The sequence below is a fragment of the Camelus bactrianus genome, chromosome 1, assembly GCF_048773025.1.
Source record: "Camelus bactrianus isolate YW-2024 breed Bactrian camel chromosome 1, ASM4877302v1, whole genome shotgun sequence".
In the NCBI taxonomy this organism is placed as follows: Eukaryota; Metazoa; Chordata; class Mammalia; order Artiodactyla; family Camelidae; genus Camelus; species Camelus bactrianus.
In genome coordinates this window covers 82,243,420-82,387,598 of record NC_133539.1, presented here as the reverse complement: position 1 = coordinate 82,387,598, position 144,179 = coordinate 82,243,420, and the positions used below count along the sequence as shown (strand labels likewise).

Below are 144,179 nucleotides of genomic sequence, written 5' to 3'. Positions count from 1 at the left end.
TTAAATTTACATGTTCTAACCACAGCTTCCCTCTTTTTTTAAAATAAAAATTATTTTTGTATTACATAAAACTCAGAAAGTACTTAAAAGTAAAAATAAGGAAGTACCCTCCAAGGACAACCACTGTTAAAACTTACGTTTATAATTCTAAACTCTTACGTGCGTGACTGTCCATGTGTTCACTGAGGTGGAAAATGTATTAAATGAGGTCATACCATACGTACCTTGCACTTAGAATATGCAAAAATTACTGTTCTGGAAAAAGAACATCTCATGTGAAATCACAGAGAATATTTTTCCAGAAGAACAAATCTTCAACCAGCTTATGGTTTTAAATTGTATTTCTGGTCATCAGTTTCAAGCTTCAAAATGTGAACTTAATGTTAACCTAAGACTGAATATACACACAATGCATGTTACAAAGATTTCACATTACAATGTGTTTGATGATCAGCGTAAGAAGGGATTAGAAGATGTAATGATTAACACTCCCATATCATCACCTCTTACAGTTATAGTACTTTGCAAAGAAAAAGTAGAGATTACTAATAATTAGTCTGGAACTGGGGAAAAGAGCCATGATTATATAGAAGTGGTCTGCATTTATAAAGAGTGTCTGTACAGTGTCTGTCAGAGCTCACGACTGGAAAGAGCTATTGGAGGCTCCGCAAGTCAGACAGATGGCATCTTGATCCGGCCCTCTAGTTGCATACACTCTGCAAGATTTACAAGATTGAAACTCTTTATTGACTTTTTTTCTCACTGTTAAATAAAAGAACTCTCAGAGTTCTCCCTTCTTCAAACTTCTGTACATTTGCTTCTACCTCACCCTCCATCCTGCCCCCAACTTAGTCTCTTACCAAAGGACAGATTGCAAATTTTATTTCTTAAAAACAGCATATGCAAGGACTCTGAAGATGTCGAGTGCTTCCCTCAGTCTCCAACCAAAGTGACTTATTAAATAACAGTATTGGAGAGGAGCATGGAATGTTTGTTTTAAAAATCCATCAACAGCAAGGCACTATTATAAATGGATAGTTTCCCTACAGCAGGGGGACCAAGTCCTGGGACATAAGCTCAAATTTTCAGCCCCATAGCCAACTCACATCCTTTATTCCACTCTATGCAGAGTGGGAGGAGTGTGGTGACCAGTACGGGCAGAAGGAATGTCATTTAGACTCCCAGTGTAGACCATACACTCCTTTTTCAGGATGCAGTTTTCTGCAGCACCCAGGAGGTAGGTCATCTGGAGAATCATGAAACTGGGAGAACTGATTCATCGTCCCTTCTTTTCTTCATTCACCAACATGTAATGAGCCCCTACCGTGTACTAAACAATGAAAATACAACCTGGGGACCTGTAGTTCCTACCCCCAAGCAGCTCACAGTCCAGGGAAGGCGCAGGCAACCAGCCTCTGCCCATACAAAAACGCACGGTGCAGCAGAAGATCCGTCTTCTACCCTAAGAACACATTCTCTGCCATATGAACATTTTCAGTCTTGTCGGGGGAGATAAGGCAAAGACAGAGCCGAACCCTGTGTGCCATGGAGACAAAACATGGTGCTGTGGGGCTCAGAAATCAGGACGGAGAGACTGGGGAGGCAAAAAGGGAAGACGGATGGGATAGCCCTTATCCAACAAGCAAGGTTTTAGTGCTGCAATCACTCATACCCTGTGCTTCCTTTTCACCATTGACAGAGGCTCTCCAAAATTGGGAATATTGCCCTCCAGGAGCTTACAAATCCAAGTGAAAAATAACCACTCACTGTTGGAGTGGACAGGAAAGGAACAAAAGAGTAACTCCTTGGGCCTCTTTGTGATGATAGAGGCTTCCAGCACAGAGCCTTCATATCTGGGACAACATCAAAGAAGCATTTATTTCTTAAGTATCTCGTGCTGATCATAGCTAAAGTTAAACCTGCTTAAAGTAAAATCCATCAGGATCCTCATTTTGTTTACCCTATCCTACATGACAAAGAGGAGACAACCCAAGACACTGTTGTGCTGCTGAGAATGATTCCATTTCCTTGCTGGTGACTGATTTTTTTTTCTTGATACAACATGTAATTATGGGAATTTTTTCCAAACACACTTGTACTATAAAATTCAGTCCCTCTTATAGAAACATAAGATCCCCTGCAGGTCAAGGCAGCAAAGAACTGTGTATTTAAAGAAGGGGGTTTGCTTTAATGTTGTATGTGACCAACTTCCTGTTGTGTCTTAATGTTCTGTTGCTGGAACAGCTTAATTGGATAATTAAGAAACACACATTCACAGCAAACATTTTAAACTAAACTTTTTTAAAATACAATGTAGCATTCCTAAAGAAAAGTGTACAAATCCTAAGTGTGTGGCTAAATGAATTACCACAAAGTGAACACACCCGTGTGACACCAGTTAGACCAAGAAGTAAATGCCAGCTCCCGGAAGCCCCCAGTGCCCCTACTCAGCCACCTGCCTCTTCCCCTCCCCACCGTGTTCACGTCTGCCTGCTTTAAATGTCCTATAAATGGAATCATCTGTACTCTTCTATGCTGGACTTTTCAACATTGAGGGATCCATATTGTGTAGAGCAGAAGCTCCTTCACTGTCTTTGCACAGATGATCAGTCGCATCCTGGATGGGAGAGAGGACCACACAGATGAGTGGGGATGTTTCCCTCTGACCGGGACTCCCAAGTGCAACTCCATTTCCTCATCTGCCCCATCTAACATTGGATGAACAGAGCCACCGTCATCCACTGAAGGTGGATTCCTGGCTGGAAGAATCATTTCCTGAGAACTCTGACAATTAAACCTCAATCCCTGTTAAGAATTTTTCTGTTCCCTTCCTGTCAATTCAGTGAATACTTGCTGAGCACCCCCGTGTGTAAACCCCTGTGCTGTGTGAGTGCTGCAGGGGTAACAACCCCAAGAAGGAGCGATGAGACAGGACACAGATAACTGTCATTCAAGGGCACAGTCTGATTAGAGGGGAGAAGAGAGATACAATGTGCTTTGGGAATTTTAGTCAGAGGAAATCACATTCAGGAGTCAGAAAAAGACCAGCTGTTGTCAAAACTGCTGTACTAAAAAAAAAAAATGAAGTGCCTTAATGTTATGTTTGATGGGCAGTTCAACCAGATGGAATCAAAAGACGTATAATAAACTTTTCAGGCATTTATGACACCAGCACATGTTGTTCGTAGCAAAAAGTAACACACAGAAGAGAAGATACAGCGTGTGCCTTTTGGGTAAAAACAAAGAGGGGAGGGAGTGAATATAACAACCTACATTGGTACTTTATTTTCTGTGCATAAAGAAACTCTGGAAGGGTGTCTTTAGGGGTGGGGAGGAGAGGAGAGACTGGGCCGATGCAAGATTAAGAGGGAGATTTGTAAACCTTTTATAACTTCTAATTTTTGAACATGTGAATATAATACAACATTAAACTTGAAGGGAAAGAAAATGCTCTTGAAGACTCCTAAGGTATAGAAGCTCCACACAGCACTCTTGATTTCCTCCCTTCTGTCTCTCTAGGCCAAAGCTCTGTTAGTCAAACACAGTCCATCTCCTCCACTCTGACTGGGAGGCAGAATGGCAGAGTCAAGAGGCTTTTTAAAAATACTTCAGTAAGTCAAGGGACATTTTTGAAGCAGAATGAATAGAATCTGGTGGCTAATTATACACGGAGACAGAATGACAGAATTCCCAGTTGGCTAGTTGTGACTTGAGGTCAGTAAGGGGTGCAGCCCTGCAGGGATGGACAGTAACGTTCCACTTGGGTCATGCTGGTGTTGAGGTGTTCATGGGACTTAGGCCCAGAATCAAGGCTGGAGCCAGAAATTAGGGTCACATTTGGAGCTAAGGAAATACATGTACTCTCTTGAGGGAGTGGGCTTATTAATATATATACCAGGGAAGGAATTTAGGGATCCCCAATATTGAAGAGGTAGGTAGAGGAGGAGTGGCCAGAAGCAGAGAAGAACTAGAAAAAGTCCCATCCTGGATGCTGAGGGAAGAGAGAAGTTCAAGAAGGCGGGAGGTGGGGGATTGGTGGCTGATGGTGATGAATGATGCTGAGATAAAGTAGAATGAAGGCTCCAAAGAGGCTGTTTGGCTTAGCAGTTGGGAGAGGCTGTACTTACTCAAATACCTTACTATTCTGAGGACTCTGCCTCTCACTAAAAAGCTGAGAGATAAGGTTAAATAGCTCTCCTCCCTGACCTCTGGGTGAGAGGTCAGAACCCTGACCCAAGCTCAGCTAGAAAGATGCTCCCACCCAGGACCTTGACCTTTGGAAGAGTGATGCAAGGAGTTGGGACAGTCAGATCAGTCAAGCAGAGGTGTGACAGGAGGACTGAGTGGCAGTGAAGCCCTGGGTAGCCTGTTCTGGTGGCTGGGTTCTAGGCTGCCCGATTTCTTGGTTCCTACCTGTTTTCTAAGCACACTTGTCCCGTTTTCTCTTCAGTCTTGGGAGCTATTCAACATCCTTCCTCATCAATCCCATTTCTTCTTCCTCTAACAAGAGTTGGTTCAGTTCTTTATAACCAAGAACTCTGAGATATACTGAGATCTCAGAAGAGGCAATTTTGGAAGAATATTGGGAACAGAAACCAGCTTGCCGTGGGTTAAACTGGAGTGGAGAATAAGAATTCTTAAAAAGGATGAGGAATTAAGGGAGGGATGAAGACACTTGAGAGAGAAGCAAAGTGAACAGGTTAGTTGTTGGAAAAGGAAGGTCGAGTACGTTTGTAGGCTGAAGAACAGAAGCCAGTAGAAGAAGCCATTGGAATAAATTCCTTCCTTATCTGGACGTTTAAGGTCTCCGTAGTATGATTCCCACCTGGCTCTCTAGACTCAATTCCCAGTACTCTCTCTGAGTAAGACAACTGGGACCCTTACTGGTCTCCACAGCATGCCCATTGTCCATCTTTGTTTTTTGTTTGTTTTTAACTCAGCATATAGCATTTCCCCGGAATATTTCCACAGATCCATCCTGTTGATCCCAGTGGGTCACCAAGGCTCAAACACCATCTCAAAGCCTTTCTTGATGAAGTAAGCATAATGTTGATTACATTCTTGTGCAAGTTCTCTTTGTTATTGTCATCTAGTAATAAAACAGTCACAGAGCAGCACCACTCCTCAGACCACACTTTGGGTAGCACACTGGTCTAAACCACAGGCAAGAGTATCTTTAAGGAGAAGGAAGGTTGTATCTTCTTCTGCCAGGACCTGGTGCGTGGTCTAGAGCCTCGCCCCTCCCAGGAAAGAGCAGTCCAGTCTTCTCTCAATTATCTCAAAGTACATAAAAGATACCAAAGTAAATATCCCACAGCGAGTTTGACTAAAGACTTCTTTTCTCATATTCTCTAAGTCTGCACAGCTTTTGTTTTTGCTTTACTTTTTATTGAAGTATAATCTACACACAATCATAAATGTACAGCTCAAAATGCAGAGGCAGGTATGAGAACCTAGCTTTTTTCTATTAAGCCAGACATTCAAGAGATTTGTTTAAAATGTTAAAATAGTGCCACTCTTCTCACCTATTTTTTGTTTTGAAGAATACTTTTTTCATAAAAACACATATGTTAACTTTAATCTTTCATTGTTGTTTTTAAAGTAATTAATAAATAACTATTTTTAATTTCAGTTTTTTTAATTTCTTTTTTTTAACATTTTTTATTGATTTATAATCATTTTACAATGTTGTGTCAAATTCCAGTGTTCAGCACAATTTTTCAGTTATTCATGGACATATACACACTCATTGTCACATTTTTTTCTCTGTGAGTTATCATAACATTTTGTGTATATTTCCCTGTGCTATACAGTGTAGTCTATTCTACAATTTTGAAATCCCAGTCTATCCCTTCCCACCCTCCACCCCCCTGGTAACCACAAGTCTGTATTCTCTGTCTGTGAGTCTATTTCTGTCCTTTATTTACGCTTTGTTTTTGTTTGTTTGTTTGTTTTTGTTTTTTAGATTCCACATATGAGCGATCTCATATGGTATTTTTCTTTCTCTTTCTGGCTTACTTCACTTAGAATGACATTCTTCAGGAGCATCCATGTTGCTGCAAATGGCATTATGTTGTCGGTTTTTATGGCTGAGTAGTATTCCATTGTATAAATATACCACATCTTCTTTATCCAGTCACCTGTTGATGGACATTTAGGCTGTTTCCCATGTTTTGGCTATTGTAAATAGTGCTGCTATGAACATTGGGGTGCAGGTGTCATCCTGAAGTAGATTTCCTTCTGGATACAAGCCCAGGAGTGGGATTCCTGGGTCATATGGTAAGTCTATTCCTAGTCTTTTGAGGAATCTCCACACTGTTTTCCATAGTGGCTGCACCAAACTGCATTCCCACCAGCAGTGTAGGAGGGTTCCCCTTTCTCCACAGCCTCTCCAGCATTTGTCATTTGTGGATTTTTGAATGACGGCCATCCTGACTGGTGTGAGGTGATACCTCATTGTAGTTTTGATTTGCATTTCTCTGATAATTAGTGATACTGAGCATTTTTTCATGTGCTTTTTGATCATTTGTATGTCTTCCTTGGAGAATTGCTTGTTTAGGTCTTCTGCCCATTTTTGGATTGGGTTGTTTATTTTTTTCTTATTGAGTCGTATGAGCTGAGCTGCTTATATATTCTGGAGATCAAGCCTTTGTCGGTTTCACTTGCAAAAATTTTCTCCCATTCCGTAGGTTTTCTTCTGGTTTTATTTCTGGTTTCCTTTGCTGTGCCAGTTTTTTTAATTTCTAATGCAGTAAAATATTGACAGAAATAATCCACAAAAACAGACACTTTTTAGCATCCTCCATGATTGTTAACAGAGTATTTAAGGAGTCCAGAGACCAGAAAGTGTGAAGGTCTCTTCCAGAGCAGCTTTGCATTTAAAGGCCTTTGACAAACATGACTGAAAATAAGGAGAGTTTGATGACACACAGAGTCCTGTGGTTTAAAAATGAACAAACAAACAGAAAGGATGAAGGAGGGGCTTTAGAAATGGAAGCAGACAGACTAGGACCAGAAAACCCAAGCTGGAGGTTTACACAGAAAGGAGGAGGAGCAAGAGCTCTGAGGAGGTGGTCCCCGGGGTGTAAGCGAGTGACCCGCTCAGCCTGGACCGGCTGCACCCGGCAGACGTGGCTGCCGGGCAACGTCGGCGATCCGGTGTTTGAGACGCGGGGATGATTGCAGATTATGGCAGCATGTGTTAACAATGCCATTTAAATTGCATCTGTCCAAGTCCCTGGTGGCATCATCACTCATGGTTACCCTTCTGCTGTCACATGTCCACGTTACTTATGAAGAAATGGCAAACTTGCAGAAGGAAGAATGGAGGACTTTGGATTCAAGTAGCCCTGGACTCAAAATCCTGTCTAGTCCTGCCTTCATCTAGTGTGAGATCTTAACTCTTTCAGACTTGTCCTGCTGAAAGTGCAGGCCTTGGAAACAAAAGCACTGTGACTTTGGCTCTGACTCTTGATGCGTGGCTTCTCTGGCTGCAGCCCACTGTCTGAGCCTGATTCTCCAGCTTTTCCAGGAAGTCTGAGCCACTCAGACTTTAACAATAAATTCTTCTTCTTCTTCCAGCAGTAAATGAAGGTTACAATTTGCCACATCCTTCTTAACACTTGTTATTGGCCATCTTTTTTTATCAGAGCCATCCTAGCCAGGGTTGATTTCCACTGCTTGCAGCTAAAACAACTGTGGATCATCTCAAAATGAATTAAATCATAAACACTTTGTGGAAAGCCCTCACTATACGACTGCTTCATTTTCCAAGTTGAAGGACTACTTATGACTTGTGTGAGGACAGAGCAGTAAGAAGTCGATATTGTAAAACCCCAGAAGGCAAGCAGCATTGGCCCGTGAGCCCATAGGGAACTTTCCACACTTTTGGAATGGATAGTTCCTGAAAATATCTAGGCCCAACTTCCAAATGCCAATTCTTGCACAGGCTCTCTCTGGCTCCTGGAGGCAACATATGAATCAAGCCACAAGTTCCAGGGAATTAAAACATCCCCAGGAGCAGCCTTCAACAGACGCCTGCTAGGAGATGGTAGATAAATATTCCAGCTCCCTCCTCCCTCAGGCAGGACAGTATTTTTAAACATCTTATCTCTTATTTTTTTATTGAGATATAATTTATACACTATAAAATTCACACTTTTAAAGTGCACAATTTGGCAGTTTTTAGTATATTTGTATAGTTGTGCAACCATCCCTTCTATTTAATCCCAGAACATTTTTATCACTCCAAAAAGAAACCCTGTACCGATCAGCAGCCACACCCATTCCAGCCTTTCTCCAGCCCCTAGCAACCACTAATCTGCTTTTTGTCTCTATGGATTTGTCTTTAGGGAAATTTCATATAAACAGAATCATACAAAGTGTAGCCTTTTGTGCCTGGCTTCTTTCACTTAATATGTTTTCAAGATTTAATCATGTTGTCACATGTATCAGTACTTTATTATTTTTTATTGCTGCATAAATTCTGTGGATGTACCACACTTTGTTTATCCATTCATCAGTTGATGGACATTCGGGTTGTTGTCACTTTTGGCTAGACTGAATAATGCTGTTACGAGCATTCACATACACTTCTGTATGGACATATGTTTTTATTTCTCTTGGATATGCACCTAGGAGTGGAATTGCTGGGTCATATGATAACTGTTTAACTTTTTGAGGAACTGGAAAATTGTTTTCCAAAGCAGCTGCACCAAAATTTTCACCAGCAATGTATGCCAGTTCCAATTCCTCCAAATCCCCACTAACACTTACTGTTGTCCATCTTTTTTATTACTGGCCATCCCAGTGGGCGTGAAGAGGTACCTCACTGCAGTTTTGATTTGCGTTTCCCTAATGATTAATGATGTTTGCTGTGGACTGAATGTGTTCCTCCAAGTCCGCATGCTGAAGCCTTAATATGATGGTATTTGGAGGCTGGGACTTCGGGAGGTAATTGGGTCATGGAGGTGGAGCTCCATGTTGAGATTAATGTCCTTATTAGAATAGGGGAAGAGAGTTAGCCCCCTCTCTCTCCTCCACGTGAGATACAGGAAGACAGTCATTTGCAAAACAGTAAGAGGGCCTTCAAAAACCCGACCACGCTGGCACCTTGATCTTGGACTTCCAGCCTATAGAGCTGTGAGAAATTAATGTCTGTTTAAGCCATTTGTTCTATGGTATTCTGTCATAGCAGCTGGGACAGACTAAGACAGATGTTAAACATCGTTTCTTGTACTTATTGGCCATTTGCATGTATTTTTGGGAGAAATATCTATCCTTGCCTGTTTTTAAATTGGGTTGTCCTTTTATTGTTGAGTTGTATCTGTCAGGATAATTTTGAGGTGCATGTTCTACACTGTCTGCAGAGTTCTTTCTCCATTTGGGATTAATATATGTTTGTCAGAGGGGAGGGTGTAGCTCAAATAGTAGAGTGCATGCTTAGCATGCATGAGGTCCTCTTCTAAACAAACAATCCCCAGTACCTCCTCTAAACAAACAAACAAACGAACAAATCTAATTACCTCCCCCCTGAAGAAAAAGTTTTTTAATGTACATTTGTCACACTGGTAACTTGCTTGGTAACATCCTTTATTGGCACCTTCCCTTCTGTATTGGTCTGCTGGGACTGCCGTAATAAAGTCCCCCCAGACTGGATGGCTTAAACAGCAGAAATGTAGTGTCTCACAGTTCTGGAGGCTAGAAGTCCAAGATCAAGATGTCAGCTGTGTTGGTTCCTTCTGAATGCTATGAAAAAAAAAATCTGTTCCATCCCTTTAACCTAGATTCTGGTGGTTTGCTGGTGATCCTTTGTGTCCTTGGTTTGTAGAAATATCACTCTAATCTCCGCCTTCATGCTCACGTGGTGTTCTACCTGTGTGCATGTCTGTGTCCACATTTCCCCTTTTGATAAAGACATGAGTTATGTTGGACGAGGGCCCACTCTGCTGCATATGACCTCATCCTAACCTAAGTCATGACATGTGTAATATCCTATTCCCAAATGCAGTCACATTTTGAGGTACTGGGGGTTGGGACTTCAACCTATAGATTTTGGGGGGAGAAAATTCAACCCAAAACATTTTCTTTGTCTCGCTCTCCTATTCCTCAGTTGATATTTCCTGAGGTCACTGCCCAATAATCTACATGTACTCAAATCCTTATCTCAAGGCCTGCTTCCTGGGGAGCCAAAGCCAAGACAGAAAAATAATCCAGGCCTCAGTAGGTTTAAAGGTGAACATCACCCCCAGGTCCTCCAATGACTCCCTCCCAACAGGGTGGAAACGTCCGCTGACACTCTCCCTTTCTAAACGGACCAAGGGCTTGGACTGGAAATATGAACTCATTGGCTACTTGTCCTAAAACTTAATATAACTTGATAACTCTAGGGTTGGTAGTCTTACTCAGTCAAGCTTTTGCAGTTTATTCAGTGACATTTTCAACCCATAAAAAGAATTCAAGTGAAGTAGGTAGATTAGAAGGAACGTTTTTTGCCAAAACAGTGGAGCTGGATACGGGCACTGTCTAAAATTCTGGATAAAAATTCGCCACGTCACTACTCACTTCCCCCAGAGCCTACCACACGTGCTTCTGATGAGTTGGAGTTTTGGATTTCCCTAAACACACCAAGCTTTCATATTTTCTTCTCCCTGCCTGGGCTATTTCCTCTGTCCCACCAACAACTCACAAGTTCTCACACTTTAAGTTCCAGCTCAGACATCACTTCTTATTGTAAGTCATTCCCAACTTAGTCTAATCACGGTGAATTCCAGGACCTGTGTGCCAGTGTGGGTCGGCAGGGGCCTGGAGCTCCTGGCAGCCATCTCGCCACCACATGGAGCCCAAGAATGAGGACAAGTGGAGATGAGCAGACAAGAGATGGAGAGAAGCCAACTCCTGGGGACAGAACTGAATTCCTGGATCAACCTGTGCCAGACCCTGCCCATCCTTTGCCATTTCAGTGTCATGTGCCAAAGTACTTCACCTTCTTGCTTAACTCAACTTGAGTCGGTTGTTGCTTAAGTGAATCCAGAGATCTAAGCCTGAGTCATGCATGAGATACAACTTCCGAGACATAGGCAGGAGAGCTGTGGGGACTCTCAGCCCTCTGCTTGACCAACACCTAACCAACACCTATGTCAGGTCTCTTCTGGGTAGAACATTTTGTTAATTAAGTCGCATAATTTGGAAGTCTCATTTATGTTATAAACTCAAAATCATATTCCCTAATGTTTTAACCAAGGGATTTGGGGAATTAACATTTTCACCATATCTTGCACTTAGTGGATATTCAATTCAAATCTCTAGATATGATTTTTCTACTTCTCAGAATCTAAAATTATAGAAATGGAGGAGATACTAAAGATACAGAGTCTACTTCTCTCATTTTACACATGAGGAAACATTTGCACAGACAGATTAAATGACTTTGCAAAAGTCATGCTACTAGCTAATGGTGGAGCCAGAGGGATAGAACCCCGGTCTCCCAACTCCCATCCTAATGCTTTTTTCACTGTATTTCTACCCAAACCAGCCAGCACAGTACTGAGCACAAAGGAAGTGCCCAATTAATGAAGAAATGACTGATTACCCACAGGGCCTGCCGCTCAACTCAGGCAGAGGTCTGAGAGCACCAGCTATGAGCCATCTCCAAAAGACAGGAAAAATGTTCGAAGAGCCACCTAGCTGCAGGATTCCTGAGCGAGCTGGCCTGCACTAGCTGCCTGCATGCGATTTTGGAGAGTAGCTCAGACCTCAGGTAAACTGGTTTCTTGCAAGCCAGAGATGATTCCTCCAGGGCTGCCGCCAGCAAGCATCCTGGAGGCGACTTGGGCTGAACTGGTGCTGTCCCAAGCCGCTGTCTTTAATTGCTGCTTTGAAGAACCAGGAGATTCAAAGAGGTGGGTCTCTTGCTCTGAAATAGTAATTTCCTGTCTATTAGAGGGGGGAAAACACCACATGATCACCTTTAAGACTTTGGGTGTTTAGATGGAAAACAAGCTGGCCATGACATGTCCCACGTGGAAGGATTTGTTGCTTTTGAGTCACCCTCTCCTCTGAGCAATGGGAGATCTCAACCCTCCTGATTAAAAAGTCCTAGCTCTCAAACCCACAGCATCCACCTCAGCAACTCAGAGCTGAGAAGCAGACTAGACTTCTGATGTGACAGTCAGCTCCACCACATGCTTGGCTTTTGGACTCCCGCTTCTACCCCATTCCTCATTCCAGCGCCAAATCACAGTAATAGTGAGACAGGGAGAAACAAAGTGGTCTGGCGCAGACTCAAGTGCCAAAACTACCTGGAGCCCAACCCTAAGGCCCTCCTTTTTTTTTTTTTTTTAACATTTTTTATTGATTTATAATCATTTTACAATGTTGTGTCAAATTCCAGTGTTCAGCACAATTTTTCAGTTATTCATGGACATATACACACTCATTGTCACATTTTTTTCTCTGTGAGTTATCATAACATTTTGTGTATATTTCCCTGTGCTATACAGTGTAGTCTATTCTACAATTTTGAAATCCCAGTCTATCCCTTCCCACCCTCCACCCCTCTGGTAACCACAAGTCTGTATTCTCTGTCTGTGAGTCTATTTCTGTTAAGGCCCTCCTTTTTGCTCAGGGACTTCTAAGGTAGGTCACAAATGCTCCCCAGTAGCCACAGTAGCCCTTCTGTGAGCCTAGCATGCTCCCTGCCCCCTCACCCGTGCTCAGGGACCACCCCTGCTATAGGCCCTTCCTTGCTGTGCATCTGTCTCCCTTCCCGCCAGAGTTGCTGCCTCATCATTGCCCTCCTGGCACCTTGTCTCCACCCGGCCTCCCTTCTGCCTGATTCCAGCTGTCACTGCTCTGCCCCTTGGAGCCTCCTGCTCTCTGGTTCCATCAATTGTCATCAACAGACTCTGTTTCATGAAACATCTCTTCTCTTTACAGGAAGGTGACACGAGACACCTGGTGGGTAGGACTGGAAGGTGAGGTGAACGGCATTGGCAGGGACGCAGGCAGCAATATCCCTGACACCAGTGTCCACCCAGGTACTGTATGGGTCAATTCCTTGCTCATCAGGTACTCTCAAAGGCTGCCCAGTGATGTGAGGATCTTAATCTCTAGTCCAGCTCCCACCCTACTAGCCAATAATCCATCCATCCATCTATCCATCCATCTATCCATTGTTCAGCAAATATAAATCACTGATAAATGCAAACAAGGCAGGCTATTCCAAGAACTGTGGATACAGCTAGTACAGGACAGAGAAGGCCTCCAGGCTCTTAGAAGCCTATTTTTTCAGTGAAGTGAAGGAGGCAATAAACAAGCGTACAAATGGTAATTTTAGAGAGCCATGTGTTCTTGAGGAAATTCAAATGGCACAGAGAGCAAGGGGAGGGCAAGGCCAGTACTTTGGATCAAGCTTAGGGAAGGACTCTCAGAGGAGGCGACATTTAAATAGATGCCTAACCGAGAAGAAGGGTCCAGGCACGCAAGGACCCTGGGGAATGGCTCCAGGCAGGGGCCCAGCAGTGTGCAGGCCTGCAGGCAGGAAGAGGCTTTGCCTGCTCAGAATGGGGCATCTTGAGTGAGGAGAGCATGGAATGGGTGAGGTGGGAGAGGCCGGTGAAGGGCTCTATACACCCGATGCAGATGGGAGTCTCCTCGGATGGAAGGCACCCCCGCCGATCCCCTGCCCAGGCTGCTGCATGGAGAGGGGACCGCAGTCAGGAGGCTGTGACAGAGCCGGGCCGGGTGGTGTGCGTTAGGGGACAGTGTGGAGACCCGAAAAGGGGCAGAATCACAATATATTTTTAAAGACAAGAGAATTGCCTTAGGAACATATTCAAACATGCTACAGTTCTGGAGGTCAGAAGTCTGAAATGGGGGCTAAGATCAAGGTGTCAGCAGAGCTGTTCGCTGAAGGTTCTGGGGGAGAACCTGTCTTCTTGCCTTTTCCAGCGTCTAGAGGCTCCTATGGGTACAGCTCTGCCGTCAAAGCGGCACTCGCCTGGCTGTGACTTTTGCTTCTGTCGTCACATCTCCCTCTCTGACTGTCTTGCCTCCTTTCATTTTAAGGACCGTGGTGATTCCACTGGGCCCACCCGATAATCCAAGATGATCTCCCCACCTCGAGATTCTTGACGTTTCCGCGTCTCCGCAGCCCTCTTGCCGAGTAGGGCAGCGCGTGCCTAGGTGCTGGGATGGGACCGTGGACGTCTTTGATGGGCCATCATTCTGTCCACCACACTCTCCGTAGATTTTTTTCCCTCTCATTGCTGCTTTGCTTATTGTCAGCTTTAACCATTTCTAAAGCTCTGGCCTTCTCTCAGTTAGCTGGTCAGGCCTTCCTCTCTCCCTCCCTTGTATTCAGCAGTCACGTTCTGTGCGCCTACTCTGTGCTAAACATTCTGCCGGGCATTGTGGGGAGAAAACTATGTATCCAGACCCTCGAGGAGTTTACAGTCAGCTTTCCTGGACAGTCTGCTTACTGGTCCAGTTAAAGTGAGCTGGCCATCATGAAAGGTCACAGCTCAATGAGGCAGGCGTTTCAAGAGGCAGCCACCACGTTGTCACCTCTGCCGAGTTTCCACCACTGGGGCCACTAATACACTATCTGACTCATGGGAAGAAACATTGATAAATTCACCAAGAAAGGAGAGAGCTAACAAGAAGGAGTATGGGCCAACATTTGACATGGTGGTTTTCACAAAGTGTGGGCCCGACTCCCTGGTTGGCGCCGGGCCGCCTGGACCACTCACATACTCCCCCAGGGCTCACCACCCACCGGCGCCCGGGTCTCTGACCTCACCTCCCACCTCTCCCAGTGCGGCTTTCTGAAAGACATCTGAGCCATTTCTTGGTAAATGTTCCCACAAACCAGTCTCAGGAAATGCTTGACAAAACACTCGGCCCCCAATGAGTTCTTATCTCTTAAAGACACATACTGAAATATTTACGGATGAAGTGATACGGGATCTGGGATGTGCTTCTGAGCAAATATGTGGGAGGAAGTGGGTGGGTATGGATGAAATAAGCTTAGCCATGAGTTAATAATTGTTGAAATTGGGTGATAAGAACATGGGGGGGGGGTCATTATACTAGTCTATTTTTTGCATGTTTAAAATTTTCCATAATTAAAAAAGTTAAGGGGCAAAAGGGCACTTCATCTCATGTCATGGAAACAGACTTAACTTTTGGATTAGTTTGGGTATTTTACTGCCTAAATAATTGCCTAGACTAAAACAGTAAGTAAATGCAGGCATATGGCTGACAAACAGTCATTTTGTGGAGTCTCGGGAGTCACAGCAGGGAAGAGAAAGTACTAGGTATCTTGTCTGCTGCTCGTCTTGAAACTATTATGGTCCTGTGCCGCAGGGAAGAAGCACATAAAACTCTGGAACATTATTCCAGTAATTGGATTCAAAGGGCTGAAGATACCATCTGGGAAAAGACAGTTTAACTTGATTAAGAGATAATTGTGGTTTTTTATGATGGCGGCAATGATCTGGCTTGACCTGTCTCAAAATTTTCATACATTAGTTTCCAGGCAGCCTATTAGCATTATAATCCCTTTGAATCATGAAACTGTACAAGTCCGAGAAAAACAACTGTGACATGGATAGAATTGTCTTTGGAACATCTTCACCAGCCTTTTTAGCACTCCTGTGAGGCAGTATCATACACTGGAAAGATCACAAAAAAATTGACTCGACTTCCATCTCACACCTGCTGTGACTTTTGGCAAGTTACATAAGCTCTCCAGACCTCAGTTTCCTCATCTATAAAATGGGCCTAATAATACCTACTTTGCAGGGATGCTGTGAGGATTATGGGTAATGTATGCAAAATGCCTCTCCCATCACAGACACTCAGTTAATGGTATCCTGTATTTATAACTGCATGTTCCTCTTTAGCCTACTCCACATCTCCCAATATAGTGCCTAACACATGGTAGGAAGGCAGCACATGTTTGTTGAATTACATTAAAGCTTGAGGTGGTAGATAGAGTTGGGAGGAAGTATTAAGACTATACCTGAACCTTCCCTTTGCAGGCCACACATTCTCATGAGAGCTTCTCCACCTAATTGCTCAAACCAGAAGACAAAGAGTCATTCATATCTCCCTCCTTCTCTCCCTTACATATAATCAATCACCAAATTCTATCTATTCAAGTTTTTAATTTTCACTAGAATCTATTCACGTCCCTCAAATTCTACTGCTACTGCCTTAGTTCAAGACTGTCTTCTTTTTCACCTGTTCTATAGCCAAGTCAGGTCTCTTCACATCTGTTCTCAATTCTTTCTCTTCACTGTAGCTGGAGGGATTTTTTTTTTTTTTTGAAAATTTTAAATATTTACAAAATAGAGAGCTTAATAAACTTCCATGTACCCATCACACAGTTTCAACAATAATCAACTTTGTCTCATATATACTCCACCCACTTTCTCCAAAATTCTTGAATCATTTGAAGCAAATTCTAGAAGTCACAGCTTTTGGTGGGGGGTCTTTTCATGCATTCAGAATGAAATTCTAAATCCTTCAGTGGCTTGCCATGATCTGATCCCTGCTGACTTCAACTGCAGATCACAATTTGCTGTTCCCCCTCCCCAGACCCAGTCAAACCATCCTTCTCTCGGTTCCTCCAACATTTTATGTTGTCTCCTTACGATCCTGGCTGGGCTGTATTCAGTGCCCAGAAAGCCAGTCCTTTATCCTCTTTCACTCTCTTTGCTCAGCTTCAACTTTTCCTGCTCTGTCTGTCACCCTGCACATGACTTCTCAAGAGGCCCCTAGGCTAGGGCTCAGTGCCCCTTGTCTGCTCTCTCAGTCCCGTGCTTCTCCTCCATTTATACTTATGTAATTTTGTAAGTAGTCATGCAAAGGTGTCTCCCCTGTTAAACACAAACTCTGGGCATAGGAGCTGTGTCTGCCTTATTCCCCGGTGAGGCACCCAGCCCACAATCCCTTCCTTACAGGAGGTACCTAATAAGTGTCTGTTGAATGAGGTCTCCAAGAAAGGTAAACACAAACACCATACCCACTTCATGTAAATTGCTTATAGACCAGTGTCCTAAACGTTTTATAATCATAAAAGCAATGCTCAGACCTTCAACTGTCCGTGTATTTTGTTATATTCAATGTGACTTTTTTTAAAGACTGTGAGCTGCACTCTGCCAGACCCTGAGGATGAAAGTGAATAATACATGGGTCCTACACCTAGAGAGCTGAGTCTAGTGGAAGAGACAGTCACTTAACTATCTAAAACTTGGTAAACACTTCTCATGTTTTACATGTAGGAGCCAGAATATTTAATTATTTAGACAATCTGTAAAGTGTCAAACAACTAAGAATAAGCAGGAGTTTGCTGTAAAAACAACAGCTACTATTTACTGGGTCCTTCCTTTGGGCCAGGTATAGTGTAAAGCATATTTCACACATGATTTCCTTTAATCCTTACAACACCCTTTGAGATATGCCTCATTATTCCCATTTTACAGGTGTATTTTAAAAACTACCAAGGCTGGGTGGGGTATATAGTTCAGTTGGTGGACCACATACTTAGTATGCACAAGGTACTGCGTTGAATTCCCAGTACCTCCATTAAAAGAATTTAAAAAAACCCAAAAAACTACCAAGGCATTAAAAACTTAGGTAACTCTAAGTCACCCAGGATTTGAAACCAGGGAGTCTAACTTCAAGGGGAGCACCCCGACACTCTATGCTGGGGCGAACAAGTAATCTTTGAGTACTGCTGTAGGGAAAAATACAATAAAGAACACTTCTCGATTCATCTGCACTTTCCACCCCGTGCTCTGGTGTCAGAAGCTATGTGTGCACTTTCACGGAAAAATAGCAGCTGTTAAAAAAACTGATAAAGCCAGGTTCCTGTGGGCCCAAGGTGCTAACCACTGAATCTGGACTTTGTACCAAACCTTTCCTATAAAAAATGTATAAACCAGAAACTCTCAAGTTGTGAAGCTACTGCTTGCCATGAACTTAGGCTGTTTTCTCAGGCAACTTGAAAGCTCTGCATTGTCTCCATCACTGTACACTGTATCTTGCCTGCTTACCTCCCACAGGTGGGTGCTGACCAAAAGGAAATTTATTATATTTTCAAAAAGAGAAATTGTTACGGGAAATTACATTTTTGGACCCTGAACCATGAAAAGAGATTTTGTATTAATTATGCATACCTGGGAATTTGTTTTAAATTTTTTATTAAGGAAAAATTCAATCATATACCAAAGTAGATCAAATAGTATAATAAACCTGCCTGTACCCATCACCCTGCTTCAACAATGATCAACTCACAGCCGATCTGTTTCATTTATATTGCCATCGACTTCTACCCCTCCTGTTTTATCTTGAAGCAAACATGTTCGGGAATATTTTGAATGCTGTGTTCTGCTGGTAAAGTGTAGAATGTATGGGGTCAATAGAATAAATAAACATGACTTTGTCAGCAACGTACCTGACAAAACAGAAACAAGAGGAACAGGCTGTGTGGTTTTGACCACAGAAAACTGGCGTGGATTATGGGCATTTGCACGGGCAGGTAATAACGCACCAGGTGGGCAAAATTTCGCTGTGGACAAGGGAATGTGGTGGGTCTGCCTGTCAAGTATCTTGAGTATAACACCTCTGCCTCTTGTCCCCCCCCACCCCAGCATGTTCGCCACCAGTGTAATTAAGTCACGTCTTTGTGGATCTATATTGCCTCCTGGACTTCCCTAAACCATTGCTGCAGGAAAGGAAACCCCAGAGCAGCACTGTCCAGTCAAAATATGTGAGCCACCTGCATAATTTTGCATTTTTTAGTAGTCACAGTGTAAAAAGAAGAAACAAGTGTAATTAATTTTAGTATTATATTTCTTTAACCTAATATATACAAAATGTTATTATTTTAATACAGTTTCAATATAAACAATTGTTTTCCAGATATTTTACATTATTTCTTTTGTACCAAGTCTTTGAAATGCAGTATATATTTTATAGTTACAACATATCTCAAATTGGACTACCAATATTTTAAGGACTTCATTCATATTTGTAAGTGATGAGTGGCTTCTGTATTGGACAGAGCCCAGGGTAGGGGAATTAACAGCTACTTTGCAATTTTCTTGAAAATAATGCTACTAAAGATTTCTGGCAAAGTTGAAGTACAGTGTGTATGATGCTGGGCTTCTCCAGGAAAGCCACTGAAATGAACACAAAGAACAACAATAAAAAGCTTAGAAAAGTCCATCTACAAACAAGGAAGTAAATACAACTTCCCAAATCCAGGCTATGAAGAAATGTGGCTGTTCAGATCTTGAGCAAGATTATAGCAAACAGAAAGGATGTCAGTGGTTCCTGAGAGGTTCTCCGTTTACCACAAGTATGGTAAAGTGTAGAGGCTCTGAACACTTAACATCCTGGTTCTGTTCTTTACAAGCTGTGTGTCTTGGGCAAATTATTTTTCACTTCTCTGTGCCTCATATTCCTCATCTATAAAATGGGGATCATAAAATTAAGGCGGTTGTAAGGATTAAATGAAGTAATACAAGTAAAACACTTAGAACCAGATGCCTGGCCCATGTTAACCTCTCCATAAATGTTAACCATTAAAAACAAAAACCTGAAAAAGGTGAAGGATTAAGTCATGGGTTATTTGGAAGAAGAAAGTTCCAAAAAGAGACAGGAAGTATAAAGGCCCTGAGGCAGAAGCCTACCTGGCATATTAAAACAAACCAACCAACCACCAAGGAACCTCTTGTGGCTGAGCAGAGAGTGGAGTGTGGGAGGAGATGGTTCCAAGAGGTAATGGCCACAGAGGGGGACAGTGTAGCTTTACAGGCTATTGTAAGGGCTTTGGCTTTTACTGAATGAGAGGGAAGCCACTGGAAAATTTTGACCAGAGAGAGATAACATCTGACCTACATTCTCAAATGACTGTTCCAGCTGCTGCGCTGCAGATGGGCTGAAGGAGGACAAGGTCAAACACAGAGCACCATTCAGGAGGCTATTCCAACAATCCAGTCAAGAGGTGGGTTGTGGCTTGGATCTGGGGAGGAAGCAGTGAAGTGGGGAGAAGTAGTCAGATTACACAAACGTGCAAAAGTGTAGGGGCAAAGATGTTCAAGGCAGTGTTGCTTGTAATTGAGATAAACTAGAGTTAACCTAAATGTCCATTAAAAGAAGGCAGGTTAAATAAATTATGGCACATCTTTTTTTTCTAACTTAAAAACTTCTGTAGTGATTGAAAGAATGTGTTATTTTTAAAATTAAAGTCTAAGTGAATAGTACTCATTTTTAATGTTAGTCAATTCAGCATAGAGGGATATTTGCTGTAGTTTCAACAAAAGCATGTTTTGGGACCATGAAAACATCTTGTTTGGCAATTAAAAATACAAACCTAGCAGCAATGAAATTGGAGTTCCTTATTTAAAAAAGAGTTAGAGTCAAACAAAAATATGCACATGTACCTGCTGAACTAGTGTGCCAGTAATTCATGACTGGCCACTACAAAGCATGGGCTTCTATTCTTTTCCTTTTTAAAATTTTCGGTAAAGTATATATAGTCCAGGAAATGAGGAAACAAGGGCTGGTTTTTACTGTAACTTTTAAGTTTGACTTTGCTGTTACAAAGCATCTAAGGTCTGAATAGAGTTGTCTAAGGGGTGAAACTGGGAAGTGGATATGTGATTGTGAATTTACATATTGGTCAGGCATCTCTTTGGTGGAGGTTAAAAACTGATCATTTATTACTCACTCACCACATGCCAGGAAGCACTGTGCCTTGTGTTTTTACAACAATTTCTAATTTTTTCAATACGTAATCTAATTTCTCAAAATTGTCCAAGGTCATTAGCTAAACAAATGGAAGAGCTGAAAGTCATACTCGGATTGTCTCATGCCAAATCCCACCCTCATTCTGCTAGCACGCTGTATTCGGTAGAGTTGGCTGGATTGATTTTTGAGACTTTTCTTAAGAAAGAAAGTGTATCCATTTGGATTATATTCAATTGCTTGCAACAAACCTTAACCAAGAGTGCTGTAAACAAATAAGGGGATTATTTTTCTCACGTAACAAGAAGTCTGGAGCTGGGCAGTCTGCAGTAGGTGTTGCTCATTTTGTGTGTTGCCCTGTGGCCATAAAACGGCTAGTCCCCTTCCAAGTTCCCGGAATAAAACAGGAGGAGAAAAGCGTTGGTGCCCAGGTCAGGAGCACAAAAAACCTGAGCAACTTCCTTCACCTCAGTGGCTGGAATCGAGTCACGTGACAGCCCAACAAGGACGTCTGGGAAGGCGAGTGTTTTGGCTCCGCGGGTTGCCTCCTTGGACAAAATCCGGGTTCTTTTAGAAAGGAAGGAGGAGGAATGGACTGAGGAGGTAAGAAGGGTGTGCCCCATGAAGAATATCTGATAGATCAAGGACGTTGGGGGAGAAACAGCTGCCTCAGAAGTGCCACTGGATCAAGTGGATTCTAAGGACTTTGGGCGCCACTGCTGATGTATTTTGCTGCAAGAGGCACGGAAGGTAGTCTTTGTCCTAAGCAGCCCTGGGCTCAGCTTCAATTCTATTATTATGGATGTGTTACTGGGAAAAGGGAAGTAAGAATTACCTCAGTTCTTAGTCACCCCCCCCACAAAAAAAGAATTTTGAACGAGTGACAGAAACCATGATATAAGCAACATTTTTATTAGTAAAGTAAAAAAGTAGTATAAGATAGTACACTTCCGAGAACTGGGAGCGGGCCAATCCAAGAGAGGAAAAATGGCGCCGCTCCTTTGTTTTTCCATCTTATATCCTGACTTAGATTGTTTTTTTGTGATTGATTGATTAACAGCTCAGGTTCTTTGAGTGATCAAGCTGATTGACAGCTCAGGTTCCTTGTGTGTTCTGGGTTGTTCCTTTCCCCTCCCTCTCCCCCTGCCCAGTGCTCATTTCTATCTGACTGCGTAACAGATGGAGGAGAGAATGGATATTGGGGAACAAGGAAAGGCTCTGCCCCAGTCCCTCTACCAGCCCCTGAAACTGATTTCCCTTCAGGAAAGAGTCTGGTATGCACAGCCATATATATGCTCTGAATCTGTTCTAGACAGGAGGGGTCTGAGAGCAGTTGTTGACACAGGCTTTGGGATACAGAGTAGTGGGCACCTGAGGATACTTGAGGATGCTGAGAACATTTGAAAACAATTCATTCTCCTAGATTGGACTGGAAAGAATCATTAAGAGTGCAGGCTAGCTCTTCAGTGTCACCTCCTCCCAGCCCTGTCACTAGCAAGGCACCTCACCTTCCTAGTCCTCCTTTTCCTCTTCTTTAAAGAGGAGTAATAACCCTACCATGTAGCTTGAAGTGATGCACGTCCAGCTCCTGTTTTATACTATACACTCCACAGATGGCAGCTGTTATTTTTGATAGGAGCGTGTTCTGGCCCATACGACTCCTGCTCTAACTCAGCTCACATCCTCTCCTCAGCTATATTGACTCACGTGCTATTTCTCTATCTGAACATGCACTCTGCCTAGCTTTCAGCTTCTGGCTTTGCTCCTGGTGGAATCTTGGCTGAAATACTTCACATCCTGGTAAATCCTGTAGTCTTTAGGACTCAGCACACCTCTCCCTTTCTCCAGAAGTTTCTCTCTGACCTCCTCAAGTTAGATCATGCCGCTCCTGGGCCCCCTAACAGCCCACACTTAACTTCTATCACTGTTCAGTTTTACGCCCTTGGGCTGGTTTGGTACATTACTTGTAAGACCAGTAAAGGCATTTTGGGAGGTTAAGAAAGGCCCAGGCCACTCCCCTTGTACCAGGCTCTTCAAGAAAAGGAGGAAGAGGAAATTGTGCCAAGTTTTAAATGTTTAAATAATTGGCAAGTCATAGGTGCTCAACAAATATTTGTTGAATAAATATAACAAATTAGTACTGTTGACATAAAAAAGGCATTGCAATATAAGTGTGTTATCTGCAGATATGCTACTTGCAGATTTTTATTTTAAAATGTGAATTCATACTGCACTACAGGCGGTTTAGTGCACGGATCAAGTTCTGTCTCCATGCGTGTACCCTCATCTGAAGACAACTGCCAGTGGCCTCCTGCCTACCCAGCTGGGGAGATGCTAGCTCCTTGGTCAGGGGTGGGGGTGGGGGTGTCTCAATTCTCGGCCTGCGGAAAGGGGTCTAAGTGCCGGGGGACCCTCCTCGCCGTCCCCGCGTCTTCCACCCTACACCTTCCCGGCGTCCCCCATGCCAGCCTCCACCCCGCCTCTAGCCGCCCCGCCCGTAGGCGGCGCCCTCGGGCCCGTCTCCCGCTGGGGTCGCGGCGGGGCTTGTGCGCTGAATGGTCTGCGTCCGCACTTCCTGGTCGCCGCGGGCGGAGCCGCCGCGGCGTTGCTGCGGGGTTCGTGGGATAGTGCTCGCCGCCCTCGCCCGTCCCTGGTCACCTGGGGCCGGGCGCAGCAGGTGTCCAGGCGGCGTCTGGTCGGGCGCTCAGCGCTGGGGACGCCGAGCGCAAGCCGAGAGCTACCGCACCTCGGGTGAGTTGCGGGGACCTGCGCCTGGAGCCTCGCCGTTGCTTCCCCGGCCCAGGCACGGGAGGACTTACGGCACCGCGCCGCTCCTGCTTCCCGGGTGGACGCTCTGTGTATTACTGGGAGAGGAATGTCCCTCCTACGGACTCAGTGGCTGGGGTTCTCGACTGCTTAAGAGATCTTGGGGTGGGTGGGCTCCCTGGGCTGAAAGCGGAGGACGCCTGAGGCTGAGCGCTCCGGCTGGGGGGTTGTCCTGGGATTGAGGCCCTAGGGGTGAGGTAGCGGGGATGAAACCTGGCGACCTGGGTTGGGCTTATACGCTAACCCAGACACTCGCATCCCCTTTCCGGGGGAGATGCTGTTAAACATCACTAAACAGGTGATGTTATAAAAATAGTGTATGTAACTTTCCTTCGTGGCACACCGAGGTGGGCGTAGTCAGACACACACGCTCGTGTATTCGTTGGGGCGGACTTTGCGTCCCCTCTCCTGGCCCTCGGGCGTTGGGGACCGTGACCCCGCGCGCGCCGGGCACTGGGATTAAGCCTGAGAGTTTTTCAGGGCTGTTTGTTCTCGGAGACTGTGGCGTTCTGGTTCGTTTCTCAGTGACCAGCCTGGGTGGCTCAAAATTCCTTGTAAATTACCTGGGACCGCCCTCCGGAATTTGTTGGCTCAGCGAAGTGCCTTTTCTCACCTGGGCAGGTGACTTCGGGATGTAGCCTGCCCTTCCCGGCATTCCGAAGGCGACCTCGAGGACCCCGCCTGCAGAATAAGGTCCAGCTGGGAGGAAACTTGCTTGCTTCGCCCCTCCTTGTGCAAATGACTCGGTAAGTGGGACGAGGGTGTTGCTTAAACCCCAGGGATAAACCCACTCAGATCAGAATTGCAAAGGACAGGTGAAAGTGTTTGGATCTCAGAATTGCTGATTGCTTCAGGTCAGATTATTTCGCTTGTGCTTTTCTGGTTTTCTTTAAGCTGCTTTAATTGTAAAACGATTAATTCACATATACATTATTTACATATTTTTTGGACAGCCTCTAAGACTGGAGTTTCTTTGTGGTATCTCTAGAATAGAATTATTGAGAACTGCAGGTGAGGACCAGCATGGCTTCTATGAGAATCACAAGGACGGGGAACCTGTGGTTTAGAAACTATTTAAGAGACATAAGGCGACAATATGATGCGTAAACCTTGGTTGGATCCTGATTTGATGAAAAAAGTTTTAAAAAATTGTGCTGGTAGAGGATATCTACTGGTTATTTGATAGTATTAAGAATATTAGTTTTGTTTAGTTACTTTTGGTAACATGATTTTTTTTAACCTTTATCTTTTAGAAATACATACTAAATTTGAAATATAGGTTGGGGATTTGCTTCAAAATAATCCAGTTTTGGGGAGGGCTGCTAGTGGAGAAGTCAGAGGGGACAAGCTGAAGGGAGATTGGCTGTGAGTTGTTCCTGATTGAAGCTGGATGAAGGAAGGGTAGGGGGTATGGACTGCCTTGTACTATTGACTCGACTTTTGTATGTTTGGCATTTTCCTTTAAAAGTAACGCCACCACCTTTTTGCAGAAGATAGATTTGGAAGGTCACACAAGTGAGTCTAGATTCAAAGCCTGCCACAGACCCTCACTCTTTGTTAATTAGGCGTAAAGACCGCTTCTCTAGACTCGTAACAAGTCTTCTTTTTCTCCTTCCTTGGGGGGTGCCGCTTTATTTTGTTCCAAAGGCATAGAGCGTTTGCTGAGTGTGACAGAGCTGAGAGGATCAAGTTGATGCAGGTGGATGCTGGGTCAGCTTTTTTGTTTTCATCAAAGGGTATTAGCAAGCCTGGAGATTGAGTTATCTCCAAACGGATAGGTTGTGTAAAATGTGTTAGCAGTTTTTCTGAACTGCCCCAATCCTTTCCAAGTTATGCTCATCAAAAACCAGAGTTCAGAGAAATGAACGCTCCCATACACACTTAGGAAGTGGAAGCACTGTATACATCAATAAAAAGTCTATGTTATGAAAACAAATCGTAAGGTGAATGGAGATCTACTTATTACCTGAAAGAGATCTTTTCTGTGTGTGGCCTTTTTCATATCCTTACCTTGTTTGCTTCGGGCATCGTGACACGTAAATATTTAGCAAAGAACTGACTTCTAAAATTTCTGCACATTCTTTTTCAAGAACCCTGCTCTCAAGAGGAGAGATGTGGGAAGTAATATCTATATGTTTATCCAACTTGCTTATTTCCCCCGCTCTGGATTTATCATGTAATTCCTACTCATTCTGTTGTGCCTGATTAGTAATTTGGAAAAGTGATGATCGTATGAGGGAGCTATTAAAGTTCAATAGAGGGAGGAAGGGAAGGCATATCCTGAATGATAAACCCACATTTCTTTGTAACTTCTGTAGAACTGATTTTAATGCCTCTTTGCTTTTAAGAGAAAACAAGCCAAGTAAATTGTATCTGTGAGAGCTGAAAGTTGAAGTGTTAGCTGAAACCCCTCAGCCTAGACCTTGCCCGTGTAGGTTTGCTAGAATAAAAGTTGTAAAGATGCTTTAAGTCAGATTCCATTGAGGAGCTACCAGAGCACATCCCGGTTTCCTCACTGTGCGTGGGGAAATGAGAGAACCAACAACAATCCCCTTACAGTTGGAAAATTTCACAGTAAATTCATGTTGGCACTTAAGGGAAATTGTTCTGCTTGTGGCTTAGTTTTCTCCATGTGAATAAAAGAAATAAGCCACTGTTCAGTGACTTCATTTTCTACCTCAGTTCTCTAAAACAAGAGCATGGAGAGAGAAAAGAAACTTGCCAGGCTCTTAAGTGACCAGGCAGTGACCTTCTGTTTGCTCTCCTCTGTGAGAGGATGGTGGAATTGGACTCTAGAGAGCTGACTGCTAATAGCCATTTTAAGGAATTACCACAAATGTGACACCACCTTCTCCCCACATCACGTTATGAAAGGGTATAAACACATTAGAAAAGCAAATTACAGGCAGCTTTGCTGGCCTGGAAGTGAGAGGAAAGGGTGTTGGCAGTCCAGTCAATACTCCACTCCTCATTTGTTAGCACTCTGCTCTCATCTCCATCACTTCGTCCCATCCTGTGCAGTGGAGCCGCAGTGCTGGAGGCTTATTTTAGTTTTTAACAGATGAGAACATTGAAATCTAAAGAAGGTAAGCCTTCTCAGGTTGTTTCTTTAGAGATATGGGGGAAGGAAATGTCACATTCTTGAAGAGTGCAAGTAGCCTTCACACACATGTTTTTAATTCTCACAAAGTTCTCTGAGTGAAGTGTTATCAGCCCATTTTGCAGGTGAAATTGTTAAGCTAAGAGAGGTTAGTAGTTCACTTGAGGTCTGGCAGCTGGTAAAGCAGAGCCAGGATTCAGATTCAGGATCTGTTGGATCTTAGTGTTTACATTCTTTCCAGCCTCTGTGCTGTTCCAAACTCTAGCAGACAGCAGGGCTACCGTCAGCAGGAGTTGGTTAGTTCATCTAGGCAACCTATCTTTCTGCCACACTCAACTGCGCGGGTTACAGTCTGGGGGCCTGCACCACATCCAACCAACAGGTCGGCACAGAGTTTACAAACAAAACCAAACTGACCCAACATTAAAAACTGGGAGATATCAAATATTCTGCCCTGAAGAATTCCCGAAAACAAGTACCAGAGCAGCCTTATCTCCAGGGAAGGGTAATGTCTTCCTGTTCCCCCTGGTCTCCACCACTCCCTACCGTGTCCCCCATCCTTGAGGCAGGGGACCATCGCACTTGCATTGTTGTTTTTAACAGTAAGAGGTCTTTCTCTGTGTGTATCTCCCCAAAATGGGATTACAAAAGAGAGGTTGAGGGCTCTTGTCCCAAGAAAAATGGGAAAGAGCATATTCCTCAGAGAGAATGAAGATGCTCGTGTTTACTCTGCAGAGCTTCTATGACAGAAGATACAAGGTATGTCATTTTTCTCTCACCCTGTCTGCTTTTCTCATTTATGTAGAAGTTATAGTTTACTACCCCTGCAGTACCACAAAAATGGAGTGCTTGTGTGGGCACCCGCAGCAGAGAAAAGGAGTGCCGCGCAGATCCCAACACTGGCTCTTTGTGAGTGGGACCGTGGTCTTGTGTCCCCTGGGGGTTCCCAGAGTGTCCTGTGGGGATGGGGCACCAAGAAGCCATTTCTCTTTAAGCAGCCTGACACTGGGGTCCAGATGGCTCCTGAGCTTGTGGGCTGGCTCTCTGTAGCTGCTCTGAGGGGAACCCAGAAGGTACTACCCTCTCACTCCTCTGCCCACCCCTCCCGCTAGTGACACATCTGTCCTACATGCGGCTGAGGCCAAGCCCTGTGGGAAAGCCCTGCAGGCGTGAGGAGTGGGTGTGCCCTCGTCCAGCCTTTGAGAGGCTTCTGTTGTACAAGTCCAAGGGTGGCCTAGTTTCCTTATCTTGAAACTTTTGCCTAAGGGTTGTGGGACAGATGCTGTCACCTCTCCCTATAATCTGGAGTTTTGTTATAGTGGAAGCTTCTGTTTAGATCTTTGTTTCCTTTCCCTGAATTTTGAGTGTTCACAGCAGTTGGGGGGGGGGGTAAGGTGGAGGACGGGAAGAGGAAATACGGATGGAGCCTTGTAGAGTGGCTTTGCGGAGATATCAGGTGCTGTTTTGAGGGCTCTGTCACTAGAACTGCCCGTGTAGGTGTGCATGCACCCCTGCGTGAGAAGGGAAATGGGCCAAGGGCGATCCTGCAGGTGGACTGCCTTATTGGGTTGAAAGTCCATTTAGAGGCTGAGGTGTTTGGTAACCGCCAGGCCAGCAGGTTGATTGGATCCTTTTAGGAGCGCCCTGGGATTCAGGTGTGCAGGTGGTGATCCTCAGGGAGGTGATTACTATCTCCGTGTCAAACCGGCAGCCGGCCAGGAAAGGGCCCCAAGTGTGGCCGCTGATTTCTGTCTGGTTCTCCCACCACCTGGCTACTGTGTGACCTTGGCCAAGTTTTTTTTAAACCAGTCTCCCGTGTAAAGTGGAAGTGTTAATGATCCCCATCTGCTAGGGCAGTGAGGATTCGATGGCACGTGGGATGCCAGGCGTGGAATAAGGCTTCACCGCAGGCTAGCAATTGCTCATGTTGAGCCCCGCCTCCTTCACTTTTGCCTTTATTTGGGAGGGCTTCCCCAGGATTTAGAAAGCAGGCTGCAGGGGAGAAATGCCTTCCAGCTCTGACCTCTGTTTTCAGAGGGAGCCGGGGCTGCCTCGTGGCCTTAGGGAAATGTTCTCCGTGACAAAAGTCAGCAGAGGATTTGGTGGAGCCGCAGCTTTGAAACTGATGCAGAGAATGGGGCCCGAGCCCGGGGCTTTGGCTCTGTTGTTTGGGGATTAAATCCTCTCTGACTCTGGAAAGGAGCTGGATCCCCGGCGGCCTCCCCTCCGGGTGGAAGAGCTGGAACGGTGGGACGGCGCCTTTGCACCGCGGGCGGGGCTCTCGGCCAACTGCGCCCTCGGAGCATCTGGTACCTCTTGGATCAGCTGGGGATGCGCACTCCTGGTAGGATTGTCGCGAGGGGCTGACAGGAGTGTTGAGAAATCCTGACCCAGGCCCAGCAGAGTACTACGTCTGGCTTGCCCTTCAGTGGTGAAATCATAGACCAGGTACACTGGCAGGTTTACTTTTAACTTGGAGAGGTAATACAGATGCTGTTAACTCGTATTTACGAAGCACTTTTGGAGTCTTAAAAGGGCTATCTAATTTGATCTTTAACCGGTGGTATGGGGTTGTTGGCATTTGTTTTGACTGCCTTTTGCTCTCTGTCAGGAGAGGTGCCCAAGTGAACTGACGTTCAAGCCAGAAGTGAGCCCAGCAGTGGGACGTGGGAATGGGCTGTTCGCTTTACTTTATCAGAGGAGGTAGCAGGAGTTTGTGTTCTTTATGCCCTTTAGGAATCATAGGGAGCCCTGTCATCCTGGGGAGGGAAAGGGAGAGATTGAGAGCCAAGGTGTTCCCCGGGAAGCTGAAAGCATCCCCATGTCCAGGGAGGCCAAATGGACGGGTAGCCAGCCCCCCGCCCCCGAAGTCCCCTGCAAGCAGCCGAGGCAGAGTCCCCCTGTTGACAGCTCCTGCCCAGACCCGTTCGTGGAAGTGCCAGCGGGGCCCAGGGAGGAGGAGAGGCTGTTGGATTCCCTCCTCCTCCTGCCCAGGTCCAGGCCCCTTCATGGAGCCACGGCCTTTCTCCTCCTTTCCTTCCCCCTCCTCCTCTTCTGGCCAGGAGTTCCAGTGAGGTACTGAACACCCTCCGCCGCCCTCGCCCCCAGCTACCAGGCCGCAAAGCCTGCCCCCTTCCGACCGCCCTCGAGGGCCTTTCCCTCCACTGCCTCCGCTATTTCCCGTTGGAACCCTTGCCCCGCTGCCCCTAATCCCGCACAGGCGCCTTCCCTCCCACCTTCCGTTTATTCTGCAAGTTGAAGGGAAAAAAACCATCTGTGACCCCACTATCCAAGGATCCAAAGACATTAGCCTTTTGGCACATTTCCTTCCGGTTTTGTTTGCTTTTGCCTTTGCTTTTTCTAAATTTAATAAATTTTAACATTTTATAAACATTCAATTCATGTTAGCATTTTCACTGGGTTGTCATACTGTGATTAACAGTTATCATAGCATTTTTCCATGTCTTTACAAATATCCTTTGTAATAATTGCATGCTCTTTCAGTCTTTTTTAGCCATTCTCTTGATACTAAAGAACCAGGCGATTGCTCATTTTTTGATATTGTGATTCACTCCAAATTGAATGTACGTCAACCTTTGATTCTGTGATATAATATATTTGCTTTCCACCCCTAGTTCCTGGTACAGAGCTCCCAATGACAGGAGCATCTGTTGTTACACATAATAAGCCCCTTTCAACCTTACCTGAGTTATGCTAATAAAGTGATTCTTGGAGACTGGGGTTGGTTACCAGAGGAACCAACCACATGATCAGAGGGTGTAACTTTTAGCCCCCACCTCCCTACCAGAAGGGAAGAGGGGCTTGAGATTGAATGCAATCACCAAGGACCGATGATTTAATCATTCAGGTCTCTGTAATAGAATCTCCATAAAATCCCCTAAACAAAGGAATTTGGAGAGCTTGAGTTGGCCAACACATCAAGGTGCTAGGAGGGTGGGGGGCCCAGCGAGATCCTGGAAGCTCTGTGCTCCTTCCCCATACCTTGCCCTCTGCATCTCTCCCATTTGACTCTTTTTGAGTTGCATATTTTAAAATAAATTGGTAAAAAAAAAAATTTAAAAATAAAATAAACTGTAAGTAAAGTGTTTCCCTGAGTTCTGTAAGGTGTTAAAGCAGATCATTGAACCTGAGGAGGGGGTCATGGGAATGGTTGATTTACAGCCACTTGGTGGAAGTACAGGTGACAACCTGGGACTTGAGACTGGCACCTGAAGTGGGAAGCAGTCTTGCGGAGTTGAGCCCTCAGTCCACAAGATGGAGCCGTGTGCTAACTCTTCGAAGTTCATGTCAGAATTGTGTGTGTGGAAAAACCCACACATTTGGTGTCAGAAGTGTTGTGGGTAGAGACGGTATTTTTAACCTTTGGATTTCATTTCACATTATTTGAGATAGATTCCTGTAAGAATAATTCCTGAGTCAAGGTTTTAAATAGGAAAATGTTTGCTTTATGATTACAAAAGCAGTAAATTTTCATCATGGAAAATCTGGCAAGCATAGGCGAGTATAAAAAGTAAATGCACACCCATCGTCTCACCAACCAGAGGCGGTCACTGTGAGTGTGGCTCAGATGTGTCCCAGCAGGATGTGTGGCATGCACATCCTTGATTTTCAATGTGGGACGCATGGACCAGCAGCACTGGGAGCATGTTAGAAATACAGAACCTCAGGCCCATCCCAGACATAGTTAATCAGAACCCAGCTTTTAACCGGATCCACATTCAAGCTTGAGAAGTATTGGTCTACAAGACCGTGACCTTACCAGTTACAGGTGGCATGGCATTAATGACTTCTGACCCAGGTATATACATACATTTTTTCCTGTTTACCCAATATTGGAATAATCCTGTATGCACACTGATTTTCAGCCCCCACCTTAATACCACAAGACTATCTGAGGACAAGAGCTGGCTCCTCTCAGTAGCGCTGATTCTCAGGGATCAGTAGAATCTGGGAGGCACAGGGAATTCCATTACCTCCCCTCCCCCGAAAAGCCCTGATATATACAGCTTTGACCTTGCTTCTCTCATTTAACATTATATTGTCAACATTTTCCAGTTTTTTATTTTTCTGAAAAACGGGTCTTTCATGGCTGCAGATAGTAGTTCACTTTATGACTGTCGTAATTCATTTGACTACTTCCCTATTGTCAGGATTTAAATTGTTCTGATCCATTTGGGGCAGGAGAGCATTCTGTGGGCTGTTGCAGGTATGCTGAAGTGAGCTGCTCAGGCAGTAATCACTTCCTTCAGCATTAATTATTTCCTTATGATGAATTCCTGGAGTGGAGACACTGGGTCAAAAGGCATGAACATTTTACACACTCCCTAACATGCGCCAGGATGTGGGAAGTACCTGACACCGTACCCTGCTGGGCACTGGGTAGTGTGGTCTATAGACAGATTCTCTGGGGAGCAGCAATCATGCCTTTTTCCTCATCACGTGTCAAGGCCTGACTTAGAGCAGATTCTAAAGTATGATTCCCAGGGGGGTTGCAGGGTGGGAGGGAAGTTACTGGAAGGGTGGGTGGCTGCCTGTGGTGGTGGTTGCGTTTCTTCCTTCTGCCCGGAGTCCTGAGTTTAACAGATGCCACCAGCCAGGCAGCAGCTTCCTTCAGGGTGTGTCTGCACATTTTAACTCTCCTTCCAGGACTCATCTTCCAGTGGCTGGAGGGGCAGGATGGGGAGTTAGTGGAGACCTGAAATGACCTCGCTTACTAGTCCTGAGTCCGCTGGGCCTGACTGGCACCAAACTTGTTTTGCTTCCTAAGTCTGGAACTGCCAGACAGTTTTTATTACAGTCTTTCTATTTAAGTATCCAGTGATATTTCTCCAAAAAAATTTTTTTCAGAAAAACCTGTGTATTCATTACCCATGATCTTCACTGCCCTTGCAGATCCGAGGGACTGAGAATTCTATGGTCCTTGATCTAAGGATTGGAGAAATCAATGACTTAAAATGAATTCAGATGAGATTGGGTGGCGGTCTCATCCTCCCAGACTTCAGACTATACTACAAAGTGACAGTAATCAAAACAGCATGTTACTGGCACAAAAACAGACAGATTAATGGAATGAAATAGAGAGCCCAGAAATAAACCCATATGCCTATTAATCTATGACACAGGAGGCAAGAATAACACAATAGAGAAAAAACTCTCTTAAACAGGTGGTGCTGGGAAAACTGGACAGTTATATGTAAAAGAAAGAGATTAGAACATTCTTTTTTTAATTGAAGTAAAGTCAGTTTACACTGTTGTGTCAACTTTTGGTGTAAAGCATGTTTCAATCATACACACACATATATATAATTTTATATATATATATATATATATATACATATATATATATATATATATATATATATATATATATATATATATTCCTTTTCATATTCTTTTTCATTATAGGTTACTACAAGATATTGAATATAGTTGCCCATGCTATGCAGTAAAAACTTGTTGTTTGTTTATCTGTTTTATATATAGTAGTTGGTATCTGCAAATCTCCAACTCCCATTTTATCCCTTCCACCTTCTTTTCCCCCCTGGTAACCATGAGTTTGTTTTCTATGTCTGTGAATCTATTTCTGTTTTGTAAATAAATTCATTTGTGTGTTTTTGGTTTTGTTTTTAAGATTCCACACATGATATTTTTCTTTCTCTTTCTGGCTTACTTCACTTAGAATGATGATCTCCAGGTCCATCCATGTTGCTGAAAATGGCATTATTTTATTATTTTTAATGGCTGAGTAGTATTCCATTGTAGAAATATACCACATCTTCTTTATCCAGTCATCTGTCAATGAATGTTTAGGTTGTTTTCATGTTTTGGCTATTGTATAATGCTGCTATGAACCATTGGTGTGCATGTATGTTTTCAAATTAGAGTTCTGTCCCAATATATGCCCAGGAGTGGGATTGCTGGATCATATTGTAAGTATTTTTTAATTTTTAAAATTGGGGGGGGGGAGATAATTAGTTTGTTTTTTTTGTTTTTTTTACTTATTTTTAATGGAAGTGCTGGGGGTTGAACCCAAGACCTTGTGCATGCTAGGCACACAGTCTACTACTGAACTATACCCTCCCCCTGGTAATTCTATTTTTAGTTTTTTGAGGAATCTCCATACTGTTTTCCATAATGGCCTCATCAAACTACATTCCCACCAACAGTGTAGGAGGATTCTCCACATCCTCTTTAGCATTTATCATTTGTGGACTTTTTAATGGTGGCCATTCTGACTGGTATGAGGTGATACTTCATTATAGTTTAGATTTGCATTTCTCTGATAATTAGTGATACTAAGCATTTTTTTCATGTGCCTTCTGGCCATTTGTATGTGTTCACTGGAGAATTGCTTGTTTAGGTCTTCTACCCATATTTGGATTGGATTTTTTGTTTGTTTGTTTGTTTTTTGTTATTAGATTGTATGAGCTGTTTATATATTCTGAAAATTAAACCCTTGTCAATCACATCATTTGCAAATATTTTCTCCCATTCCATAGGCTGCCTTTTGTTTTGCTTATGGTTGCCTTTGCTTGCAAAAGCTTATAAGTTTAATTAGGTCCCATTTGTTTATTTTTGCTTTTATTTCTGTTGCCTGGGTGGACTGCCCTAGGAGAAATTGCTAAGATTTGTCAGAAAATCTTTTGCCTGTTTTCTTCTAGGAGGCTTATTGTGTCTTGTCTTATGCATTAGTCTTTAGGCCATTTTGAGTTTATTTTTGTGTATAGTGTGAGGGAGTGGTCTAACTTCATTCATTTACATGTGACTGTTCAGTTTTCCCAACACCACTTGCTGAAGACACTGTCTTTTCTCCATTGCATATTCTTATCTCCTTTGTTGAAGTTTAGTTGGCCATAAGTGTGTGGGTTTATTTCTGGGCTCTATTTCTGTTCCATTGATCCATATGTCTTTCTGCCAATACCATGCTGTTTTGATGACTGTAGCTCTGTAGTATTGTCTGAAGTCTGGGAGGGTTATTCTTTCAGCTTTGTTCTTTTTCTTCAGTATTGCTTTGACAATTCTGTGTCTTTGGGGATTCCATATAAATTTTAGGGTTATTTGTTCTAGTTCTGTGAAAAATGTTCTGGGTAATTTGATAGGGTTTGCATTAAATCTGTAGGTTGCTTTGGGTAGTATGGCCATTTTAAGAATATTGATTCTTCCATTCCAAGAGCATAGGATATCTTTCCATTTCTTTAAATCATCTTTAATTTCCTTAATCGATGTTTTGCGGTTCTTCATGTATAAGTCTTTCACCTCCCTGGTCATATTTACTCCTCAGTATTTTTTTTTTTTTTTTTGATGTGACTTTAAAAGGGATTGTTTCTTTCCTTTCCTTTCCTGTTATTTCATTGTTAGTATAAAGAAATGCAGCTGATTTCTGTATGTTAATCTTGTATCCTGCTACCTTGCTGAATTTTTTTTTTATCAGCTATAGTAGTTTTTGTGTGGAGCCTTTAGGGTTTTCTATATATAGTATCATGTCATCCGCATATTGTGACAATTTTGTCTCTTCTCTTCCAATTTGGATCCCTTTTATTTATTTTTCTTGTCTGATTGCTATGGCTAGGACTTCCAATGCTATGTTGAATATTTGTGAGAGTGGGTAGAACATTCTTACACAAAATGCACACACCATATACAAAAATAAACTTAAAATTGATTAGAGACCTAAATGTAAGACCTGAAACCATAAAATACCTAGAACATAGGCAGAACACCCTTTGACATAAATTGTAGAAATATTTTTTGGATCAAAGCAAAGATAAACAAATGGGACCTAATTAAACTTAAAGCTTTTGCACAATAAAGGAAACCATCAACAAAACAAAAAGCAACCTGTGGCATGGAGAAAATATTTGCAAATGGTAATACAACAAGGTGTTACTATCCAAAATATATAACAACTCATGTAATTGAATATCAAAAAAATACAACCCAATCAAAAAATGGGCAGAAGACTTGAACAGACATTTTTCCAAAGAAGACATACGGATGATTAACAGGCACATGAAAAGATGCTCAACATCGCTAATTTTTACAGAAATGCAAATCAAAGCAACAGTGAGCTATCACCTCAGACCTGTCAGAATAACTATCATCCAGAAGTCTACAAATAACAAATGTTGATGAGGATATAGAGAAGAGAGAACCCTGGTACACTCTTGGTGTAAGAGAAAACTGGTGCACCCACTATGGAAAGCAGTGCCAGAAGTTCCTTAAAAAGCTAAAAATAGAACTACCATATGATCCAACAATTCTACTCCTGGGTATATATACCCTCCCCAAAAAAAAGAAAGAAAAAGAAAACACTAATTTGTAAAGATACATGCACCCCAATGTTCATAACAGCACTATTTACAATAGTCAAGATATGGAAGCAACCCAAGTGTCCATCAACAGATGACTGGATAAAGACGATATGATGTGTGAGTGTGTGTGTGTACATACATGTATATGTACATGTATATGAATATACATGTACACACACATACACAACGGAATACTACTCAGCCATAAAAGAATGCTATTTACTGCAACATGGATGGACCTAGAGAGTATTATACTTAGTGAAATAAGTGAGACAAAGACAAATACTATATGATATCACTTATATGTCGAATCTAAAAAACTTAACAAATGTATATAGCAAAACAGAAACATACTCACAGATAAAACAAACTAGTGGTTACCAGTGGGGAGAGGGAAAGAGAGAGGAGCAATATAGGGGTATAGGGTTAAGAAATACAGAATACTGTATATAAAATAGATAAGCAACTAGGATATATTACATAGCACAGGGAATTATAGCCATTATCTTATAATAACTTTTAATGGAGTATAGTCTAAAACTGCTGAATTACTGCTGTACACCTGAAACTAATACAGTATTGCAAATCAGCTCTACTTCAATAAAAAGATAAATCAATATGAGGAGATGTGTATGTTATATTTTCCAAATCGTGAAAGAATGGAAACAGGTGAGTGTTTATGGTAGGAGAGTAAGCTGGGGAAGGTCTGGGATGCTGTTGCTGACGACTTACGGGAGAACTAGGCCTTAGTCAACTGGGCAGGCTGCCCCAGATGGTATGCAGTTGAGAAAAGGACCTCCCTCAGGTGACTGGCCTGGTTCACTTTCTCAGCAATGACCAACAAAGCCGTAGTTTTAGAAACCATGAACATCTGAACTCGAGCAGTGTCGCCATCTCTCTGGTTGTTGAGTCATCCTGGGAGCCATGTTCAGGAACTTGGGACTGTGAGTGAGGTCTCACTGAGTACAGGTTTCTAACTGGTACTTCCGGCATGCTGATTGTATGCTTAAACCCCTTCCTTTGCTTAAGAGCAAGACTGAAGTTGATGATAATCATTGAGAACTAGGACCCTGTCTCCAATTCAAATGTGCTTTGAAGATGAAACCTCTTTTACAACCGTGTTTACTAAGCAGTCATCCCGTATGTATTTGGACATTTCTGGTAGTGGTGCAAACACTGGCTCCCAAACTAACATGTCCAACTTTCAAACAACTCACCTCGTAACCCTTCAGCTATTGCTCTTATGTATCCCTTTCCCAGGTGTGTTGACTTCTTTAGGTTTATTCCTGTTTACTAATATCTCTTAAAATTTGGTGGCAAGAACTGACTAATACAAGATGTGGAACTTCTTTCTTAATTCTGAACATTGTACTTACATTAATTATCTGTTCCTACCAAAATGAAGAGATGAATATACATGCAGAATTTCCAGTAAATAAGAAGATACAGTCACATTGGAAGGGAGGGATATGTGAAAATATATAGTAACAGAATATTAATTTACGAGCAAACCTAGGGCTTTGGGTAAAAATGAATGGTAGCTGTATGGAAAACTGAATCATATCAGTGTAACCTAATTTTTTCAAGAATGTTGTCAGGATCTGGAGGAAACAGGGCACATATATCGTGACTTTCTCATGCTGTTGATGTAATTATGCATAACGTAATCCTCAGCAACCCAGGGAAACATAGTTTAGCTTATATGATACCACAGTTGGATGGTGGAAAGGTCGGAGACATCAAGGACGTGGTGCTGGTGTGGGATAGCTCTTATAAGAGGTCCATCTGGGACCCAGTTCTATTAAATCAACTTTATTCTGTGACTAGTGATGTATTGTGTATATTATTGTTTGTGTGCCAGAAATGCTGGAAAGAGAAGTCAAAATGACCTGGACAAACTGGGTGGTTACATACTGGACAGTGTGAAATGAAGGCTAATTAATTTTGTAAGTAGGAAGTTCAAATTGGAGAATGATTGGTTTTCTGCCTGTTCCTGGCAGAAAAAGCCCCTGGGCCATGGTGAATCACAGGGTAGCTGAGCCATCAGTAATTATAATACGAGTTTATGTAGAGTACCACCCTTCAGAAGTCAGTGCTCTGGTTAAGAATCCTTCAGTGAGGCTGAGAGCAGGCAAAATATGCAATGAAGGCTTAGGGTGGATAAAAATTCTGAAATAGAAGCAGGGACCTTTGCAGCAAGATGGAAGGGATATGAAAAAGAAGCAGTTAGAAGTATTTTAGGGGTAGGATGGGTTAAAATGCTATAAAAAGATTAAAAATGCAGTGGCTCAGGTCCAGTACAGGTTTATTTCTCTCATGTAACAGTCCTGGGTGGGTATTTCGGGTCATCTGGTGGCCCTGCACCCTCTGCTGCCTTCACCATGTGTCCTTCAGAGTTGCTCTGGTTGCCCATAGTAAGGGGGAATGAGCTCAGCCCAGAATGGTTAATATCACATCTGCTCACATCCCCTCGGCCAGAAATCAGTCCTGTGGCCACACCTACCTACGAGGGTCAGCTGTGTGCTTCAGAAAAAGGAGGCGGCGCAAATTTTGAGAATGACTGTTTCTGCCATACCTCTAAGAAACAGTAGTGAAATTGACGACAGATTTCTTAGCAACAATGGAGTTTAGAACATAAGAGAGTACATACCTTCAACTTATTTAATACTAGTTAAACTGTCATTCAGGAATGAAGGTCAGCAGTCCCTAAGGAGGAGAATTGGGCAGAACTGTATCTAACAGAAGTACATACGCACTCACCCTGTGACCCAGCGGTCCCACTCCTGATAGTTATTCCAGAGGAAACACCTGCACAAATCACTTTTGTAGAAAATGTTTAGGAACTACAAACTAGAAACGAGTGATAGGACGGGTGGATATGGGTAATAAAAATGGAAATAGAATTTTCCTGAGTATACCTTTTTAAGTAGTTTTGATTTTGAATCATGTAAATATCTTATTCAATTACTTAAAATTAAATAAAAATGGAAACAAAGCAAATTCTGTCATTGAATATACAAAGAGCAACTAATAATCAAAAACAATACCATATGATATCACTTATATGCAGAATATAAAAAAAACTAACTTATTTACAAAATAGAAACAGACTCACAGACAGAGAAAACAAACTTAGGGTTACCAGGTGGGAAAGAGGGTGGGAAGGGATAAATTGGGAGTTCAAGATTTGCAGATACTAATATACTTAAAATAGATAAACAGCAAGCTTATACTGTATAGCACAGGGGACCAAATTCAATATCTTATAGTAACTTAGAATGAAATGAAAAAAAAATAGGAAAATGAATATATATATGTTCCTATATGACTGAAGCATTGTGCTGTACACCAGAAATTGACACATTGTAAACTGACTATACTTTAATAAAAATATTTTTTAAAAACAGTATATCAAATTGATTACATAACCATAAAGAGGAAAAAGAACTAATTCAGGTAACTTTTTAACACAATACTCAGACTCTATACCCATAGTAGGGATATAGTCAAGGGGAAAAGGTGTGGGAAAAAAGTTACACTTTATTTACATGGTTAATTGTTGGCAATGGTATCAGTGTAGTAACTTGGAAACTATTTAGTAAGTATTGTAGTTAGACCAAATAGGTCAACATCCTAATGTAACTGGGAACCAGCTTCTCACTATGGGAGAAGAGAAATAAAAATACATACTGAGATGAGGTGAGGAAGAATCCTGTGTTGTTAGCTTTGAATTGGAGGTTATCAGTATTGGCTCTTGATTTAAAAAAAAGAAAAACATTCTAGCCCTGCCCACTAAAAGGGCCTAGACACAGACACCCCAGTAGTAACGGGCACACTCTGTGCCCAGGTTTTGCTTCTTAAACGCTTTTTTTTTTTTTTTTTTTTTTTTTAACTACAAGGAACTAGGGTTCCTACAAAGAAGTAACTCTGGGTCTGCAGAAGTACAAGATGCCAGAAAGTAAACAAGTGGCTTATGACTGACTGGACATGTCAAGAGGACAGAGTTCCAGGCTGAAGGAACTCTGATAGGATGAATGTGGGAAAATTCAGCTATTCAGAGGAACAGTGGTGGCAGTGGATTATAGCATACTGAATAAAAACAAACCCATGAATCCCTAATACATTTTGAGGGAAAAAAAATTGTCAGCTGGTAAAAACAGAATGAATCATTGAATTATAAAAAAACACTAAGTTGCAGTTTCCATTATGATGATTGATTCAGGCCATGGATACTGAAACTATTCGTTGAGACTTTGCTGGGGAGCAGCATCGTCTGGCAGCCTCAAGGTATGACCCTAGAGATTGCTTACTGATTACAAAAGGGAGAAGGCACCCCTACAATAGAGAAATGTGGCACCCACCTCCTTAATCAAGATGATTGGCCTAGAGTCTGCAAAAATGTCAGTATCATGAAGGATCAAAAAGAACAAATGGCAGGGAACTATTCTAAATTAAAGTAGAATGAAATGATGTGACAAGTGAAAGTAATGTGTTATCCTTGATTGGATCTCAGATTTTTTTTTTAAGCTACAAAGGACAATATTAGGACAATTGGGGAGATTTTAATATGAACTGTGTATTAGATAGTATTATTATGTTACTAATTAATTTCCTGAGTAAAATAATGGTATTGTAGTTATTTAGAAAAATAGCTATCCAGTCATAAAATCAAAAATCATTGTAGGAAAAATGAGAAAATATAGGGCTAACCTGTATAGGAATAACCTAGGAAAACCATTTTTAAAATTTGGTATATTTTCATCCAGTCTACATATTTTAAACAAAATTGAATTGTACTGTACATGTTTTTTTATATTGCTTCTTTCTGTTCCATATTATTGACAGTTCTCCATTGTATTAAATAGTTCTCAAAGACATTATTTTAAGTGGTTATATAATATCTCTGTAGGTTTTCTTAATTTTGAATGTATTTTTTTGAGCTTTATTACCATATTTCATCCAGTCTAACCTTCCATCAGTTGTAAGACGTCATTATTTTATATATCACTAAAAAGGGAAATATCCTGCCAAATTATGATGCAGTATTTTTTTTACTTAGAATGGTTATCTTTATTGAAAGAGCTCCTTTAGACTTATTTAGCCAGTTTTTTTTGTCATACCTTTTTTGTATATGCATAATTAGAAAGGTATAAAGAAGTAAATTGGTTAAGGTCTTCCTTGAACTTCACGTTGAATGTCCAGCTTTTCTGAATTACATGTCAGTTTAGCCTTCAGAATCTGTTTTTCCCCACAGTATCACCCTCTGTGCTATGAAAAGCATTGGGTGGTACAGCATTTAGGAGTGCTCCACTCTTTGAATTTTACACCTTAAATGGATGAACTGTATGGTATGTGAATTATATCCCAGTAAAGCTGTTTAAAACAAAAAGTTCCATTATTAGGTCTGGGATTTTCTTCCAAGCCAAAAATTCTGATGCTTCCTGATCTTACCAGAAGGTGTCAATAGAAATTTTCAAACAGCAACCAAGGACTCTTCAAGTGGTCTTTAAATGGTAGTTGACCAAAACATATCTGCACAGTCAAGCCACCAGGAAAAACCACTGAGTTCACTCCCACATGGGCAGTGATAAGCCGTATCTGGCTAACAGTGATTGTATGATGCCATCAGCATCCTGACTGAAGAGACATACCAAATGTTGGGGAGCAGTGTGTCCTAAAGTGTTGAAATACAGACTCTTGTTTTAAAATAAAATTTAAAAAAATTTTTATTTAAATATAATTTTAATTTTTCCTAAGTAACAAAGGTAGACAACTCAAGGGATTATCTAGTTGGGTCACAAGGGTTATTCCAGGAGGGGGAAAAATTTTTTTTCTACCTACTCCCCACAGGCAACTTCAGCTCTTTGAGCTGATGGATTTACCTCTATCTCTGGTAACAGGCTTCTAATAACGGTTTTCACTTTAATCCTCACCTGTCAACTTCCTAAAAGGAAAATGATTATCTAGGTGCTTCCACCTTGATCCTTGCTGGCAAGACCCACTCCACCACCACCATACCCACGAACCCTCTCCAGACCTGGCCTATCAATGTAACTGTTACAGTTAGGCTTAGATCAGTTGCATTCACAGTGTTGTGTAATTATGACCACAAAAACTATCCACAGCTAACCAATGTCGATTATTACATTTCCTTTCTAAACAACTTTTTTGTTTTCCTTTGAGTGGTCTTTTTTCTTTTTTGTTTCTTTATATTTAATACTAATTCAGCCGCAAACTCTTCTTTATTCTGTAAATCTCTTTAAGTACACTCAGAGGTATCTGGAATTTCCGTCTCCCTGTAGAAACTTCCCCCAAAGCCATATGCGCTACTCTGATTTAGATTGTGTGCTCTGCCCCTGGGTGGACAGTCTTCTCCCACTGGGGCTCCTTCTTCCTGTCTTCTCATCCCATTTCCTGGATCCCACGTCTGTCTTTTTCTTAGTTTATTCCCTCCGTTTGATGAAACGTGCCTTCCGTTGGCTTCCTCAGACCTTTGTGTAATGCAGATATTTTTGAGATGTCACATATCTAAAAGTGGCTTTGTTTTATATCTATACTTAATTAACTTTAAATTAATTGATCTAATTTGGCTTGGTATAGAATTCTACATTGGAAATTAATTTTTCTCATTAAAGACTTAAAAGCTTTTTAAAGTAAACCAAATACTTAAATAGTTCATATAGTAAAGAGCTATACCTATTTGGAGATAACTTTTTTACTTTTTCCCTTATTCAGTGTATTTAATTTTTTGAATACTTAATACATTGACATGGTTAGGAGAATTTTAATAGTAGGAAAAGGGTATTGAAGTCTCCATCCCATGCATGACCCCACTTGCCAAGTTCCTACATGTGTAACAGTTGTTTCTAACTTCTTCAGTGTCTTTCCATGGTTTCTTTATGCATATATGGAACATTTTTGACAATGTATCTTTTTTCTCACGGCCTTTACATGAATGGTGATGTGTTCTATGCACTGTTCTGTATCTTTTTTCTTTGACAATGTGTCTCAGACATGTCCACATCAGTACTTGGAGTTTCCTCATTTTTAACAGATAACTAACTGCATAGTATTGCATTGGATGGATGTGTCATAATTTATTTCACTGTTGCCATATTGACCGATGTTTAGATTGTTTCCATTTCTTTGTTGTTATAAAGTGCCTCCATGAATAATCTTACAAATACTTCATTTTTCATGCATGCAAGTCAATCTATGGGATAAATCCTTAGGAGTGGAAGTGTTGACTCAAAGGACATATATGTAAGTTTGCGATTTTGATAGACATTGTCAAATTGCTTTTCCTGCCTCACAGATACGCTCTACTGACGAATTTGGGGGTCGCCTATCTTTTAAGAGGCAAATGTTATACGTTTAAACTTCTGGTTTTCTTTTTACGAGTGATGCTGACCATCTTCTCATATATTTAATAGCCCATTTTCCCTTTTTGTGAATTGTCTCTTCATATTTTGTTCATTTTACTGTGTTACTCTTGGGCTTTTGATCTTTTTCCTGTTTGATTTCTAAGAGGTTTTTTATAGGGAGATTAATATTTTGTACTGTTTTTTTCCCCCAGTTTGTTGTTTTCTTTTGATTTCACATATGGTTTTTATGCCAGGAAGTGCTGTTATTTGGTTGAACTTCACAGTTTCTTAGAGTTAAAGGTATCTTTGGGTTCTAGTGATGCTGAGGAGCCTGACCCCATGCTGATTATACACACACACGTATACATCAAAAATACATAGCTTAATGAATTATTGCAAGGTGGACACAGTGGTTAACTACCACTCAGAAAAAGAGCTAGACTGCTGCTCCGCAAGTCCCTTCCCCCAGATAACTTGAGTCCGAGTAATCTCTCTCTCGCATTTCTAAAAATAGTTTTACCACCCAAGTGTGTAGCCCTGGGGACTTTAGTTAAGTCTTACCCTTTCTTTAAAAAGTACTTGAAGAGGGAGGGGATAGCGCAGTGCTAGAGTGCGTGCTTAGTATGCACGAAGTTCTGGGTTCAGTCCCCAGTACTTCTGTTTAAATAAATAAATAAACCTAATTGCTTGCCCCCCCAAAAAACAAACAAAAAAATAGTTTTTAATCTCCCCCCACAAAAAGTATTTGAGGTGTCTTTTAAGTCTTTTAATCCATAGATCACTTCTCCATTCCTCTATTCAAAAACTGGACCACTGGACCTTTAGTTTTCCATGAAGACCTTTGCTGACTGCACACTCATGGTGAAACTCGTTGTGTCCTGCGCTCCTCTGTATTTATTTCCTTGTTTAAAAATAGATTTATCGGAGGGAGGGTACAGCACAGTGGTAGAGCGCATGCTTAGCATGCACAAAGTCATGGGTTCGATCCCCAGTACCTCTGTTAAATAAAAAAAAATGATAATAAATATTACTTTCCCCCTAAAATAGATAAAAAGTTTTATTGAAGTGTAGTTGACATACAGTAAACCACATATATTTAATGTGTACACTGTGATACCTTTTGCCGCATCTACACCCATGAACACACCACCACCATCACGATAGTGAATACATTTATTACCCCTAAAGTTCCTTGTGCCCCTTTGTAATTTCTCCCTCCTCTCCTCCCTATCTCCTCCACAACTAAGGATCTGCTTTCTGTCATTCTAGGTGAGTTCATATTTTCTAAGATTTTATGTAAGTGGAATCATGCAGCATTCATTGTTTTTTTGCCCAGCCCCTCTTACTCAGTGTAATAATTTTGAGGTTCTGTGTTGTTACATGTATTGATAGTCCTTCCTTTTTATTGCTGAGTAGTGTTCCATTGCATGGATATACCACTGTTTTGTTTATCCATTCACTCACTGATAGAAATCTGGATTGTTTCCAATTTGGTGTCCTCTGCATTTCTTGCAAATTGGCAATTGGATCCAGAGATTTGATCAGACTCAGATTCAGCCTGTGGGAGGCACAAAATGTCTGGTTTCTCTCCTGTTATGATGATGGCAGTAGGTGCTTAATGCCTACATCTGTTAATTCAGGAGTGGAATTCTAAGTCTACAATGTATTTTTCATTTGTAATTTGGCACACTCTTTGAAGAGATGCTTCCCCTCCTTACTGCGTGGTTACCCAGTGGTATGTCTCATATGAGGCATGGTAAGTGTTTTATTCTTTCCCTTAATTTACCTGTTTTCATTATATCCATTCCAAGTCTCTTAATTCTTTATATAAAACCTGTTTTGGGTCTTTTTTCCTCTTGGGAAACTGGTCATCTCTTTGTTATCTTTGTTTAGAAATCTCTGACATGCCTCAGTATGAGTCTGTTTTCTTCCATCAAGGTGGAAGGTTTTCAGCCTTAAAAAACCTTCAGTTCTAGACAATATTATAGCCTTTTCTTCCTTGATTTCTTTCTCTCCCGTTCTTCTTCTGTGACTCCCATTATTCAGATTTTGTACCTGCTTGATTGGTTCTCTATTTTCTTATCTTCTTGTTCTGCATTTTCTGGGAAATTTCCTGAACTTTATATTCTCACTCTTCGGTTCAGCTTAACATTTCTGCGAAAAATACTTTTATTTTGCCAGAGTGATTTCTTATTTTCTGTGTTCTTTTAAAAAGCCTCCTATTCTTGTTTCATGGATGCAGTATATTCTTCCTGAAAACAGTGGAACTTCTAAATAATGTTTTTTTCTAGCATTGTGTCTCTTCCAAGTTTTCTTTTTAATTTTTGTGGTTTTGACTTTTTATAGTAGAGATTTTCTTCCAATGTCTGGGAATCTTTGGGCATCTAGTCATACTTCTAAACAGGGTGTTATCCAGAATGTTTCATTAGGAAAGACTCAATGTCTTTAGATATTTCTTCTGGTCTGACCCCTAGAGAAGGATTTTTGGATTTCTATGTTTTGTAATAATGGTATTCCTGAAACCCAAGTGGGGAAAAGAAGGCTGGAGAGGTCTCCATTTTTAATATGTGAGTTTTTACTCCATCTCTGTTTTCAGCATGGTACCCCTCCATCCTCAACTCTTGCCACAGTTTAGAGACTGTTTTACCCTTGCCGGAGGACGAGATCTCCATCCTTATTTCCTAGCTGGGGAGAGGCAGTCACCTGTTGCATTGAGCTGGGGAGGGGATCTGGAATCTGTTTCATTTGCAACCAATCCTCCTGTTTTTATCCCCATCTTTTTTTGCATCCCTTTCAGAGTTACCTGAACCAACAATTCCTGAGCCTTTTGAGGGCCCTGAGGTGTAAAGTAGGTTGAGGCTGTGCTTTCTGCATTGCTGGCATCCTTTAGTCTATTATCAGTATATATGATTCATCTGAAGATTCTACTAAAAACGTAGATTTGAGAGGTCCAAGTTGAGCCTGAGATTTGGTGTTTATAATAAGCTCGGAGGTGATGCTTATGCTCCTGCTCCTGTCTTCTTGGAAAAAGAGCAGCAGCTTCATTGGAGGTTGTGTCATAATTTATGTAGCCAACTTCCTATTGTTGGATATTTAAATTAATTCCAGGTTTTTACTTTTAAATTCAGTACTGTGAGATTAACAGCCTTAAAATAAATTAATATAACACACTCGTTTTCCATATTCACTTTGAATTTTGAAAAATGTATACTTTTATTGAACCACCACCCCAGTCCAAACATAGAACATTTTCATCTCTGCAAAAAGTTCCCCAGTGCCTCTGCCCCAACCTGGCCCTAGGTTTCTGGCCCTCAGATTAGTTCTGCTGTTCTAGAATTCCATACAACTGGAATCATACAGCCTGCATTCTGTGTGTCAGGTTGTTTTTGTTCAGCGTGTTTTCGAGACTTGTCCCTGTGTAGCAGGTACCTTATTCCTCTTTATTGCTGAGAAGTATTCCACTGTATGGGTAGACGACAGTTTATTTATCCATCCTCCTATTGAATACATGGAGTTTGGAGCCATGGCGAATCAAACTGCTCTATGTATTTGTGTATAAGTCTTTTTGTGGACATGTGTTTTCATTTCTCTTGGGTAAACACCTAGGGGTAGGACTCCTGGATGCAAGGGTCATTGAATGTTTAACCTCCAGGCCGTTAAGCAGCGTCTGAGAGGTCTTGTTGTTCTACTTCCTTGTCAACACATGTGTTGTCAGTCTTTCACATTTTAGCCACTCCAGTGGGTATGCAGCAGTATCTCATTGTGGTTTCCATTTCCCCGATGTGTCTGTTCAAATCTTTTGCCCATTTTTCTAGTGGGCTAATTGTCTTACTGAGCTGTAAGAATCCGTTCATATTCTGAGTCCAGGTCACTGGTCAGATATTTATTGTATTTTCTCCCCATCTGTAGCTTGCCTTTTCGTTTTCTTAACTATGCTTTCAAAGAGAGGTATCTTTTTCTTTTTAAATAAAGCCCAGTTTATCAATTTGTGTATGTGCATGAGCACATGTGCATGTCCTAAGAAAGCTATGCCCACTTACAGTGGGTGACTAATGTCCCCCCCAAATTCTTGTCCACCTGGAATGTGACTTTATTTGGAAATAGGCCTTTGCAGATGTAATTAAGGTAAGGTCTTACCGAATTAGAGTGGGCCCTAAATCTAGTGACCAGTGTTCCTACAAAAAGAGAAAAGAACACACACAAGGGAGAAGGCTGTGTAAAGATGGAGGCAGAGATAGGTGCTACCTTCTTACAAGCCAAGGGATGCCAGGAGCCACCAGAAGCTGGAAGAGGCAAGGAAAGATGCTTCTCTAGAGCTTTCAAAGGGAGAATGGCTCACAAAAGATAAATGTTGGGGAGGGTGTGGAGAAAAGGGAAAGCTCCCACACTGTTGGTGGGAATGTAATTTGGTGTAGCCACTTTTGAGGACTGTATGGAGATTTCCTGAAACAACTAAAAACAGACTTACCATATGATCCAAAAATCCCACTCCTGGGCATCTATCCAGAGAAAACTCTAATTTGAAAAGATACAAGCACCTCAATGTTCACAGCAGCACTATTTACAATAGCTAAGACACAGAAGCATCCTAAATGTCCATCCTGGACAGCAGACTGGATAAAGAAGATGTGATGTATATATATATATACAATGGAATACTAGTCATTCATAAAAAAGAAAGAAATATCATTTGCAGCAACATGGATGGACCTAGAGATGATCATACTAAGTGAAGTAAGTCAGAAAGGCAAATATCACATGATATTACTTAAATGTGGAATCTAAAAATATTGCACAAATGTAGTTATTTATAAAACAGACTCACAGACATAGAAAACAAACTTATAGTTACCAAAGGGGGAAAGGGGTGGGAAGGATAAATTAGGAGTTTGGGATTAGCAGATACAAACTACTATATACAAAATAGATAAATAAGGTCCTACTGTATAGCACAGGGAACTATATTCAATATCTTGTAATAACCTATAATAAAAATAACATATGTGTACCTAAATCACTATGCTGTACACATGGAAGTAACACAACATTGTAAATCAACTGTTATTTCTATTAAAGAATAAAAACGAAAACAAAAAAAAGGGGAGCATGGCTCTGCTGGCACCTTGACTTCAGACTTCTGGTCTCCAGAACTGTGAGAAAATAAATTTGTTATCTTGAGCCACCGAATGGTAATTTGTTCTGGCAGCCCTAGGAAATGGATACATGCACCTAGGATCATAAAGATTTTCTCCTGTTGGCTTCTGAAAACTTCAGTTTCACTTCTACATTTTAGTCTTATAATCCATTTTGAGTTTATTTTTGTGTATGGTTTGAGGTAAGGGTTAAGGTTAATTTTTCCCACATGGATATCCACTTTCTAGCACTATTTTTAGAGAACACTATCCTTTGCCCCATTGAATTACCTTGCACTTTTGTTTAAAATCAATTGGCCATAAGTGGGTGGATCTGCTTCTATATTCTCTTCTGTTCCATTGATTTATAGGACTGTCCTTATGCTAATACTTATTTTATTTCTGTACTTTTTATAGCAAGTCTTAAAATCAAGTAGTGTAAGTTCACCAACTCTGTTGTTCTTAAAAATTATTTTGGCTCTGCCAAATTTACATTCCCCTATAAATTGTAGAATCAGCTTGCCAATTTCCACAAAAAACTTGCTGAGTCTTACAGTCCCTTGTATGTCTTCATTAATTTAGACTTCTTTAATTTCCTTCTACAATGTTATAAATTTTCAGAATGCTTGCATGTGCTTTCTCAAATGTATCCCTAAGCGTCTCATACTTTTGATGCTGTGACATGCTATTTCATTTTCCAGTTATTTGTCATTGGTGTATAGAAATACAGTTTTTAAAAAATTAACCTTTAACGTGGCCAAATTCACTGGTTACTTTTAATAGCTTTTATTGCACACTTTCAAAGCACATGATCACGTCACACGCATGATTAGACTCTTCTTTCCAGTTTACTTGCCTTTTATTTCTTGTTAATGCCTTACTGCGCTGGCTAGGACCTCTAATAAAATGTTGAGGAGCACTGGAGGGTGAACATCCTTGTATTTGTCCTGATTTTAGGGGGTAAGTGGCCACTCCTTCATCGGCATGAGGTTAGATGCAGGTTTTTCATGGATGCTTTCTATCTGGTTGGGAAATTCCCTTCTGTTTTTTTGTTTCTGTGAATTTTTTTAAAAATCACGTTGGATTTTGTTAAATGTTTTTTCTACATCTGTTCAGATGATCATATAGTTTTTCTCTTTTATTCTGTTAACCTGATGAATTACATTGATTTTCTAATGTTAAACCAAGCTTGCATTAGCTGTGATGTATTAGGATATATTATTCCTTTTATATATTAATGGATTTAATTTCACATATTTTTGTTAAGGATTTTTGCCTCTGTGTTCTTGAGGAATGTTGTTTTACAATTTTTTTTTGAAATGTCTTTGGTTTGGTTATAAGGGTAATTCTGGTCTTGAACAATGAACTGGAAAGTGTTTCTTCTGTTCTCCTTAAATTTGGTATCTCTTCCCTAAGTGTCTGGTAGAATTCATCAATGAAGACATCTGAACCTAGCCTACCATTTTCTTTGTGGAAAGGTTTTTAAGTATAAAATCAGTCTCTTTAATAGGGATTTTTAGGGATCTTTTTGAATTAGTTTTGGTAGTCAGTGTCTTTCCAGAAATTTTTGTTTAATCACAGTTGTCTCATTTATTGGAATAAAATTATTCGTAATAGTCCCCTATTATCTTTTTAATATTTGTAGGGTCTGTAGTGAGGTTTCTCATTCCTAATTTTGGTAAGTTCTTTCTCAGTTTGGTTGGAGGTTTACAATTTGATTGGGTTTGTTTTTTTTTTCCCAAAGAACCAACTTTTGGTTCATTATTTTTGTTTTAAAATTTTCATTGTTTTCTACTCTTTATTATACGCTTCTTTTAGCATACTTTGGGTTTAATACACTCTTCTTTTTCTTAAGGTGGAAACTTAGGTCACTGAATCAAGACCTTCTTTTCCAATATAAGTAAATATAAGAATATCAGAACACAATGAAAAAGCAATTAATGTAGTATAAATTAAAACTGAATTTTGCTTTTGCTTTTTTTAATATATGTATTTGCATGGTTGCTTTTCAAAGTTTTTTCTACTATAGCTTTTATAAATTCTAATATAATACATGCTGTGAAAGAAATGTTAACGGATGTACAGTAAATTATAAGGAATTGTGTATGTCATGATAGACCATAACATATAACCACAGAATCGTTGCAGCTTGATACAGCAAACTTTTATTTCTTGCTTACACTGTACATCCATTCTGAGTCATCAGGGGCGTTGCTCCACTGCTCCACAGTCACTCAGGGGCCTAGGTTGACAAGAGATTCCACTACCTTGAACTGTACCTTCTGGATGGAGCACATGGCCTCTACGTTCCCTGTGGCAGGGGAAGAGAACACTGAAGGGGCTCTCATCTGTAATTAAATGCTTTGTCCTCATAGCCCTTCAGCCAAAAATAGCCACATGGGCCTACCTCACTGTAAAGGTCAAAGAACTAAAATCTTCCATTGGGCCTAGAAGCAGAGGAGGAGTAGCTGTGAGTGAGCATAATTCTGTACCTCAGGAAAAAAATTAAAAATCACCTACTTTTAGATAATTGCTATATCTGTCTTCCTGCCTGGCCCCACTGACCTCTATGGCCAACCTTACGTTTGGGTTGGTGGAAACTCCCTATGGTCTGACCAATCATTGATTCCTATTTTGTTGTATTCTATCCTTGCAACTATTACCTGATTTTATTAGTATATAAGGGAGACCTGGGAAAGGGCAGATCAAGAATCCCTTGCTAGTTCTTAACAACATCGAATTAAAAAAATTTTTTTTAAACCTTGTTTTAGAATATCTGAAAAATCTGTAAGATCTGGTAACAGTGGTTTTATCTATGGAAGGAAACTGGACTTGGATAGTGATGAGTAGGGGTGAGGGGTGTTGAAAGAGTGGGTGGGTAAATAATTTTCACTGTATATACTTCTGTAACTTGAATTTATACAATATAAATTATATTACCTATTTTAAAATTAAAAACCTGTTTTCTGTATTTTAATTTCCTATACTGAATCAATTATACTTTGTAAATGAACAAAACATGTTTCTTTAAAGGCTGTCAGAGTTGAATGACATTTTTTTCCACTGAATTTTGACCTACCATGAAGCAAGGATCACATTTTGAAATTTTTATTTATATTTACATTTTGGAGGAATAAAATCATTTACCCAAATAGATCAGTTACTTAGTTATGATCCTTTGAGTACCAGCAATCACTCTTATTTGGAAAGCTCTTTCACATATATATTTATTGGGTCCCTTTCTACATTTCCAGTAGTGAGCTGAGCCATAATTGTGACTTACTGAAGACAGTAAGCTTTGAGATCAGACCTGAGGTTGAACTTCAGCTTCGGCACTTACCAGTCATGCATCCTAGGGAAATGTGCTTGTTAACCCCCGAGCATTTCCTCATGGGGAAAAGTCCTATATACCTTTCATGATTGCTGTAAGGATTAGGTAAGAGGTATGTAAAACCCCTGGACAAGGCTCAGTACATTATTTCTCCCATAGGCTCTCTCTGCTCAGGAAGTCCATCTACAGTGCTAATCTCATTTTCTGTGTTAACAGTGGACCAGAATGGTAACTGTGTTCATCCCCTCTTCCCATTGTTTACTGCAGATGGTTTTGTTAAACTTTTCTGAGATTACGTAACACAACTATTTGATTGTAATAATGCTATGAAGTTACTTACCTTTTTTCACTCTTAAACTGTCATGAATGTACAGCGGGTTTTCCAAAAACTACATGATGTGTGATACCGCCACTGATTTTATGGAGAATTCACCTGCTGTTGTGCCAGACACTAAAGCCACTTGTGAAGTGTAAAATAGTGCCACTCTGCTCATTTAGTTTTTTCTGTTTGGAGAAAATAAAGCAGTTTTTCACTTTAAAAAATGTTACTTATGTTAACATGCAACAAGTGTCAAAAAGTCCTGAAATGAAACAGTTTGAGAACTACCAGTTTAGACTCGGACCCTGTGGGTGGCAGTGTGAGCAGGATTTCTGTAAACAGATGCCATGGAATCTGCACCCGTATCTCAGGGTCTATGGTGCTTTTCAAACTATGTATCCCCTTTCTTCCTCTTGCTGGAAAAAAGAATATAAGCAGTTAGTTACTGGCTCTAATCCCACAGAAAATTACAGTTTTCCTATGCAGAGATCGGGAAACAGTTACACTGAACTCAGGTCATTTAGATGGCTATTCATGATAGTGGTGTTTGTTTTCTGTCTCACAGAGCTTATTCCCATGGCATTCTGGTATGCCAGGAACCAAGAATAAAATGATCAAAGGCTGTAAAGCTGACATAAAATAGGAAGCTCGTCAGACAAGAAAAGTCCTACTGGGGAAGGCAAAGTAAGTATGGTGTGTTGTTAAGGATCAACTGGGTTATAAATGGAAAAGCAGAGAATGTCAGTGGAAAAAAATCATGGTTTGTTTCCTTCAGGCCCTGCTAATACTTCTAAACTGGCCAGATCACAGAGTAAGCTGCCTTGAAAAGGACTTCCACGTTAACTTAAGTTGTATACGGCACGTATGATTTAATTCATAAGTAGTTTAAAACATCACACAGGAAAAGGATCATAGCTTAATAAATCTCTGACATCATCGTAGTTAAAGTGAACATTTTTCAAGGGACTATTTGGCCTATCAAAGGATTTCTGTCTCGTCCTGGGAGGCCTTTTAAAAAAATGAAATAGTGGAATTTTGAATACTTTTAGTGGTTTATGGGGGAAGTGGAGTATGAGATTGTTATCACCCAAGAAAGTTTTGATTGGCTTCCATAATCATGGCGTTCAGGAACCACTCTAAAACAACCAGAACCTCATTTTCCGACATACTTCCTTTTGACTGCTTTTTATTGCCTCAATTTGTATATCTTCCTTGGGCCTTACTTTTCTCATCTCTAAAGTTTTTCCCAGCTTTACAATTCTCTTATGTATTCCATTTCTTCTTTCTTCCAATCTTCTGAGGAGGTTCTGAAGAGGTTCGAGGTGGCTGTGGCTGATCGTCCTCCCCCTTCTCTCCTGACCTTCCCTAGTCCCTGGGAGACACTCAAGGGTTACTTCCCTCCTTCAGGGGCTAGCCTGCCGTCCTGGCCTTCCAGTCGGCTCCCCCTGGATAGTCAATGGTGAAATGGAAATTTGGGACACATCCCTTCGATGTCATCTACTTAAACACAATTCCATAGCTTTACTTAATTTTGGATTGGAGTTACAAAGGATAAAATAATTTTATACTGATAATTCTTAATTTCTTTCATTCTAGACATAATTTTTTTAAATAGGTCTTTATATAAATATCAACTTCCCTACCCTCATTCTAAACCAACATTTTTCTATTTAAAACTAAGTCTGTTTTTTCCTTGGCACAAGGGAGGAGTTAACATGGTTTTACCATTCCTTCTGGAATAGAACTTTTTGGGGGGAGAGGATAAAATATACAGTATATTGAATATAGGGGAAAAAACTGAGTGTACAAAAATAACTTGTTTCATTTGTTCTTTTATACCTATAGTTATGAAAATAGGTATGGATGATTTTTTTATGGACTGTCTTTACATACACACGTGTGTGAAAGCAAATACATTATTTGTGTACCTTAATAATCTGAGCTAATGACATGGTAGATTTATGGCCATGTATGTTAAAGAAAAAATGGAAATAGCCCTTGTTAAAGAACAGTCAGGCAGACTTCATTAAGAACCACTGCAATAGGTGTGGGGACCGCAGCAATGGGACTCTGCAGTTGGGGTGGGGGGTATGGAGATTGGACTCAACTCCAAATACAACAAGGAAAAGTGGGAATTTATAGCCGAAGAATGGGGGGGGGGGGTCAGTGAACTATCACCAAGGAAACACCAGGGTAAGGGGAATTCTAGTTAAACTTACCTGCCAGAATTCCTGCTCAAGGCAGATGAAGGTGATTAGACCCAGAAGATGGGGGGGATGAGAAACCTGATCAGATACCGAGGGTGAGAGATTCTAACTAAACCAAGTTAGCAATATTCTTACTAAAACTGGACAATGAAAAGACAAACACAGAAGCCCGAAGTCAGGGCTAGTTGAGAAGTGTTGAATTCTCTTCTCAACCAGGAGAGACTCTCTGTTAAGTTAGGGTTCATTTTGTCAAAAGAACTAGTAGCCCTCTCCCACAACTTCTTGTCTTTATCCTCAGACAGTATCCTCACCGCTTCCTTGAAATTAATCATCCGTTATCTGCTTTTAGGCAAATTCAGTTTTTTACTTTTCAGACTTGATTCTTAATTTTTTCCTTAGAGTTTGAGAAATTCAGAAAGACCTATAATACTGCCATATTAATAACCTGATGTATATACCTTTTGAATCTTTTTCTGTACATGTATGTCTTAAAATAATATATGTTTCTGCTTAAGTTTTTAACCTACATTTTACTTAACATACTGTGAAAATTTACATGATTATTTTTAACATTTAACAAATTCACAAAGTATAACAACATTTAACAAGTATAGAAAAGGTAGAGTGAAAATTAAGTCTTTTAATAGCTGCAAAATAGTACATCATAAGGATGTACTGTCTTTTTTTTTTTTTTTTTTAATGGAGGTACCTGGGAGGCTAAGCATTCGCTCTACCACTGAGCCCTACCCCCACCCCGTGTGTCATTTTTAACCCATCTCTACATTCATGGGTAGTTTTGTTTGGGTTTTGTTTTGCTGTTACAAACACTGAAGAGTCTTGCAGAAACAACTTTGGGTCAACTGTGTTGTTTTGTTTTTTAAGGATAATTTCTTGAGTTTCCTTCCTTTTCCCATCCTTTCCTGATTTTTCTGACCTTTCTCTTTCACTTTTTTTCCTGCTTCAAATGCATTTATAAATCAAGCTCGGCTCCTGTTCCTTTGCCCTTACCGAGCGCTTCATAATGCTCTCAGGTGTCCCTGCTCCTTCCTGCTGTTCTTTTGTCTCTCCAGGTGCCATACCTGAAAGATCTGATCAAGAAGGTTAATCTTTCTCTCTTTCCCTTACCAATATTCTCATTATTTTCAGCTGAACCATCTGTTTTATATCTTTGAGCTTGAGATTTGATCCGAATGTTAATCCTGCGGTTAAAAACCTTTGAAAATTGCTAAAGGAGCTTCATAAGCATTATCTGAATTTCACTGACAAAAAGAGAAAAATGGGTAATGTTATCTGGAGTCAGAGTGAGTCAACAATTACTATCAAGCTACTATTTGAAGCCTGTATTTTTGACTCTGGTAGATAAAGTGTTTTTCTACTTTTTAAAAAAATAAGTTATTAAAACCTATACTTATGTAGAAGTTATTAATTTATATCTAACAGTTGGTTATAGATCTGAGAGTTCTGGACCACCTGGGTCTCAAAGAATGACCAAAGTAAACACAGTTATTTCTTTTTGATCATTATAAGTACTATGAGAAATATAAGTTACTATTTAATTATTTGGGGAAATGATTGGATTAAATTAGATTTTCGAGACTAAAGGTGCTTGCTTTGTAAAGTTTTAAAATAGTGATAGCATCAAGGTAACATCAAGATTTTCTTTTTACTTTTCTTTGCAGGGATGGAAAATAAGGCGAAGCATTGTTTTATTATAGCAGCAGGCCTTTGAAATTTAACTAAAAAAAAAAAAAAAATGACTGCTCTTACCTCAGAGAACTGCTCTTTTCAGTACCAGCTACATCAAACAAATCATCTCCTTGATGGTAACTGTCTTTTATTCGTGATTATACTTGGGAAAATATTATTAAATATCCTCACACTAGGAATGAGAAGAAAAAACACCCATCAAAATTTTATGGACTATTTTTGCATTTCACTAGCATTCATTGATATTTTACTTTTGGTAAACATCTCCATTATATCTTATTTCAGGGATTTTGTGCTTTTAGGTGTTAGGTTTACTAAATACCACATCTGCCTATTTACTCAAATTATTTCTTTTACTTATGGCTTTCTGCATTATCCAGTTTTCCTGACAGCTTCTATAGATTATTACCTGAATTTCTCTAAAACCACCAGGCTTCCCTTTAAGTGTCAAAAATTATTTTATTTCTTTACAGTTATTTTAATTTGGGTTTCAGTCTTTGCTTATGTTTTAGGAGATCCAGCTATCTACCAAAGCCTGAAGGTACAGAATGCTTATTCTTATCAATGTCCTTTCTACATTAGCATTCAGAGTTACTGGCTGTCATTTTCCATGGTGATAATTTTATTTATGGCTTTTATAACCTCTTGGTCAGAAGTTACTACCTTGGTACAGGCTATTAGGATAACTTCCTACATGAATGAGACTATCCTGTATTTTCCCTTTTCATCCCACCCAAGTTATACTATAAGCTCTAAAAAAACACTCTTGCCCAAGTTCATTATCTGTTTTCTTGGTACCTGGTTACCATTTGTACTACTACAGGTAATTATCCTTTTATTTAAAGTACAGATTCCAGCATACATCGAGATGAACATTCCGTGGTTGTACTTTGTCAATAGTTTCCTCATTGCTACAGTTTATTGGTTTAATTGTCACAAACTTAATTTTAGAGACATGGCATTGCCTGTAGATCCATTTGTCAACTGGAAATGCTGCTTCATTCCACTTACAATTCATAATCTTGAGCAAATTGAAAAGCCTATATCAATAACTGTTGATATGGTGCCATGTTAATACTAAAACTTAACAGCTATAAGAAGCAGAATTTTACGAATGGTAAAGAATGATGACTTGGGACATATAAAGAATGAACTAAACTTAAGCTTCCCTACTCTGCCCCACCCCCAAACTTTCATACGTTTTCACAGTGTGTCATTTGGGGGCTATGATATTTATTAGGTTGGTTGGTTGGTTTTAAACAAAACACTTCCAACAAAAAAATTTTATACCTGTTGGCCATACTGATGTTTGTGTTATCCAAAAAACTGTTATGTAAATCTGAGATTCACTGTCAACATTTCAGATACAAGCTTAAACATTTTTATTAAACTCAGGGCAAGAAAGTCAGGATCATATTCTTTAACATTAGGGGAAAGATTAGTTCTATTTAAATTTAGCTAATTAAAAAATATATATTTCTGTTCTTAATGCAAATATTCCAAAAGAAAAGTTTTGTTGCTTACCTTTCAGTAGTGACTAGGTCTCTTCCATGACATACCAGATTCATTTCCAGTTGTAACACACCTGGCACATATTTACATAATCACACAGGCAACGTATCACAGTGTGAACGTACAGTTTCTTATCCTGAGCACTACTGACATTTAGGTTGGATAATACTTTGCTGTGGGGACTGCTGCCCTGTGTGTTGTAGCATGTTGAGCAGCATCTCTGCCCTCTGGCCACTAGATGCCAGTAGAACTTCCTTCCCCAGTCATTACAATCAAAATGTTTCCAGGGGAGGGTACAGCTCAGTGGTAGAGTGCATGCTTAGCATGCATGAGGTCCTGTATTCAATTCTCATTTAAAAAAAAAAAAAAAAAAAGTTTCCAGAAATTCCCGTATTTCCCTTGGTGGGCAAAATTGTCCTCGGTTGAGAACAGCTGGAGTGAAGCAGTATGAATGACAGAATCATCTGAAATCACTGAGTTAAACTACATAGATGTTTAATTTGTCAAAGTCCAAGCCTGCTGTACTTCTCTGTGTTACTTTCCTTCTGAATGTATTGCTTTCTAATTGGCCACACATGGAACTCAGGGATTAAAAATATATTTTACTTAATTAGTAAAGACTTATACTCTGCAAGATTTTAAATCCAGAAAATTTATTTCAAGCCCTTCCTTAAGCTGTTTGTTTAGTTAGATTCCCCATGCCTCGTAAAGAAAAAAAGAAATTATTCAATAGACCAGCCAAATGGAAGAGGCTTTTATTTGTAAAGAAATGAACTTACAACTGGTCTACAATATATTATTGCAATATAAACAATATAAATAAATGATCCTGTAGGCCCACTAACCTTCCATCCAGACCCACATGAAGCAATGTTACAACAATATTCTATGTGAAAATGTGCAGGTAACAAAGGTGCAATTACAAGCAAGTTTAAGCAGCAGAGTATAAGGTGCTTTACTTTAACAGTTAATGTTGCCATCAACAAACATTTGAATGTTCAATTTTACTTCACTGAATACAGACACAACAAATATGAAAATCTAAAATTCATACACATGCTACTTGTTAATATGAAAGTGCTTTCTTTTTTAAAAAAATACACCAAATGGACAATCTTTTTACATAGATCATGGTGTGCTCTTATAATGCAAAAATTAACTTCATTTTCAGGTTATACATTTTAAAACGGTAGCTACAGACACCAATCTAGTAATGCTAATGCTAAGAGTGCTAAAACTATCTCATTTCCCATAAGGAGGACTCTAGTACAATATCCAACATAAAGAATACATCTATATATAATCTTAACATTTGTTTTTTGTAAAGATAAAAAATGTTTTCTTTCCCCTTGGTGATGCTTTGTTCATCCTGGGTGGATCAGTGTTTGAGGTTTTAATAATATGAAAGTCCTATTTAGGACAATGGGAGGAACCAAAAGGAGGAATTAAAAAAAAAAAACCAGTTAACATTTGCTTAAAGCAACAAAACTAAATTTTTTTTTAAAGTTTATCACAATTTGCTTTTGTTAACAAAAAAAAAAAACAGTTTTCAACGCAAGACGACAAAAAGCACTAATGCAACAAAGAGGCCTGAAATGCCTGACGTCAGTGTGAGTATCCATCCTGCACACTGCTGTCCACAACTCCAACCTTCACAAACTCACCCCTTACTCTGAGGATAGTTTTTGGAGCTTGCTTTTTTTTTTTTTTTTCCTATGGGAATAACAAAAACACCATGCTTTTGAATGAGACGGGAATCTAGTTAAATGTGTTGGATATTAGATGTCCAAAATTATACTATCTATGCACACTCCCACTGATTTTTTAAACTTTAAGAATACACATACAAAAGGTATGTAATAGATATTTTAACAGCATAAAATATTTGAAAAACTAGGTAAATTAAAATATTTTAAAAGTATTAGCCAGTACCATGGAAAAATTTGTTTAAACCCAGACTATCTGGTTACTTGTATGTTAGTGTTTCTCTTTACAGTTTATTATAGATTCTAATCTAACACTTTCCTGCTTTAAAAAGCTGTCACTGTGATGCATAAAAGATCTTTTTAATATATTTTCATTTTGTCTTTATGGAGAATGTTAGTATCAAGTGGATGTTAATATATAAAGTTGTGTCAATAGGAATTACAGTGTAATTCATAGAATCCCTGGGCAGCCAGGGAGCTTCTACCCAATCAATTCTCCCGTTCTGTTTACTCCCCAAAACTTGTCAGTTTCAAGCTCCAAGCATGGAACTATTTTGTTTACCAGTTCTGCATGTTAAAGGAAACCCTTTAACTATATAAAACGTGTGTGCTTTCTAAAAAGTGTATTATTTGTAATACTACTAAAATTTTATGTAATCTTTCTTGCTTTGAAAAGAAACAAAACAATAAAAACCAAACCTGTTCAGTGAGCTCCTTTGAGACTTGAAGTTTTCAAAAAGTTACTGCACTGTCAATACTGGGTGTAAAGCTTTCGTAGTTCAAAGTGTACAGTGAGTCAGCACCAGCTTCTTTGTTTTGTTCTGTCACACCCTGCATAGCAACACCTCTGGAACAGAGTCAAGTGTCAAAATAATTCTGAGCAATATGGGCTGTCACAACAGTTTCAAAATGTAAATCCTAATGTGAGGTACTTTTAATTCTGTAACCTAATCAGGTATATGGTTAATCGATTATGTGAAGCGTGCTGTGAGAACTGTAATGATTCACTCAGACCCCCTACATGTCATGTAGCCTAATCTTTCACCCAGTGCATAAAAATTCCCTCTCAGTTCCAACTTTACATTCAGTACATTAAGTAATAATTATTTACATGTTTGTTTACGTCACAATAAAAAATGGGGCGGGGGTGATATTGTTTACTTATTACTAGTTCATTAAGTCAGGTATACCACACACTGCATAGTAAGTGTTCAAATGGTTTCCTAAATGAATGGATAAATGCATGAATGACAATGTTCAGATGTGTTCATATGTTCAGTGGTTTAACAAGAAGCACTTAGAAAAATGTCCTCATCTGCTCACCTGTATGAATTTTCTACCTTAATCCTTAGGAGAACAAAGGACTGGGGTGAACCAGGAAATGAATGTTCAATAATCACCTTTTAGCAAAAGCTTGTAAGTGTGAAATGAACCATTAAAAAAGGAAATTAAGAGAACTAAGATAAAAGGGAATTAAGTAGGAGAAACTAAAAAGTATGCCATTATGTGGCCTAGAATCATAGCTTTATATAGCTTAAAAATGATTTAAACAAAATCCACACTGTGTGCAGTACCGGCTCCATTCTGTATGATCAGAAGAGGAGACGAGCCACAAGCGAAGTAGCCACTTGAGGCGTCACCACAGCTAACTTACCAACGGGAGGTAAAACCCTCGTTCCCCCAGCCGGTGTTTTACCTTCATTTACCATGTTAACTTAATGATTATATTCATCTATTATTTATTATTGAAGTAGGTTATTTAGTATTACCTAAAACAAAATTATGACTTTAACATAAGCATTCTAAACAAAGATTTTAAGCAAAGGACACTTGGTTTGCTTGAGGCAAGACTAAAAAAGTTCCTTCTTTCTAAAATAGGTTGATGTTCATTTCACTACCATTCCCCACCACAGTCTTATAAACACCAACTTTTTCATCTCCATCATTAAAGCTCCACAAAATCAAGGATTTAACACTGATAACAGTCCCTGAAGTACAACCTTTAAGTCAATAAACGATGGCTACTATCAATGCTTAAGATTACTGGAGTCAATTTAAGTAGGTGGTCTAAAAGGACTTACTTCGTTACTCTCACATTTAAAACTATACCATGTTGACATAAGAGTGTTTAAAATTTATATTGATTTCCTTTTTCCAAATTAAAATTCACTCATTACTTTCTTTAATCATTACTTCTTTTAAACAATACACTTAAAAACCTTTACACAGGTTTTCTTTCTGTGGATTCATACTGATGCCACCAGTATCACTGAGAGCAACTGTACTTTTCAAAGGCAGTAGAAAAAAATACTTTTTGAATGTACCTCTTCTCTAATGTTGGAGGTTGAAATTGTCATCTTTAAGTAAAATTAAATGTTCACAAGTTATAAAAAGGGAAAAAAATGAAACATTTGTAGAAAACATTTCCCAAAAGCTTCCATAAACATGGCGCTTAAGAGATGTGTGTGCCTGTGTTAAGAGTTGAAGGGGAGAGTTTTCATAAGAAAAGTTGGGCTTCAGATCTGAAAAGGAGGGCAGGTCTCCCTTTCCATATATGTGCACTAAAGTGAAAGTCAGAAAAAGCCAGATGTTTTGCTTCGGAGTATGATGGTAATAATTATATCTGTATTAGTGCTTTACAACTTTCAAAAAAAGCTTTCCCATAGTATTATTTTAAAATAGAGTAAATAAGCTCTGAAAAATAATACGTAAAACTTTAAAATTCTTAAAAATTTAGGAAATTTTTCCCAAAGAAGATAATATAATTTTCAACTTTTTATTGAAGAAATGGCTTATATTAGTGCTATGAGGGAAACTATATAATGATACATTTTATGCTTCTAACAAGAGGAATATCCTCCCCAAAGAATTTGTTAAAAGATGTACAGCTTATAATAGGTTGAAATTAAATTTTAGTCAGATTGCATATTTATTTTCCCTAGTACTGTACTTGTGCTTATTTAATTGAATCACAATTGTTAAGACGAAATCAAATGCTCTAGATTCAGAAAATACCAATTTTGAGGAATGCAGATTAAATAGTTCATTTCATGTTCCACACTACTGTGCATCAAAGAAATAGAGGTAGGCTTGTGTTTACTGAAATCCACACAAAGAAACAACTCCACAGCTCTTAGTCATCCAATTCTTAGACTGAGACACAACCCAACAAAATACTATCTAAAAAAATCTTTTAAAATGCCTTTCTTTGTTAACAGTCCACATGGTTGATTCAACTGTAGTATCTGAAAAGGGATTATCTCTATAATTCTGATAACTCAATTATTGAGTTTTTGATAAATATTCTCCAACTGTAATAGGTGTCACCTTTTTCAGAAGTCAAAAATCACCAATTTATATATCATTAGGGCTATTAATATGCTTCTAAGGGCAGGATCACTTCATAAAGAGAGTGAACGAATGAGTCTGATTACAGGTAAATCTTGACATTTAGAAAAAACATACCCCGTTTACTGCTGTAACTGGGAGCCAACCATTACAGTTTACTGTTTAGCACTGCTGATGGCCACATCTATACTACACAGCCTCACTCAGTTAACCATATTATCCTCTTGGGTCTAGAATGCTTTTCCTCCTGTCTCTTCCTTCACTTCCCTGTCCTTTCCTCTAGAAAACCTTCCTGAAGGCCCAGTTATAGTTTCACGTTGTGCACAGGAAACAGACTGAGCAACACTGTACATAAATGGCCAGTTTCCACTGCCCAGAGGGTTCATGGAAACATGGCTATTAGGTATTAGAAAGTTTTGCAACAGTTATGTCCCTAAAATTATCCCCACTACAAAGTCCTCTGTAGGGATTTTCAGGCAAAGGTCTCTCTAAGGAGGAAGTTTTCAGTTTCCTTGGGTCTAGAAGAGGTAGGGGGGAGTGAAGCCCTTTCATGCTATCAGGCAATAATGTTCAATGCCCGTTGCACAAAGGCAGCATGAATTCTTTCCATTCACTAAGGGTGAGGATCTTCAAACCACAAAACATAACCAGACTGTTCTGGTTGAAAAATACACCTTTGAAATGTTTTAACAGTTTGTCCGGCCAGGGATTTCCCCCACTTGACATGGCTGTGAGGCTAGCGTCGTTCACACACACCTGTGACCGTTTACTCTTTCCAAGACGGTTTACACACATGTAAACGCAGCCTAAGACTATACAATCTGTACCTTGCCTCCCTACCATACTTGTGCCATGGCGGTACCAAAACCCTGCAAACATAAATGGCGCTTTATAACATTTAACTGAACAAGGCAGTGACATGGGGCACTAGGCCAGATCTTAATATAAGACTAGTTATTTGAATAAATGTCTGACTAGAATATCACACTAGATATAGGAAGATTAGCTATGCTGAAAATTATTCAAAGGCATGGGTACAACAATACTTATTTCATAAGTGTTTCAACACACCAGGAAACAAAAAAAAGTGGGCTACCAAAAAAAATAATTTCTATTTAAAACTAGGTAGAACATGAATATTAACTTCAAAAGTGCAGAAATTTGTTCAGTGTTGCAGTGGGATAAACTAACAAAGTGGCAGGTCTCCTGTCTCCCTCTCCCCTATTCTAAAGCTTCTTCACTAATATTTCTTTCCTCCCATTCCATGTTCTCTACTCTGAGGAGACGACCCTTAAACTGGGACTTAAAAAAAAAGCCCCAGCAAATTAAAAGTACCATCATGGAGAAATTACCAGCCACTTAAAAAGTGACAGGTTTGGGGACAGCGCTCTCATACTGATTACATTCAAAGCTGCAGAGCTGCATCAAACACAGGCCTACCGGAGGTTGGATGAAAATGCATGTCATTTAAGAAACAACTTTTACAAATCAACTGTTCTGTTTACTTTCTTAGGAACACATGACTTAAAGTAAATAAAATTTCAAACTTGTAGGGATTTTCTTCCTCGATGAGAAAAGAGTGCATCAGTATAAAGAAGTCAGAAATGCAAACTTAGGTAGTAGCAAAAGTAAAAAGAACTTCCCATGTCCTCTTTCTGCTTGTCATTCCCTCTCCTCAATCAAAATCCTGTAACAACTAATAATATGAAGGAAAATAAAAATAATAGCACTCTCCCAACTTAATTCATGCTAAATCTGTGCTTAAAGCTAGGGGGCGGGGTGAATTGCTCGGTGGTAGAGCACATGCTTAGCATGCATGAGGTCCTGGGTTCAATTCCCAGTACCTCCATTTAAAAAAAAAAAGGTCAGAGAGACGTGGACACCCAGTGTTACTGTCTTATTATACTATCCATTATATATAACTGAAAATTTGAAATTCAGATGGTTAAATCATCCAGAAGGAAACAGCTACATCAACAGGAAAACTACTAGTGAAAAGTAAATGAGCCATTTCTAAATAAAATAACTCTTGAAAAAAGCAAGTGTATTTTCTGGGTATGTTTTGAGAGGGGACAACCAAAGATCTGGACTATTCTTCAGACTATTATAAGATTTAGGATTATAAGGTGCTCTCAAATGGAAACCCTTCTTGTAAGCTTTCTTGGATACTTAGCACAGTGCTAGGCACAGGGGCTTTCAGTAAGTACACAGTGACTGACAGCAGAAGAGGGAGTAAACAAGAGACCCTGTAACACAGGTCCAAGTTAATACCTTAAAGGCTACAGAAAATATAATTATGGGAGGTAATCATTATTGCTAGGGGAGTGAATCCCGAAAGAATCAGTTTTGTATGAACTGTTTGTGGATTCCCTACGATAAAGTTTTAATTCCAGGGGGGATTTTTCTGTGTCCCTCAGCCCCCATACTGTGGACCATCTCCTACTAATGCTTAGCTTATACTTGTGTTCTGAAATTGCAAGATAAATGGAAAAGTCAAGCATATGACAACTCTGTCACAATGATTAACTGCTAATAAATGAAAACTGACTGTAGAGTACCTACCTTTCCTTGAAACTTTAATCCAATAATTAAAAATGTGATATAAAGAAATATGTGACATAGACTACAAGCTACTGTAGGTCTGGAACATGAGCCTTACACTATGTTACATATTCTAATCCTACACAAAACTATCAGTAAACATCTTTTCTTTTTAAACATTACTACACAAAAGAATCCCACAAAGCATACATTCAAACAAGAGGCATCTAAAGGTTAAAAAAATTACCCGCTGTATTTTTGTATAAAAATAATCAACATTCTCTAATGTACACAAAGCCAAAAGATAAATATCTGTGATGTCTTTAATGACATCTTTAGTTTTCTACTAGCATAACACAATCTTTTTGAAAAGAGCAGTGACAATGACTGAAACCCATGGACTCTTCCTCACTTACTGAACTTCTGCCACATATCTATGAATGTTCCTTCCATTACTGAAACACTTCCATTGTATGGTAAAGGTAAGATAAAAAAAAGATTAAAACAGTTTTGATGTCCAGGACTATAAAGCTCAAAGGGCTCTCACAACACTTTTGTTTTAGTGCCATAATTCTAACAGAATACTAACTGTTCAATGAAAGGTTTCTTAAAATTTTTTCCCCCTAAAACATGTACATACTAAATGAGGTCAGATTATCCAAGAGAGATCAGCTGGGTAAGTGCTTTGTAGGAAGCATACAAGGATTTAGTCAAGGAAAAAGGAATGTGCATTCTAGCTAGACCCGGCACAGCATGTTCAACACTAGAAAAACCCAAAGACCAACCACTAGCCACTACAAACTATCGCCTTGCCCGCAAAGGCTGTGCACTGGTTCATAAGGTATAATCATATTATGCCTTCATCAGTGCAAAGAGATATGAAAGATAACTAATATGCATACTGAGAATCAAATTACTGGTGTACTAGTCCTTATCTTATAGGCCAATTTAATGGATTTTCCCCCCTTTTTCTAGACTGCATACAATTGGGAAAAATACATCAGCAGAACATTAATGCTATCTGAAATACTTCCACAGTATAATGTATTCCTTACTATGTCTCACTTGTTCAAAATATCCCTTTGGGTGAAAGAGAGCAATATTTATCATTCCTACATCTGCGTTTCTCAACCTTGGCACAACTGACATTTTGGACCAGGTAACTCTTCATTGTAGAGGGCTGTCCTGTGCACTGCAGGATATTTAGCAACATCCCTGTCCTCCATGCCCCAGACACCAAGAGCAACCACCCCCCAAACTCCCAAGCTATGACAACCAAAATGTTCCTTGACATTGTCAAATGTCCCCTGGGGAGCAAAACTGACCTCCATTGAGAACCGCTGCTCAAAATGAACAAAAAATATGAGGAAAACTAAATTCCTCAGTCACACCAAATTTTTGGTCAAGTATGGACTAGAAGCCAACTCTTCTTCCAGATCAGTATGATTCATGCTAGAATGCAGTCCTTTTTATAGACAAAGCAACTGTCTAGCAGACATGTTTTTTTAAAACACACACTGATATCTCATTGCATACAATTCCAGTCACTGGACTCCTAAATTACTCCTAAATTATCTCTCTCATGAAAACCTATAGAAAACTTATAGGGTAGAAAAATGTATAAGAAAACCAAATCAAACGAAGAGAAATGTAAATCATTAAATTACTTTAAAGAGGATTTTTTATATTAATGATAAACATCACCATTAAAAAAATTATCTAGTAAAAACACTTTGAAAAATATCATGGCCCTCTATAACAAGTCTTTCAATGTTGTGTGTAACCTGTAAAATTAATTTCACCAATGTTGGCTAATTATGAAAATGTACAATGAATTATCACACCTGTAGAAATGTCAGCCTTTGATGTGGAGATCCCAATGTGCTTGGCTATCCACATTGGCTAAGTGATAATATTCTAGGCCAACTTGAGCCTTTACCTTACATATTAAGAAGAATAAAACTGCTGTTATCTCAAAGCCTCATGATCCTGTTAAGATTCCTTCAGAGAGTTGATGCGTGCACAGATCTTTAGGGCCGGGCCTAGCTTGATATTCATTGCACTCATAAGATGGTCTTCTTTTAGCAAGAGAAGAGCCTGTCCATCGATCTCTTGTGCTCTGAACTCATCTGCAATATCCTGGCAGCCTAAAATTTGACCAGAGGAAGGATGTTAGTGTCAATACACATCAATTAGATGTTACTCCTAATAATTACAGTTACACTCTCATTGGGTTTGAGTATCTGAAATACAGGCTAGAAACAAACGAAACATATTGATGGCAGTCTTGGCTTCACTCCTGAAGAAGAGAGTATTTCCTGGCATTCTGAAAAAAAAGAATTAATTCGAAATCCAGGTAAAGCAATTTATCTGGAATTCTTGTTTGAAAAATAATAATGCAGAAATAAATAGTAAGGGTCAGGTAAAATGTAGACTGATCAGTCCAGATATAACATACCTTCATGAAAAGGACAATGGTGTCAGCTGGAAGCATGCCACACACAGAAGCTTCGATCAACTAGTTACTATACCTCATGAATTTTTCTTTGTATAACAGATCCTTCACATACATACAGGTACAGAAGAATAAAATACAATATTCTGCCATTTAGAACAATTTAGAAATATTTTCTCAAGTGCCACTTTCATTATCATTTATACCTTTATTCTAATTTACAAACTTCAATTGCCAAGCATATCTAAAACATTTTTATTATTGACTCAGGGCAGAACCAATCCAACAAAACTGTAGTATCAATCTATTGCTGAAATGTATTACAATGCACAACTTGTAATTTCCACTTCAAATCTTAGTATCACTGGACTCATCTCCACTTCTAGTAAGAAAACACAAATTCTCATTGAAATTTTGAGCTTGCTGGCTATTCTCTTGACAAATAACCAGTATTTCACCTCTCAGCATAAACCAGGTCCTTCAGCAAGTAACAATGCTAGCAATCTACTTGAACCTCAAACGTTATTATTATCTACCAAATTCTGCACAGCCAGGCTAATAAACTTCCCCACTGGGAAATCAGCAGAGAAGGTAATGAATTAAGGAAACACAAGAGGAGACAATGCAAAAATGTGGTCGCTTCCTTATAAGAGACAAAATTATAAAAATCAATTTAAGAATAAAAACTAACAGCTTAAAGTCTTTCTTTTTATTCAAATCAGGATTCAAAGGGAAAACAGAAAAGATAATGCAAAATGGAAATTGTTACATTACATAAACCTTTGGATACACCTTTGTTGGAATGACTATTCTTTCTAGGGCAAATGTATCATCTTCTTGTTTATATAAGATGATAATGTCATCCCTATAACCCGAGCATCAAGCACAAAATATTACAGGTGCTAAATACATACATTTTTGGATAAGTGAAGGACTATGAATGAATAATGAACAAAAATGTAATCTGCTTAAAAGGAGCCATCTGTAAGAGTAATACGAACTTTCTTCCCCCCTGCACTCAGCTGTGTGGCCAGCTTTTCTTGGTTATTTCTTTTCCCACCTTCTCTGTTGGTTGTAGCCTTCCTGTTTCCCACGTATCAGTTAGCTTTTCAATTTCTCTATTTTAATCGTTTCTCAGACTTTCTAAAACTGACATTTCAAAAGTATCTATGCGAAATTTTTATGGTTTTGGCCATTTACCACATAAAAGAAACAATACAGTTAAAATGGGATTACTCACCATAGAAAAGCCCCTTTTCTTTTCCCAGAGGTAGCTCTCAAAACTGGGCAGACAAAACTGACTAATCTTGCATCTAGTTGTGACTTCAACCTTCTTTTTATGAAAGAACTAACGTTCTTCTCTCTTCAGTCTTACTTACAAGAACACAGGGAAGAAAAGAAGAGAGAGAAAGATAGGATAGGACTTACTTAGATTCAGAAAACAGGAGCAATGAGAAGTAATGAGGACCATAGGAGCTACATTTGGGAATAGAAACAAGGAGTTCTCCATGAAGAAATAGACAGCCTGTGCTTATTCCTCTGTATTATCAGATCCCTCTCCAAATGTCTTCTTGTAGGTGGACAGCAAATGTATCAGCAAAATAATAAAGAATAAGAAGTGTCTGGGGAAACAGCATGATCAAACAGGAATGCATTATCTTCAGAAGTTTGGATCACAACTTTCTTAAGCCAACCACAAAAAAAGGTAGTAATATGCTAGTATAGAAATAAAAAAAATAAAGCAACTTCAAAAGGGAGGGAGGAAGCAAAAGCAATTATGCTTCCAGAAACTCATTAGAGAAAGATACTTTTTTTTAAAAAAACTATACACTCAAGATATACTATGCTAAAGTTCTATGAGTTTCTGACATATCCAGAATCTACTTCTGTTAAACAGCTGGTGCCCCAGGGACATTACAAAACATAACCCAACTGCAGCAACCAGTCAGCTCAGCTGGCTTTACATCAACAGAAGCAGCCATCAGTCTAGGCATGGACCTCTGGACACGGACATGGGTCCCAATGAACTTTCTAAGTGTCCAGTCACCTTTCCAGCTAAACTTTACTAAAGCAAAAACACCCTGCACAAAAAATACCTTCAGTAAAAATGGTGAAAAGATATCACCTGCACTCAGTACTACAGAATAAACAAGTCCCAGTATTAGTATGATGAAAACCAGTAAATAATGTTTTTAGACAATTTGTACTTTAAATGCCTACAGAGAAACCAAATCTACTGGAGGTTTACAGATCAACAAACACAGACTAAACTGATCTTTGCAAAAAGCAGTTCATTGTTATCAAGTTAGAGTTAAAGAAGGTAACTGCAGTAAACTGAAAATAAAAGGAACCATTCCTATAGAGAACTTCTTAATGTACAAATATTTAGAAGAAAATAATTTTTCACTCTGGAAATAGCTCTGAGATTGGTCTGTGTATCAGCTCTAATATGGCTCCACCAATATGGTTCACAAGGTGACACTATACAAACAGAAGAGAAAACTCCAGGAATAAACATAGGTATCCTAATAAAAGAGGGAAACCTCAACTGGAAAGAAACAAAATTGAAGAGATTTCAAAATTTACAAGTCTGGCCACTCCATAAGAAAAGCTCAGCAGTAGTCTACTGGGTGGGGGTGGGGGGGTGGAATCCAGCCATGAAGGAGCTGCAAGAGGCTCAAAAGGAAGTTTATAAAGGACAGAACATAGAGAAGTGAAGACAGAGGCATTTTCTGCCATGAGATTTGCCTTAAGCTACAGGCGTTGTTCAGATAAAAACCCCAGGAAAGAAAATGTAACTGAGCACACAAATAAGCTTGTTATTTAGTCTGTCAAAGCAGCTGGGAAATACTCTCATTTACTCAGTAAAAGAAAAGCAGAGTTATATTCAGCAGACTCATAAACAGCACCAAGCAATTCTAAATTAAAGCAGTCTCCTTTATATGTAATGTTCTCTAAACAACTGGCAACAAAATTAAGTGTCTTGATGAACTCACTAAGACAGGCATCTCAAGTTATAAAAAATTATTTTTTTCAAGTCAAATAAAGCAAGAATGAGACAAAGAAGTTAGCCTTTGTTCTAATAAAGCAGCCAAGAGTATCCTCATGGCAAATGGATGCTAAGAAACATCAGAAAACAAGCCCTAAAAAATAGCATATGAAGTGATAGAAGAATCAGCAATATTATTTATTTAGCCAACTACTTTCCTGTTCCCCAAAGGAAAAGAAATATTTTCCCCCAAATGAGAAATAAGGCTAACGAACAGCTCACATACCCTAAAACTATGTCTGAAGATGACAGAATCAAAGTCCAGACCAAGGGATCAGTGTTGATTCCAAAGTTAATTCTCAACATATCTAGACTGATATAAAACCTAAAATTTATTTCAGAAAATATTAAAACCGTAATCAGCGAAGACTCACCTCCTCTAAATATGTCAGTTTTTTAAAGCAGATTTTAAACCCACATAGTCAGTACTTAACTCACACCTAAAGGTTTTCCTAGGTGTGTGTTTAAGTATCTTTCCATGAAAAATGTATCCCTTCTTTAAACAATTTCATCTTTCTTTGAAAGTGACCATATCTTGTTTTAAAAAAAAAGAACCAAACTTTTTTAGCATTTCTAAAATTAGCTATTGAAAAAAAATAAAATTTTTGAGATAGATATATATATATATATATCTTCTTCAACTTACATCCCAATAAACCCATCATAAGTTGAAAACATCATTAAGTCAAAAATACATTTAATAGACCCAATCTTCTGAACATCATAGCTTAGGCTAGGCGACCTTAAACATCCTCCAGAACACTTACGTTAGCCTAATGAAAGTTGGGCAAAATCATCAAACACAAAGCCTATTTTATAATAAAGTACTGAATCTTACGGAATTTACTGAATACTGTGAAAAACAGATGGTTTTATGGGTACAAAATGGTTGTGAGTATATCTTACCCTCGTGATTGTGTGGCTGACTGGGATCTGTGGCTTGCTACCCTGCCCAGCTTGAGAAGAAAGTATAGTACTGCATCTGTCTAGCAAAGATCAAAATTCAAGATTTGAAGCACGGTTTCTACTGAATGCGTACCACTTTCACACCATCATAAAGTCAAAAGATTGTAAGTCAATCCATCATAAGTCAGGGGTCATCTGTATAAGGTAAATGGCTGATAAATTTTTTAAAAAAGCAGAATACTTCTGAACATACTTTCTTCACTCACACAACACTTTAGTTATAAGTTTGCTTCCGAGACAGTGGTCACCTTCACAGAAAGATTAAACAAAAATAGCTGGGTTAATTTTAATAAGTCTGTAGACAAGTTCAAAGGGGTATCATTTTTCTGGAAAGCTTGTGTCAAAGAGAAATGGTATAATTCACCAAAAAAAAAAAAAAACTGGAACAAATATTTTAAAAGTCTTATTTTCCATATTCATAAAGTCAAAATGAGTAATAAAGATTTGCTGATTTAAAATATATAGTCTTAATATATATAGCCAGTGTGGGTCTCAGCATGAGCAGCATGAGCAGCTGTTATTTAGTAGCCAGCCCCTTAGAGGAAGTGGATATAGAAGATTATTGTTGTATTAAAGAAAAAAGATAAAGAACATAATGGCAACTTAAGCTGATCGAAGAAGTTCCAAATGAGAGAGCAGAAAACATAAATAAGAAAGTTACCCTCAATACTGGAACGAATTCTAGTTGTCTACTTAATTTCAGAAGTGGTCTTAATGTCTACTTACTGCAAAGAATCAAAGAATGCAGCTACTTCTAAAAGAACCAGCTTAATTTTTCAAAAGAAACCAAAATTTTATATACTAAAAGGTCTTATTAGCTTTCAAAAATGTTTTTTAAAAATTATTTCTTATTTCATTTTAAAAAGGTTAAAGTAGGAAATAAGGAGGAAATAAGGAATAAAAAACTTGAAGAGCAGAAGGGAAGAAGTGTCTGACTCAATCTCTCTACTGACCTCTCGAGAGAAATCAGACTGAAGAGAAGAGAGCACCTTTAGTATCTTCACCGGCTGAGGTGTCACAGCAGAAGCAGGACTAGTCAGTTTTTATCAACTTGGAAGGTATGAGAAAATACCCAGTTGTGCTGAGGGAATAAGCAAGAGGAAACAGATCACATTTCAATAGCAAATGCCATTTAAAGGGTACATATACAGAGAACTTCTCTAGCCCTTTTGTGCAACAGGATGGACGGATCTAGCGTCATTCCAGCGTGTGAATGCACAAGAAACGTACTAAGGCCAAAGTGGTGAATCACATACCAGGCAAAGAATGGATGAAGGCCCAGACGTCATCAACTGTCCATATAGATGGCTCTGTTTGTGCAACTGGTAGCAAGTCACTGTTCTCGGGCATTTTTCTCATTCTCACGTCACGAAGCTCACGTTCTCTTTCCCGCTCACTTTGCCTGCGCAGGCGTGTTGTCATAGCAGATGGCACAGAATCTTCATGAGAAGCCAAGTCTTCTTCTGCAGATGGATAAGTAATTGGAAGCTGGAAAATGTAGTACAAGTAAAATACAGCACTGCACTTTCCTTGTATTTCTGAAAAGAGTATTGTACATTGAAGCAAGGTTTCTACAGACCTGCCTAAGGATATGGTCTCTTGCTGCCCCATCAGGGCCACTTGGACGACGACCACGATGCCCAAGACTTTGATTATCAGGCTTACGATTCCAACGACTAAGTGCAAATTTTTTAGAACAGCTAACATTGTACCTAAGAAATTCAAGTAAGAAAAAATATTAAATAATGTATGGGACACTCCATTTAGTAATTAATCATGACCTTAAAGTGAATCAGAAAGTGCCATTTACTTCATTATGGACAGTAATACCTAAGAAAGTAAACCACAGTATTAATAGACTTATTTATGCTAACAGTTAAAAAAAAAGGCCTCTTTATACATCACAACATAGTTCTCAATGTAATATTAGACACCTTTAGCAAGGTATTGATGTTTTCTTCTAAAAACAGCATGACAGTGGGAGGCTTTCTGCAAAATACAGAGAATAACATTTTTTTTGAGCAGTAAAATAATTCAAGTTTCCAGGAGAAAAAGAAGTTATGAATTAACTATTTAGATGTTCACTGAAACTGTTATTTTCTCAAGTAATCATTTCTGAAGAGAGAATAATGAAAAGAGCTTAATTTAGTAGAGAGAGAGGAAATCTCAAATGGCCAGTAAAATATTTTTCAAATGTAACTAAAACTGAAGAGTGAAAATGTAGTTTAGACTTCAAAATACACAACGAATTCATGGCTCTCACTTCAGGAAATTCAAGTATATGTAATTCTTTGAAATTGGCTTAAAGATTTTATTTTACCAAAACAGACTGTCTAATATATACGTTTTAATTATGGAATACTTCATGAATTTGCCATCATCCTTGCCCAGGGGCCATGCTAATCTCTGCATCGTTCCAATTTTTGAATATGTGCTGTCAAAGTGAGCACTCTAGTATTTTTTAATGTAGACCTTTATAAGGCATGACAACAGCTTAAAAAGAGTCCTATGCCTTTTACTGGGTTCCAGTGCCCTAGAACAGAGGCTGGCAAACTTCTTCTATAAAGGGCCTGATAGTAAATATTTTAGGCTTTGTAGGCTACATGAGTTTCTGGTACAACTACTCAACTCTGCAACTGTAACATGAAAACAGCCATAGACAATGAGCACGGCTGTGTTCCAATAAAACTTTACTTAATAACACTTATATTTGAATTGTATACAATTTTCATGTGTCACAAGATATTATTCTTTTGATTCTTTTTCAACCACCTAAAAACTATCCTTAGTTCAGGGGCCATACAAAAATAAGCTACACAAAGGACTCAGCCTGGGCATGGTTTGCCAACTCTTTCCCTAGAAAGAAGAGTGAAAAGAAAGAATCAAAGAAACGAATTTCTGAAAAGCTATGGAAGGCTAAGAAATATACACACAGTTCCTTTCTTTTTCTTTTTTTTTTTTAACATATAAATCTGTCACTTTAATTTCTTATTTTCAAAACTCTTGCTCTAAGATGATTTTTCAGGAAAATGAAAAAATAATAAATCCCAATTAACTTTGCTATTAATAACTGTTCTAAGACCAATATACAGATATCAAAAATAAATGTTCCTCACCTATGTTTTATGAAAATATCAGGAGTGAATTGGCTGTTTTTCCCCTAAAAATATAAAAAAGAAAAAAGTGCCCTGATGGCCATTTCATTTTACTCTAAAACAATTAACCAAGCTCCTCCTGTGTTCATGATCCTCATCTGTGGGCTCAGCTCTGAAGGTTTCTGATTTCCAATCACATCAACTGACAAAACTTCTTTCCCAACTGACTAGAGAACAAAGGAGAGAGACTAAACTTTGCTTTTTAGTCCTTGCTATTTAGTCCTTAAATATTTAGATCTCTAAGACAGATAGCTAGGCAGGCAGACAGGTAAACCGTAGTTCTTACCTGACCTAATTTATCCTCTCCTCCTTGCTCTTCTCTCATCTGCATTTTCCTATGTTAGGATCCCTAAACCTCTAAAGAGTTTCACCTAAAGGTACATAACGTGACAGCTCACCAATCATCTCTGGGAAAAGAGTGATGGTAGTTGTGTTAAATGTCCTGAAATATTTCTAAATAGTCTAAAGTTTAAAATATTCTGAAAGGCATTTCTTTTCCCTCAGTTTTTAATCTCTTAGAACCAGAGAGCCGCTATTCTTTCCTGAGGTACATGCAAATCGGAAAACTCCCAAGTCAAAACAGGAGTTATATAATTTGATGAGGACTATCAATAACATGAAAGAATATATATCTGAATAACAGATTGACAATTGAGAAATCAATAACCCATTTTTAGAGAAAAATACTTACACTACTTATTTAACTTAGGTTTTACTAAATAGATTTTAGTGGCACCATAATAAATAATATGTTCAAGCAAGAAATTACCTAGATGTGCCATTAAGATCTCAAATTCTTTGAGAGAATAATAACTTTTGGAACAGAGAACAAATTTGAAAATAATCAACTTGTGCACACACTTCACCATTAGTGGGAAATACCTATATGGGCTTTACTATCAGAATCAGAGGGGTTTTCTTTAATGTAAACTAAACTTGTGACAAGTTCAATGAAGATACTAAAATTTCTTTTGTTAGTAATACTATTTACCTATAATATTACTATTGAAAATACAGATTTAGAAAAGACAGATATTTTGGTGTCTGGTAATGTAACAATGTGGAGAACTTATGCTAAGCTATCTCACTTAGAAACCTGAAATAGGATATGGCTAAAAGAAATTAAAACATTTTAAAACGTAACCAAGTAAATCCAGGTATTTCAATACTGATAAAACAAATATTATTTTGCTACCTTAAGGAACAGTAGTCTATGTATACAGGAGGGATTCTCCTAAACATATTCTTACCACCAGGAGATTGCTACTTCCATATTAGATTATGCTGTATGTGTTAGGAATATGCAAATTTCACAGAGCAAAATTTAAAGACTAAAAACTAAAGTAGCACCAGATAATGCCTATTTGATACCATTCATCTGTGATATCTAGTTTTGACTAATTGTAAACTCTATTCTAAGTTTTCTGGTTTTGTTAGCACTGTATGTTGGTTTTTGCTTTATTTAGTAAATTCAAGGGAAAAATAATACCTCTTGGCACATGACATAGTGCAGAATCGTTTTGACCGCAGAAATTCATTAGCATATCCCATCTTCCCACAGAATTCACACTTGAGCAACTCACTGTCCATTTCTTCTAATGTCTCTAAAAAGAAGGAAACAAAGGGAAAAACTTCCAAAAATTTAATTGTGGCAGATTTTCTTTTAGCTTCTACTTTGGTTGGATGCTGCTAGTTCAGACCCTCCAGGAAACTTAAAAGGAATGGTCTTTTAACTTTTTAATCTATAGCCACTTTGGCCAGACAAAAGCCCCCCAAAACAACCACTTCCACCAACTCCCTCTTGCTCCTGTATAAAAATTTCACGGAGTTTCTCTATATAAATAAGCAATACATTTCTAAAGGTTCACTTTGATAAGATTCCAACCTATCTAAAATGTGCAGATAAGACAAAGTCACTACCTTTCAAGTGGAACACTTTCAGAAAGCATCATGTATATATTAATTTTGATACATTGTGAATATATGAATTTTGATATATAGAGAGCAGAAAACACAATTCTAACTGGAAAGAATGAGGATGACTCCAAAAGAAGGTAAAATTTTGATATGTCCGATTTCAGAGGAGCATTTCATATAATTAACACTCTCAAAGATCTGCAGTGTACAACAAAATATATAAAGATGTATTTATCTAATTATAAAACAGTCCCTTTTAGTTACATCATATTAAAAATCACCAATAGTTTTGTAACTTCTAACCTCTGCTCCTTTTTGCCAGGGTGTTCTGTTAAGTTAGAATGTCCTTCCTCCACCTCTATATCCATAACTTTCTTCAAGCCTTACCACAGGACTCAAAGAAACTTCCTACCTAAATCCTCAAGTATTCAGCAGCAGTCACCTATAAGCCAGCAACTTAATCTTCATGACCCATAGTCTTCTCATCTGTAAAATGGAGTTTATAATACCTTTTCCCAAAGACTTGCCAAGAAGATTACATACATGTGCAACAGGTAGTAGGCATAAAAAAGTGACTGTTCCATTTCCTATTTTCCACGTATGAACTAAGAGTGTAAGACCTGTAGTAAGTGCTTAAGAACTACTTCAATGAAAACTGTTAAATTTTTAAATCCACCATAATTTGCCACTTTCATGCATCACCACAATTCCTACACCAAGTCATATAAAATATACCAAAAAAGCACTCCGCTAACTAAAGCTTTTAGCTGTAAGCTCCATATGTGCTTTTCTGTGTTATTCATTTAACCAAGACTTGTTAAGATTAAGAAAGGGACTCTGAAATGTAGACATGGATGACATGTACTCAATACATTCAAGCATCACAGTATTCTAGTGTTACTGTAGAAGCAAAAGGCAAAGTGCTAAATCAAGTGAAGGTAGTGAGAACAACCGAAAAATATACTATTAAATACTGGAAGTTCCAAGGGACATCCAAATACACTGTCATGACTGATCAAATCATAAACTAGCAAGTGATCATCTTAAGAAAATTCTCAGGACTACCTTCATAAGCAAAACTCAGCTATTCAGTAGCGATGAGGAAGAGTCTCAAAACAAGTAAAATAAAAATTGCTCCTTCCAATGACCTAGAGACAGCTTTCACACACCTGTGCTCCACAACACATTCCTTGGACCTAGTGTCATAACTTCAAGGAGTATTGTTTTCACTTTGTCATGCCTGTAACCAGATCCAACCTGGAAAAGCCTGTACTGGAGACAGAACCTCTCACTTCACCACCACCACCACCAATCCAGTCCCAAAGAGTCCATTCCTCAAGCTGTTCCATTTCCAGACTATACTGAAAGCTTTATTTCAAAAGTTTTTATAATTAACATAACAATATGCAACACTTGATAATAGGTTAGAATACCTTATGAAGGAGAAGGAAATGTTTTTGCTGGTGAGAGAGGGGAGATTCCAAACAGGTATGGTCTAAGGGTTTACAACCTGACAAAAATAGAACATCAGTTTTATTTCTCATAAAGAAGAGAGGAACATTAACAGATTAAAAAAAAAAAAACCCAGTTCTAATGTTTGGTCAGAATTTTAACAAATCTGGTAATGTTACCAAGGCTACTTTTTCACATTTGTGAATAAAAAATTACAAAGCCAAGTAAGTTTTTAAACACTGTTGCATTAGCTAATAAAGATGGGATTCTATGGCAGAGATAGCTGGTAATTCTCTAAAATCCATTCTTCATTTCCGTAGTAACAAAGTCCTAATTTTTAGCTAGGAATACGGCCACTGAGAATAAAAAGCAGTTTCTGCCCTACATGTGGCCAATTTCTGACCAATGACATGTGAATGAAAATGCCTGCAAATTCCAGGTGCCCTTTCCCCCTTCTCACTGATGAGACCGTGATCATGAAGATTAGCTATCTTGGAAAGAGCAACATTCTAGGGATGGCAGAGCCAAGAGACACTGGGAACTTAGGTGCCCAACACAATGGAGCCCTGGACTGCTTACCTTTGGGCTACGTCAGAGAAAATTAAACTTTCTTATTTAATCAGATATTATTCTGGGTCTCTAATGGAACAGCCAAACATATACCCTAACCAATAGAGATCCCCAATTTTTTGTGCAAGGAGGAGTTACTTTTTAATTTTTCTGAAGACGTGAGGACACCTGAAGATCAGCAGCAAAGAAAGAGGCAATAAGATAGAAACCATGATCAGTGTGATGATTTACCAGGGAAGACATATGACATTTCGGTAAATCACAAACTACTGGCTGGAGATTCTGGTTATAGAACTAGTACAAACAGAGGCATAGCTTATCCTTTAAAAAAAAGAATAATCCTCATATTAAGTTTTCATACCAAATTAAACTGTATATACTACTAAAACCAAAGCCACTAAATAAGTGACCTCACCATTTCACTCTACAGTATCTCCCGTAAACAATGAAGTATACAGTAAAAGAAACACTTTATAAAATTTCCTTGGGAAATTAAATTATGAAGTATTTTAAAATTTGACACATTTTCTATAAACATATCTCTACTATGAAACAATCACTTTTACAACTAAGTATAATTTAACATATAACAGTGTGTAAATTTAAGGTGTACACTGTGTTAATTTGATACATTTATATATAATGACTGCTTTTGTAGCAATATTGAGCACTTCCTATTACATTTTTATCCTTTCATTTTAGTCATGGGGATAATTAAGTTTCTGTCTCTTGGCAAGCTTGATGATTGTAGTACAATATTGTTGTCTATATTCATTATACTGTGCATTCGATCTCTATGGTTTATTTACTACTCGTTGCATAGATTAATCATCTTTAAATCTTCCTTTTCCTTACCTCTGGTATCTTATCCTTTTAAACTACCCTCTGCCTTGTCTTCATTCAATTCTTTCCTTCCTCTTCTCACCATCACTACAAGAATCAGTTGTATGCCAAACCTCTACATTCATCCTACAGATGACCAGCAGTGTTTCCAAAAACACTCTTGTCCATATCACCTGCCTAGAAATCTTCAGTAACCATCTTCATGACAGCAAGATAACTTAGTTGAGTATCAAAGTAATCTAGAATCTGACTCTGCTCTGACTTTCCACTACTTCTCTGACCCAACTTTCTACTCTTCACTGCCCCCTCCTGAAGCTACCTAGCACTTGCACATCCTTTGTGCATTTATTCAGCACATGCTAACCTGAAAGGTTCTTCTTGTTTGTTATCTTAAATCTATGCTTTACCATCCAAGACCCAGGTCAAATCCCATCTCCACAGAAAACTAAACTAGCAATACTCTCAACCAGTTTTAAGATGCCAAGTTCTTACTGTCTATATAATTCATTTAAAACTTACCATATGCTGCTCCTTAGTTATCTCTCTTGTGGAGACTAATTCCTACTAGATCAAAAGTTTCTCTTGGTTCTAGCACAGTCCAGCACATGTATGTGTCTATTATATTATAAACCACGAGCATCATTAAATATGCTGAGATGCTTCCTAGGCAGTTTTCCATTTTTCTCCAATGTGTGCACATATATTATATATGCTTTTTAGCCTAGAAAACTTTCACTTTACACTTACTGTAGACATAGGTAAGAAAAAAAATCCATGCACATTCATCTTTACAACTCTTCATTTCAAATGAAATTTTTTCTCAGATAAACAGTATGCATAACTAAAAGCAAGTATTCAGGAATTAAATGAAATTAAATTCATAACAACAAAAGGCAAAATGTAGACACTGTTTGGATCTTAATTTGAAAAATAACTATAAAAGGACATTTACACAATTATACAACTAAGGAAATCTGAATATGGCCCAGGTACTAGATGACACCAAAGAACTGTTAATTTTATTTTACATGACACAGCATTGTAGTTATATAAAAAAGTATACTTTTTAAAGATGCACACTGAAGCACGTACAACAAGAACTACTTTTTTTTTTTTTAATAGGAAGAAGGGAAGAAAAGGGAAAGAAAAAGCAACAAAGAGGGAGGAAAGTGAGAAGAGAGGAATGGAGGGAGAAAAACAAAAGGGATGGATGAAGCTTAGTATGGCAAAATAAGGTCTGAAACTGGGTAATAATGTTGAGTCTGGGTGAGTGGGGATTCCTTTTACAGTTCTAACTGTATGTATGAAATTCTTCATGTTTAACATTCTTTTAAATAGAAAAAAACCATCAAATTGAATTCAACATAAGTTAGCAATAAAAAACAAAATTTATACTACTATCATACTCTGCTATTCAAATAAGAAGTAAAACAGTGATAAATCCATTGCAACAGTTCATAAACTACCAACATGACAGAGGTGCCTTCCTCTTAGTTAAGAATGAGGAAAACTACCAGCCAAGTCAGCATCTACTTTGCTTACCAGCATGCTATTTTACTTAGTTAGCAAAGTACAGGCACACGGTATATGCATAATAAATATCCGCAAAATGAATATATTAACTTTAGATGAAATATACTAACACATTGAGGATAATTACTCAGACACAGACGTTAATTCACTACTACAGAGCCCTGACTATACTAAATGCTATTTAATTAAATTGATTTGTTATCAATTACAGAGCCATGATCAGAATCAATAAATGATAAAATATACCATTTTTGCATTTATCTGTATTTGTTTTCCTGCAGTCATTTTGTGTACCACTCTAACTTTTATGGACTATCCATTATTTAAGTCTATAGAAAAAGATTCTTTGACATTGAGAAGATTTAGTGCTATTTCCTCTCTGAACAAATTTAATCACCTCTTGATCAAAGAGTACATCCTTAATACAACTGTAATACCCCCTGATATCAAACATCAGAATACATGAAGTCTACAACCAAGCAACTCAGAAGCTCTAAATTTTTAAGCAAACTCAGTAAAATAGTCATTAAGTCTGCTTAAGAAAAGAAAAGATGGGTTGTTTTGATGCTAAAATTCTGAATTACTTTCATATATAATGGAACTTTTCCCACCCACACTTCTTCAAAAATCAAATAACATTATGAAAATTAACACCAATTTTGCTATTTTAATTATATGGCCATTAAGAGTCTGGTTAGCTTTCCCATTATTTTAGTCAAATAATGCATTATATAAAAATAAAAGTAAATACTTCCAAGTGAAAATCTGTGTAGAATAAAAATCCATGTCCTGTTTCAAGCAGTAAAAGTCAAAGTTAAAGAGTATCTTAAAGTAAAATCCACAAACCTTCAGCAATCATGTCTTCCATCTCTGTGTCAGACGAATTATCTGCATGCTTTGCATTATTCTGTAGCTCCGGCTGAACACACACAGAATTTATCACCTGATTATCCAAAATAGGCCTTTTTTTCACAGGTTGTTCAATCAGCAAAGATGAACGACTCACCTTTAAAAGAGAATAAAATAATCTTTTAAAAGACTTTCAGAAATAACTTAGTTAAAAAAATCTATTGAAATGAATGGTACCTGTGACAATTTATTTGTACGATTTATCACATCCATTCATTAAGTGCTTTATTCCTTGAGAAAAGGTTAGGCAATCTGAACACAAATGCCTTATATTGCAGATCATCAGCAGTATGGCTGCTTCAAAGTCTCGGTCAAATGGGAACTAGGGTCCTAGTTTAGGTAGGTAGTCTAAAAAGTCTTTAAAAATCAGTAATAAATTTTGATTAACCAGTACTTTTAATTTATTTCTTCTACAACAACTTTTAAAATTCATTGTTCATGCACAAAGCTTTTTATTTGTAGGATTATCTCCTCAGGATAGATCATTATTATACGTACTTTAAAGATAAGGGAATTAATGTTCAAAGTATGTAGGTGATTTCTTTACAAAAGCAGAATCAGGACTAGAACTCAAGTCTCCTAACTCTTAGTTCAGCAACCTAATGCATTATAATCACAAAAATAACTGGAAAAATCCTCAAACATTAACATTAAAATAGACAACAAAAATATATTCACTTATGTTCAGTATACTTGGTTAAGTCATGAAAACTACTTATTTTAGAAATGTTTTCAGCAAAACTAATCTAGACCAAAAAAATTAACTGATTCACTACTGAACCCTCAGCTAATCTGAAAAAATGGAACCTTTTATTCTATTTGAGAATGCTGGTTAAGTCTCCAACATCTTCCACACAAGGTAAACAATAGCTTATTGGGAAATTTCTACATGTAACTCTAGGGAATAATCACCCATAAGCTTTTAAATTTTGTTCATTTCAGCTAGTATATGTAATATGCTTCAAGCAAAATTTATGGAAATTATTGCTGAAAAACATTCAGTGCTGCCAGGTATACACTTCTGGTGTGTGAATAAATAATCTTTCTAGACAATAATTTGGCAATATGTATCAGTCTTATGAATATACACATAATGTGATCCAATACCTGTACTTCTAGGAATTTACCCTAAGAAATTATTTAAAATGTGGACAATTTACATACAAAGATTTTCCTCTCATGACTCTTTAAACAGTGAAAAAATGAAAACCTAAATGTCCAACAGTATAGTTGTCCCTCAGTATCTGCAGGAGACTGGTTCCAGGACTCCAGAGAATACAAAAATCCGGAGACACTCAAGTCCTTTACACAAAGTGGTGTATTTTTTTTACATATAACCTATGCACATTCTCTCATATACTTTAAATGATCTCTAGATTACTTATAATAACGAATACAATCTAAATGTGAAGTAAATAGTTGTCTATGCACAGCAAATTCAAGTTTTGCTTTTTTGGAACTTTCTAGATTTTTTTCTTTCAATTTTTAATCTAAATTTGGGCTGATGCCCCAGATATAGAACCTTGGATACTGAGGACCAACCATAATAGAAGGATTACATAATCATGGTTGTCCATAAAGTGGAATGTTACATAACCTTTCAAAATGTTTCCAAAGTATTTAACCAAATGAGGAAACAAATACTCAAGATATACTAAGTGAAAGAAGCTGAACTATATATATATGAAATAATCTTGAGCACATGAAAATATAGGTATTAAAATACACTCTGTGGTATTACTGAGGATTATTTGTTCTGTACGTTTCCCAAATTTGTCATTAAAAAAAAATACATATTACTTTTGTAATCTGAAAAAAGAAGTTGTAACTGTTGCTAGTAATAAGTGATAATAGCTATGGCTGTTAAGTGCCAGGCATTACACAGAACAATTCATGTACATTTAGTCCTCACAGCAACCCTAAGAGCAAAGTAACACCTCTATTTGCTGGATGAACAAAATGAATTTCAAAAAGGTTGAGTGACTTGACAAAGGTTACAGTCACTACATGGCAGAGCTAGGATCCAACCACTAAGGAGGAGGGAGAAAAGACTGCTCCTCCACTTTACTACATCAGACATTCTTATAAGAGATTCAAGTTTAATACACAGTAAACTGAAAACAAAGGCAACTGATTAGACAATCAACTATCAGAGTACAATCACAATGCACTGCCATGAATTTGAAAAATAAGATGATTCAAAGGCCTTCAAAATAAATAATTTTGTTGTCTTGTCTTTGATTTGGGCTTTGATTTTGGCCACTTGTCTTGATTTATTTTCTAAGGAAAAATGTTCATCTTTAAATATTAGCATATAATTAGGTACAGCTAATCTCTAGAGTTTTAGTGATAGATACAGCACCTCCATTTTGAAGTGAGCATTTTGAAGCATTTAAAAAATCTGACTATAGATAAACAAGATTGTATTGTGTAGCACAGGAATAAACATCCTTTCTCTAAAAATTATAAAATTGATAGCCTTATATCCTGAAAAATTTCTCTAGTTTATACTTCTAAATAGCTAGCATAAGATTCTAGAAGTATATTTGGAAATATATAAATAATACATAGAAAGAAATTCTAGATAAAAGTAACAATTTTTGAAATAAAATTACAAGCTTTTTATTAGAGAATAATAGACTATAAATTTTAAAATAATGCTACATGAATAATTTTAAAAGTACAGATTTGCTTGCTACTTACAGGAAATGGCTCCAATCCTTCCTGAATCACAAAACCTTCAATAACATGGGTCAAGATCTGTGGTTTAACAATAGCCTGTGGAGGTTTGTTTTCTACATTGGGTATGCTACTGGGCATAGATGTACTATTATTCCTTGTAGTAGCAGCTGGAAGTAAAAGCGGAGGTGGAGGAACAGAAACATGTGAAGGATCTGATGGAGATTTAATCACTGAAGCACTGACTGATGCCACAGCAGGTAATTCAACTTGCTCTGGAAAAAAAAAAGTCATTAAAAAAATTTTTTTTAAGCATTCTGCTCAGGCAAATATAAAAGAAAATTCAAGAATAAACATTAATAACAATAATAGTTAATATCTGGTGCTTTAAAAAACATTCTAAGAACTTTCTATTTATTATCTCATTTAATTGCCACAATAACCTTAAAAGATACAAACTATCATCCCCACTTACAGAGGAAAGGGGTAACTTGGTCAAAGTTATCATTACAACTTGGTTAAAATGAACTGTCCCATAAGACATGAAAATGTTCTAGAATGTCAATTTAGAATAATCACTAAACTAAACATTTTTAATTTTAAACTATATAGATATTAAATTTCCTAGGTTCCTGTTTATATATCCTAAATGGTAGTGTGGGGGGAGTACATTGAAAATACGCTTAAGTAAAAATGGATCATGAAATCCATGGAGTAGAGATTTTAATGAGTCATACAGATCACTACCTTTATTTCAAGCAGTAAGACTAATTCAAATCCATGCATAAATGTCCTTTGTTGGGTTTTTTGTTTGTTTTTTACAACCCTTCAGTGACACTGTATATGTCAGTTTTGGGGAACACTGCAGAAGCAGGCAACAGCACAACGTTGGGCGGGATCACTGTGATTCCTTCCCTTCAAACTCTGAAGACCACAGTGAGATAGACCCGCAGCCTATGATGGAGACTTTACCTATCCATTCGGCAGCACTGAACCTTCACAGAACTGTACCAAAGTGGAAAGATGCAACCAGCTGATAGCTAGGAGTATCAGTGAGTACAGATGTCTAAGAAAAATAAAGAGCATGCAGTAAAGAGAATACATACTACTTACTGAGCACTTAATATACCACGTGTAAATACCTTATACACTGTAACTCATTTTATCCTCAAAACTAGCCTATGGGTTAAGTACTATTATTATTTCCATTTTATAGATGTGAAAACCAAGACCAAAAAGATAAAGTAACTTGCCAAAAGGCACACAGCTAATAAGCAGTGGGGCTGGGATACTAACCTAGGCAGTCAGGTTCTAGAGCCAATGCTTTTAATTGCTATGGTAACTCCTCTCCACCATCAGTATGAAAAGGATTGACATCACAATCAAAGGTGGTCAAAATATAGCCCAGTTAGGTAGAGAAGAAAGAAAAGGAATCCCTGAATAATTAAAATTTCAGCTAAAAAATAGTATAGTGATCATCAGTGTAGTGTCAGAAATGGAAACGCTAACAGTTCACACTTAGTAACTCTGATGTGACTAACACCACTATGTAGCTTATCACAGCAATATTACAGACATAACTTAACGTCATTTCCAGGATAAACTGTACTGGAAGACGTGTTTAAAGTCACACAATCCCCCATTAAAAATTAAAACAGAAAGTCAGCAGTTTACTGATTTCTGGGAACAAATACACAATTGTACACATGTACTACCAAACCAAGGAACTTCACAAAAAACCTATCCCACATACTCAATCTTCACATATACTCCTAGAAAAAAAAAAAGGACAAAAGATGTAAAATTCTAAAGAGGGAGTGAGAAGCATTTTTTTCTGTTGGAAGGAAAATACAAATCTATGGAGAACTGAAAAATAAGAACATATTTTAATCTCCCTTACAGATTTATAGATACTTTGTTATTTTAAAAATATAAAGCTGCATTAAGTATAATTTGGTTTGTTCAGAAAATACTGCTTGGTATATTTCTAACTAATTTTTGGATCATATATACAAATGGATCTAAGTTTTGTTGAAAGTAGAGTTGTAAGTTATTGACTTTTTGAAGATGCTAGTTAACTATTACTTGTGAGTTTATAATCAGCTGTTAAATTCAAAAACACAAAAAGCACTGATGTATTATACAGAACAAGAAAACAATTATTACATTCTCTAGATTTAAGACAACTGTGTAAGAGAAAACCCAAGTTAACTGATACGACTTCATTACAGGTTACTCTGCCTATTTGCAGTCTCACTTTCTGAGCAAGATCCATTTTTCTACCCTTTTTATGGATGCTTTAAATTTTTGAAGAATTTTTATAGATTTATGAAGACTGAATATTGAATGGACACAAGTCCCTCTATTTTTGCAGGTCAGTTTATTACATGATTTGAGGAGAGTTATTCTAAAAACCAACCCGTGCCTGCTTTCCCCCGTCATATACTACAGAAAAGTAGTAACAATAAGCACGAAGTAAATTTAAGGAAGATTCAAAAGTCTACATTGTACTTAGACAATTTAGCCAGAGATATATGCTTGCCAGGATCTCAGATTGTATTTGTGAAGAAGCAATGTGAAGCTATTCTTGAGTTTCAATATTTTAAAAATGTTTAATTTTCTTGAGTACCATTAGTAATGCTTATTAGGTAATTAAATCATAGTCATAATACAAGGTTAGTATCCATTTAAACATATAGTGCTGCCTTTAAATCAAAACTCCAGGAAAACTGCAGCAACATAAATCCATTTTCAGTGTACAGAAACAACAAAAATTTAATACTACAGTTTTATTATTATTTTGAATAAACAAAGGCAGTACTATTAAACTTGTCTTAAATATTTTACAGAATTTTATTGAGAAAATGTTTTCTATTTTTTAGGAGGGGGAAAAAGTTGGAAGAAAATTGGTTTTCTCCTTTCCATGCTTTGCAGAGATTGACACTGGCAGTAAGGGATAAAAGCTGGAGAGAAGGGAAGTAATGGTTAAAGATGTGGCATGCTGAAGAAAAGCAAGGACAACGGTTGCTTTGGTAGCAAAGTCAATGCCCCGTTACAGTTTGTTTCCATGCCTAGTACAGTGGTTCTTCTTAACTGAAAGTGATCATGAGATATTCAATAGAGCAGAACACTCTCACAACAAAGCCTGAATCAAGATTAGTATTATCTGGATCAGGGGTCAGTGAACTTTCCATACAGGACATACGGTCTCTGCAACAACTCATCTTTGCTGCAATAGTGCAAAAGCAGCCACAGATAATAGCAGAACAAACAAATGTAGCTGCTGCATAGAACTTTATGGACAATGAAATTTGAATTTCACCTAGTTTTCACATGACATGAAACAATACTCTACTTTTGATTTTGTTTTTCACCATTGAAAATTTTAAAACCATCCTTAGCTCATGGGCCATATAAAAAGAGGCAGCAGGAAAGACCTGAACTGAAGCATGAACCATAATTTGCCAATTGCTGATCTAAATCAAATATTCATAAATTTAAAAAAAAAAAACCTAACACAGAATATATCTTTTTTAGGACTTAAACAGTGGCTGTAGGTCATAATGTTTTAATAAAATACCTAGGATTCACAGTCACTTTTATATTGTAAGAAGTATAGAGAGGATTTACTTGAACTCATAGGCTCTGAAGTAGTGAGTAAGAATTAATGCTTAAGCTCAAGAATTTTTTAATCCATGTCTCTAGTAAGAATTAGTGAGGCTTAATTTAAGTACCATCCGGGAAAGAACACTTTTAAAAGCACTTACTAAATCTGGATCACAAGCAGTTAGGAGGAATGTCAGATATGACTTCAAATGCTTTGTGATTTTTAGAAAGTATAATTGAAATCTTCGATAGAACTTTGATTTGTTCTAATTTTTAAGCTGGAAATAGCTTGACACATGAATCTGAATGGGCATATGAAACATCTGTACACACCACTAAAAATTCAAAGACTGAAGTATGTTTTTACTTTGGGTGGTTCCTTAGCAATTGTTTTAACTGTTCCTCACCAAAAAAAATTTTTCTGAATTCTAATCTATGTTTTGCTGCAATTAATTACATAATAAATTAGCTTAATATCATCTCTAGTAGGAAAAAAAAAAGTTTCCCATTACTAACATTTATCTAATAAGAAAATTCCCCCAAATTTAGGTATGTCCTCACCTAACAAAGGATGCTCAGAAGTCATATCTTCTCCTCTCCCCACAGTTATAGCTGCTGGAGACAACGTGGGTGGTGGTGGGGTTCTGTCCATCCGTACACATTCATCTGATTCTTCTGGCATTTCTTCTTCACATACATCTTCTACTTGATAAACCTGCAACAACAAACCACACTGCCTAAAAATGTTCCTAAAATATATTTAATAAGGCGTTTCTAGTTAAAAATAAATTCTAAATGTTTTTAAAATTGAAGAGCAAGACAAAATGACAATTTGATTGAAAGGAAAACTTTAAATTCATTCAAATGAAGTTTTTCATAATACTTGATGATTTCACTGAAAGCAAGTTGTGGATCTAGGCTAAAAATCACTAAGGTTTCCCAAAAGGTGATAAATCAAATCAGGATATATTTTTACATCTGTCAATTTTTTTTAAATGTTTTAATTTTACAGACTCAAATAACTATTTTGGAAATTTACTACTGTTTCTGTTAACTTCCAATTGTCATAAATCAAAATAGACACTAATATTTTTCACAAGCATGTTAAGTAATCTCCAAAATGACACATAATATATAAGAGAATGTACTGTCTAAAGGACTTCATCCCAGGCTCTTCTTCATTAAACTTATGTGAATTAAAAATTAAATTTTGAATGTAGTATCTTGAGTACCTATAAAAAAGGTATGTGATTACATCTTTTCTTTAATCTTCCGATCTACTCAAGTATCTAATAAAATTTTTAAGCTAATATAAATTAAACAGAAAATATCTGTCTTTGAAATAATACATACATACACACCCCATCCTAAATATTTGACATGTTATTTTTAGTTCTTTAATATTGTTCTATTCTTACAGAAGAAAGTTTTTATCTTTCACTTAACTACTTTGTTATAGTATGGTAAAGACAATACTTAAGAGGAAAACATGGACTTAAGAGCACTCTGAGAAGGAACTATATAACTAAAAATATCAAATTTCTTAATTGTTTTATTAAACTTAAGACTGAATTTTCAAAGTCCACTTGTAGAAATTGACACAGGTATTTTAATTTGTTGTCATTATTTAACCATTACTTTTGAAAGATGATACGTTACAAAAAAACAAAGTCATAAAGCAGTTCACCTCCCTTTTTATGTACAAAGCTTATTACTTAACTTTAAATAGTTATGAGGTTTTAAGATAACTTATCCAAACTGATTAATATTTTCCCCCTCTTTTTTAACTGAAGTATAGTTGATTTACAATACTGTGTTAGTTTCAGGTGTACAGCAAGGTGATTCAGTTATACATATGTATTATATATATTCTTTTCAGATTCTTTTCCATTATTGGTTATTATAACATATTGTATATATGATTAATATTTCTAATAAATGTTAAAACAAAAACATCCCAACATTCACAAAAAAACTTTATGTGGTATCTTATATTGTATATAGTTTTTAATCAAAACTACTGAAAAAGTTTGATGATTTGAAATTAATATAAAAATGATCAAGATTTCTGAAAACCAGCATAAACCATGTATGATAAAAAGGACTATGAAGTTTCACCTACAAAGGCGTATCTAACAACACTGATAGAATTAAAAAAAAAAAAAAAACAAACCAAAAATCCCTAACTTTCCAAGCCTCTACTAAGAATAAAATATCTTTCCTTTCGCCTTTTTAAAAACTTCAAAATCTTACTGTTACTGATAATTCTGTATCAAAAATAACTTACAGAACTGTAATCTGAATCAGCTACTAAGGATGCAACATTTTAAAAAGTTACTTGCTCACAACCATGCATCTGGAAACCTGTTTCATAGAATTAAAAAAAAAACAAACCAAAAAAACCCTAACTTTCCAAGCCTCTGCTAAGAATAAAATAGCTTTCCTTTTGCCTTTTCAAAAACTTCAAAATCTTAGTTACTGATAATTTTGTATCAAAAATAATTTATAGAACTGTAATCTGAATCAGCTACTAAGGATGCAACATTTTAAAGTTATTTGCTCACAACCCTGCATCTAGAAACCTGTTTCACCAAGAGAGTCCTTGCCTCATGTCTGGATCCTCAGGAGGGAGAGCAGTCGCTCATTGCTGTACAGTGCAGCAATGACAGCTGCTAGTATCTGTTCATGGAAGTTTTTTTAATGATGATAAAGTCCAATACAGGGAAAGGGATCCAAAAACAAAAATGTCCTAGGGGTTACAGAGGGGGGAGGAAAAAAGAAAAAAAGAAAAAAAACCTTCTAGTGAGGGGCATCTGCTGAAGCAGTGATTAATTTGGCAGAGTGGTGGGGATGCTGATTCAGAGGTAATTAGACAAGTGTGTTTTTATCAACCAGTTCAAAATCTATCTATGTAGCATTCTTTTACTAGATATTACTTTTCTTCCAAAGATCAGCATTTTTTCTTAAACTACTGAAACACCCTCTTAAGATTAATGCTGCCACAAGTTTTTCAAACACCTACTATAGTACCTTTTAAGGAATCAAAGTTTGATCATGCATAGTACTCTGATTTTTAAAAAAATAATGAAAAAATTGTAAAGGATAAAAAGAGGCAAATACAAATAGACTCCAAAATAATCCATCAAAAAATACTATAAAATATACTTTTCATTCCTTATAGGTAAGCTTATTTATACATACTTTTTTTCTAAATTTCCCATGTAAAGGCAAAATAAGTTAATGAATAAAAAAAATAAACATCTGTCACAGACATCTGGCACCATCAGCATAAAAAAATCTAAGCACAACAAACTAAAATATTGAATAAAAGCAAAGACGTGAAGATTTTGCTCATAGATCATTTGGAAACTGCATATCACAATTTCTCTTTAGCTCATAACTACAGCTATTCTAGAACTTTCAGTGTGCCAAACTTACCTCAGTAAAATAATTAGCTCCATCTGTCTCCCTTTTCTAAATTGTGGAACATTTATTAGTAATCAATTATGAACTCTCACCAAATCTTACTTATGATACTCAGATGTCAACTAAAAAATCTTAGTTTTATAAATACATCCTTTAAAAAACATACTGGTTTTACTTTGATAATTCACATTTATTTTTGAAAATTTCACATTTCTTAAGAAGTAGTATTTTTCTACTTTTAAATACTTGAAACCAGGAAATTGTGAAGGAATGTATAATTTGTGAAGAAATATGATGATTAAAAAAACAGATTTGATTAAAGGTAAAAAAGAAAAATACAGCAATTTAATAAATAGGCTATAGTCCTCAAAGGTAAAAGATAAGAAAGATAACATGGAACATCTATAGGAAGTATGATCATATCAGTGATAGCAGAGAAAGTTTTTTTTTTGTGGGAAAAAAAAAAAAAATCCCAAAATGAGACAACAAATTAAAAAAAAAACTTTGAGAGGAAGGCAGGAAGTAACAAGAACTGAAATATTTTTAGCTTTTTAAATGTTATTATGTTTTTGATATTTCTATCCCAAACATACTCCTCTACGGTTTGCCCTAACAAAAACAATTAGAAAAATATAGAGAAATTTCAGATTTTACTTGTTAAAAACCAATTTATCGAACTAGAAAATGAGAATATAAAATCAAATTAAATATGATTTCTATGAAGGTACTTTTCACTTTGAATCCTGTGTTTTTATAATAACCATAGTAAACTCTTCAAAAATCCATTAAAAGAAAACATAGACATAATTGAAATACAAACATTTCTAGATGTGAATTGTTTTTCATCAAGTTCTGTTTTTAATAAAAGTGAGTAGGAAGTAGAATTCAATCTCTTCATGCCTATTAAGATCAGTCAGAATGACAAGAATAAAGAATCTGTAAATCTGCATCCCTGGAACCAAAATGTTTCCCATTAAGGAATAGACAGACTTTGAAACTCCTTTCCTTTCTAAGCTAATGGTCATTAGGCCCTTAAGTGATAAAATCTCTTTAGTGGGGTTTGATATAAAACTTCCTTTGGGCAGACTGTTTTTTCCTCAGTTACATAATAATTATGAATTTGATCATTCTAATGAACATTCAGAGACCTTATTTCAATTTGTATTGTAAATTCTTTTATAAATTTTAAAAGTCATTTATAGAATGTTTAAAAGAAAATAATTTTTCAGGTTAATTTTGCTTTCTAGGCAATATGTACCATTTTTAGAAGTTTATTTTGATAAGTTTCACCACAATCTCAACTATTCAAAACTTTTACTCCTCCCAGTAGACTTTTTCAGCCTCAGTATTCAGTTCATCCACTGAGATTTTCTTAGCTTCTTAAATGAGAAATATTTTAAGTCTATGTTCTCCTTTAGCAGAAATTAAAAAATCAGTTTAATAATCTTAAAAGATGGCCTTCAGTTAATGTTTTTTGCGAAGTTGAATTATTCCCTAGACTGTTTCTTATAAAATTTTAATTACAAAATATAATTTTACTGGAAAATGACATCATACAAGCATACCTCCACTGTGAAACAAAGCCCTTAAAAGCCTAGAAGTTCAGAATGCACACAACCAAAAAGGTTAGCTAGATAAACCATACGTTTAAGAACATACAAGCCAACAGAAGGGATCTATGAAGGATAATCACCTTAAGAGAAAAAACTTTGTGCAGATGACACTGGTTCAAATGCATTCCCTTGGGGAAAAAAAATCAACTCTGTAAAGATAGCAGATGGATTTGTTTAAATAGTAATAAAATTAACGAGGGACTTTTAATAACCATCACAAATTATCAAGCATGCAACCATACTACAACAAACGGCATTTTTTTGTGTGCGTGCCCATACAGCATGTTTGTCAGACACTGACAGATGGAAATTCCAAGCTTTTTAAATTCATAGGCATTTAGATCTAGCAATAAAACATAATGTGGGAGAAAATCATTTTTACTTTCAGTTCAGCAAGAAAGTCAAAGAGCTTCCAAGGGCTTACCACTGGTGGATCAACAGGTGCTGGTGGTTGTACTTGTAGGTTTACCGCAACAGTCTGTGGAGGAGGAAGAGTCTGAAATGGCAACTGGACCAAAGCTTCTGCAGCTGGAAGCTCCTCTTCTGACACCAAAGCATTCTGCACCAAAACCTGGCCCTGGGATAGAATTTCAGGCTGCACTTGTAAAGACTGCATAGACTGCAAGGGCAGTGATGGAATCTGAGCAGGAGGAGATGTCGACATCTGTGGAGGGGTTGCAATCGGGATTGGAGAAGACTGCAGGGTTGAATACTGCTGGTGTGATGTTGGAGAAACAATCTGCTGACCTGGGGACACCAAGGCAGACTGCTGAACTGGGCCAATGTGTACAACAGGGGAAGCTGGAAGTGGAAGATGGGACGGAAGATTCAGCTGTGCTGTAGGTTGCACCTGATTAGCAGGTGGCTGCTGCAAGTTTGACCCTGGCTGGAGAGCTGATGACACAAGAGGATGTGGCTGAATAAGTGCTTGTGGGTGAATAATTATAGTAGGAGACTGACTTGGTGAATGGGGTGGTGGGGGAGACACCACTACAGACTGCTGTGCTGACTGTGACTGGCTGGGAGACATTGTTAAGGGAGGGGGATGACTCTGAATTGGTGAGCAGTGCTGTGACTGGGCACTGCTGGGAGCTGGAGGAAGGCCATGGTTTTGGAGTGGTATACAGTGCTGAGATGGGGGTGGGTCTTGAGTTGGATTCTGAAGTGTGATTGGCTGAATTTGCTGTTGCTGCTGCTGTAGTATCAGCTGATGATGGGAAACTTTGGGAGGTGGTGAATGAAGAGGAATCTGCTGATGTTTTATTAGAGGATGAGGCTGAATTGGAGGATATGAAGCTGTGAGAGAAAAAAACGACAATTAGTATTTATTTCAAAAATACCATCATATAAATTTTAAAATAAATCTAAAGGAGGAAAGATTTCACATCAGAAGGTCATAATCATCAGAAACCAATTACAAGTCTTCCCAACAAGAGTGACTTGAAAATGTAACGACAAACAACTTTTCCTTGGAAAACTACATAATTTCATAAAATACTGTGATAAGTTCCAAAAGAAATTTGCCTCAATTGATTCATACATGATTTATTCTTACTAAATTTTATAGGTCACCAGAATATTTCCATTAACTTTTAACAAAGTTTATCCACTTGAATTCCTTCTCTGGGAAGAAGAGGAATACAACTGAACAAGTATAATACACATAAAGATAACTTCAAAATCATAAAACAAAGGTCCCATCCTTTCTAATTCATGTCTAAAAAATCTTCCAACTAACAGTAAAAGTAATTACTTATAAAGCTTCCCAAATAAGTTTCCAAATTTGAACCAAGATAAACAGTTGGTATTATTTGACCCAGAAGAGAAAATGTTTTGTATAAAAGTTAATTCAGTTAAGCAAAATACATGTGTGAATCCTACAGCACGGTTAAATAATCACAGTAACTACAAAATGAAATTTCAATGGCCATTCCAAATCTAGGAGAGCACTAGTTTCGTTTGCAGAGAGAATGAGGCAATCAGAAGTCCATGCTGTCTAAATAAAGGATCTTGTTTTACTTGGCCTCCCACCCCTGCCCCACCACATTCCCCCGCCCACAAAACCCTACAGTAATCTCTAAGTGATAGTATCAGTTTTCTCCATAGGGGAGCCACTCAATAGGAAAAAATAAATATAAGAATTAGCAAAATCAGTAACAAGCAGTTTCGCCATCATTATGCCTCTTCTACATACTGCATATGATTACACAGAGGGAATGCTGGAGAAATCCTAAGTAAGAATGGAAACTGGGTTCACTAGAAGATAAACTGGAAAGATTGCTTAATATTCATATCATGTAACAATTACCACATTTAAAACAGATCTCAGGACAGGCCAATTTTTTTCCTTAATCTCAAAAAATTAAGATAAAGACTGTAACGCCTTGTATCTATTTTTATATTCAACTACATTTGTGACAAAGACCTTATCAAAACTTCTAACAACTCTTTTTTAACCTTTTTGTGTTTGGTTGGTTATTATTTAGAATTCCAGAGATACTTTAAGGAAATTAGCATCTGATTAAATAACATCTTAAGAAAGTGGCATTTAAAGGTTCAAATATCCACCAAAAAAAAGGAAATCGGACCTAAAATTTCAGCTAACAAAATAATTTTCATATAACTAGACTAGCACTTTAAACTAAAAGTGAAAATTTTACATCAGCACGTTATAAATGTGTTGATAAAGACTCTATATTACAGAGTATTCAATAAAATCTTGCATTTCTATAGAGTACCTTTCCACCAAGGGGCTAAGCTTAAGATGCCTTCACATCTCTCTCCTTTGCACTCACAAAATGCCTATGGAGTAGGTAGTATTATTCCCCTTCTACAGATAAGGAAATAGAGGTTTTGCAAGCATAACAGCAAAGGCCCACTTTAATTCAATCTTTAAGTTATAATTAAAATTCAACCATATTCTTGAAGTACACTGGAGATTATATTCACGGGAATAAAAAGACTTTCTGTGCTGCAGCAAGTAAGCAATCTTTGCTTACATTCTAGAGCTGGTAATCCAATAAAGTAAGTCTATCCTTTCACCTAAATAAAATTTTTGTTGAGAAATTAAAATGAATCTATCTGTTTTATATTAGTCCAGAAGTCCCACTGACAAGCACATACACTACAGAATAATTGTGAGGACATCTGAAACAATACTCCTGTATAAGAAAAGCCCTAGTGCTTTGGAGAATCATATGATGTCAGTTAATTTCTCTGATTTTAACAAACATTTCATTGTCAGGGTGGCCTTTTAACTGGAGAATTAATGATTGGCATCATCTCTCGTATATGTAGTAGTTTTTATTTAATTATTGTCAATAATTAAATATATTATTGTAAATAATTATATTATTTCATTGTAGTAGTTACTACAACCCTATGAGGTAGACAGGATACTATACTAATCCAGTATATTTCAGGTGAAGAAACTTAAAGAGTATTTAAGTGACTTGTCTGAAATCACCTGGTTATTGAGAGGTAGTGCTAGGTGTAAAAGAACACATAACCCTAGCCACCTCTGGGTTCCTATTGAGGTCTGAACGTTTATGTCCCCAGATTCATATGTTGAAGCCCTAACCCTTAATGTGACTATATTTGCTAATGGGGCCTCCATGGAAGTAATTAAGGTAAACCGAGGTCAGAAGGGTGAGGCCTTGACCCAGCAGGATTAGTGACCTTATGAGAAGAGACACCAAAGAGCTCACTATCCTCTCTTCTCCTTGCATTCAGATGAAAGACCATGTAAGGACACAGCAAGAAGGCAGCCATCTGCAAGCCAGGAAGAGAGAGCTCTCACCAAAAATCAAATACTGTCAGTTCTTGATCCTGGGCTTTCCATCCTCCAGAACTGTGAGAAAATGTAGTTTTTGTTGTCAAAGCTACTCAGAATATGGCATTTTTTATGGCAGCCTAAGCAGACTAATCAGCTTCTCACTCTATATTGAGTTAACGTCTGCAAAAAATGGTACATGCTTTTTCCAATGAGATTAATTTCATAAAAGCTCTAAAAACTGCTATAAGAAAACTCGAGCTCTAATGTAATTCATAACTTCCAGACATTTGGTTAACGTCTGGCTTTATTTTAAATATTAAAAACAGAATTATTAAATACCATGTGAGAATTCCACCAAGAAGAAATGATGAAGAAAACCAAAATGATTTTAGCACCTTAGAAATACACCTAAGGAAATAATAATCATGTCCATTATAATAATTATTAGACTGTACTACATTAGAACACAAGTAGATTTTTTTTTTAGTTTGAAAGTAACCTGTAGAAGCAAGCATTTTTATAATCAAAGAAAAGACCAAATTACCAATTCAAGAATCTCAAAAAAAAAATATCTTAACTTTAGGCTAACTTCCCACCAACAAGAGAAGAAAAACTCCTTGTTTTCTGGAAAAATATAACTGCTGCCCTGCCAGAAGATATAAATTGCTTTGACTAACTTCAGTGTAAGACCTGAATGAATTTAAAAGTTCAGTAATTGCAAAGGTTTATGTGGCTTAGGGTATTCCATTTGGTTTTGTTTCTAATCAACACCACCACAGAAAACTGGAGTTTGGTTAATACACATTAAGATCTGAATCCAGAATTCCAATTGTCCTGAGACTCTGCTGGTTTTCTCCTTCATACCTACATAAAATAGTGGCCATCAGAGGAAGGCAACTTTAAGGATATTATCACACTATCAATAAAAGAGGGAAGAGTAAGTGTCAATTTAGGACCCAATATTGAGAGTTCAGGGGGACTCAAAGTCTAAAAGTAGATCTCCTTGCTTGAATAACCCTGAAAGAGTTCCTACCTTTTCTCTTTGGAAGGAAATCTACCTATCCGCCATCATAATTTGTTAAAACTATAGAAATCACTAGAAATTGTCCCCTGAGCAGTCATTCCAAGAACAGTGGGTCACTGCTCCTCCACAGTGACTCCTCCTATCAACACTGACCAGAGGCTGGTTTGAGGCTAAGAATGCTCTGGACAATACAGTACAAAAATCCTGTTAACAAGCCATACAGCTAGCAGGACCTGGCACACAAATATTTATAAAAAAGCATTCACATCTAACCATATTCTGAATTAATTTATTAATTTGTAACAAAGCTTACACTTAGCTAAGATTCAGATTTAAGAATTCTAAGCAGTGATAATCAGTACAAATGGAAAAAAATTGTGCTATAACTTCCAAAATTCAAATGGAAAAAAAATCAACTATTAATCCAACAAATACTTACTGTCTACCTATTATAGATGTAAGTACACATAAGGCACAACTTGGTGTTGTCAAGATAAAAGGGTGAAAAAGTGAGTATGAAAAAGAATTAAAAGATTTAATCAATGTAAAGTCCCTGACATGTAAGTGCTACATACTACTATCCTACCCTCAAAGAGTTTAGTTACTGCCTAGTAGAAAAGCTATGATCAGTAAGTATATAAATAATTATAAAAGAAACAATACCATAAAGAAGCATAAAAATGCTAACACAAGTGTTGGGCGATACAGAGAATGTTGGCAATATTAGCAGAGAGGAAATATGAAAAGAGAAACAGGTTTAGATCGAGAATAAACAAACTTCAGTAGTGTAAAATGAATCTTTAAAAAGTAATACATAATTATATAAGGATAGAAAGAAGATGCTTACCTGATGAGGTTGGAACAAAGGAAGTTTGTTTTTTTTTAATGTAACATGTGAGGTATCTAGCTCATTACACGACACACACACACACACTCTCAATAAACAGTAGTTATACTGATATAAAAATGTATGTAGATATATTAAAAAACAGGAGTGGTCTAAGCATGCTTGAGAAGCAAAGAAAAGGATCCAACATGAGGGAAACAAAAGATGCTATTAACAACTATGAAAGAAGGTCAAGATGCTATAGTAACTATGAGAGAACATCAGGAGCCAGGAAAAAAGATGCAGTCAGTGACATAAGGAAACAGTGCTAACTTTAAAGAAGAAAGCAGGTAATTCCTTATTTTTTTTAGAAGTGAAGGAAGCTCAACACTGAGAAATTCTGAGATGAACAGAAGAGATGGTAAGGAAACTCATTCTGCACAGCCCCAGTATTTTCAGCATGAGACCCCTAGGAAGCAAGATTATTTGTAAATGGCAGAGGGATTCAAAGGTTGATGAGAATGAGAACAACTTAGCTGATTCCCTGACAGCGTCCTCTCAGAAATGAAATCAAAGGTGGAAAAAAAGCAACATGGTAAGGAAAATAAGCATAATCCTTACTTTTGGAAAGTGATAAATTCGTCCCACTAATAACAACGTTAAAGAAAAATATACACTTGCTTTTTAAAAAAACTTTTAATTCTGTTCCACTAAAGCATATTAAATAAACCACAGGCAAAAAAATTTTTAAAGCTACAAGGTTTTATCAATATAACAGGAAACCAGCACATAATGAAGATGTTAATTAAATGTCAACTGACCAAAAAAATCTATTTTACTATCACAATTTGTTTTCGCTAGTAGGCTCTTTTGTCTTTTTTCAAGCTACAATATTAAATGTTCTTATTTTTAATTTATAAAATTCATTTTTTAAGTGTTTTAAAAGTATTCCTGTTCAAGTAATGGACATCTTTTGTTTTGCTCTGCCTGCTAAGAAAATGAGTAATACAACTATTTTCAACAAAACCTTTATCCCACCTGGTGCTATTAACTGGTGAATACTTGACGTCCGGGTGACAGCTGTGCTTCGTGATTCCAGACTTGGACTTTCTCCTTTCTTATTACTTTCTGGAGAAGGATCTCGTTGGCTGATTTTAGAACTGGTCACTGTTGTTTTGTTATGACAAATTGTCAATGACTGAGTTTGACTAGTGCTTTTTGGTGGACCATTCTGTGAGCTAGATAATACACCCAACTTCTGGCTGCGTAATGTTAAATTCTGAACCTAAGAACCACATAAAAAAAATAAGGATGAAATAGATGCCATTAATTGATGTAGTAATCACTACCATTATAACAACAATGACAACACATTTATATTATGCTCTTCATACATAAAGGTCTAAGCACTTGAAACAACCAATTAATCCTGAAGGAAAGGAGAGTTATTATTTTAAGTAATCATACCTTAAACACTGTGGCAATTTTTTTAAAAAGACGTTAAGGGAAAGAGAATCATTAAGAAGTAAATGAAAACAGAATATACATATAAAAACAAATAAACTATGAATATGAGGAAATTACTCTGCAACATACTGCACTTTGAAGTTACCAGGTCAGAGAAAGCTAAGAAGGAGAAAGAGGAAGAGCATCCCAGGCAAAGGGGAAAACCTGAGCAAAGCCACAGAGGCGGGAGAGCCCAGGGTGTGGAGGGAAGAAAGAGCACTTCCCGCACCTTCACTGAGTTCTCCATGCCAGGACTGTGAAACATTTTTAGGTTACAAGTACCTCATGAACTTGTGAGAAATTACTACACACAATTAGGAGAGTGTGGATACAATATTGCTGCCTTAATAACGACGAGATAGATTTTTTTTTAAAAGTTACCAGCTCTACAGATATTGTAAGGGAACACTAATCTCCTGAGTAAGAAAACTAATTCACGAAATCACCTACCCCACTGTGATAATTAAGAAAAGCATTTCCCATTAACTAACTTTAAAAAGTTAATGAGATTTTGTTGTGGTGGTTATGAAACATTTGCGTTTGAGAACTAGGTCTGAACTAAAAAACTGTGCACGGCCTTGGAAACGGTTCACGTGATGGCTCCTGTCCACATCAGGGCTATTCTAAATACACTGTCAGTCTGGATGGTGGAAAGGATCATCCCAATTACTCTCACCTGAGGTTTATAACATTTTCAAAAATGCCTCTCCAGTAGCTGCCTAACCTTTAGCCTCTCTGGAATGAATGCACCAAATACATTTATGCTAGCACTGGCCTTGGGAGGGAAACTGAAGTAAAAGAGATTCTAAAGTGACAAGTATATTGCTACTTTATGAATGTTCTTCAGTTCCATGTGTGTTCTGTCTCTACAATCGTATCATTAACTGATGCTCTATACTTTCTCTTAAGTGCCAATGGAGTGTTCAGCCAACAGCAGATGCTAAACAAATGTTTACTTCAGGGCAGTGGAGGTTTTAATCAGTTCTATTCTAAGCTACTGAAAGAATTTTCTAAGTGAAGCCATATGGAGCATCTTCTCTGATTTTTGTCAAATATTTCATGGCAGTATAAATGGACTAACTACTGCTGTATTATTGAGATTTAATGCAAAAATAAAATATGCTAAAATCTAGATTTCTCAGCTTGCCACTCAAAGCCTTCCATACCCAAGGCCCAAACTGCAACAAGCTCCCTTTTCCACTACTCTAGTCCACAATCCTCATATTCTAGCCAGACTGTCCTGCTCACCCTTTTCCAAACATGCCTGCGCTTCTTTCATTTAGAGCCCTTGCTCCAATTCCTCTTGCCTAAAATGCCATACCTTCTTCAACACTGTCTCCTAAGCCCAACACATTGCTCAAGACCAGTAAAAATTCTATTCTCCTGAAGAAACCTCCCCAAAGCCCCTGGTTAGAAATAATTTCTCCTCCACTCTATGCTTTTCCCACAGAACTTGGATCATACTAACCTATACCACTGACAAACCTCTAGTTTGTTTTAGAATTACTACTGTCTGCGCTTGTGGAATACTGGGACTCTAGCTGGCAGGCCCTCATCTCTGACATTCATGTCTGTACTCCCTGCAGTTCTGGTGGCAGACATAACAGAAACCACACAAGACTGAGGTGTTCTCCTATATCTGATTCTGAAATATGTGTTACATGGCTTTTGTTGCTGCTGTTAAGTATTTCATTCTATTCACAGTTTTTCAGGCTAACATTAAAGTCTGTTCACGTTTAACCAAAAAATCTCAACAAATGTCTAGCAGAGGCATATTATCATCTCACAGAAAGCATGAGAAAAACAGCATAATTTGTTTTTAATGGAAGTACTGAGGATGGAACCAGGACCTCCTGCATGCTAGGCATGCATTCTTCCACTGAGCTATACCCACCCCCACCTAAAAAAAAACAGTATAAAATTTAACATCTCCCAAAAATAATGTATAAAGTGGACCACATAATAATGATAAGCAAAGGCTGAATTATAATCTGAGTAACTTAAAAATTTTCCTTCAAAGCATATTCACAGCAAATGAAGATTTGACACAATGAACCCTTAAACCTGCAGCAGTCCATTTCTCCAGAATAATATAGTTTTTTCTAATTTTCCTTTTGTTTTCTGGAATTCTGAAAGAAAATGTATGTGTGTATATTATACACTACATATTATATGAATAGATACATTTTAGAATATGACTTTACTATATATGGTCATCTTGGCTTCAATATTTATAATAAATTTCAAGCATGTAAACTATACTCCTAAAGTATATATACACAGTTAATTTACCTGTTAATAGAAACAACACAGGTTCAGATTTCCTTGACAGAGCTTCACTTTTGAAAAGAATCTATCTTTTCTAAGATAAAGAACATTATCACATTCAATGTCCAACCTTAATTTCATCTGAACTTTTCCTATGATCAATTTGTGGAAACATTCTGGCTTTTGTAAAAGTCTAGATTTCACATGAAATTTTTTTTTAATTTCATTTTTATGTACCAAATAATCTCACATCAATTATTTAATTTGTATGTAACAAATCATGTGTGAATTATCGTAGCATCCCTTGTTTGCAGATGAGAAAATTACGAGTTAATGTCACATTGCTGGTGGTAGAACTCAATTTCTAGCTTTTAAATCTAAAAGGTTGTTTTCTCCTCAATTCTAAAGGCATTCCCCAGATACCCTTGGTAAGATTTCATACTTTTCTACAACATACTTTTAGTCTTAGGATATCTTCCTGAAAGTTAGATTTTTTGTTTTTTCATGGTAGGAAGAAGAGATGAAGCATTTAAAATAGTAAATAAGGGTAAGATATTCCAAATTTCTCTTTTTTGACAATATGTTATAAACTTTAACAGTAAGGAAAAATCAACAGTTATATTGACTTTTGTCAGTTAAAGAGTATTAAAATAAAACTTCAACTTGTTATTTCTCAATTACAAACAAATTGTTTTGAAAACTTTAAGTATCTATTTAAAAGTTAACAAAGCGGAGCACAGATTTTTCAAAACTAAAGCCTTGAACTCAAAGAAAGTTACCACTGGAATATTCAAAGTATTAGCATGACCCACCACTGCCAGCCTCAGTCAAGGCCATTTCTAAAGCACAGCAAGAAAAACCATTAATACAGAAGTTCCTAAAGATCAATCCATCCTTCTAGTTCCTCAAAGTCTATCCTTGAATAAAGTCAGATCATCACAGAGCCACATACCTGTACACATCAAACTGGACCCCAAAGAGCACTTCTACAAATTACTTTGACTATGCTCACATTAAAGATGCTATTAAAGACAATGTAAGATGTTTTCTCCATGAAAGCCCACAAGACAGACTGTGCTCTAGAGAGCTTATTATTTGTATTTTCCTAATAACTGGTTTATTTTACCTTGGAAACTGCAAATCCTTTAAATGGTTGCGTTTCTCTCTTGACTATTAGCTACTGAAAGCTTAAGAACCAAATTCGTGACTCATCTTTAGACAGTGCATAACAAAAACAGTAATTAGTGGCATGTCATATCTTATGTGCCAGGCACTATGCTAAATGCTTTATGATCACCATCTCATTTATTCCTTATAACAACTCTGAGCTAGTACTTGCAGTTTACTTGTAAACCAATTAAAATCTTAGTTGGAACAAAGTAAAAAATAAATAAAAAATAAAATTTAAAATATTCTGGAAGTTGATAATTGTCTAGCTCTATTAGGTTTTATTAAAAAAATAACAAAAAAACAAAAAAACCAAGAGGATCATTACATTAACAAATTCGTTCCATAAAGAGATATAAAAGTTGAGAGCTGAAAAAATCTTAAAGTTAACAAAAACCAAAGGTCTCATTTTGTAAATATGGAAACCAAAATCCAAAGTTAAGGAACTGTTATATGATATATGAAAACTGGTATTTATTATTAAATAAAATAATAAAGGTGTTCCATGAAAAGTACCAAAGAATATTGTTGCTATCTTATTTTTTTGTTTTTGCCAGATGACTAAGATTATTAAATTAAAAATATGAAGCCAAGGGTGACCCTGACATATATCAATTTCTGCCATACGCAATCTAAAACATTAACCACAGAAAAATACCAAAAGGGTCTCAAAGTAATATTCTACTCAGCTGCTTTAATTTAAAATTTACTCAATTTAATTCATTTTTATCTGCTTTACTGAGGTGTAACTTACATACAATGAAATGAATAAGCCAGTTCAGTGAGTTTTGAAACATGTTTACACCATGTTACCACCACCCCAATCAAGATATAGAACATTTCCATCACTTATTACCCTTCCCAGTCAATCTCCCCCTCCTTCTGCCCAGGTATCACAAATCCAATTTCTTTTCACTATAGATTAGTTTGCATGTTCTGGAATTTCATATAAATGGAATCACAGAGTATGTACTCTCTGACAATTGGCTTCTTTTACTAATTGTAACGTTTCTAAGACACATCAGTTGTTTGTTCTTTTTTATTTCTGAGTAATATTCTACAATTTGTTTATCCATTCACCAGCTAAAGGACACTGGTTATTTCCAGCTTGGGGCTATTCTGAACAAGCATTCATTTACATGTCTTTATGTAGATACATGTTTTCAAATCTCTCAGGGTAAACAAGTGGAACTGCTGGGTCACATGTTAAGCATGTTTAACCTTACAGGAAAATTGTTTTTCAAAGTGGTTGTACTATTTTATACACTTTCCCCAGCAATGTATTATGGTATGGTTGCTCCACACTCTTGCCAACATGTGGAATTTTCATTATCCTTCATTTCAGCCATTCTAAGTGTGTAGTGATACTCTTTGTGGTTTTGACTTTCATTTCTGTAAAGATTAATGATGTTGAGCATTTCTTCGTGTGCTTATTGGCCTTTTGTATATCTTTTTTCTGTGAAGTGTTCAAGTCTTTTGCCCATTTTTAATTAAACTGTTCATGATCTTATTAGTGAGTTGTAAACCTACTTTGTATACTCTGGATACAAGCCCTTTGTCAGAAATATGTGTTGTGAACATTTTCTCTCAGTCTGTGGCCTGCCTCTTTGTTTTCATAGCAATGTCTTTTGAAGAACAGTTTTTAATTTTGAAAAAGTCCAAGTTATCATTATTTTCTTTTATGGCTAATGCTTTTTGTGTCCTATCTGAGAAAGCTTTGCCAATCCCAGAGTTATAAAGCTATTCTCTGTTTTCTGCTAGAGGTTTTATAGTTTGGGTCCATATCTTTAGGTCTACATTCAACTTCTAGTTTATTCTTGTGAATGGTGGATAGAGAAAGTTAAGGTTCCTTTTTTCCATTATACCAAACAAAGTACAAACAAAAACTTGGGTAATGTTCTACTCAATTTTTAAAATTTGAAATCTACCCAATTCATTTTTAAACTTAAAATCCATCTTGACTTGGTTATTACATAACTGCCTGCAAAGGAATGTGAAGAATAATACATCCTACATAATAAAAGAAATAAATCTGCTTTATAGTAAAACTAAACATCATGTCATACCAAAAATGTGTTAACTTTCACTAATGTCAAATAACCTAAATATCCGTATTTAATGGTATTTCAATTTCTACAGAACCATAAAACTTTCTTAAAGTTCTCACGGTATTAAATTTTAATCTGTATTGTGTGACAAAGAGCACTGAAACCATCAGCAACTTAAACACAAATGTAGGTTTATCTTTAACCTCCAGGTCCAGACCGTAAGTACTACAGTATGAAGCTAGACAAGCTCACCTGAGTAGCTGCAGACTGACAGGAAGATGACGATGACGACGAGACAACAGGAATGTCAGACTGTACAGCAGCCACAGTGGTAGCGGGTGTGAAAATCAGCTGTACAGACAGAAAAACCAAAAAAATACCCTAAGACAAAAGAACATGTCCCACACAAAATGTATAGCAGGCAAGAGAGACTGAAATTTGTGACAGAAAGACAATGCAGTTTAGGACTGTCTCCTAAGCAAAAGGTTCTACATGACAGAGAAGTTTCTGATAATAGAGAACTCAAAAAAAAAAAAAATCATAAACATTTCTGAAACAGCTCGTGATTCTGATGAGTAGAAAAATAAATCAGTGCTCAAAAAAAAAATGTATTTTGGTAATATGAAATCTTCATACCAAAGTTTGCCCCAAATAAGCTATTAAACTCTTCCCAGCTTAAAACTACTGTGGAAGGATTCATAAAATGGACATTATAATGGGCAACCATAGTCACTACTCTTGAATGCAAATTAAATTTCAGTGAGAAACATGAAAAGAAACAGCAAAAAGTTTTTTCAGTCCTCTCTACCCCAAAGGATAACAATGCCGCATACTACGCTATAGTATTTCATTCAGCTACACAGAATCCATAGCACAAACCTAGGTCTACCTCTTGATTTTAAAACTATTTCTAAAGAAATATTCATTGTAAATGTAAATGCCACAACATGTCAAAATTCAAAACAAAACAGCCTGCAAAAAAGTTTCACAACAAAGAAAGAAAGAAAGAAAGGTAGGTAAGACAAGACATACTTATCACCACCTCTTTTCAAATGTCTTTTCCAATACTGAAACAGAATGCCATTAATTTAAAAGATAATACAATCCACTCAGATTATCCAATCCAATTTAGTAAATTTAAGAGTTGTTTCAAAGAATGTGTAAATGTTCTATTTCAGTATTCCATCAAGATTATTCAGTTCCTCAAAAACCATTTCTGTTTAAATTAAAATTACCAATTAAGGGATCTTTTGAACTTCAGTTCTTTGTATACTAAATTTAAGTGAATTAAAAAACGAAGTATAACTTTCACAAGAAGGTAATTTCCAGTACAAACAGCTGAAAGCACTAAACCTAAAAAGATGTTCTATTTTGCTTGAATCATGTGAAATTACCACATTTAGAGGTGACAAATGGTCAAATAGCAACCATTTCAAATGGTTCAGCCAATTTTTGAAGCACATTATTAATCAAATAAGATCTAATGGGGGAAAAAAATCAGAAATATGATAATGTCTACTGAATAATCTGTAAATAAAAGGCAGACCGTATCATTGTTTCCTGTTAGTATTATGATGGGCAATTTTCTTTCCAATTTTAATGGAGAACTGGGGATCCAGATATATACTCAGTTTATTGAACAAAAAAGAATATAAATAAATAAATATAAATATAAATATAAATATATATATGTATATATATGTATATATATCAGGGAAAAAGCACTTCTCTAGCTACCTGCAAAGACATCAAATAAAGTAAATGTCAACCAATTTCTACATTCCTTAAAGAAGTCTAGCAGGGAAATTAGGTAATCAATGGGTACTCAAATATAGAATAGCCAAACTAACATTCCTGTATTAACAAAAGATCAAAGTGAGCACAAGAACATAAATCACTTTGCAGAATTTAAGATGGAAATAACCAAAGCTGAGGCTCATCTGGTGAATTATCAGGAACTCCAAGCCAGATTTCTGCAGAACCCACAATATAAATTCTAATTTACGCTTAACAATCAAGTTTTTAACATTTCTAACCATTTCACAAATCTAAGACATCAAAGATATACAGTGATTTCAGGATCACTGTAAGTACCAATTTTAACTGTAAGATGCCACCAATTATAAAACGCATCTCAGGTTCAGATGTGTTAAAATAGGAAAACAGGTTTGAAATCAATGAAATTTGATATTAAAAAATACTCACTCCTATGTTACAGAATCTATTAGTTTCCCAATGTTGCTAATTACTGTTTGATATACCAAGAAGGTCTACTGACTAAAAGAAATTTTCATGACAAAATGTACAAGAGCTAAGCACACACAAAAAAGTTTGTTAAACATTTCTTAAAGATTAAAAATGCCTCTTACTGCATCAAATCAAGAAACATTTTGATTTCTCTTAAGTCTTCAAACACTGAGAAAATCTGGTAGCTCATATCTTACCATTTGAGCTCGGAGATACATTTGAGCTTGGCTTGCCGTTAGGGTAGGGGAGGTACTCCCTAGTAACATAGTCTGTTGGGTAATACTGCCACTGGTAGAACTGGAAGCCTGGGAACGGCTTATTAACTGTGCAGGTGTAGGAGAAGTAGAGAGGTTGATCTAAGGAAGAAAACATATCAGGTCATAGGCTTCCATTTCTTGCTTCCATGTCACTGAATTTCACCAAGCTGTACTTAGGTAATCAATGTAAGTATTATGGCTAAGGAACCTAAAAGAGAGGGCTTCATCTTTGACAGACTTCTGTCACTTCTTCGGGCAATTATTTGCACATATGCAAACAAAAGCAGTTAGTGGTTAGCAACTAGGACCATTTTTAAGGATATCCTCATTGTATTTCATAAGATTCTAGCATCTTAAAATATCATTTCCACTACCTCCCCAAAATTAGGACTCTATTATTTTAATATTCTACATAGTAACTTAAAACATTCAAATCAACCGTTTACACTATTTTGTCATTTTCTGTCACATTTTGAGGGGTTTCTGAAATGAATAAAAGTTAAAACACAAATAATTCACTCACATATATAAAAACATACATGTAACATATAATTAGTATAACATTCTCCTTCAAAAGCTCTCAGAGAAGAAGAAAGTACAACTGCTACTTGTCAAACAGATGGAAAAACCCTGAATACTGGTTACAAAATTAAATTATAAACACTAAATTTAAAACTGCTGTTAAAGAATAAACTAGTCCATGGGCCATCTCTAGGATATATAAAAGACTGGTAACTGATTGTATCTGGGAAGGCACACTGGGAGGGATAGGCAGGGAACAGGGCAAACGAAGACATGTAGTCCCTTTTCTTTCCAATTTCCTACCAAGTATTATTCATTTTAAAAATAAATAATATTTTTAACAAGAGTAATACAATCTGGTCTCAAGTCCTTTTTGTGGACGATGCAGAGAAAATTAAGAAATAGGTTATTAGACTTTTGATTCAAGCAACAACACAGACTGGACTAATACATCCATGGTTCAAATATCCTCACTGAAATGCAAGATCAACATGAAAAATTAGAATTTATAGCTGAACTCACAAAAGGGGAAAGGAGACGGAAATTCCCAGGTGCCAGAAAGAAACTCAAAGATGTAAGCTTCAGCTGACACCAAGGCAGTTTAGGGGAATACTGGCCTTACAGAGAGAGAAGACTCAATTTTGAGCCTACTTCAGGGAAGAGCTGGAAATAAAACCCACTTTAAACCAATATACTCAAAAGGGCTCATCAATTTGTGAAAAGGGAGCTGGAAAAGCTCCACTCATAAGTCCTGAGAAGCAGCAAGAAAACCTGCCATCCGCACTGCTTCCAGTGAAGGAGAGAGGCTCCTATGAGAATCAAAATCCCAGGGCTGCACCATGTCCGGGTACAGAATCCATATTTACATTACCTGCATAGTTCCATAATCCCTCCTCAAACATTAGCATTTTTACTAGTCCAGGACATCTGTTAAACTGAATAAGTGATTGGAGGAAGCTGAATGAAGGCTATATAGAAGGACCTCTCTGTACTATTAACTCCCAAGGCTATAATTATTTAAAAATTAAAAAGTTAAAACTGCATAGTGGGTACACAAGAGTTGGTTAACTAATTCCCTAAATGTATCTTTTAAGTATTCCTTAATTTTAATAAAATACTTAAATCTGTAATTCAGTGCATAAATAGTTAATATAAAAATTATTCTGCAATCTGTCTATTATTCCTAGCATACCACTAAAATCCTATTAGCAAAAATCACCCATATCCTCTGACAAATTCAGTGGATTCTTTTTAGACCATTCTCTCTCAGTCTTCTTTACCAAGCCTTTTTTTTTATCCCACCCTCAAACTGTTCTTGATTTGTCCTTAACACTTTTCTTCTTCAATTCTTCAATTCAATTTGTCCTTCACACTTCTCTTCTTCAATTCTTCAATTGATTATCACATCTACTCTCATAGTTTCAAACAATTCATTCCTGAAGACTCTCAATCCTTGACAACAAACTCTTATTCTCCAGATTCAAATACTTACAGAACACATTTTTCTGGATATCTCTTACCAACTCAAATTCAACATGCTCAAACACCAAACTTATTATTCCTTCTTAAACCAGCCTTTCCTCAAATATCCAGTGGCATCCTCTAAAAATCCCCAAGACAGATTATCTGGGAGTCATTCTAATTCTTCCCTCTCCTACAACACACACACACACACACACACAAAATCAGTTACACATCTTATTGTTTCTACACCTTTATCCTCCTCAATTTCATTTTGATTTTGAATCACTTGGTTTGAGACTCTGGGCCCACAGCACTTCCAGCTAGATTACTTTAGCAACTGCAAATTGATCTCCCTGCTTGGAATCCTGTCTCCTCCTACCTGCCAGATAATTTTCCCCTGATTTTAATTGATATTAACTACTTCAAAATCTCCTAGATAACAATCTCCCCTGACTACTTCTCTAGCATCATCTCCTTTCACTCCTTCATACGTACCCTTCACATTATCCATATGAAGCTATACGCAGTGTTATAATGTCTCAGGCCTCTATGGCCCTGGTAATGATGCTCTGGATTGGACTGAGCATCCACTACCCCTATACCCACCCCTATCCCCACTTGAGTGAACAACTCCTTCTCAAAAAATCATCTGCTAAACTTTTTCAGGCATCCCTACACCCTATAGTAGAACTGACTATTTCTTCTCCCTTTTGCCTGATTATCTTCTGTAACTGCCATATACTTTTGGCATATACTTCCATCTCATTGTTCTAAACAATAATTTCTTTAAGGGTGTAGACCATGTGTTATTTATCATCATACATCTAATATCCGTCAGAGTGCCTTCATTCAATAAGTTTATTAAGTTAATGAATGCCGTGTAATTTTAAGGCATACTTCATAGTTTAAATATATAAGCCTATCACACACAGTGACACTATGTGTATAAGAGAGAGAGAAAAAACAATTCTGGTATAGGCCCTAACAAAGCAGAGTAAAAATGCAGAGATAGCATGGTGATGTTAGCTCAACTCTTGACATGCTATATAATAAATTATTAATAAGCTCCCCCCCTATAAAAACTGATTCTTTTCCTATACCACTCCACAAGTGGATGTTCTGGATAAAGCCTTGCTCCAAAGATTAAATCACTGAGCAGGGTAAAATTGGACCAGCTTTTCTGACTCATAGTTTGGCGTTCACAGTGCTTTCCTATACCCTGATAGCTCATTAATTTGGGTCACTCTACCGTAATAATGTCTGTTTTAATAATCACTTTTTTCAGTGATTCTTTAAAAAAAAAGGAAGAAAGAAAGTACTGTAGTATGGAAAGACCACACACTCTAAACAAAAACGTAAAAGCCTTTTTTTTATTATTATTTAATTGAAGTATAGTCAGTTTACAATGTTGTGTTAACTTCTGGTGTGCAGCATAATGTTAAAAGTCTTTTTAAAAAATGATTGGCTGATAGCTAAAATGCCTAAGAGTACTCTATAAGGAAGTAGAACATAAAGTACAAACAATGTTTTTCTTATTCTTAAAACAGAAAAAAAGGAAGTAAGAAAACTAAATAGTAACTTCCTAACCACCTGCATTTCACTTGGTCTAAGTTGTGAGATCAAAGAACAAATACTATGTTTATTTTTAAGTTCCATAGGGCAAGTATCATTTCAGGCAGTGTCTACTAATGAATGTCCAACCCATGAGGGCAAGCAGATCAGCAGCAATTTCTGCAAGAAGTCCCGTCCTTTCCACAAATGATACAGTTCTCCTCTATTTTCTGTTTCACCCTGCTGACCTGAACCAGATGACCTTAACTGTTTCCATTATCTTCTCTGTCAATCCCATCTCAACATTCTTAATTCTCTTTCATTTTAAAACCTTGGCCAATCCTGTCACCTCACATCTCAAGCCCCACATTCCATAAAGGAACTCACTCCTTGAGCCCTATTACTGGAAGCTCTCTCCCTATTGACAATAAAAGTCACAGAGAAAACCACAATCTGCCAAGAAATGTCACTTAACTCTCAACCACTCATCAGTGCCCCAAAAAAGGAAGTTATACAGGGTCTCTGGCCCAGAGTACTCCCTAGAACTAAAGCCCATTTGAGACCCACTGCTGCCATTTGAATGATCAGAATCAATCAGGTGTATCTACAGAGAGACATGGTACACAGATATTAAAAGGCTGATGTATCTCTATATTCAGTGGCATGAAAATATCTTTATAACCCACTGCTGAGTGGAAAAAACTATACAATAACATGTGGAATATAATGCACTTATGTAATTACATATTAATATCTACATGTACTGTGTATATATATATATATATATATATATATATATATATATATATATACACCATATACCATACATGTGAAAAATATGTTGAGAAAAATGACTGCATTGTAATATACACAGAATAATACATATTCATAAAACTGCATCTTATTAGATTTGGTATAGATATATTTCCATATACAGACACACCTGGAAGAATAGTCACCAAAACATTAAAGGTGAATAATGCCTACCAGGGGTAAAATTTGGCAATAATTTATATTTTCTTTTTCAAAGTTTTTGTCTTTTCTCTGTAGACTTTAGAATCAGAGAGAATATGCTATTTTCCTTTTTTTCTTTAATGTTTACTTTAGTATACTGTTTTGTTATTATCAGTTTAAAGCAGCATATAAATTTTCTTGCTTCATTCAGTGGGAATTTATGTATGAGTAATTCAAATACCCAGGAGTGTAAAATATTACATGGAAATTTCAAGCAATAATATCTACCCATGAAGGACTTCCTTTTTAAGAGACTGCACATTTTTAATATGAAATGAAGTATGACTGGGACATTGCGCTGTACACCAGAAACTGACACATTGTAACTGTACTTCAATTTAAAAAAAAAACTACTTCAAACAAAAAAAAGAAAATGTCTATCCTATTTATTATAGAAAACCATTATTTCTACTTTCTGCAATACAAGCTGTAAAAACAACAGCAAAACAAGCAAAAAACCCCCTCACAATCTCCAACTGCTTTCAGATTTTGACATCCTAGAAAGAACAGAGGCAAGGCTAAAATAATCAAAATATTGGAAGTACCTGTCCAGCAGCAGAGATGGTTATACAAGATAAAGTGCAACCATACTGTGTGCAACCATGCAGTAGCTTAAGTGAGTGAGACAGAAAGCTCTGAAGACACACTCTATTAAATGTAAAAACAAAATGCAGAATACCTGACTGTGTTTACAGTGTGGGGAAAAAAATGTGTGTTAAACACATACACAGAAATTTCTTTATACTATGTATGTCCATAATGCATTGTAAAGATCTGGAGGGATATCTAGCACATTGAGGAGACAGAAGGACTGAAGGGGACTTTCACTTTTTCTGTACTACTGGCATATTTTGTAAGAATTCAGGAAAGCTCCTGATGACCACACAAACATTCAGTTTACAGTTTTATCTTAGACTGCTATTAAGTTTTGGAATACGCTTCAAACAATCATTTGAAATTATATTTTTAAAAATCCTTGAAAACAGTGAGTTTTAAAACTTAAAAGTACCTCCTAAAATCAATAACAGAGGATGAGGACATTGGTTATAAGCATGTAATTTTCTCTCAGATAAATTCATAATGAATTCATTTGATATGTCGTTGATCTAATTTAGATACTTTTAGAGAAAACTGATCATTTATAAAGTTCTTGATCTAAAAACAACCTCAATGACCCAATAAGTGTACTCTTAGGAAATTTTGTTTAAAGAAACTTACTAAATATGTAATAAAGATATATAACAGAATCATCAATGCAGGTTTACTTATAACAGCAAAACAATATGAGAAATTAAACTGCCAGCAAGAGGAAAACAGATTTAAAAAAATGAAGAATATTATATAGCCATTACAATTCATGTTTATAAAACAACAAATACTGAAAATTATAGTCTGAGCACACCCATTTGTTTCTCTCTCCTACTAAAATCCACAGAAAAGCAGTTAATATGATAATAAAAAAGACTGAGAGAAACTAACACATAAATTTAAAATGTAGCACACTCCATAAGATAGGTGACCTGTGCTCTTTTAAAAAAAAAAAGTCAAGGAGATCTTTTTATATTAAAGGAAAATAGGACTTGTGAGGCATATACTAGATATTACTATCCTGATAATAAATTTCTTAGATGTGACATGGTACTGTGGTTATGTAGGACAATCTCCTTCTTGGGCAATACACGCTAAAGCCCTTGGGACTGAAGTGTCATGATATCTTCAACTTATTTTCAAATGGTCAGGAAAACAGTGTATAAATAGAAACTTAATAACTGGTATAGATAGCTACATGAAGGGTACACAAGGGTCATTGCCTAGTCTTAGCATTTTTCCGTGGGTTTAATGTTTTTTTCAAAAACAAAAAAAACAGGGGATAAAAGAACAGTATCAAAAGAAAAAAAATAAACAAACAAAAGAAAACACATATAGCAGAGAAAGAGAGGAAGGTACCATCTGCATTTCTTTAAGATCTAAAGATGGGATCATACTGATGCAGAAAGAGACAGGAAGCTGCAGTCCAGAATACAGAAAAAAATAGACCAGAATGGGTTTAGGCCCAGAATTTAGAGACATAAAAGCAGAAGAAAGAAGTGGGGCCAAAAACTGAAGAACTGATTATCTGCAGGTCTGTCTAGAAAACAAGATTCACCAGCCATAACCCCACCCCTCCTGCACCTAGAACAACAGGCATAGAGACCTAGGAGAAAAAGGACACTTCGCTAAAAAAGTCAAAGAACTGCTGAGGAAAAGCTGGAACTGTAGAATGGGGACTCGTACCTTGAAGTAAAATCCTCATTATTCTGAAAACTACTCGCTCCCCAGCCTAACAGCCAGCTTCCAACCTGCATACCTTCAATTCTAAACCTGCCAAAGATATATCCTTCCCACTGTCACCCCACTGCTATACCCACATGCAAACACAGAAACTCTAATCAGCCTTTCCACTAAGGAGAGAGGTCTAACTAGGAGCACATCTATCTTCAGAGCAGTGAAAGAAATCCATGTTGATTAATTTACATAATCATGCACCTTAAATATAAGCAGAAAACCAAGCATTCTGAGAGAAAACTTTTCTAAGAGAAAAATCAGTAGCATGAAAGAAAAAAATGAAGATAGTTTCTAAGAAATATAAATTATTCAGGAAACAGAAAAAAGGTGTTTTAAAAGCTGATAAGTATCACAACGGAGATCTAAAATATTTCATCCATAACAGAAAAACAGAATACTATGGAAAAAGAATAAGGAAATGTGCTTAAAAATTGGAAATACAAAAGCTGAACTGCAGTTTTCTTTTAAATGTAAAAGGAAAAGGTTTTAAAAAAAAAAAAAAGACAAGGAAATATGTCACAATAGTATAACAAGATAAAGACAGAAAATGAGTAAAAAGCTAAAAATATTCTGATCTGGAAAGACCAACTTCCAACTAAAGGAGCTTCAGAAAGAGAACAGAGAAAATAAAAGGAAATTAATTTTTGTTAAAACTTTTTTAGTTTCATACACATGAACACTAAGTTTCACACTAAGAGGGTCCAACAAGTGTTCTGCACAATGACATCTAGACACAATGTCATGAAGTCCAGAAAAACTAAAGAAAACACGAAAATGTAAATGACTGAAGAGAAAAAGAAACAACTTCCCCAGAGGAATGATAATGAGACTTAAAATCAGCCTCTTTGGCAGTACCAGAATTTTGAAAACAATGGTCCTTGCTTTCAAGTTTCCTAAGAAAAATTATTTTCAATATAGAATTTATGTACAAATAATTATTTAAAAGGTCTATGAGGAGGGAATTGGGGGGCCTACAAATATTCCAAATTTATCTTCCATGTACCCTTTTCAAGCAAGTTATTAGAAGATACTCCAGTAAAACAAAACCCTTATCACAATGTCCTGTGTTTACATGTCTGTTTTCTGCATCCACTGTACTCTAAGACCTTTGTTCACTTTGGCTCCTGAGCACTTAATACCATGCCCGGCACCAAGCAAGAAAATACTGGCGCAGATTATCCTCAGAAGTGTGGGAGACTAATACAGAATCCCATTCAGCAGTGAATCCCTGAAACTAAGCTCTGCTGTTTCAGAATTACGAGCTCAGGATGAGTCCTCGTCTCTGCAAACCCTACATATTTTTTATAGCTCAGCTTAAGTCCCATATAGGAAGCCTTTCCCAACTACTCAAAGATCTCTTTTCTGTTAACTCTCAGGGCATTCATCACTTCATTATACACTGTTTGTTGTTTACTATTTGATATGTCTAGGCATAGTTCTTCAAATGCCTATTACTGTCTCTAAGGGAAGGGACTTTGACTCATGTGTACCCCCAGGGCAACTAGCATAATGTTGCCAATAGATACACCTGGTAATTGGCTGCCTGCTCATAACTAGCAACAAAAGAATCTCATCACAGAGGTCAGGACTTAGACTCTCTTCTATAATGCAATTTCAGGCAATCAGAATATCCTAAAATGATTCTCTGAATTGAAGATAATCCACTTGAAGTAATCAAGAATTAAAACTAATTCTATGCATTACATACTCTAGTTGATGATTATAATTCCTATAACTTCATCATTCAACAAATATTTATTACACACCTACTATGTGATAGGCACTATTTTCCATAATGCATATAAACTATTTAAGACACCCTGACAGAATCTTATATTAACATCTAAACAATGGTTCCCAAACTTTAAAAAAAAAAAAATAGAACCCTTTCTCCGCACGCAGTCTTATTAAGAATTCCCAGATTCAAACATCACACAACTATTCTGTCTGAAGTTTAGGGTAAGGCTCAGCACCCCATCCATCTCGGTCTGCTTGGGCTGCCAAAACAAAGTACCACAAACTGAGTAGCTGAAAAAACAGAATTTCTCACAGTTCTAGAGGCTAGGAAGTCCAAGATCAAGGTACTGTGCAATTCAGTTTCTGGCCAGAGCTCTCTGCTGGCTTGCAGATGGCCACCTTCTCACTGCGTCCTCACAACAGAGAGGGGGAGATCTCCAGAGGCTCTTCCTCTACTACGGACACCAGGTCTACTGGATCAGGGCTCCATACTTATGACCTCATTTAACCTTAATCACCTCCTTAAAGGCCCAATTTCTAATTCAGTCACATGGGGTTTAGAGCTTCAACATACGAATTTGAGAGAGATGCAATTCAGTGCATAGCACCATCTATTGAACCTTCTCCTTGAGCTAGACCCAGGGATAGCTGGATGAAAAGACTGAAAACCATCCAACTAGATAACTTAATTTTACATAAAAGAAAACTGAGGTATAACGAGGTTAAATGATTTACCCTAAGTCATGCCAGCAGTCAGTTACAGAATTAAGCCTAGAACCCAGGTCCCTCATGTCTTCCATTCTACCAAACTTTCTCACATAATATTCCACAACTGGTAGCAAAGTCATGTACACTTGTGACTTGAATTTTCAACGAGATGTGTAAGACATCACTGATCACCAGACCTCCCAAATGAACTCCTAACTCATATATCCAGTCTCTACTCAACATCTACAGGTGGGTGTCTAATATACATCATGTCTATAACTGAACTCCTGATTTTCTTTTCCAACACCTGCTTTGACAGATCCTTCCAGATGCTCAGGCCAAAATATTACAGTCATCCCTGACTCTTCACCTTCCTCACATCCTTTATTCAATCCATCAGCATAAACTGTTAGCTCTATTTTCAAAACATCCGAATTTCTATAATAAAATATTAGAGAAAAAATATTCAGAATCTGGCTAACCATTTTTCATGACATCTACAGTCAGCATCATGGTCCAAGCCTCCAATATCTCTCTTGGATTATTATAGGAACCACTTAACTGGTCTCCTTGGTTCTGTCTTTGCCCTCTAGAACTTTCTCTCAACATTGTAGCTAAGTTAAAGCCTATGTGAGGTGATGTAATGTCCCCTAATAAAATCGCTTTCCAATAGCTTCCCAATGCATGCTGAGCAAAAACCCAAGGGTTTAATAATCTCCTCATGACTGGATTACAATTACCTATGCCATCTCTAAACATACTCCCACTCTCATTCCACTCCAGCCACACTGCCCTTCCTTCTGTCCCCGGAGCATGTTTGCCTCCCTCACCCTTCTTCAAATGCCATCTTTATTAGCAATGCTTTCCCCATCACTTTAATTTAAAGTGCAAATTCCTTCATCTCATTCCACTTCCTTGCTTTATTTTTCTCTCTAGAACTTACCATCATCTGACATATTACACTATCTATCTCTAGCTCCGTAAGGACAGAGAATTTGTTGTGTTGCTGTATTCCCAGCATCCAGAAGGGTGTCTGACACATATTAAATGTTCAGTAAATACCTACTGAATAAATGAGTGAATGTGTGAATGAATAAAGTCATAAAACTAACTGAGCTTCAAAAACGCACCTTACCTGGTACCAGAGCTAGAAAGCTATCAAAAATAAGGTTTTTCCCTTTTGACAGAACAGTGCAGTAAATTAAAGTCAAAACATCTGGGATTAATGTAGATTCTAGGGCCAAAAAACAAAGAAAGGGAAAGGGAATGAGATACAAACAGCCCTTGAGTCATTTAGAGACTTATGATTGCAATTTCCAGCCACATAATCCTTTCCAGATGAAAATGCCCAGAGACTTAGAAGAGAAGATAGAAAATGACGGCACTTCACCTACACTGGAACAAACAAAATTAACCATAGGAATATCTATTTACATTTATGTGTAGAAATGTACAGTTATTAAATAGGAAAGCATCACATAAAACTTCATTAGCGCAAAAAAGGACTATTGAAAAGAAATGCCACTTTTATTCTACACTTTTGCATTATCTGTCTCTTAGACAAGAGTATATTCATATTTTATTTACACAATACAAAAACTAACACAATGAAGCTCTTCACTCTACTTCCTCAGAGATAACCACTGATTAACAGTTGGTTGTATATTACAGATTTTCTTCCTATATAATCAGACAGACATATAGATAGAACCATTTTTTTAAGTTAAATAATAGGAATTCTGTTTCCAGGAAGGTGGAATAGACATACTTTTTCCCTATTCCTGTCCCTAAGTACAACTAAAAATCCTGGATGTTACACATAAAATAAACGTAAGATCCCAAAAGGTGGTTAAAAGCAGACTCGGTAGGGACCTCAAGACCCAGTGAACAATGTGGTTATAAGCTCCCTGGGTTTTCTTTTTAAGTCTCACATAACCCAAACATGAAGCTGAGAAGTCAGTAACTTAGAAACATCAATGGGTAGAAACAAACAAACAAACAAAAAACTCCAGTGGTCTGCTCTTTCTAGCCAAGGACCAGAAAAGGGACAGCCTAACAACACAGAAAACTTTCAGATAGTAATTGCTCTACTCCAGCCAAACACCACAGAAAACACTGTGGCCTCACCCACCTCCACACTTGCAAAGACCTAGACTTCCACCCTCACCAAGCCATAATGAGGCACCCCAATCCCACAAATCCTTCCAACCAATTAGTGTCAAAGAAGGCCACGTAGAGAGCCAGGACTTTCATCCCAGTCAGGCAGTAACAGACCAGCACCAACAACCCACCCCGTTCCTGTAGTATCAGTGGAGACCACGTGGGGTGCAGTAACACTGCACTCCTATCCCTCCCAGCCACAGAAACATTAGTGGGGAGCCATAACGCACTCCAACTTGGCAATTAGAAGGAGCACTCCCTTGGGTACCAATGGAAAACAAATGTGGAACCTGGACTTCTACCCCCATATGGCAGTAAGGAGGTGGCACACACTCCTTTTCAGAAGCCAGTCAAAACAGAATGGTTAAATAAGACCCACAGTCATATAACATAATACTGAAAATGTCCAGGTTTCAATCAAAAAAATCACTCATTTGTACCAAGAACCAAAAGACCTCAAGCTGAATGAAAAAGACAATAAATAGATGCCAACACCAAGATGAAAGAAATATTATAATTATCCGACAAAAGATCTTAAAGCAGTCATCATAAAAATGTTTTGAACAAGCAATTATGAGCCCACTCAAAACAAATGAAAAAATAAACTCTCAGCAAAAGACAAAGAACCAAATGGGAATTTCAGAACCGAAAAATAGAATAACCTAAATAAATAAGTTAAATGAGATGAGACTATACTTTCTTGCTTTTTTTCACTTAATATCTAATGAAAATCTAAGTCTCTTTATGTACATATACAGCATTTAGCAGCTATAGTATCCCACTGTATGAATTAACTATAATTTACTTAACTAAACCTCAATTAATGAACATTTAGTCTATAATTTTCCACTATTATAAACCATGCATATTTACATATTTGTCATTTTTGCATAATTATCTATCATAATTGTTATTTTTAGTAAAAGACATCACAAAAAATTAGACTGCTATGTGAAAGTACATGCACAGTTTAAATTTTCACACACATTGCCAAATAACCCTCCAGAAAAGTTGTACTAATTATATTCCCACCAATAGTGTACAAGTATACCTACTTTCTCACATCCCTGCCAATGAGTATTGTCTCAGTGTTTTTCCTTGTTTCCTAATTTGACAAGTGAAAATAGTACAGCATTGTCGCTTTTACATACATTTCTTTATTACTAACAGGGTAAAGGCTTTCTTTTGAAAATTACCAACGCAGGTCTTTTGTGAATTCTCATTGTTTATCTTACTAACATAAAAGAGCCCTTAATATTTTACAAATATAAGCTGGATGACATACATGGTGCAAATGTATTTTCAACTATTTTGTTGTTTTATATTTTTGCTGATGCTCTTTTTTGCGTAAAAGTTTTAAATTGGTCTAGGTTTCATTTTAGCAAATCAAATTTAAGTCTTCGTCCCATTCAGTTGAAGGACAAAGCCGTCAACCTAAAGGCTCAGTCTCAACTAGTTTTAGAACCAATCAACTATAAAATCACCTCTCATTACTGGTAAGAGTCTAGAATTAGCCTTTCTGTTCTAATGAGGGGAAAGAAGAGGATGCTGGCACCCACTAATTACCTACACATTCAGTTAACAATGGTCCTCTCCACATATATTGTTTCTCCAGGTGGTATGACTGGACTTTTGACTTCACTTTTTAAAATGTAATACTCCATTTTCCCACTGGGATCCCACTCCTACTCTAAACCCCAACTTATTTGGATGGTGGCTTGACAACCTACCTTGTAGCCCTTTTTCCTACTGGAGGTTGGACCCCTCCCCAGGGCTTTCACTGTTATTGGAAACCTACCTCACAAGAACCAAAACTCTGAAAACTACTTTACTGCCACTTGACCGCTCATTGTTATCACTACCTAGAGATTTCTGCTACCATACTCTGTCCGTCTTTTGGAGAATGACCTAAATTTACTAAGCTACCTTGGGTATCATAATGTGGACTGCTAGTCAACTCACTTGAGCCACTGCTCAGTCAGAACAGAAAACAAAACAAATGCAATGTGTTATTCTTTTGTTTTTTTCCTAAGTACTTGCTCTCCCTATTTACTTCTTCTCCTCCATCAGCCAGTAGTAAGTTCTGGCATCCTTCATCGTACAAGTCTACCTAATTTATGACAACTAGCACTAACGATGTCACAAAAAAATAATCACAATCACTGGAAATGTGATTGTGAAAATCACATACATAAAATCATAATGAAAGAAAAACAACTTAAAAGGATACCTTTTAACAATGTAGAGAAAAAAATTCAGAACACATATCTTTCTATATATATCCTAATGTTATTTCATAAAGAATTAATCTATAATTTCTTTAACCAGTCCACAAAGTGTTTACCAATCCTTTCCTTAACTACCGAATGTATTAATTAAAGACATATCTGACATCAATAACCATAACTATAGCATTAATGCTTAGGGATTGATTACATTACTTAAATTTTTCTTTTTCTTCAGTCTAACATTTTCAAGTCATAAGTAATTTATCTTTTAACTAATTTTATTCATGTTCCAGAGTATTTCCATGCTAAAACAGAATTTTTTAATTAAAAATGTCAGACCAATAGCCCCAAAATAACTATATGCTCACTGTACATATACTTACTCAGCAAAGACCATACCCTTAGCTAAAGAAACACAGCACAAGTTCATCTTCAATTCTTTGGTAATCTATAAACTATATTCTATCAGAGTCAATTTTACAAAGTATCAAAGTATTACCATCCTGAATCAGGAAAAAACAGAGGCAATTCCTGACCCCTCAGGAAACATCTAGCAGTGCCTAGAGGCATTTCTGATTGTCATGCTGGGGGAAGGAGGGCACAGCCCACCCAAGCTAGGGATGCTGCTTAATGACTTATCATGCACAGGATACCCCTCAACAAGAAAGAATTATCTGGCCCATAATGTCTATAGTGATGAGGCTCAGAAATCTGGGACAACTGATGAAATCTGAATGTGCACTGCATTGTATCAATGTTAAATTTCTTGAATTTGATCATTTCTTAAAAATTAAAGTATGACTGATTTATAATGTTGTGTTAGTTTCAGGTGTACAGCAAAGTGATTTACACACCCACTTATGTGTATATATTCTTTTTCAGATTCGTTTCCGTTATAGTTATAACAAGATACTGAATATAGTTACCTGCGCTATACAGTAGGTCCTTGTTTATCTATTTTATATATAGTAGTTGTATATGTTAATCCCAAACTCTTAATTTACCCCTCCCTCCCAGAATTTGGTCATTTTCATGTGGCTTCATAGAAGAAAATATATTTCAATAAAAATATATATTAAAAAAAGAAATTATATCAAAATTAAAAGTTAACAAGTATTACCATACCTGTAAATTTCTTTTAACTGGGAAACTCTGCACAATTTCCCAGTTTATATGTGCAATAGAGCAAATCACCTTTCTTTCACTCCTTTCTCAAAATAAATTACACTATTTTGAATGGATACTTCCAGATTGGACTCACATAACTCAAGCATAAGCTTAAAAGTAAAATTTCTAAAATGTGGATTGCACAGAAAAAAACTAGAAACATTTAGATGTCTACCAAGGACATGACATTCTTCAGTATACCACAGTAAATTCATGGCTTAATACCTCTGCATTGTGTATTTCAGGCTTTCAATACACATTGAGAACTGCAATTATTTACATAAGACCTGAACACAATCAGTGGAGAAGTATGTGTAAGAAATAATACAAAAACATTTTTAAGACTCAGATTTTCAGAAGTTTGACATTAGTTCTGAGTTTTTGAACCTTATTCCTATCTCTAGGCACTTGTTAATTAAATAGCATTCAACAAATACACAATAATAGCTTTATAAATATTAACAGTTCACTTTTGGAAAGCAATAATTAAAAATTTTAAATCCAGGAAAAAAACTTAGGGCACTTACAGATGTCTGGGACATACTTGACTGTTGTGTGACACTTCCTGTGGGGGATGTAGGTGGTCTTCCACTGGACAAACTTGCCTAAAATAATAAGATCTTTACAATGTGTCTATAAAAGGCTGAAGTTTAAAACTTTCTGGTACCAGAATACCACAAAACCACAATAAAAGTCAAAACATCTATGAAGCAATTCATTTTACAGTCAACATGGATTAAGCTTTGGCCAAATTGACTAAGAAAAAAAGAAAAAAACTGAATGGTGACAAGAGAAGATCCAAAGGCTAATCTTATTTTAATAGCTGCACACATTGTCAGTTTCACTCTATAGGTCTCTATCTTCTTTGAAGTGAAATCACCACTTCAATGTTATGAAAAAGAAACTGGAGCTATATCAAGTGCCAGTGGGTTTCAGTTTCCTAATTCGTATCATGAACATGACGTTACATGAAATTACACTACTGAGAAGAAGCAACAGGTGGGGATGTGTTTATAACAGAAATAAACCTTTTTCAGGTTCAGTCAACTGAGATTCTCCTCTGATGAGGAGATTAAGTTTAAATCTCACACAGTTTTACTTAAATAAACAATACAACAACACTGAAAATCTTTTAAAACATAAGCATTTAATGATAAAATCATCCTGTTAGTAGGAGTCATATGATTGGATTTTAGAAAAGTGCACATGTATGTTTTTATACAGAAAATTTCTGGAGGGATACAAATAAAACTCTTAGTGGTCACATCTGAAGAGTGGAAAACAGCAGTGGGTGTGGAAAAGGACACCTATATTTTACTTATAAACAGTTTTATACTGTTTGATTTTTTTAATGAGTGTAAAATACTGATGTATTAAAAAAAGGTTTTTTGCTAAAATGTAAATGTGATTCATACAACCCTAACTATTCACTGTTGTACTTTGAATTTTATACACAAAACCATGACACTAGTATAGCATTTCTGAAATGGAGATAAAAAGCAGAGGGCCAAAAGCTAGCAACAGAATAACAAATAAAACATATCCATTTTTTTTTAAACTAACTTCTATTTGGCAGCCTATTAGATGTCCTTAAGAAACAATAATTACAGGACACCTGAGAACTCTGAAATACTACCCAATGTATTTAATTTCAGTAATTATCCTCAGGTAATGCCAACTTTGGCTTCATAAGTTCTTAATTCACTTCAGCCTCACCTGAACAGCAGCAAGGCTCTGAAGCTGGGAGCTGCTTAAGTGCTGCTGCTGGAGAGCTGCTGTGTGCAGCATTAAGTGCTGCTGCTGGGCGGCGTACATTTGCTGAAGGTACTGAGCAGCTGAGCTGGGAGGGCGATGCAATGCCTGCTGAATTACCTGTGATAAGTCAATTGAACCAGTGTCAAACCATAACCTTAACCATAAAATAAAGTATCAAAAAAGCGGCAGTTTAAAATTTCACTAATTTAAGATTCAATGTCATCAAACTTACAAATATAGTGCTCTCCTAGTTATTACTAGGATTCACAAATGTATACAAATAAAAGAAACCCAGTAGAGGCAATTCACAAAAGGAAAAAGGGCCAAGTAAGCACTGGAAAAGATCTTCAATCTCGTTAGTAGTCAAAAGTACAAATTAAAACAAGACACTATTTTCTAACTTTTTGACCGACAAAGATTTAAAATACTACTACTACTACTGTAAGTAAGAGTATAAATTGGTATAACCGTTTTGGGTAAAAGTTGGTAGAATTCTTGGCTTGAGTAGAGAGGATATGTATACCCTGCAGCCATCACTAACAGTAATGTAGATCAGTGCATCCAGTACAGGAGCCACTAGTCTGAGCACTTACAAGGTGGCTAATGCAACTAGGGAATTAAGTTTTTAATTCTACTGAATTTTAATTATAATTTAAATATAAAATAGCCACCTGCAGGTAGTAGCTACTGTATTGAACAGAGCAAATAAATCTATATTTATTAACAAAAAAATTCCCAAATATATTATTAGTTGAAAAATGCAGGTTACTAAATAGTGTATGGAGAAAGATACCATTTATATTGAAATATTTCACAGAATATTCAGCAAACCACTAAAAGACTACTGACAGGTAGCTAGATTAGAACTGACTTTTACCTTCTCATTTGTACTTTAAATGTCTGAAAAAACTTAGTTTTGTGATATTAATAACCACATAAAATTATAAAGCTATTTTTTTAGAAAATTACTAATCACTTTTCAAAATGTTTTTAAATTTTTAAATGTCATATTCCTTGTTTCAGTTGTTTGAACACAGAATAAAACTATTCTTACTAAAAAAAGTTTCTGAAAAAGGACTAATTATTATGACTATTTATTACCAGAATATAAAAGCTGAGTCCAAACTTCATTAATTGATAAATTAGAGAAGTATTCCAATAAAAGAGGAAAATCCTTTATCTCCCAATGGTAAGTCAGACTACACCAGTCCTCTGCAACCACGTCCCAAAATCACATCATGCCCACGGTGACTCTGAAAGAGCACCCTAATCTCAGTATCAAACCAGAGTTTTCAAAGAGCTAAGGGAGTAACAGAGCCATAATCCTACAGTTTGAGGGTCTGAGTCAGGGCATCTTTCACACAAAGCCATGAATCTCTTCATCCGAATTCCAAGAAAGCGTATTTCCTTGTGTTGTTTACCTTCACGTGTTCACATGTCAGTTCCCCAACAATGGACTGCTACACCAGCTACAAGCTCCTGTCACAAAATCCATGTAGGCTTTTGACCCCTAGTTGCAGGGGACTGAAGACCAGCATTAAGTAATTTAGAATTACAAGATGATGTCTTTTTGGTCAGGGAAATCTATGTATGTTCCTCTAATTCCAAAACAAAATTCTAAAATCAAAGTGAAATTAAAAATGAATAATCTACTTGACAGAGTGTAGTAATTTTTTTCTAGTCAGCACAGTCTTTCATTACCACTCAATGCTATACTCACGGGAGAGAGATTCTTTAAATACAAGTTAAAGACATAGAACATAGTTCTTTTTTTGTCCCTCTAAAGGAACAAGGAGGGTGAAGAGGATTCATAGGACTGAAAAATAAAGCTGAAAGGTATGAAAGAACTATTTACGTAGTTCAATAAATAGTGATTTGATTACATCTTAAGGGAAGCAATTCTATGATCTCATGAGAACTAAAGTTAGTGCTATCTGTGATATGTATCTATATCTACACATTTCCAGTAACATTTCACTTTTTATTAACATGTCCAGCTTAGGTAAAAGCTAGACAACAACACAGCATTTAAAGTATCACATTATCTGTATGCTCAAAGATCCAAATACTCTTCCCTATATCCCCTGCCTCAGAAAAAAGGTGAAAAACATTAAAAACACACTCTGCCTTCCAGTTTGAATTTTGCTCCAACAATTCCGATTCCACTCCACAGTAACTTCAGAATCCTAAACCACATTACAGCTAAATAGCCATTAAACTGGGATCTTCCACTCTAGGAAAATGGTGTGGGGAGAGGACTACATCATAAACAGGGAAGTTTTTTTCAAGATGGAGTAAAATTATGTGGATCTGATAAGAAACCAAGTATAATGGAAAAAATAAGAACTCACAAAGTGGTTAAGGGCACAACTCTAAAGCCAAAGAACCAACTAGCTACGTGAGTTTAGGAACGTTATTTAGCCAATTTAAAACATCAGTTTTCCCATCTATACAATGGAGATAGTAAAAGGATCTACTTCATAAGGGTGCAGTTAGGATTAAAAGAGATAATCCATGTAAAGCATTTATCAAATGCTCGGCATACAGCAACTGTTCAACACATATTCACTATTATTATTTACTGAGTACACATGACGTACCCCATACAATTCTAGATGCTTCCTTCAATCCTCATAACTAATCAAGCAGGTGGTCTCCATTTTATAGTTTCCTGAGGCTCAAGGACATATGCCCCTCACCCAGGGCTACACAGCTACCAATGATAAAGAAAATGGAATTCAAAGAGCACACCAGATCCCAATGCCCAGGCCCTTTTTATGCAATACCATATTGTCTCAACCTCCACTGTTATAAAGGTAACTGAGTAAACTTTATTTTCTCAACTAAATGAAGAGCCTAAGATTTTTCCTAGTTAAATATTTCCTTCGCCCTGTGCCCCGTAGAGCTCTTGAATGGATTCTCACGCTAAGCGTTCTTAGGCCAGTTGGGTTTAAAATGAACGTAACACATCTACAGAGCTGAATAGATCTCCCTAAGTCTATACTTTGGGTTCAAATGTAAAATAATCCAGAAAAACCTAGAGCTGTTCTTCATGTTGGGGCTCTTGGTTGAGTATCAGTATCTCCACGTTGTAGTCGCACCTAGAGGAGACCTTCCAATTATAATTTTCCTGACACATAACCTTATAAGCTACATGCTGACAAATGTAAGCCCTCCCAATAGAGTGATTATTAAATCACTCTGTTGGTTGTTTCAAACATTAACAATTCTAACTGTACTCATTTAGAGGGTATCATGTAAGTCACTTGAGGATATGAAACAATAGACTCATCTGGCTTAAGCAGAAAATAAAGACATCCTAAATCTCAGCCTACCCATCGCGATAACTGAAATACCTGTACAGCATGTCGGTCTGAGCCACTATAGACAGAGATCTGTGGTTGCTGCATTCGAGAGGAGGAAGTGGTGATGGTGGTGGTGGTGGTGCTACTGGTAGTTGTCGACACCGAAGATGTTCCAGGATTTGGTTCACTATCCATAGCTGTACTGTGGTCCTTAAACCTAGCAGATAACACAAAGGGTTTGTACTGGCAAAAGCATTATCATATGGTGTTTAAAGAATATTTAATTATTCCAAGAAATAATCAGCAACAATCTAAATTTCTAAGGCCCTCGTAAAATATAGATAGCACACAGTCACCATAAGCACTTGGAAGGGAAAAATATTTCACAAACACATAGCATATTTAATAGTTCATATCTACTAAATTTGAATTCAAATGACTCAGGATATGTAACTCAAATAAAGCCTAACCTAAAGTTTACGTTTTTACTCTTGAAGGAAACCAAAACAGATGATGACAAAACACTAAACTACCTAGGAAAATAAAACTTAAACAACATCAGAGTATTAAAATATTTCTTTATATTCTTTTGACCATACTAATTACAAATTAGAGTCATTCTTATCTACACATTAAAATAGGATGCCTATGGACTTATGTTGGCTTAGTTTAACTTGGTTAATTAGCTTATTTTTTGGATACCATATATAGTTTATTTTAAAAACAAGTTCTCTTAAAAAATAAGTTAAATAATTTTTTATTAACTCACACTGCTTTCTCCCTAATTATTCTAAAACACTGTCCTCACCACATTTAATAACTGAGTTACATCCATGAGCAGATTACTCTAAGAAACTAAAAGAAACAGCTGAAAACAATTTCTCTACTTCCTTACAGAAATCTCTTTTTTACAAAGAACTGCTCCAAATTTTGAAAACAGCGTGATTATGTCACTTCCCTCAGCTATGGACAGTAAAGTGCATTTTTGTACCATTCTGATTCTTTTCCCACCAATATTACAATCTCATTTCACTGTTATGGTACAAAACTCCACTAAATACAGAATCCCTATTTGAATAAATTCAAGCAACATTCTATTTTAAGGCAGTTATCAGGGCCTTAATATTGTTAGAAACTAGAACTACACTAGTTTTTGTAGAGTCAGAAATGCACCACAATGGTGAAAAGCACACTTGAGAATATATTGGTTTTATCTGACAGTCTTATTTGTCTTTTCTTCTGAGAAACAAAATCTGAACCACCTCACAAGAGCAGCACTGACAAGAGTGTAACAAGAACACTTTCTACTTCAGGAAAAGACAAAGGAATTTGGCACTAATTGTGTATGCACGCACTATTCCCATATGGTGTCCTTTTATGTACAAATCTTCTTTGTTCTTTATATCACGTATGTAAATAGAACTTATGTGCTCTTTGAGCAATCAAATGTTAAAAAGTCTTGATTTAATAGGAAAAGTGAAAGGAAAAAAGCACGAAGGGAGAAGCTGACTCTTTACTTACTTTTTTGATTAGTAAATGACTCATTTATATGGTTCTCTGGTTTGGGTTTTTTCCCCCTAGTTTTTCAACCTACCTTCCAGTTATCAAATCACAGCATCATACGGTAATTACTCAACATCAAATAGATACAGTGGTAGATAAAGTAAACTTTTTACCAAATGGACTCCCTGTCATAAACACTTCTGAGGCATGTACCAGTGATATGCAAAAAGCCAGCTTAAATTCTGGTCCTTTTCATCGCTATCTTGTTCAACCACGTCCTCAAACCCTCCGGTAAGCAGTTCTGTAACTAACCAAAAATGGTCAAAGAGAATCCAAATTCTAGGCACAAGTCTAAACATCGGCGCGTAGAACTAGCCAAACCGTAGCACTGAAATTGGACTCCTGGCACAAAACAACAATTTTGGTAACTCCACCGTCTATGCATAGTACTGCCTGCAAAATCCAAGCGGCAGTTCTGCTGCACAAGCGGCCTACCCAGGAAACACTAAGTTGGAGTCGCTAACTAAGCATACCATCACACCGCCACACAAGAATGTGGCCCTTTAGGGCGGCACCAACGCTGCAGCCAGAGACCCGAGGGAAAGAGGATTTTCCTTCCAGGGTGTTTTCTCAGCCTCGCCATAACCGCAACAGCCCCCGTCGCTCTAAGGCCCGCGCTGGGGCACCTCCTCCACGCCTCCCGGGGGAGGGCGGTGAGCAGCCCCACGTCTCGGGGTCTCCCACTGAGGAGTGGAGCGGCGCCGGGGCGGGAAGGAGGAGAGCGCGAAGGAGGCCTGGCAGTGCCCGCCCTGCCCTACCCAGCCTCCGCGGGCCCCCGGCGCGGGCAGCCGTGACAAGGCTGCCGCGGGGCCCACTTGCAGGGATGACAGCGGCTGACGAGCCCCACCCCGGCTCATCTTCCAGCAGACCCCAGGGGTCGGGGTCTGAGAAGTGACCCCGCGCTCAGGGCCCCTGGGACCAGACGGCGGAAGGAGCGCTCCCGCCTGGAGGTAACTGGACCCTTGCAGTTCGCCTCCGTTCCTCCACAAGGGCCAAGCAGGCTCCTCCACGAGAAGGAAGCTCTCGCGTCCCCCCTTCCCCGCACTGCCCGCCAAAGAGCCCTCAGCTTTCTCCTGAGGGGACGTGTCGCTGCCCCTACTCGCTCCCCGGTTACGACATCAGTCACCAGCAAGTCACTCACTCCGCTTCCGCCATCTTCTCTCCTCCATCACTAACACGGGCTGCGCATGCGCCCCCCGGCGGCAGCGGCCGCGGCAGCTGCGGCGGCGGACGAAGGGGCGGGGTCCGCTCAGCCCGGGGCCCGAGGTCACGTGGGGTCCTCGGCTTCCAATCCCCCGTCCTATCTCAAGCCTTGCTCCCTCTGGGAGTTGGCCAGGTTTCCCCAGTTGAGATCCTAGTGTCTCACCTGCAGGCCCTTGCTTTCTCTTGCCTAGGGTCTTACTCGTTTGGGGGAGGGGGTCTGTAACCAAGACGTGAAAAGTTCTGATTAGACTGTTAAATTAAAATTTTTAAGAGTATTTAAAATACACCAAAAGCCTATGTAAACTGCAGAAAGTGAGATGGAAGAAAATACCACGAAGATTGGATCCTGAGGTCTCAGAATAAACGAAATGCCATGATAGCTGGAGGGCTTGTTACCTGGGACACATTGCAGTTTGGGGGTCTGAGCCAGGAGTCCCTCTCTTAAGCTCAAAGATAGTGTTCCAAATGCCCATGAGGTGTGTGGTTAATCATCCTGATTACCCTATGAATATCATTCTTTACTTTAACTGGAGTTTACTGAGCACTTAGTAGGGATTGCAGACCTGAATATTGCAGGGAACAAGCAGGAATGGATGCCAGTTTGCTAATATGGTTTTATATTATATACGTGTGGCAATTACTCCAAGCAGGATTGTTAGACAGTAGATAGAAATGAGCACTGGGCAGGGGGAGAAGAAGGGGAAAGGAAAACCCAGAAAATGGCAAGTGTGTCTGCATTTAGGAAAAAGGACTCCAGAAATTTTTACTTTCTCTAAATGAGGGCCAGTAAAAGAAGCAAGTTAAAATCAAAGCACTGCAGCTGTGTATAAGAGAAGGCCGTGGTATAACTTGACCCAATGAACCTGCCCAAAAGGGGATGGATGTGCCAGAGCACAGGGAACCTGGGTTGTCAATCAATCAATCAATCAATCAATCAATCACAAAAACACCCTAGGCCAGGATATGAAACGGAAAAACAAAGGAGCTGCGCCATTTTTTCCTCTCTCGGATTGGCCTGCTCCCAATTCTCAGGAGTGTACTATCTTTTACTATTTTTTTTTAACTTCACTAATAAAAATCTTACTTATATCACGCTTTTTGTCTCTCGTCAAAAAAAAATTTTTTTTCGGGTGACTGAGAACCGAGGTAATTCTTATTTCCCTTTTCCCGGTAACAGAATGAGACAGACATGTAAAGTTGAGTGAAAGAAGTCCCTGTCTTCCAACAAGTCTTAATCTAGAGAGTGAAGTGAGATTTGTAGAAATATCCACACAATCTAAATGTTCTGATACAGATTCAGGTAAGTGCTTTGGATACTTTAAGTCAAAGGAATAAAAAGTATTTACTGTCCTTCACAGAGAAAAGCATACTGATCACAAACGATATATTCTTTTTGCGTTTTTTTAACATGATGGAGTAGCATTCAAGAACTGAAAAATGAAGTAGTGATAGAAATTCATCACAAAGTGTGATGTGGTCTAATGAAAAGTATGCTTAATCTTTAAAATCCTGTGATGAGGCTCCCCTGAGGGAGGGAAAAGAATACTTCCTATGTAAACTAAATTGACCCTTTACCGTTTTTTTCCCGTATGATAACACTGTCTCTTTGCCTTATTTTCCCATCTGAAAGCAGTGCCCTTCCTGCTACTCCTAGGAGAACTCACTGAGAAAGTTCTCTTTGAAAAGTCCCCATAGGTGCTTAAAAATGAGATATTACTACTTTTTCTTTTCTGACTACTTATATGATATTATTGTCATTCAACTCTCAAGAATCAACTATTTATTGGTATTACTGAAATTTTTGTTTACTAAAACAAAACTGAAGAAAGCAGTCTTAGACTTAAACATGAAAAATATATAATTCAAAGGAATGTTTGGAATAAATGGGCCAAAATTGTTCCTTTTCATCTCTTTCCTTTGAACCTCTAAGGCCTATGTCTATATTGCCATCTCACACAGATTGGCTTTAAAAGTCAGACCATGTATTAGGTAAAGTCAGGTTGGTGCTACTTTTTAAAAACATTTCAAAACCCAATATTTATTGTAACAACAACTAGTATTTGTGTAATAGAAAAGAACAAATCTGACTCCATATTAGATCTGCTCCTCTGGCTTTAACCCTGTGCCCTGTTTTCTAGGCTTAGTCTTGCTAGCTCTGCACTTTTTGTAAAAGGATATTAACACTTACGCACTTATATAAAGATAACAACTTGCAGAATAGAAAATAACATTTGTTTTGTTGGAGGTTTGGATCTGACCCAACTGTGGATAGCTGCAAGAACAAAGAATTCCTACACCAAGAAGTTTGCAACAACCAACAACACCTCCTCCCCCCACCTTTTTTAGTTTAAAAGGAGCCTGTATTCTGACTTGAGGAAGATGATTCTTCAAGACATTAGTCTGCCATCCTCTCGGTCTGCCGGCTTTCCAAATAAAGTCGCTATTCCTTGCCCCCACACATCTTCGATTGATTGGCCTGTCATGCGGCGAGCAGAATGAGTTTGGACTCGGTAACATTTGTATAGCCTTCTACTAAGAGCAGAGGATTTCCACAGATTCATTTGATCTTCACAACAACCCTAGTTATCACTTTCGCTTAGCACAAAAGTATACTGAGGCTAAAGGTGATTAAATGCCTACCGTGACTCTGTTGGAATGTAATGACTCTGTTGGAATGTAACAGAAATCGGGGTTCTAACATAAACTTTCCATGACCAAAGCCAGGTTTTCTTCACTGCATCATTCCGCAAGCCACTTGGTGAGATGTTAGAGGAGACAAAGTATGAAGAAGGACTACTTCTAGAAATTTATCATCACTTATCTTATGAAACAGAGGAAAGTCTTTTACCTCTTTGTGATGCCTGTGGGAAAGATTTATGTGTCATGCTAACAGGTTGAACTTCTTTCTAAAGTTTCCAGGAAATGTTGCTTTGGAGAAATGCTAGCATCCTATTCGATTTTAGAAAAATTCCTCTAGCAATGATGTATTGGAGGAAACTGAAACTAGAGACAGGGAAACTACTGGGAAACTGTATTAACCCTTAGAGAAACAAGGGCTACAGAAATGGAAAAGAGGACTAGATAAAATTTTTGTTCCTCGCACTTCAAGTCCTCAGTAACTACATGTAGCTAGTGGCAACTGTATTGTACAGTGAAGATACAAAACATTCCCATCATTATAGACAGCTATTGGACAGGGTAGTCTGCATGCCAGATCAGGGATTGGCAAACTATTACTTCTGTCTTAGTTTGGGCTGCTATAACAGATACCACAGACTGGGTGGCTTAAACAACAAACACCTATTTCTCTCAGTTCTGGAGGCTGGGAAGTTCAGGATCAAGGCGCAGGCAGATTCAGTGTCCAGTGAGAGCCCTCTTCCTGTTTCCAGAGGGCCACCTTCTCGCTGTATCCTTGCACGGTGGACAGAGAAGGCAGTGGACCATGGGCATTTGGGCCACTTCTTCGTGTAACTCACTTGTGCCTTCAAGGTCTGCTCGGCCCTAGCATGTATAGTCCACTTCCATTCGATGATGGGATGCTGCAATGCACACCCAACTTCATGGCCTGGCTCATCAGACAACACTCAGTTCATGGCAGCTCAGGTTGCATGGTAACTTGGTGACCGTAGTTAAGCACTCAGCCTCTACTAAATTGAGCATTCAGTCTCTAGTTGAGCATTTAGTCTCTACCAAGTTCCAGTAAAAGGCCAAGGAGAGTTATTATCTGCAGAGAATGGCAGGGCTTTGTTCCAAAATCCGAAGGCCCTGTGCTGTGATTCACCTATAGGGGCTGCCAAAGGCTCCAAATGGAGCCTTCTCTACCTGTCTCTACCACGTAGTTTGAAGTAACACACCCAAATGAAGAATATGCAGTCTCCAAAATCCAAGGATGCCCTCTAGGTGTTATGCTTCTTTTTTGTTTATAGGAGGGGCCAGAAGCAACAATTTACCCTTCACTTAGAAGGAATATCTCAACATGTCCCACACCTCTGGACCCTCTAGAAATTTCATTGACATAGAAGAAGAAATTTCACTGAATTTTGGTCAGATGTATTTCCCACCCTCTGATATGCAAATATCTTATCCATAAGTCTAGAGTAGTTGCTACTTATTGCTTACTGTATCTGATCATCAGTATAATGGACCAGTGAGATATGTTGTGGAAGAAAAATGTGATCAAGTTTCTTGTGAACTAATGGCATTGTAGGGCTGGAGAGTTGATTTAGCCCTGATGTAGGATTGTGAAGGTGGATTGCTGGCTCTGCCAGCTGAAAACAAACCACTTCTGGTGGTCTTTACTAATAGGTATCAAGAAAAGAGCATTTGCCAGATCAATAGCTGTATGCCAGGGGATGTATTAATTTGCTCAAGCAGTAAAACCACATCTGGTATAGCAGTTGCAATTGAAGTCACCACCTGGTTAAGCTTACAGTAATCCACTGTCATTCTCCAAAATCCATCTGCCTTCTGCATAGGTCAGACAGGCAAGTTGAATGGGGAGGCAGTGGCACTAATCTCTGCAATCCCTGCAGGTGTACAGTATTGCTTTTAGTTTACTATTTCCCTAGGTAGAGGCAAGTCTACTGGCTTCCACTTGGCCTTTCTCTCCATAATAGCCCTCACTCCACAGGCCAGGGAACTGATGTAGGGATTCTGCCAGGTGCTCAGTATATCTATTCTAATTATGCATTTCAGGACTGGGAAAATAACCACAAGATGGGTTTGGGGAACCACTGGGCCCATTGTGAGACAGACTTGAGATAAAACTCCATCGATCACCTGACTTCCATAAGCCCCTCCTCTGACTGGTGGACCACAGTGATGTTTGATCTCCTGGAATTAGTGTCAGTTCAGAGCCAGTGTCAATAGTCCCCAAATGGTCTGATTATTTCCTTTTCCCCAATGCACAGTTACCCTACTAAAAAGTTGTAGGTCTCTTTGGTGAAATCTGAGGAAATAGATATAAATATGTTATAAAGATATATAAAACTATACAAATTTTTGCTGGTGTACCAGTGTCCTTCCTCTAGGGGATGTGGCCTCCTCTTTATTTAAGAGATTCTGAGGTCTGTAAACTGGCTCCAGTCTGGGAAATGATTGAAGGGATATGACTCCATTTTAATGATTCCGGTTAGACTTTTGTTTACTTGACCTGGAACTTTTCAACTGATATAGTCAGTTCAAGTAAGAATTTAGTCAGTTTCCTATCCATTTCACTTCTAGGAACATCATGATCAACCAGCTAATGACATAGGTCCGCATAAGTCAGACTGAGTGTTGTCAGACTCTGCTGTCCGCCGTGGTAACCATGCCTACCTTGCCTTTCGCAGTTGAGTGCTGCCACTTGGCCCCTGCTACCCTAGGATCCAGTTACTCCTATTGCATTTAGGTTTCCCAGTGCAGTGCCTGCAGTTCCCACTGTAAAGTCTGGCCTACAGAGAAGAACGATCACAGAGCCCTTCAGGGATGCCAGAGCCCCCTTTACAAGCCACTATGGACTGAATGTTTGTGTCCCCTCAGCATTCAAATGTTGAAGCCCCAGTCCCCAGTGTGATGGTATTTAGAGCCTTTGGGAGGTATTTAGGTCATTAGGGTGGAACCTTTCTAAATGGGATTAGTGCTCTTATAAGAAGAGAAATGAGAGAGATGATCTCTCTCCACCGTATGAGGATACAGCAACAAGGTGGCCATTGTCTGCAAACCAGGAAGAAGGTTCTCACCAGACATATCTGCCAGCACCCTGGTTTGGGACTTTCCAGCCTCTAAAACTGTGAGACATGATTGTTTGTTGTTTAAGCCACCCAGTCTATGGTATTTATTATAGCAGCCAAGACAGACTAACACAAGCCCACAGGCCAAATCCAGCCTGCCACATGTTTTTGTACGGCCCTCAAGTTAAGAATGTCTTTTTACATTTTCTAACAATTGAAAAAAGTATCACAGGAAGAAAAATATTTTTGGGACAAGTGAGAATTATGTGAAATTTATATTTCAGTGTTCATTAAAAAGGTCTTACTGGAACACCGTAACGCTTATTCATTTATCTACAGCTATTCATCATCTACTGCTGCTTTTGTGCCGCAAAGGCAGAGCTGAGTAGTTGCAACAGTCACAGTAACGGTCCACTTACTCTCTGGCCCTTTACAGAAAAAGCATGCTGACCTGTATTCTACATCACTGATCGCCTGGCGCTGCACCCTTTCAGGGCAGTTAATAGAACACATACACTGTCCTATGCCCCAACTCAACTGTGACTGCTCTCATAATATCCTGTATGGTGAGCCAAAAATTTCAGCGACCCAAATTTGAATACTGGTAAAGTAGTGAGCCACCTTGGGTCAGTGATTGAACTGCTTTAAGTTTTAGTTTTAGAACATGAAAAAAAAAAAAGGAACAACACCTTACAAGATTGTTGAACAGTCTTAAAAAACCAAATGTAGAGTCTACAGAAGTCCTTTTTTTTTTTTTTTAACTTTATATCAAGGACTTCCTTCACCTGGATTTGGTCAATAAATGCTGAGTATGCCTAATTTGCAATAGGTTTTAAATGCTTGTTGAGGGAATGACTGCTTGAATATTTGGAGGAATGAGACAGAAAATTCTAGTGTATCCTATAGATTGGAATGACACAATGTGTGGACTTGCTTTCTCTTTTACTTAAAAATAATATATCAAAACCAGATAGTTTTACTAAACCAAATATTATTGAAACTGAAAAGACAGTCTAGTCCCGCCATCTCTCATCTACTTTTGCAATAATCAGTATGTTAATCATATACTTATCACTCTTATCTTCCCTCCTTGTGTACCTGTGGGTGGCACTGAACTGAGTGTGCTCTATCTCCCCAGGTGCTGAATAGTAGAAACATGGAGGTGTTAAACTCAGAAAGGACATTAGATGTCATGTGACCCACACTGAGGAAATCCATGCCAGAAGCAAAATTTGAACTCTGATCTCCTAATTTCCTAACCCCCCCAAGTCCAGAGTTTTTTGCCTTGTGCCACATAGCCTTACTTCAAGCGTGTAGGTGCTTGATAAACACTTGAAGCTGCTCTATGTACTTTCACTTCCTGTCCGCTTTTATCCATAGTGTTTCCATAGCATTGTGGCAGCCTGGAAGAGCTGTTATAAGCAAGGGCCATAGAATCAGACAAACTTAGATTTGAATCCTGGCTCTGTCACTCGCTAGCTGTATGACCTCTTGCAATCCCGTCAGCCCCACCTTCAAAAGATAACCTCATATCTAGCCATACTACCATGAACACGCATGAATTTATCAGACTGCAAACCAAATCAATCTGACATGTCTCACCACCACCGTAGTTATCAGCCGAAGCCAAGCCACCATCTCTTCTCCCCTGGTCTGTGATAGGCTCCTGACAGGTCACCCTACTTCTATTTTGGGGGGAGGAGATTAGGTTTATTTATTTAATTAATTAATTTATTTAATGGAGGCACTGGGGATTGAACCCAGGACCTCGTGCATGCTAAGCATGCACTCTACCACTGAGCTATACCCTCTCTCTGGCCTCCTTCTATTCTTGTCCTCCACAGTCTATTCAGTAAGCGTCCACAACTGTAAATCAGATGATGTCACTGTCCTGCTCAAATCGTCCAGTAGCTGTGCATCATGCTCAGCGGGGAGACCTGAGTTTTTTCTTGCACACTCTTCTCCAGCCACGCTGGCTTTTGGCTTTTCCTCCTCACACTTGCTACTTCCCCAGCTGGGCAAACCTCTCACATAGATCTCACATCCTGACTTCATCCAGGACTCTGCTCAAGTATCTTCTCCTGAGAACACACTCCCCACCACCTAACCCAACATGGCCTTCTCATCACTTTCTGTCCCTTAGCTCATTTCACTTTTCTTCATAACACTTCAATGCTCCAGACATTATGTTATGTACATATTTTTTTATTTATTTACTACTCTTATCAACCCTCAGGTTGTAAGTTGCTCATTTTGTTCACTGCTATATTCCTAGTTCTTTAAACATTAAGGGCTTGATAAATATGCATTGAATTAATGAAGTTACTTAACCTCTCTAATCCTCAGATTGCTAATCTGAAAAATGGGGACGTTTACCACAGTTATTGTAGAGGTTAAATAAAAAATGAAATAATGTATTTAAACAGTAGAGCATAATAAATGTTCACTAAGCATAGGTGTTATTATTGATTACCTTTTTGGGTTATTTTGCAACATATGCTTAGAGTAAGGGAAAACAATCCTTCTATCATATTTCCAAAAGTTATGCATTTTTTATAAGGCAGTCCTTACTTTTAAGTTAATTATATTATACATTATTTTTTAACTTGATTACACTGTATTTTAAAATATTTTGTGTCTATATCTGAGAATAGATTTTTGCCTGTGTGCTCCTAACGTATTAAACAGTGTCATATCAGTTTCATATTCAGTCTTAATTGTAATATTCTAATTATGGTAGATAAGTCTCACAATTACATAAAATGCCAGAGACAAGAGGAGGCAGAACAAAATACATTACAGGGAATAAGCAAAGCTAGTGAAGAGGGATGAAAAGTTGGGGGGAAGTTTTGTGACAGAAACAAAAGTACAGAGTTTGATTTTAATATTTATCTTTAGTAAATCCTGAATACAAAATTGTGCAAAACTCTAAATAATGCAGAAATACATATGAAACAGAAAGTGAGAGTCCACTATAATCCACTCTTTCCGTGTCTTTCCATGTTTATAGCCTATTTTATATTCTTTCTGATTTCCTATGTACTGACATACATATGTGTATGTATCTCTTTTAGCAAAGTGGTATTGGAATATATATACTCTTCTGCACTTAACCGTATATTTTTCTATATCACTGCAAATGGTTTCCTTCCAGTTCTTCAAAGATGCCAAACTTTGCTTACTTCAGAGCCTTCCATACCATCCTGGAATATTCTTTCTCATATTTTGCAAATCTAATTCCTTATTTCCCTCTAATTCTCAGCATAAATGTCATTTCTTTAAGTAATTTTTTTCCCTGAACAATATTCCTCCCCACCATTATTCTCTGTTACTACACAGTACTTATTTCCCTTGGAGCAGGTGTCACAGTTTGTAATTGTGCTTGTTCACCTATTTTCTTGCCTACTTTTTCTCTCTAAACTGTGAATCTGTCTCATGAGGACAGGGAACAAAACTGTTTAGTTCATTACTCATACTCAGTGCCTCACACAGTGCTAGGCACATAGTAAGCTCTCAATAAATGTGTTGGAAAAAATAAGTTTGCAAGTAACACACTGAAAAAGGTGTATTTGGTCTTTCACTTCTTATCCATGATGGATAGAGCATTGCCTTCTTTTTTCTTCAGTTCTTTATTCTTAATTAAGAAACAATACTATACAGTTGACCCTTGAACAACATGAATGAACTGTGCAATTTCACTTATACATGTATTTTTTTCAATAAATATGTACTAACGTACTTACATGATCTGCAGTTGGTTGCATCTGTAGATGTGGAACTGTGGATACAGAAGCCCGACTGTAAAGTTATATACAAGTTTTCAGCTGCATAGGGGTTGGTGCCCTTAATTCCCATATTGTTCAAGGGTCAACTGTATTTGTCTTGATTTGCACCTGGAATTTGTTTTAATCAGGAATGGTAAGGTGACAGAGACAGGGACAACTACTTTTGAAAGAAGAATTTATTATTTACTGTTCCCAAGTGAAGGGGGCATAACACACCATGCAGGGCCACACGGGGAAGCACCAGGATCAGTCTGGAGGCAGGAGTGAAAGAGAAAGCATGGCCCAGAGCCATTATTGTGGTTTTTGCTGAAAGGAATGAGCGAGATGGTGTAGGAAAGTTTGAATAAATTTGGGATTGGATAGTTTGAATAATTGTGGCAGGCTCTGGTCCATAGGGGTGATTTCTAGTTGTCCAGTACCTGGCCCTGGGGTGACTAAGGCCAGGGGAGTATTGGCTTGGTGTATGAGAATTAAATAAAGGAGGAAGTTTGGATTGGTTGGTTTGTATATGAAAGGCATATTCACAGAAGGAGTCATTCACTGTCTCTAGGACAATTTGAAGAGATAAAAGCCCTGGGAGTGGCAGTCTCTCCTCTGTCAGTAAGGCCATGAAGATGTCAAAGCATCATAAAATATACAAAATAAAAAGCATTATTAATACTTTTCTAGCCTAATTTAGATATTATGAATGTTCATTCCCTGATTAATTTTTTCAGATGAAAAATACATACTATTAGTACTATGTGGTTATTTTAAATACACTATATATTTATACAAAGTGCAGTGCAATATACATTGACATCAGAATGATTTATGCTATGATAATTTAATATATATAGTTTTATTCAAATAACTTGTGTAATATTGACATATTATTTTGAGAAATACTCAGATTACTTACTTGAAGTAGTTTTATGGAAATAAAATATTTAAAAGCTGATTTTATCTTAGCCAGTACTATACTATTTAATCTTAATCTATAATAAATTTCCTCTGTCTTGATATATTTAAGAGCCCAGAAGCAATCTGCTATTTTAAACAGGTATGGAATATTTTCTAGGTAATTAAATATTTGTGTGTGTCTGTGCATCTGTGTATACAGATCTTTGTCTAGTTTAATGCAGGAAGATATGCAGGCCTGAAATTTAGAGTTAAGAACCTGAGTTTAACCACTGATCCTGCCCATTCCCAGCTGGGTGCTCTTAGGCAATTCATTTAACCTCTCCGAACACAAAGTTCATCACAAAGGCTGGGATTGTAACTAAGCAGGACCCTATTGTCATCACTGGTGACCATCCGATATCTGTAATGGTGTTTGTAATTGCTTAGTTGAATAGTGGTTTAAAGGGTTTTGCTCATGCTCTTGCTGACCAGGGTTGGGATGGAGTGGGGCTTGGGTGGTCTGCCCAGTCCCCTCGTGGTGCTGTGTGCAGGGATCATGCTCAGCCCCCTGCACCTGACCCCAGTGCCCTCCTCTTGACTCTGACACCTCAGAAATAGCAGTTGGGGGTTTTGTGCATCTTATTGTTCATAACCAGCCCCAACTGTGCATGTCTGCTGGTTGTTTTTGGCCCTTTGTGGTTTCCTTATATTCTGTTATATGAGCTGTAGGCTTCAGCCTACAGTAGGAGGTCCCAGGCCTCAGCCTGTTTAAAAGGCTAAAAGCATTTATCAACCTGACTTTAAACTGCACAAGATTTTCTCTAGAGCTTTTTTCCATGGAGCCCCTTCCTATGCACGCTTTGTTCTAGGTACAAGAATATTAAGAGATTCCCAAAGCCAGAGGTGAACTTCATACCCAGCAGAGGGAAGGGGACGGCTGCATTGCAAAAACAAGAACAACCTTGCAATAATTTGTTACCCTGTATGTGATCTCTATGGAAAGTAGCTCCACCCCTTGAACTCTCGAACTTTTACTATAAAACCCCCTGCCTTCTCTCCCCAGCAGGCTCACAGTCTGAGAAGCATTAGCCCACTGTGACCTCCTTTGTCTGGCAAAGAATTAAAGCTGCCTTTTCTACTTCATCCAAAACTCTGTCCTTGAGTCTCAATTCAGTAAACAGGGTATGGAGGCCTTGTTTCTGCAACAGGATAACAGTAATCTTTACCAGGTGACCTTATTGGGAGAAATCGGTTAACCTAAATGTGACTGTGTTTGTCAAAGTGTTTTGTAACTGCAATGCACCATGTGCATATGTTTAAAGTTTACTCTTACTGCAGTATACTGCAGGGACATTTTTTTTCAGAAAAAGAATTCAGAAGGTTTTTTGTTGTTATTGTAATTGTAGAAATGTTCAAAGGCAAGACTGGAGGAGAGAAAGCTCAAAACTGATTCAGGAAAAGAATAATAAGTCACTGTCTAGTTACAAAGTGAAATTTTGGATGTAAAGGGTACTTTCCCTCAATGAACTACAAAGAGCTTTGGAATGTTTATTTATTTTCATAATATTTTTAAGCCAGTTAGGTTAAAGTTGTCGTCATCTACTCTCTGAAAGGGAAATAAACACACAACAAGTTATGTAACCTGCCTGAGTCAAAATTAGAGCCAAGCCTTTCAATTTTGCCACGTAGTGCTCAGACTGGAGCTGCACGGCTCCCCACGATAAACAAGCGCCTTCTTTTGCCGGAATTATCTAAGCTTTGGTTTTATCAAAATGCTTGCTGGAACAAGCAATTAAAATACAGAAAGTCTGTCATCAAATAATCATTAGCAATTCATTATCAGTAAATAGGCCACATCAAGTGCCTCTGAGATGCAGGCATTGGTTTTACTTAACAAAGTTAAGAATCTGTGTCCTCTCCAGAGGTCCCAGAGCTACCACTTTTGTCTATTTTGAGCCATTCTTCCTTCTGCTCTCATCTAAAGAGCCAATATCTTCACATTCCTCTTCACCCTAAAATTTCAGGTGATTTAGGACTAAATCACAGGACTAAATCCAAAGCTCCTTCCTTTGCTTACAAAGTCTCTATTTTCTGACTCTAAAACACCTTCCTCTGCTTCCAACTGCCTTTATACTTAAGGCTAATTAAATTTCTCACCAGTCAGACACAAGCTAGGCCTTTTCACTGCTCTGCCTTTACACTCAATTACACTCTACATTAATCCACCTAAAATAGCAATAAGGAGAGGCTGAGGGGAGAAAGAGAAGTCTACACATGTTGAATACATTTGTCCCGGCAGATTGTTTTCAGGGCCCCCTCAGACACCAAAATCCAGGGATTCTCACTTCTCTTCTATAAAATGGCGTAGTATTTGCTTATAACCTGTGCACATCCTTCAGTATACTTTAAATCATTTTAGGATTATTTATAATACCTAATGCAATGTAAATAGTTGTAAATACAATTAAACGCTAAGTAAATAGTTGCCAGAGAATGGTAAATTCAAGTTTTGCTTTTTGAAACTTTTTGGAATTTTTTTTAGTATTCTTGATCTGCAGTTGGTTGAATCTGTGGATCCAGAACCTAAGGATATAGAGGGCTGACTGTCCTAGTTGAGTGCTGT

At 37.7% G+C, this 144,179-nt stretch overlaps 2 protein-coding genes and 1 non-coding gene across 15 annotated transcripts; 1 reads left to right on the top strand and 2 right to left on the bottom strand.

Moving 5' to 3' along the window:
* Positions 1–23,258: 23,258 nt before the first annotated feature.
* GPR160 (G protein-coupled receptor 160) lies at positions 23,259–60,006 on the top strand. Of its 2 annotated transcripts, XM_045514580.2 has the most exons (4): positions 23,259–23,511; positions 24,208–24,332; positions 52,730–52,848; positions 56,051–60,006. In XM_045514580.2, exon 4 carries the CDS (start codon positions 56,125–56,127, stop codon positions 57,151–57,153), a length of 1,029 nt encoding a protein of 342 aa, XP_045370536.1. In that variant the 5' UTR covers positions 23,259–23,511; positions 24,208–24,332; positions 52,730–52,848; positions 56,051–56,124; the 3' UTR covers positions 57,154–60,006. The 2 variants fall into 2 exon arrangements, with proteins under 2 accessions (XP_045370536.1, XP_045370539.1); XM_045514583.2 differs by lacking the exons at positions 23,259–23,511; positions 24,208–24,332 and adding an exon at positions 24,349–24,440.
* On the bottom strand, positions 58,330–131,235 carry PHC3 (polyhomeotic homolog 3). 12 transcript variants are annotated; one of them, XR_012508461.1, is made up of 17 exons: positions 131,117–131,235; positions 128,464–128,629; positions 125,069–125,224; positions 123,880–123,957; positions 108,417–108,575; positions 106,225–106,323; positions 100,022–100,268; positions 93,783–94,654; positions 93,439–93,486; positions 88,881–89,034; positions 84,738–84,988; positions 81,972–82,131; positions 76,300–76,414; positions 73,235–73,367; positions 72,912–73,143; positions 72,609–72,736; positions 67,197–67,332 (listed from the first exon to the last, which is right to left on the bottom strand). XR_012508461.1 is itself a non-coding variant. In XM_045514574.1 (16 exons), the coding sequence occupies exons 1-16, from the start codon at positions 131,128–131,130 to the stop codon at positions 67,178–67,180; spliced, it is 3,039 nt and encodes a 1,012-aa protein (XP_045370530.1). In that variant the 5' UTR covers positions 131,131–131,235; the 3' UTR covers positions 58,330–67,177. The 12 variants fall into 12 exon arrangements, 10 of the variants coding, with proteins under 10 accessions (XP_045370530.1, XP_074224090.1, XP_010950394.1 ...); XM_045514574.1 differs by lacking the exon at positions 72,609–72,736 and having other exon boundaries at positions 58,330–67,332; XM_074367989.1 differs by lacking the exons at positions 72,609–72,736; positions 131,117–131,235 and adding an exon at positions 130,449–131,042 and having other exon boundaries at positions 58,330–67,332.
* Positions 74,003–74,105, bottom strand: LOC123616030 (U6 spliceosomal RNA). Its single transcript, XR_006723894.1, has one exon. It is a non-coding gene; the product is annotated as a U6 spliceosomal RNA (small nuclear RNA).
* Positions 131,236–144,179: the final 12,944 nt, after the last annotated feature.

Bases quoted from the DNA above. Each gene is read 5' to 3' on its own strand.
- GPR160 (XM_045514580.2), top strand. From the start codon at position 56,125: ATGACTGCTCTTACCTCAGAGAACTGCTCTTTTCAGTACCAGCTACAT.
- PHC3 (XM_045514574.1), bottom strand. The intron at 123,958-125,068 runs GTGAGGCTGAAG...TTATTATTTTAG, and splicing joins AGAGCCTTGCTGCTGTTCAG to GCAAGTTTGTCCAGTGGAAG. The intron at 89,035-93,438 runs GTGATTATCCTT...TTGTTGTTGCAG, and splicing joins ACAAAGTTTTTTCTCTTAAG to GTTTATCAAGTAGAAGATGT.